The 144,179-nt window shown below is 43.0% G+C and overlaps 5 protein-coding genes, 2 long non-coding RNA genes and 3 other non-coding genes across 11 annotated transcripts in view; 2 read left to right on the top strand and 8 right to left on the bottom strand.

Moving 5' to 3' along the window:
• nhsl2 (NHS-like 2) overlaps positions 1-14,856 on the bottom strand; it is a 152,163-nt gene extending 137,307 nt beyond the window's left edge. The window contains exon 1 of one of the 2 annotated variants that reach the window (XM_036957749.1): positions 14,265-14,856. In XM_036957749.1, coding sequence (XP_036813644.1) covers positions 14,265-14,541 — 277 coding nt within the window. In that variant the 5' untranslated portion in view covers positions 14,542-14,856. Of the gene's footprint in view, positions 1-1,355; positions 3,255-14,264 lie in introns of those variants that run through there. The other variant, XM_036957750.1, reaches the window with a different exon arrangement.
• Positions 14,857-42,959: 28,103 nt separating this feature from the next.
• On the bottom strand, positions 42,960-49,260 carry rs4x (40S ribosomal protein S4, X isoform). Its single transcript, NM_001165051.1, is given in 7 exon segments — positions 42,960-43,126; positions 44,711-44,868; positions 45,489-45,660; positions 46,173-46,270; positions 48,014-48,194; positions 48,622-48,699; positions 49,223-49,260. Coding segments are annotated over 7 exon segments (792 nt in total). The 5' UTR covers positions 49,226-49,260; the 3' UTR covers positions 42,960-43,024.
• Positions 44,467-44,601, bottom strand: LOC118943010. Its single transcript, XR_005038747.1, has one exon. It is a non-coding gene; the product is annotated as a small nucleolar RNA SNORA57 (small nucleolar RNA).
• LOC118943014 lies at positions 45,991-46,066 on the bottom strand. The gene has a single exon (XR_005038751.1). It is a non-coding gene; the product is annotated as a small nucleolar RNA SNORD61 (small nucleolar RNA).
• LOC118943013 lies at positions 47,697-47,772 on the bottom strand. The gene has a single exon (XR_005038750.1). It is a non-coding gene; the product is annotated as a small nucleolar RNA SNORD61 (small nucleolar RNA).
• A 1,091-nt stretch (positions 49,261-50,351) lies between the features above and the next one.
• On the bottom strand, positions 50,352-57,155 carry cited1 (Cbp/p300-interacting transactivator, with Glu/Asp-rich carboxy-terminal domain, 1). The gene is made up of 2 exons (XM_021577611.2): positions 55,297-57,155; positions 50,352-52,932 (listed from the first exon to the last, which is right to left on the bottom strand). Exon 2 carries the CDS (start codon positions 52,917-52,919, stop codon positions 52,356-52,358), a length of 564 nt encoding a protein of 187 aa, XP_021433286.1. The 5' UTR covers positions 52,920-52,932; positions 55,297-57,155; the 3' UTR covers positions 50,352-52,355.
• Positions 57,156-58,323: 1,168 nt separating this feature from the next.
• On the bottom strand, positions 58,324-94,796 carry hdac8 (histone deacetylase 8). Its single transcript, XM_036957748.1, has 11 exons — positions 94,546-94,796; positions 94,386-94,438; positions 93,691-93,821; positions 86,740-86,881; positions 86,399-86,511; positions 86,140-86,217; positions 85,691-85,799; positions 85,152-85,324; positions 83,358-83,452; positions 75,246-75,351; positions 58,324-60,187 (listed from the first exon to the last, which is right to left on the bottom strand). The coding sequence occupies exons 1-11, from the start codon at positions 94,654-94,656 to the stop codon at positions 60,165-60,167; spliced, it is 1,134 nt and encodes a 377-aa protein (XP_036813643.1). The 5' UTR covers positions 94,657-94,796; the 3' UTR covers positions 58,324-60,164.
• A 10,409-nt stretch (positions 94,797-105,205) lies between these two features.
• LOC110500935 lies at positions 105,206-107,123 on the top strand. The gene is made up of 3 exons (XR_002470181.2): positions 105,206-105,277; positions 105,359-105,511; positions 106,403-107,123. It is a non-coding gene; the product is annotated as an uncharacterized LOC110500935 (long non-coding RNA).
• Positions 107,124-112,566: 5,443 nt separating this feature from the next.
• Positions 112,567-114,473, bottom strand: LOC110500309. Its single transcript, XR_002470081.2, has 2 exons — positions 114,084-114,473; positions 112,567-113,399 (listed from the first exon to the last, which is right to left on the bottom strand). It is a non-coding gene; the product is annotated as an uncharacterized LOC110500309 (long non-coding RNA).
• A 15,774-nt stretch (positions 114,474-130,247) lies between these two features.
• The window catches only part of vbp1 (von Hippel-Lindau binding protein 1), a 15,623-nt gene continuing 1,691 nt past the window's right edge, over positions 130,248-144,179 (top strand). Inside the window, exons 1-5 of the mRNA XM_021577612.2 lie at positions 130,248-130,408; positions 130,728-130,852; positions 131,175-131,241; positions 132,057-132,155; positions 144,139-144,179. The exon at positions 144,139-144,179 is cut by the window's right edge and continues 98 nt beyond it. Coding sequence (XP_021433287.1) covers positions 130,328-130,408; positions 130,728-130,852; positions 131,175-131,241; positions 132,057-132,155; positions 144,139-144,179 — 413 coding nt within the window. The 5' untranslated portion in view covers positions 130,248-130,327. The remainder of the gene's footprint in view (positions 130,409-130,727; positions 130,853-131,174; positions 131,242-132,056; positions 132,156-144,138) is intronic.

Below are 144,179 nucleotides of genomic sequence, written 5' to 3'. Positions count from 1 at the left end.
ATTTTTGAATAAATTAATTTCTTCAAATCTGTTCAAATATTGTCTTTCTCTCTCTTTGAGTCAACTACTCAACATATTTAGGCAGTGCTAGCTAGCTGTAGCTTATGCTTTCAGTAATATATTAATTCTCTAATCCTTTGATTGGGTGGACAACATGTCAGTTCATGCTGCAAGAGCTCTGATAGGTTGGAGGACGTCCTCCGGAAGTTGTCATAATTACTGTGTAGGTCTATGGAAGGGGTGAAAAGTTTATGAAAAGGGGGTGAGAACCATGAGCCTCCTAGTTTTTGTATTGAAGAAGGATGAAAACTAGCTGTCCTTTTGTTGCAAGGCAAGAGTGTTATCTTGTCATAATTGTGATTTGACAGAGAAAGGGGAGAAGTCAGGAAGGGAGAAGTCCTCAACTTCAAAACCTCTCTCCCTATCAAAACTAGCTTAGCTTACTTCGCTGTCACTACTAACTACTGCCCTTGTTTGTTGTGATTGAATGGCAAAGACACGCCCAAGAAAATCCCACATCAAAACACAACCCCAAGACAACTCTAGTTTGGCTTCAGTCGTGGGCGTTAACATTTCTTAATGAGCAAGCCAATAAACATAGGCAAAATCAGGCAAAGACACACCCAAGAAAAGCCGACATCAAAACACACCCCCCAAAACAACTCTCGTTTGGCTGCAGTCATGGCCAATACCATTGGTTAATGAGCAAGGCAAAACATTTGGCAAAATCAAGAAATTCAGCAGTCTTTTAAAGTAAAAGGCATCCTTTACTTTACCAAGTACCGGGACATTTTAGCCAAAAACCTGGCTGCCTCTGCCAGGAGGCTGACACTTGGCCGCAAGTGGATCTTTTAGCAAGACAATAACCCCAAGCAAGAAGAAATTATGATTTGGCCACAACATCATTGAAAACCCGTGGCTTGAATTGGAGAGGGAAGTCCATAAGCACATACGAAGGATATCAAGAATCTGGAAAGGGTCTGTATGGAGGAATGGTCCAAGATCTCGCCCAATGTGTTCTCCAATCTCATAAAACATTTTAGAAGAAGGCTTGCAAGGGTAGGGTGCTGGAGTACTGAAAAGAGGGGTGCCAATAATTTTACTTGTTCAACAAAATCTCTCTCTTTGAGCAATTGTATTCATGTCAAATAATGTCCCCCTTTTTTTGCATACAACATAGCTCAATATTTGAATAATTTATTTTGTAGTCTTTTTTGCTCATCTTTATCAAAAGGTGCCAATAATTATGGACCCCACTGTATACACACACACACACACACATAGATAGATATACAAGGGAATAGAAAACTCATAAGCATGCTCAAACACACACACACACACAATCATGTTCTTACCTCTACTAAAGAAGGGCATGGTGAATGTTGTGTCAGAGCCTTTCTCCTCCTCCGGCCTCCCCTGTCCTGGAGACCTCCTTCTCTTCCACCGCATCACTCCTCCCCTCCCTCGCTCTGTCTATCAATCTCTTTCTCCAACCACACTCCTGCTATGACCTCGCTTTATCAATCAGTCTCTCTGTTCACAGTTCCTCTCTCCTCGGTGTCTATCAATATCTCTATTCGTCCATACAAGTTTGCGTTTTTTCCTCATTAATCATGTTCTGGAGGCAGCTCTGCAGTGGCCACTATCTGGCACAGCCACAAAGTCATAAAATCAGATTTTAAACCTAATTCTAACCATAACCCTAACCTTGAATTTTTACATTTTTACAATTTTGACTTTGCAGCTAGACTGTCTAGCAGAAATTGTTCAGTTCTGCCTCAAGGACAAGACAATAAATGTCAACCTGCTACGTCCACACTCCTCTTTTCTCCCGTCTTTATTTAGCTTTCTCCTCCGATCTGCACTATTCCTCTCTTCCTCATCTGTATCTTTCCTTCTCTTTTTCTCCCTTTCTTCTCCTGTTCTTATCTCCTTCTCTCCTCTTGTTTGCACACCTCCTTTCTCCCCCTCTCTTCCTCTCCGTCCTAGGATCAGGTGACAGTGACAGCTCCAGCGACGATTCATACACCCACGAGGTGTGTGTGTGTGTGTGTCTGTGTGTGTGTGTGTGTGTATTTATACGAGTGCCACTTCCACCTCATTAAAATGTGTGTTTATTCACTCATGCGCCTGTCTCTAAATGTGTGTGTGTGTGTATATGTGTGTGTGTGTGTGTGTGTGTTTACCCCCTCCCTCTCATCATCATCATCACATCCCTCCAGACTGCAGTGGATTCTGCTGCCTCAGCCCTCTTGACACACACACGCACACCGCTCTAGTCTAGCCAGGGCTCACATCATACACACAGTCACACAGTGACACATAATTCACAGCTGGGGCTATGTACCTACCAACACAGAAACAGGGAGCCACACACACAATATAGTCTTTACACTCACAAATTACTTACTGTACAATTACGAACAGAAACACCAAACCCACACCTGTCAAGCTTTACATTATAATTACAGTTCACACTGGAAGCAGCAGGTGCAACATTGTCAATAATATACATATTGAAATATAGAATGATTTAGAAACAATATAATTACCTAACAGAAAAGTGAAGAAAACTTTGCTCCACACACACACACACACACACAATAAGAAAGTGACAGATGTCTGCCAACTCTGCTGTCTGTATGTCCCTGTTCTACTTCTCCTAGTGTTGAAGGTGGAAAAACACAGAAATACAATCACTAGAGAGGCCATCCCTATTCAAGTCAATAATTCCATAATCTAGTGATTGTATTTGTATGCGGAAGATAACAAAAAATAGTATCAACGGTCTAACTACCTTCATAAAAACGTCATAACATGTACCTAGGGCCCAGATTTTCTTTCTCTATAAAAACTGATTTTTCAGAAAAGCCTGCCATGTTAGTCTTTTATAGGTTGCCACAAATGATCACATGCCAAACGATAAGGGAGAAAAGGCACACCTACAAAGTTTTATAGAGCATCTGCCTTTGTACCGTATAGCTAGGCTACTAATGAGAGGTGGGAGTAGGCATCCTTAATTCACCACCAAAAGTAGGAATAGCAAGCACAGACATTCCATGTGACCCGTGTTGTACATTGAGCTGTTAACAAACACACACACACACACACACTTACACAGATACACACACACACATACACACACAGGCATATAGACACATACTCTGATACACACATACCCTATGTTTACTAACACCACGCCTGCACACTTCAGAGTCACGCACCTGCCAAACTTAAACTTGGCAGGGGAGGGCAGGGGAGGGGCAGGGCACCGAACACACACACACAGAGCTCATCAAAGCGCCAGCATGCATGCAGCGGGTGGCAGAACTGTTTGTTCTGTTATTGTGTCCTAGCGCATAGCCCCCTGCCGACACACACACCCACCCACACACTCCCCTCACCACAACAACCTGCCCCTGCTGCCAACACATACTTTAGTTTTTCCCACAGTGCCCAGCAGCTTACTCTGAGGCATGGGCTACGTCCCAATACACTAAAATAGCATCCTTTCCTACCGCCCTTTCCTTGTCTCCTTTTTACTTTCATTTCTGTGAGTCATTTCATTTTATCTCTCTGTATTTAAAGCAGAATTTTTTTTTAAATTAGAACAATTCAAAAAACAAGTAGAAACCTAGACAACAATTTGGATTTTGAGCCACTTCCTATGTTTCTCGTAATGAATTGTATCTGTTCCCTTTCTCTCTTCCTCCATCTGGAAGTGATCGGTACACCATTACGGCACCTCAGAGCCCAGGCCAGTTTGTGGATCTTGACATCAGGCCATTGTCCAATTAGAATGGTCCATTCGCCGCCAAATATCGATAGAAACGCCTCACCACAAACAAGAGGGTGTTAGAGAGAAATACCATAGATACAGCTCTGTCCTTCAAAAGAGTCTAAAATGAAACCATATTCCCATAAAATACACCACTATTACCATAGACAGGGGAGAAAGGAAGGAGGAAAGGGAGAAGAAAAAGTAGGGGAGAGGAGAGAAGATGGGGATGGGAGGATCGGAGGAGAACAGGAGGAGAACAGGAGGAGTGGGAAGAGCAAGTGGAGGAGGGGATAGACAAAGAGTGAAAGGAGGACAACTAGGATGAGGAGCAAGGAGAGGAAGAGCAGCCGAGGAGCATGGGGGATGTAGTCAGTCCCTTTGGGAGGTCAGGAGTACTAACTTCCTATGGGCGCTCCCACAATACACCATAATCCATCTCTATAACCATTGTATCCATCTCCATGGAAACCGGAGTGAGGAGGCAGGAGGAGAGGCAACGAGGGCGAGCAATGGGAGTTCAGTGTCAGTAAGTCGGATTTAGCCTGCCCCCAAACTACATCACAGCAGATACCCATAGACTTCCAGTCGTTGTGCTAACGCTAGTTAGCGATTGCGCTTCAACTTCCTTCAAACTGCACGCAGAGGCATTGCCAAAATCCCAAAGTGTCCCTTTAGCATGTGTCTGTCCAAACATTCCATCTTACAGTGAACAAGCATGAGGCAAATGCATCATTCTCAGACCTCTCTCTCTCTCTCTCTCTCACACATACACACACACACACACACATGCACACACACACACACGCACAGCTGGCAAGGTCTGGGCTTTGCTTTAGAGGTTTTTGAACATTTTATCGACAATCTGTTGATAATGTGAGGAGTCGCAGATCTAAAAGACGAGAAGAGAGGAAAAAGTGAGAACAAGTCTACCATCCAGATGTGTTCGATTCAGCGGAGCTGTCGCGTCAACACCTTTAGACGTTGATCAGCTTCCGTACTCCTTTTGCGTAGACTACCTGAATGACGTCGACGAGTTGAACGCAACACACTTCTCTTACACAGGCTGCATGTGAAAGTAACTTCAGAGTGAGGTTGGGTTTATGTTGCCCAAAGGACACCGTCATTTCAACGTGAAGCTATGTATACCATCATTTGTCCATCGTCGATTGGATCTTTGGAAGTTTAGAAGTAGCTAGCATTAGCACTATAAATAGCATGCCAAATTCATGATATTAATAATAAACGTGTACCTTTGGAGAGAAAGAGAGAGAATGATTTGCATTTGTCACATGCTTGTTTACTGTAGGATGGAATGTTGGGACAGTTACATGCTAAAGGGATACTTTGGGATTTTGGCAATGCCTCTGCATGCAGTTTGAAGGAAGTTGAAGCGCAATTGCTAACTAGCGTTAGCACAATGACTGGAAGTCTATGGGTATCTGCTAGCATGCGCCACTTAGCATTGGCTCGCAAAACCACCTCTAACTTCCTTCAGACTGGACACAGAGACACAACAATTATATCCAGGAGTTCATCTGACTCTGGGAAAGTGGTTAAAGGGCCTCGTTGCCAAAATCCCGAAGTATCCCTTTAATGATTACAGTCTGTCTATCTCTGGAAACCAACCCTGCAAGACCAAACGGAAGTGAGTCCCCTCCTCTCTCCCTCGTTCTCTCTCTCTCCCTCTCCACTCCCCCCTCTCTCTTTCTGACTTCTATCTTATCTGTGAGTGTCTCTCTCTCTCCCTTTCTCTCTGCATTCGATAGGAATCTGAGCTCTGATGGTAGAATAAACAGAGTGTACAGATGCCCTGTGCAGTGTAAGCAGAAACGAGTGGAGAAGTGGAGGAGAAGTAAGCAGCGCTACAGTGAACTGGTGGACTGGGGGACAGCTAAAAGAGAATAACAGAGAATAACAGAGGATAGGTGCATAGAGGATAACTGCAGTCCTCAAGAGCTACATGGCTGCTGGTTTCCTGCCTGAGAAGATCTGCCCAGAGAGATGAGTTTGGGGCCAACAGCTCAACTGTCCGGAAACTCCAGTGCTGTTCAGCACATGTAGCCCAGCCTACAGTACACCATTACACACACGGGAACATAACAGAACAGGCTTTCTCTCATTCTTCCTCTCTTTCTCTCAACCATTCGTTCATTCAATTTCTATATTTGACCAGGTGTGCCAGGTATGTTAAGTTCTCATTTACAACTATTTCAGTTGAATGCAATTCATAAGGAATATGAATCCATTTCAGACACACCCTTAGCTACAATCTGATGATGAATCACCATTGAAATGTAAATTTAATTTCTTTGGAATCCTCTCCTCTCCTCCCCTTCCCTCTGATCTCCCCCCTCTCTCTCTCCCTCCTCACCCCTTCCCCTCTCCTCCCAAGGAATTTGTAAATTGTCTCCTCCCTCCTACTCCAGGGAACTGCTGACCTCACAATGAGCTCTAATTCCATTCGATCCTAAGTAGTTTTTTCGACCCAAATGGCACGCTACTCCTTACACAGTGCACTATTTTTTTTACCAGGGTAGATAGTAGGAAATAGGGTGCCATATTTAGGATGCAGCCTTGGTTGCGTCCTGCTTCTCTTTCTGTTGTATTCTCAGACATGAATATCTTTCCATGGGAATGGGATGGGATGCACGCGCGCACGAACACGCACACCCAGCACAGACTGGCTCTAGGGAAGCATTAGGATGACAGTCAGCAACACTTCCAACTTATTGCACAGCTGCTTTTCACACAGGCTGACAAATTGCTTTCCTTCTCTCCTTTCGGCTCCTTTTCTACCTGATCTTTGTGAGTGAGATTATTGCAACAAGCAAGCTCAGTGTGTGTGTGTGTGTGTGTGTGTGTGTGTGTGTGTGTGTGTGTGTGTGTGTGTGTGTGTGTGTGTGTGTGTGTGTGTGTGTGTGTGTCTCGCACAACAGTATCTGGTGAAAACAGAACACAGAACAGTGTACTGTAGAACAGAAACAGAGAGACAGAGAGACACCCACGCGGGAACTCTGGCAGAAGTTTGCTCCACAGAACACTTGCTCTGGCTTTGTTTTGGCGTTGTCCACAGCTGGACTGTCGCCAGGGCAACGGGCCGAGCCTCAAAGTGCAACAGAGGGGGGAAAATAACATGATTTAAAAGAAAGAGGAAAGTTGAAGTTACGTAGCTAGAGAGAAAAGGCTTGCAGCCAAGACAGGAAGTTGTCCATAGTTTTTCTTCTGCGTTTTTCACCTGAATTTATCTCCCCCTCATGATTCCCCTCCTACACTCACTCCCGCTCTCTTTATCCTTTTCCTTTTCCCTCTCTCTCTATCCCAACACTCCCTCTCTCCATCTTTCTTCCTCTCCTTTCTCCCCTCTCGAACCTCAAACACTCAAATTCTCCCTCCCTCGCTTTCTTTCTATTCCCCATCTCACCCTGTATCCCCTATCTCACTCTTCCCCACAATGAGACAGCAACCCAAAAAGGCTCCCATTAAATCATCAAGAGAGAAGAAAAAAAAACATTCCGAAGCCTCCAAAAGCAACATGGCTATGTTTGGCCAGGTCTTCACGGTAGTTAGCGAGCTGCTGCTGCTGTTTCCAACACTGACTCATTGGGACCACACAGAACAGAGACACAGGTAGGTTGATCTGATCACCATTCTATCTGACCATCCAAATAATCACAGAGAGGCAGAGGATTACTCTCTGAGGTTCCAGGTCCTGCCTGGTTGGGAATTTCTGGGAAAGACAGAGGAGGAGGAGGAGAGGACAGCGGAGAGGGGGCAGAACACAAAGGTGGGTCTTCTCCCTGAAAGAAAACAGGGAGGGGAGAGGGAGAGAAGAAGAGGATAGAGGGAGGATAGGGAGATCAGGGTGGGTTAGTTCTTAGCTCCACTAAAGGGTCTGCCTGGGTCTCCTGACTTAAACTCACTCTGACTTTCTGCTCTAGAGAGAGAAGATAAAGAGAGAGAGAGAGTGGTCTGAGAATTCCACAGGAAGGACAAGCTCTTTGGTTCACACTATCACAATTGACGACTGACTGACAGCTTCCAGGGATAAAACACAGCACAAACACACTGAGGTCAAAGAGCGACAGAGCAGGGAACTACTAAGATAAGGAAAAGGAAACTGATAAAGGAAACTGCTACTCTCTCCCTCCTCTCCCCCTTCTCTCTCTGCTCTCTCCCTCCTTCCTCTCTCACTCTATGCTCAGTGTAAGACAGTGGACTGAGCAGTTTCTAGGCATATATGCAAAACATTGACAATAGTAGGGCTCACACGCATTTGGTAAAACATTCACTACAGAAAAAAACTAAGCCCCCCAAAAACCTGAGTGAATTGTGTGTAGGACTGTTTTACTGTTGTGAGCAATAACAGCATGAAGGAAGAGATACCCTAACCATAGACAGGCTATAACACATGGTTTTATCTCCATGGAGATCTAGTGACATCATGCCATGTAGCTTTAAGGGCAATTCCACCATAACAGAATTACGCGCTGACTTTACAATGTATGCCAAACAAAAACCAGTGATTTCAAAGTTTAACAAACCATACAAGTATATGCACAAGGACTACTTCTAACAATTTCCACTAAAACATTTATAAAAACAATTTTAGTGGAAAAACTGTGCAGATGCAAACTTTGATCACGGAATTACATTAAAATCTTCCTCCGATTTTTATGCGACCGCGCTTTCCAAAAACTCTGTTAAGTATCTGCTCTGTCTTAAGATTTGAAGATATCTGCAGAAAGAATAGGGTGTCAGCTATGACATGGCACCCTTGAGTTTGAAAAAATATATTTTGGTTATTGAACTGCAATAAGTGAAGTGGATTTACACCCGGTAACGTTATTTCATCATTGGTCCCTGATCTGCACTCCACAGAAATGCATAATTATGGATATGAATGTACTTCTCCTCATGTTTCACAAGTTTGGACATCACAACGCAGCTCAGCAAACCACAGTGAGGTTCAATACAATACAATACAGCTCAGCAAAGCACAGTACAGTGCAGTACAATACAATACAGCACAGCACAGCAGAGTAGGAGAGAGTAGAGTGCAGTAGAGTACAGTAGAGTACTGTATAGTACAGTATAATTCAGTACAGTAAAGAAGAGTATAGTTCAGTACTGTATATTACAATATACTGTACTCTACTGTAATGTATTATTCTTTACTGTACTATCCAAATTTGTCAAACAAACGTCTATCAAAGGTTCAGATTTGGTCCAATTCGGTCCGTCTGTGGACGTTAACATTAAGTCCAGGGTGGACTGACCAAATGTCAACTACTTTTCAACGTGCGTGGACGTCCGGTGTCGGTCGGTGCTCCGTGGGTGAGGAGGCTGGTTACAGTAAATGGAAAGAGAGGGGGCTCATGGGTAGGTGTCAGTAAGAGCTGGGAGTGGTGACATTAAACTAGAGAGTGAGAACCAGACAGAGAGATAGGGAATAAGAGAGGTAGGTAGTTGTTCTGACATAAGACTGTTTTTAACACTTGGTTTGACCACCAGATGACAGAAAGACAACGGAAAAATGTTTGAGCTGAAAGTAACAGTATGCCAGCGGACGGTAAATGTGGTTTGTGACAATTATCATTTCCCATTGTAGCCAATTCAGTTGCAGTTATTCCGTTACTGATTTTTGGGTAATTCCGTTACCAATTTTGTTACGGAATTATGAGTTTTAATCACTCAACAATTCATAAACAAAATTGATATCAGTAAAATAGCTATAACTATTTGATAGATCTACCATTACCTCATGAGGGAGAGAATTTAGGAAATATCTTAAAGATATGTGGGATTTTGGTAACTGAATTACAAGGCACAAGGCAATATTTCTTAAACTTACAGAAAGGTAAGCAATTTCTCCTAAACTAAATAGAAGTGTATGTCTAATACTTTTTAATACTTTTTCTGGTAATGTTTTCTAAGACCACTTTTCTATCTGTTTATCCATATGTCTAGTTTTGAAGATGGAAAATGGTTGAAAAATGTATCTATGCCTTCATTTCCCAAATACATAGATAGCATCTTAGCTTTCATTTGACACCCAGTTGTACATGCTCCTATGAACTTCACATGTTGGTGCTCATGGGTCCTATTTTATTTTTTATTTTAATTTTTGACCCCTTTTTCTCCCCAATTTTGTGGTATCCAATTGTTGTAGTAGCTACTATCTTGTCTCATCGCTACAACTCCCGTACGGGCTCGGGAGAGACGAAGGTTGAAAGTCATCATGCGTCCTCCGATACACAACCCAACCAGCCGCACTGCTTCTTAACACAGCGCGCATCCAACCCAGAAGCCAGCCGCACCAATGTGTTGGAGGCTACACCGTGCACCTGGCAACCTTGGTTAGCGCGCACTGCGCCCAGCCCGCCACAGGGGTCGCTGGTGCGCGATGAGACAAGGACATCCCTACCGACCAAGCCCTCCCTAACACGGACGACGCAAGGCCAATTGTGCGTCGCCCCACGGACCTCCCGGTCGCGGCCGGTTACGACAGAGCCTGGGCGCGAACCCAGGGACTACGACAGAGCCTGGGCGTGAACTCAGGGACTCTGATGGCACAGCTGGCGCCCTTAACCACTGCGCCACCCGGGAGGCCCTTCATGGGTCCTTTTCAATGGGAATGCCCCTTAAGATTCTTCAATGTACACTACATGACCAAAAATATGTGGACACCTGCTTGTCAAACCTCTCATTCCAAAATCATGGGCATTATTATGGACTTGCCCCCCCCCCCCCCCCCCCTTTGCTGCTTTAATTAACAGCTTCCACTCTTCTGGGAAGACGTTCCACTAGACGTTGGAACATTGCTACAGGGACTTGCTTCCATTCAGGTACGAGCATTAGTGAGGTCGGGAACTGATGTTGGGCGATTAGGTCTGGCTCGCAGTCTGCGTTCCAATTCATCCCAAAGGTGCTCGATGGGGTTGATGTCAGGGCTCTGTGCAGGCCAGTCAAGGTCTTCCGCACCGATCTCGACAAACCATTTCTGTATGGACCTAGCTTTTTGTGCACAGGGACAGTGTCATGCTGAAACAGGAAAGGGCCTTCCCCAAACTGTTGCCACAAAGTTGGAAGCACAGAATCGTGTCATTGTATGCTGCAGCGTTAAGACTTACCTTCACTGGAACTAAGGGGCCCGAACCATGAAAAACAGCACCAGACCATTATTCCTCCTCCACCAAACTTTAAAGTTGGCACTATGCATTCGGGCAGGTAGTGTTCTCCTGGCATCCGCCAAACCCCGATTTGTCTGTCGGACTGCCAAATAGTGAAGCGTGATTCATCACTCCAGAGAACGCATTTCCACTGCTCCAGAGTCTAATGGAGCAAGCTTTACACCACTGCAGCTGACGCTTGGCATTGCACATGATGTTCTTAAGCTTGTGTGCAGCTGCTCGACCATGGAAACCCATTTCCTGGAGCTGCCAACGAACGGTTATTGAGCTGACGTTGCTTCCAGCTGCAGTTTGGAACTCAGTAGTGAGTTTTGCAACCGAGGTCAGACAATTTTTGCGTGTCATGTGTTCTGTGAGCTTGTGTGGCCTACAACTTAGCGACTGAGTCGCTGTTGTTCCTAGACGTTTCCACTTCACAATAACAGCACTTACAGTTGACCGGGGCAGCTCTAGTAGGGCCGAAATTTGATGAACTGACTTGTTGGAAAGGTGGTCTCCTATGACAGTGCCACGTTGAAAGTCACTGAGCTCTTCATTAAGGCCATTCTACTGCCAATGTTTGTTTATGGGGATTGCATGGCTGTGTGCTCGGTTTTATACACCCATCAGCAACGGTGTGGCTGAAATAGCTGAATCCACTCATTTGAAGGGGTGCCCACAGACACTACATACACAAAAGTACGTCGCAGACCCGCAGTCAATGTTGCAAATTTGGGTCATCAGCACAACGTTTGTCTGCCATAACAACTGACATAACAACTAAGTGAGTCATAAGTGTGCCGCCATTGATTTGCCATGGTACTTCTGAACTGTGGTAGTACTGTTATTACAACCGGAAGCATCACATAAAAACTGTAGCCTGAGTTTCTCTCAGACTCCATCATTACTGAGGTTCCACTCTCCAACTGAGGGCTGCTGAACTTACAATGGCTTTCTCACAGGAAACAACATTTTTTTTCCTTTATCGTGTCATGTTCATTGTTGTGTCATGTCATTACAACCGCATAACATTCAAACGGGTCGTTTCTAGAGAGAGCTGTTGAACTTCCAATATATTTCTCACAGGAAATATTTTGTCATGTTCTGGACAATGTGTTCTGTCTCTCTGGTCTCTAGGAGCTGCCTGTCACCTCACTTTGTTTTGGTTGTCCTCAAACCAAGAGGGCAGAGACAAAAACATGTTTCTCAACTTCCGGGCAGAACAGCTGCAAAGCGTGACATCCCAAATGTCAACCTATTCCCCATAGTGCACTACTTTTGACCTGGGCCCATGGAGTGGCGTTTGGGACGCTTTATCTCGTGTCATCTTCACCTCGCCTCCAAACATACGCGTACGCCTCTCTCTATTTGAATCAGCGTACCGTCTATCAGTGACTCTGTCCTTGTCACGTTTTCGAAGACATCCTTATCCGGTGTGAAATCTAAATCTGTAATCATGCACTCTGTCGATGTTCGTAACTAGGCATGTAGCGTGTGTCGCGCTCCAGTGAGTTGGCGACAAAGTAGCCAGTTTTCACTGGGACATAACATTGTGGGATACTGGGATACTCTATCCACACCTTTACATCCATACCTTTTCTATTCATATCTTTACAAACAAAGTCAATGCTGTTTTGTAAAATGAATGGAATACAAGTACTGTCAAGGAAGGAGGGAACAACATCACTGTGATCAAGAACAGTGGAATCGGCAATTCGACTTCATAATAAAAGTCCCCTATTGAAACTGATGCAAACGGATGAAAATAGTGGAATCAGGCCACAATTGGACTAGATAATGTTAAAAAGTTTGGAATGTTATATAAATTCAAAAAAGATAATTTGTTAATTTGATGACAAAATATGATAGACTTCAGAATTGCATTGATGGCATACTTCTATTTCAATGTACATCCTTACCTATGGCTCTTGGGTCCATGAAATGGAGTATTAGCCTACTCAGTGACACACACAGATTACAATTCTAAAGAGCTTACACAAACATTAGCATCGAAGCTCTTTAACTGTGGGAAATCGCCACACAATTCAGTGGGACAAGGGGGGAGGCAAGGGGGAGTACGATGACATCAGCGGGCACCATCAGACCAACTCCTTGAATGGCCTGGTCTACTCCTTGAAGTTTGCAGTTCTGTCTAAAAAAAACACTATTTTGCTTCAAACATATATTTTTTTTTTTACCGTTTAGTGTGTGTACTTTACTGTATTTATACTTATTATTCATCAGGCCAAGCGATTGACCTGATGCATATTTTGGCACAAGTACACGCAGGCCTTGGGATGATCGTTATGCCAGTCAATCATTGTTTACATTAGTCTTTGAAAGAGTTGACTTTTCAACTGAAGTCTAGTACGAAAAGGCATTTCATTTCATTTCATTTGAAGCAAACAGGGTAAGCAAATAAATGTTTTTAAGGTGTTTTGTCTTTCACACTGATATTCAACACAACAAGCGGTATATTCATTTCAATTCCTTCAATAAGGACTATGACGCTAACACTTGTGTACACTCTACATAGCGGTGTTCTGTGGTTGTCACTGAGTAGGCTGATAAATCCATTCATGGATATTGCAATATGAATGTTCAATACACATAGGTTGACTGGTGAGCTCAATGTTGCTCATTTCACAGTGGTTTCAGAGTCCCGTAATAAGAACTATGAGGCTAATATTTGTGTAAACTCTTTAGAATTGTAATCTGTGGATGTCACGGAGTAAGCAGATACCCTATTTCATGGACCCAAATATCCATAGGTAAGGCTGTACAATGCAACAAACATACCCCTGTTGCATTTCTTAAGTCTATACAGCCACACTGCGATTTACACAGATTTTTACTTTTTGTGTAAAATGTGCTGATTGTCCTTTGTTTCATTTATATAATAACACTCCAACCTTCTCTACCTTCTCAATTGTGACATGATTCCACAATTTTTATCCGTTTGCATCCGTTTCAATGGGGAACTTTTATTTTAAAGGCGAACCGCCAATTCCACATTGTTGCTCACGCTAATGTTGTTCACAACACACTAGTCCTAAGGCCTACTTTGCAAACAGCCATTGAAATCTGCAGAATGGTAGGTCATAAGCAGCCATAAGGAACGCACGCATTGACGTGATCCACCTTTTCACAATCAATTGACATTCCTCTATTCTCCCACCCCAAGTTACCTCGAACTGTCGATTTTGAATACCTCTCCCACACATTCAACTTCAAGTTGACCTCAGTGAGTTGCAAGTCTCACACGGACCACACCACACAAGTGATAGAAAATTATACAGTGTGCTTTTTCTTACTCTTTGGCGGTGGCTTACTGGCGAGCGCAGCGATGTGTCGCTGTAAACGGATCACTTTGCCCTCGAGCGTGCCCGACCGGTGACAGATAGACACGAGCTCGCCCTCGAGCTCTTCCAAGATGCTGACGGAGTTCCGGGATAAATCCGAGAGCTGTCGGAGCACCGAACATAGAGTGAACCCGCAAACGTCCACCAAGTCCCCGAAAATCGCAGTTTGCCTCTTCGCGTCGTTTTTACAGACATCTTTGGGAACTATTGTGCGCTTGCAGAAGGGCATTTTCACTCCAAACGCGCAAACCCAACCGAAAAAAAATCCTCCTATAGCAGTAAGGAAGCGTGCTATCCGTGCGGAAAACTATGTTGTTGTTGTTGAAGAAGAACCGTAGAAGCCTACAGTGCGTTCATATTTTGCATTGCGATTGACTGTCCACCGCGCGGTGCTCTCCGCATCGGCGCAACAGTAGGCTGGCTGGCAATAGGCTTGTCTCTGGTCTTCCCAAAGCGAAACCTGCTGCGGGGAGGAGGAGGAATCAAACCTCAACCCCTCTGTTTTGTTTTGTTCTGCAGACATCCGTCAAGACTTCACCCCAACTTGCACTTTGCACAGATACTCTGGAACTTGTAGGTTAGCCTATTTGACTGGCACAGGTGGCTGGTGGCACCTTAATTTGGGAGGATGGGCTCATAGTAATGGCTGGAACAAAGTGCATGGAATAGTATCAAACACATCATGGTTACCATGTGTTTGATACCATTCTATTCACTATTATGAGCCATCCTCCCCTCACCAGCCTCCTGTGATTCTAGAAACATGTTTTATTCCATTTTAACTTGGGCCAATTATAAAGAGATCTATCTTGCAGCATGTGAACCACGTGACCTGCATTGGACCACTTTTTTGTTGTTCTGAGGATGCTGTTTCACCATCTTGTCATTCTTATCACATTTCTGTCCACACACATGCATGAACACACACTTGTCCCTATTCAGGGAAAATACTGACCCAATGACCCTTGTAAATTATCCCAAAGACCAATATAACCCCAGTCTCTCTCAATCTCTCTCCAACTCTCTCCTTTTCGCTCCCCCTCTCTGTGACTCTCTCTCTCCAACTCTCTCTGCTTTTCGTTCCCCCTCTCTCTGACTCTCTCTCTCCAACTCTCCTTTTCGCTCCCCCTCTCTCCCTCTGACTATTTCTCTCTCTGACTCTCTGACTCTCTCTCTCTTTGACTCTCTCTGAGTCTCTGACTCTCTCGCTCTCTCGGACTCTCTCTCTCTCTCTGACTCTCTCTCTCTGACTCTCTCTCTCTCTCTCTTTCTCTCTGTGTGTGACAGAATAATAAGCAGGATGGGGCAGAGGGGAGTTTTCACAACTGTAGTTGGACAAGCACAGAGAGAAGTTGGAAATAATACACCCATGTTTAGGGCACACACTGCAGCAACTGTCCACGGAGAGAACCTTTCTCTCTATGTCACCCCCCTCCTCCCCTCTCTTTCTCTCCCCTCTCTCGCTCTGACCCACACGCTTTCTCTCAACGCCAACTCTCAATTCTCTACTCCCTTTTCCTCTCCATGTCAACTGTGAACACACCCTCCTATACTAAAGGAGCACATCTGGTCCCCCTCAACACCCCCCCAGTCCCAGCCTCCCACAGCCATAGCCACCCCACCCAACCATGGACTTGGCCCACGAGTGCAGTCTGTCTGTGTCTTGGTTAGAAGGGATTGAGGGATAGAGGGAGAGAGGGAGAGAGAGAGCAAGGAAAGGGGGGGAGAGAGAGAGAGAGAGAGAGAGAGGAAAGGGGGGAGAGAGAGAGAGCGCGAGGAAAGGGGTGGGGAGAGAGAGAGAGAGAGAGGAAAGGGGGGGAGAGAGAGAGAGCGCGAGGAAAGGGGTGGGGAGAGAGAGAGAGAGAGGGAGGAACGGGGGTGGGGAGGGAGATAGAGATGACTCAGAAAAAAGGAGGGAGAAAGAGGGAGAGAGAGAGGTAAAGAGGCGGAGAGAGAGAGAGAGAGGTAGGTAGAGAGTGAGAGAGGTTGATAGAGGTGGAGAGGGAAAGAGATAGTTATTGGAAAGAGAAGGTAGGCTAACTCATACAGCACCATGTCATGTACACTAATCTTATCGGGGGGATGTTTTTCGTGGCTGCTGATTTGAGTTACACACACACAGTCCGTTCGTCCGTCCATCACATGATGGAAGCAATTGATTGGAAACATCTGTCGCCAACTTCTCCCCTCCTTCCTTCCCTCCTTTCTTTCCTCCACTCCCTCTCTCTCTCTCCCTCCTTCCATGATTGTGTCCATTGGCAGCATTCTATTAAGATGGCCCGGGTTGAACCAGCCTGTGGCCCGTCACGTGACCAGCTGAAGCCAGTGAGGGAGGAGCACTCTGCCGAAAACGAACAACAATCTGCGCCGCTCCGGTTATGTTGTCAACAAGGCAGCATGATCCATAGTTCAGAAATATAAAATGGATGTTTGAATTTCCAAACTGGTTTCCATTGGGTAGGCAGATAAAGCGTTTTTTTCCCCCCCAAAGCAATCACTTTTGCACACAGAATCCTACTTATTACTCCACACGCTAACCTACTTCACTTTGGTTTTGAGCAGACTTCACTGCCGGACAGAATGGGGTTGCCGGCTCATGCACGGGAGGCAGCACGCTTCCAAAACGAATGCAATCACTTTTCACCCTTTGCAAACTACGCCTACCCGGGCCAGCTTAATAGAATCCCCTCATTGTTTCGCGGCCCGCCCAACCCACTTCACTGATTGAACGGAAACGGCGCTGTACTGAACGACCAGTTGAAAAACGGGGAGGGGTTGAGTTGTGGGTTGGGGAATGCTTTCAGCATGGCCACTGCCCTTTAAATACACCACTCATTGCTTCAAGCCACACCTCGCCAAACCCACCAAACAGGAGCAAACGTACCTCAAAGTCTGTTCAAGAAAGTACAAGAATGTTTTGGGGAAATGTGTCGTTCGAGCGAACTGAATGCACGTCAGGGCTTGATGATTAGTTGACAGGTAGAATCAGGTGTGCTTGTCCGAGGCCACATCAAAAATATGTACTGTTGGGAGTACTGAAGGACCAGAGTTAGGAAACACTGATCAAACATGAATTCAAACTCTTCCAGAATCCCTCCATCCCTTCCTCGTTTTCTTCCCCTTCCTCTCTCTCATTCAAAGTATAATTTAGCTTTTAGTGCAAGTTATTTCCTTGTTTTTTTCATGGCTCATTATTCCTAGCATTACGTTCTGCCAAATATACCGCTCTTAAGTAGACCTGGGTTCAAATACTATTTGAAATCATTTCAAATACTTTATCTGTGCTCGATTGAGCTTGCCTGGCTTAATGGACCGATAGAATAGTATCAAGCCTGTGAACCCCACCCACCTGGCATTCCAGGCAAGCAAGAGGAAAAATGCTCAAAATTATCTGCTAGATTTCAAATGGCATTTGAACCCAGGTCTGGTCTAAAGCCAACTGGGTCTCTGGTGTAGCCTAGTTCTGTTCTGTTCACGTCAAAGTGATTGTTTTCTTTCTGCTCAAAAGGGGGATGCAGCCAGGACCAGAACCACGCAGGAGCCTGGCCAAGCTCACATTACACAGTTCAACAGTGTGTGTGTGTGTGTGTGTGTGTGTGTGTGTGTGTGTGTGTGTGTGTGTGTGTGTGTGTGTGTGTGTGTGTGTGTGTGTGTGTGTGTGTCTGTGTACAGGTCTGCATCTCAAAAGAGAGAAGGAGATTTCCGTGTATCACTTATCCTTCATGAAACATGCTCGTCCCAGGAAAACAAATGTCAATAAAGTTTGGAATGATTGAAAGCAGATCCGAACCTGTGATAAGAACATTCAAATGGTTCAACTGTCAGTAAAATGAAGTAGGTGTCAGGTAAAAGAATGCTGGAGTTGAATGATAAGTCACTCACAGGAATACAGTTATGACTAGACAAAGTTAAGAAAAATTGATTTTATTCAAACAAATGCACCCACATATTCCTCCAAACAACCTCGTAAACATCAATCTACAAGCCTGAAGATATTCATTCCCTCTCAAATCTAGCCACACACACACACACACAATTCTTGTCACTAACATAAACCAGCCAAGGACATTGCTGTAGCGGTGTCTCAGAGAGCATACAGTCACAGTCATGTTGTGTCCTGTCCTCCCATCCATGTCCCCCTCCCCATCACCACCACACACCACACACACATACACACTCTCTCACACACACACAATCTCTCTCACACACACACACACACTATTTTTCTCCTGCAGGGTGTGTTGCTGTGGTGCGCGGTGGCGAGGTGAGTCTACAGGCTAAGTACTGTGGGAGAAACGTGGCGCCACACTCTCTCTCACACACACACACAGACCGTGGCACAAACATTCACACAGACACACACAGTGACACACACACACACTTGCCTCTCTAGGTGAGTGTACAGGGCAGGCCAAGTACAGTGGGAGGAACAGGCCGTATCTCAGCAGTGCCCATATGGTCTTCTGGAGGTGTCAGGAACAGGGGATGGAGGGAGGGAGCGGTGGAGGGATGAAGAGAGGGAGGGATGAGGTGACCAGCCACCTGAACAGGGGATGGAGGGAGAGATAGAGGGTGGGAAAGAGAACTAGAGAGGGAGGGAGGGATGAGGTGACCAGCCACCTGAACAGGAGATGGAGGGAGAGATAGAGGGAAGGAAAGAGAGCGAGAGAGGGAGGGAGGGATGAGGTGACCAAACAACCTGAACAGGTAAAGGAGGGGGAGGATGGGCTCATGCAGTCAAACGCTTACACAGGGTATATATTAATAGTGGCTCCCTCTTCATCTCCTTGCATTCATGCACTGATGTGTAAAAAGCTGGATGGGTGCAAGCAAATTCACAGGCTCCATCCACGGTCATGCTTTAACCCACTCAAATCACATTTTATTCGTCACATGCTTTGTAAACAACAGGTGTAGACTAACAGTGAAACGCTTACTTACGGGCCTTTAGCAACAATGCAGAGAGAAAGAAAATAGAGAAATAATCGAAAAGTATTCAAAGTAATAATAAATAAAGAATGAGTAACGAATAACATGGCTATATACATACCAGTACAGAGTCGATGTGCAGGGTTACGAGGTAATTGAGGTACATATACACATGTAACTAAGAATAAAGTGACTAGGCAACAGGATAGATAATGAACAGTAGCAGCGTATGTGATGAGTCAAAAAAAGTTTGTGCAAAAAGGGTAGCTATTGGGTTAACTATTTAACTAACTATTTAGCAGTCTTACGGCTTGAGGGTACAAACTGTTCAGGGTCCTGTTGGTTCCAGACGTGGTGCATTGGTACAGCTAGCCGTGTGGTAGCAGAGAGAACAGTCTATGACTTGGGTGGCTAGAGTCTTAGAATTATTTGGGGCCCTTCCTCTGAAACCGCTTGGTATAGAGGTCCTGGATGGCAGGGAGCTCGGCCCCAGTGATGTACTGGGCTGTATGCACTCTACCCTCTGTAGCGCTTTGCGTCAGATGCCAAGCAGTTGCCATACCAAGCGGTGATGCAACCAGTCAGGATGATCTCAATGGTGCAGCTGTATAACTTTTTGAGGATCTGAGTTCCCATGCCAAATCTTTCTGCCTCCTGAGGAGGAAGAGGCAATGTCGTGCACTCTTCACAACTGTGTTGGTGTGTATGGACCATGATAGATCCTTAGTGATGTGGACACTGAAGAACTTGAAGCTCTTGACCCGCTCCACAACAGCCCCGTTGATATGAATGGGAGCGTGCTCGGCCCTCAGTTTCGTGTAGTCGACGATCAGCTGTCTTGTGGGTCCAGGGGTGCAGGGGGTCCAGGTTGACTGGGATGATGGTGTTGATGTGAGCCATGACTTTCAAAGCATTTCAACACTACAGAGTTTTACGGGGCGATAGACATTTAGACATGTTACCTTGGCATTCCTGGGCACAGGGACAATGGTGGTCTGCTTGAAAAACGTAGGTATTGCAGACGGTCAGGGAGAGATTGAAAATGTCAGTGAAGACACTTGTCAGCTGGTTAGCGCATTCTCTGAGTACGTGTCCTGGTAATCTGTCTGGACTTGCGGCCTTGAGAATGTAAACCTGTTTAAAGGTTTTAGTCATGGCTCAGGAGAATATGATCACACAGTTGTCCGGAACAGTTGGTGCTCTCATGCATGGTTAAGTGTTGCTTACCTCGAAGTGAGCATAGAAGGCATTTAGCTCATCTGGGAGGCTCGCATCACTGGGAAGCTCACGGCTGAGTTTCCCTTTGTAATCAATGATAGTTTGCAAGCCCTGCCACATCCGACAAGCATTAGAGTTGGTGTAGTAGAATTCAATCTTAGTCCTGTATTGAGGCTTTGCCTGTTTGATGGCTTGTCGGGGGTCATAGAGGGATTTCTTATAAGCGTCCGGATTAGTCTCCTGCTCCTTGAAAGCTGCAGTGCTAGCCTTTAGCTCAGTGCGGATGCTTTCTGTAATCCATGGCTTTGTCACGCCCTGACCATAGTTTACTTTGTATTTTCTATGTTTTGATTGGTCAGGGTGTGATCTGAGTGGGCATTCTATGTTTCATGTCTTGTTTGTCTATTTCTATGTTCAGCCTGATATGGTTCTCAGTCAGAGGCAGGTGTTCGTCATTGTCTCTGATTGGGAACCATATTTAGGTAGCCTGGGTTTCACTGTGTGTTGGTGGGTGATTGTTCCTGTCTATGTGTTTTCACCAGATAGGCTGTTTAGGTTTTCGTTACGTTCATCACGTTCTTTATTTTGTAGTGTTTGTATTGATTCGTGTTTTACGTTTGTTCTTTAAAACATGGATCGCAATCTACACGCTGCATTTTGGTCCGACTCTCCTTCTCATAAAGAAAACCGTTACAGAATCACCCACCACCAACGGACCAAGCAGCGTGTCAACAGGCAGCAGCAGCAGCGTAAAGAGGAATGGACATGGGAGGACGTTTTGGATGGCAAGGGCTGTTACACTTGGGAGGAGATACTGGCTGGAAGAGATCGCCTCCCATGGGAACAGGTGGAGGCACTTAGGAGAGCAGAGGCAGCCGGAGAGAGGAGCCGGCGATATGAGGGAACACTGCTGGCAAGGAAGCCCGAGAGGCAGCCCCAAAAATTTCTTGGGGGGGGGGCTAACAGGGAGTATGGCTACACCAGGTAGGAGACCTGGGCAGACTCCCTGTGCTTACCGGGGGGCTAGAGAGACCGGACAGGCACCGTGTTATGCAATGGTGCGCACGGTGTCTCCAGTGCGGGTGCATAGCCCGGTGCGGTATATTCCAGCTCCGCGTGTCGGCCGGGCTAGATTGAGCGTCGAGCCTAATGCCATGAAGCCGGCTCTACGCAGCTGGTCCCCAGTGCGTCTCCTTGGGCCGGCTTACATGGCACCAGCCTTGCGCTCGGTGTCTCCGGTTCGCCTGCATAGCCCAGTGCGGGCTATTCCACCTCGCCGCACTGGCAGGGCGACCGTGAGCATTCAACCAGGTAAGGTTGGGCAGGCTCGGTGCTCAAGAGCTCCAGTGCGCCTGCACGGTCCGGTTTTTCCAGTACCACCTCCACACCCCAGCCCTCCGGTAGCAGCTCCCCGCACTAGGCTTCCTGTGCGTGTCCTCGGCCCAGTACCACCAGTGCCAGCACCACGCATCAGGCCTACAGTGCGCCTCGCCTGTCCAGCGCTGCCAGAGCCTCCCTTCTCTTCAGCGCTGTCGGAGTCTCCCGCCTGTTTAGCGCTGTCAGAGCTTTCCGCCTCTACAGCGCTGCCGGAGTCTCCCGCCTGTTCAGAACTGCCAGTTAGCATAGAGCTGCCAGTTAGCATAGAGCTGCCAGTTAGCATAGAGCTGCCAGTTAGCATAGAGCTGCCAGTTAGCATGGAGCTGCCAGTCTGCAAGGAGCTGCCAGTTAGCAAGGAGCTGCCAGTCTGCAAGGAGCTGCCAGTCTGCAAGGAGCTGCCAGTCTGCAAGGAGCTGCCAGTCTGCAAGGAGCCGCCAGAGCTGCCTGTCTGCAGGATGCCGCCAAAGCTGCCAGTCTGCAAGGAGCCGCCAGAGCTGCCAGTCTGCAAGGAGCCGCCAGAGCTGCCAGTTAGCATGGAGCAGCCAGGGCCGCCAGTTAGCATGGAGCAGCCAGGGCCGCCAGTCAGCATGGAGCAGCCAGGGCCGCCAGTCAGCATGGAGCAGCCAGGGCCGCCAGTCAGCATGGAGCAGCCAGTCAGCATGGAGCAGCCAGTCAGCATGGAGCAGTCAGTCAGCATGGAGCAGCCAGAGCAGCCAGAGCTGCCAGTCAGCATGGAGCAGCCAGTCAGCATGGAGCAGCCAGAGCTGCCAGTCATCATGGAGCAGCCAGTCAGCATGGAGCAGCCAGAGCAGCCAGGGCCGCCAGTCAGCATGGAGCAGCCAGAGCTGCCAGTCAGCATGGAGCAGCCAGAGCTGCCAGTCAGCATGGAGCAGCCAGAGCAGTCTGCCAGCATGGAGCAGCCAGAGCTGCCAGTCAGCATGGAGCAGCCAGAGCAGCCAGTCTGTGTCGACCAGTCTCTTCCAGATCTGCCAGTCGTCCAGACTCTTCCAGATCTGCCAGTCGACCAGACTCTTCCAGATCTGCCAGTCGACCAGACTCTTCCAGATCTGCCCGTCGACCAGACTCTTCCAGATCTGCCCGTCGTCCAGACTCTTCCAGATCTGCCAGTCGTCCAGACTCTTCCAGATCTGCCAGTCGTCCAGACTCTTCCAGATCTGCCAGTCGTCCAGACTCTTCCAGATCTGCCAGTCGTCCAGACTCTTCCAGATCTGCCAGTCGTCCAGACTCTTCCAGATCTGCCAGTCGACCAGACTCTTCCAGATCTGCCAGTCGACCAGACTCTTCCAGATCTGCCAGTCGACCAGACTCTTCCAGATCTGCCAGTCGTCCAGACTCTTCCAGATCTGCCAGTCGTCCAGACTCTTCCAGATCTGCCAGTCGTCCAGACTCTTCCAGATCTGCCAGTCGACCAGACTCTTCCAGATCTGCCAGTCGACCAGACTCTTCCAGATCCGCCAGTCGACCAGACTCTTCCAGATCCGCCAGTCGACCAGACTCTTCCAGATCCGCCAGTCGACCAGACTCTTCCAGATCCGCCAGTCGACCAGATTCTCCCAGATCCGCCAGTCGACCAGATTCTCCCAGATCCGCCAGTCGACCAGATTCTTCCAGATCTGCTAGTCGACCAGGATCTGCTGAAACCGCCAGCCAGCCAGGTTCTGGTAGTTTCTACTACCTGCCTGGGCTTCCTCTCAGTGCTGAGCTTCTTCTCAGTGCTGAGCTTCCTCTCAGTGCTGAGCTACCCATCTGTCCCGAGTTACCTCTGTCCCGAGCTGTCCCTCTGTCCCATGTTATCATTGTGGTGGGTAACCTATTTAGGGACATTTAGGAGGGGGATTAAAACTGTCATGGAGTGGGGTCCACGTCCAGCGCCAGAGCCGCCACCGCGGACAGATGCCCACCCAGACCCTCCCCTATAGGTTCAGGTTTTGCGGCCGGAGTCCGCACCTTGGGGGGGGGGGTACTGTCACGCCCTGACCATAGTTTACTTTGTATTTTCTATGTTTTGATTGGTCAGGGTGTGATCTGAGTGGGCATTCTATGTTTCATGTCTTGTTTGTCTATTTCTATGTTCAGCCTGATATGGTTCTCAGTCAGAGGCAGGTGTTCGTCATTGTCTCTGATTGGGAACCATATTTAGGTAGCCTGGGTTTCACTGTGTGTTGGTGGGTGATTGTTCCTGTCTATGTGTTTTCACCAGATAGGCTGTTTAGGTTTTCGTTACGTTCATCACGTTCTTTATTTTGTAGTGTTTGTATTGATTCGTGTTTTACGTTTGTTCTTTAAAACATGGATCGCAATCTACACGCTGCATTTTGGTCCGACTCTCCTTCTCATAAAGAAAACCGTTACAGGCTTCTGGTTGGGATATGTACATATTTTTGTTAGCTGCATGTGTGACATAACTCTACCAGTCCTATTTATGATATCATTTACGAAGATTTCATTACAAAGTCAAAAAGAAAATGCTTTATCAATTTGTATATTTGAGTTTATTTGTTGTCATATTTGTTTAGTCTTTTCTGGTGCATTAAACTGAAATTGCAACCAACGTTCTATGGCTTGTTTTAAAAATAGCAATATTTTGGAGATTATTTCATTTTAAAATAACCGAAAGTGAGAGGTTGTAATCTGAATAAAAGAGAAAAATGCCCTTCTTAAACATGGGGTGAGACATTCTTACTAAGTATAACTTTTGTATGACTAAAGCCTTTAGTGAGACATCTACTGCTTTAATACTTAATCATTTCTGCCCTCCGAATTCATATTCATTATATGAATAGGCCCGTTTAATTTTGGTCTGGTATATCGTTCCAAATCAAATGGAATCTTTTTTTGCTCATATAATTTGTCCCTTTACCATCATGCAAGGTTGCATCCTCCTTGGTCTTATTATTTCCTGAGAATTTGCATTTTTTTCACCAAATCCATGTAGAACTGGAATAATCACGAACACCAATAAATACAATAGGGTTTCACCCAGCTTGCTGGCCATGGTTCAGCAGTGATGCTGAGGGTTGGGGATCCGTCATTTAATTGCAGAGTTCTAGGGGTTTCTCTCAGCCCTGCCTTCCCGCCTATGTGCGTGAGGACCATGAGTCGCCCACCTCATTCCTGCATACTTCACTCTCCACCGAGCCCTTCCCGCTCTCCAACTGTTAGTGTGTGTGCATCTCAAAGTGGGATCCTCTCTTTGTTTCCTCTCAATCTTTTGTATAGATTACCGTGTATTGATACCCACTGGGCAAAAACTGGTCATTTCGACCCAAAACTCTATGCAATGGTGTTGAATCAGTGTGGAAAACTGTTTGGATTTGCTAAAAGTCATCAACGTGAGGGCATTTGGTATTTTTCTTTAACCTAAATCCAATGACATGGTGAAATCTTTTTGTTGATTTCACGTTGAATTCACATTAGTTGACAACTCAACAAAATGTAAATCAAAAGTAGATGTTGAACTGACATCTGTGCCCAGTGGTGTGCGATCTCAGAGCGCGATCTCTAAAATTAACAAAGTCTCGAGGTTCTGCTCGCCTGAGTTAGAATACCTCATGATAAGCTGTGGACTTTTTATCTTTATTTTTCATAGCTGTATAATTGCCACCACAAACGGGCGCTAAGACCGCACTCAACGAGCTGTATAATGCCATAAGCAAACGAGAAAAAGCTATCCAGAGGTGGCACTCCTAGTGGCCAGTGATTTTAATGCAGGGAAACTGAAATCCACCTTAGCTAATTTCTATTAGCATGACACCTGTGCAACTAGAGGCGAAAAAACTCTTGATCACTTATACTCCACACACAGAAATGCACACAAAGCTCTCCCACACCCTCCATATGGCAAATCTGACCATAACTCTATCTTCCTGATTCCTGCTTATAAGCAAAAACTCTTACAGGAAGTACCAGTGACGCGCCCAATACAGAAGTGGTCTGATGAAGCGGATGCTAAACTACAGGACTGTTTCACTAGAACAGACTGGAATATGTTCCAGGATTCATCCGATGGCATTGAGGACTTTACCACATCAGTTGCCGGCTGTATTAATAAGTTCACGACGATGTTGTCCCCACATTGACTGTACCTACTTACAGTGGGGCAAAAAAGTATTTAGTCAGCCACCAATTGTGAAAGTTCTCCCACTTAAAAAGATGAGAAAGGCCTGTAATTTTCATCATAGGTACACTTCAAATGTTCCACCATAATTTGCAAATAAATTCATTAAAAATCCTACAATGTGATTTTCTGGATTTTTTTTCTCATTTTGTCTGTCATAGTTGAAGTGTACCTATGATGAAAATTACAGGCCTCTCTCATCTTTTCAAGTGGGAGAACTTGCACAATTGGTGGCTGACTAAATACTTTTTTGCCCCACTGTATATGGAAATGTCTGCTCTACCCAAAATTACAACCAACTAATTGCAGCATTACCGCAAAAAATGGAAGAGGCAAGTGGAAGAGAGAGAAAGTGAGGAGTTTGCCTGTCGGCCCTGCATTAAAGGCCAAAATTAGCTCAAGAAAATAGCGGTAAATAAAAAAATATACCAGTTTCATTTAAGGACCAAAAAATGACAGCTGTGCCATATAGATTGCAAAATAGTTGGGAAGAGATTTTCGATGTACTGATTCCCTGACATATGGTTTATGAACTGATACACAAAATGACGCTGGATTCAAAACTTTGAGTTTTTAAATTTAAATTATGATATAGAATTCTTGCAACCAATAGAATGTTATACAGTACCAGTCAAAAGTTTGGGCACACGTACTCATTCAAGGGGTTTTCTTTCTTTATTTATTTATTTTTACTCTTTTCTACATTGTAGAATAATAGTGAAGACATCAAAACTATAAAATAACACACATGGAATCATATAGTAACCAAAAAAGTGTTAAACAAATTAAAAATACATTTTATATTTGAGATTGTTGAAAGTAGCCACCCTTTGCCTTGATGACACCTTTACACACTCTTGGCATTCTCTCAAGCAGCTTCACCTGGAATGCTTATCCAACAGTCTTGAGGGAGTTCCCACATATGCTGAGCACTTGTTGGCTGCTTTTCCTTCACTCTGCGGTCCAACTCAGCCTAAACCATCTCAATTGGGTTGAGGTCGGGTGATTGTGGAGGCCAGGTCATTTGATGCAGCACTCCATCACTCTCCTGCATGATCAAATAGCCCTACACAGCTTGTTAAGTCATTGTCCTGTTGAAAAACAAATGATAGTCCCACTAAGCGCAAACCAGATGGGATGTCAGCCATGCTGGTTAAGTGTGCCTTGAATTCTAAAATAATCCCAGACAGTGTCACCAGCAAAGCACCCACACCATCACACCTCCTTCACACATGCAGAGATCATCCATTGACCTACTCTGAGTCTCACAAAGACACAGCGGTTGGAATCAAAAATCTCAAATTTGGACTCGTTGTGTTCTTTGCAGAAATTCAACCATGAAGGCCTGATTCAAACAGTCTCCTCTGAACCTCCTTGATGTTGAGATGTGTCTGTTACTTGAACTCGGTGAAGCATTTATTTTGGTTGCAATTTCTGAGTCTAGTACCTCTAATGAACTTCTCCTCTGCAGCAGAGGAAACTCTGGGCCTTCCTTTCCTCATGAGAGCCAGTTTCGTCATAGCACTTGATGGTTTTTGCGACTGCACTTGAAGAAACTTTCAACGTTTTTTAAATGTTCCGGATTGACTGACATTCATGCCTTAAAGTTGTGGACTTTCGTTTCTCTTTGCCTATTTGAGCTGTTCTTGCCATGATATGGACTTGGTCTTTTACCAAATATTCTGTATACCACCCCTACCTTCTCACAACACAAATGATTGGCTCAAACGCATTAAGAAGGAAAGAAATTCCACAAATTAATGTTTAACAAGGCACACCTGTTGATTGAAATGCATTCCAGGTGACTACCTCATGAAGCTGGTTGAGAGAATTCCAAAGGTATGTAAATCTGTCATCAAGGCAAAGGGTGGCTACTTTGAAGAATCCAAAATATATTTTGATTTGTTTAACAATTTTCTGGTTACCACATGATTCCATATTTGTTATGTCATAGCTTTGATGTCTTCACTATTATTCTATAATGTAGAAAATAGCTAAACTAAAGAAAACTCCTTGAATGAGTAGGTGTGTCCAAACTTTTGGCTGGTACTGTATATCCAAGATGGCGTAGCAGTGCAGACGTGTTTTGTTCGTCCTCTCGTGTACTTTTGTATTTTTTCGTCTTTTTTTGTATATATTAAAATTGTATTTTCAATCTCTCCTCCATTTTAGTTCAATTATACCTTCCGGTAACCTGCCTCACCCAATGTGATATGGAACCGCTATTATTTTTAATTTTTAAACCTTATAGCAAGAACCACCTAGCCATCAGAAGCTAACCAGCTAATTAGCTACAAGCTATTTAGCCACTGCTAGCGGCCTTTACCTTCTGCACAGGTACCAGCCCTTTTTTAGCTTGGATAATACTCGCCAGCCTACCAGTAACGGACTGTCTCTCCACTACAACGCCGGATTCCTGCCGTAATCCCTGGACCATTCTCCTGATCTTCACAGCTAGCTAGCACCCACCGAGTTACCCAGTACCGAAGCTATCCCTGAGGCCCATCTCCCGGCCTACTCAGTTATTCACCCGGACTCCACCCAAACACGGCTAGAACACACTACTCCACCGGATCCTTGCCGTAAGCTCTGGACCATGGCACCGGCTCACCGCTGCTACCGAGTGGCTATAGTGGCTAACCGAAGCTAGCAACAGTTAGCTGTGAGCCAGGCACATCTCCCGGATAGAAAACTAAATTACTACAACTACAATACCTCTTTCGCCATCTGGCTTGGATCCGTATTCGACACGACGCCCCGCCGCACCACCACGACAGGTCTGCCGACAAATACTGCCTTCCATCGGCCCCTGTCGGACGTCGGAGCAGGCGCTTCTACTAGCCCCGGGCTACTAACTTTAAACGCTGTGTTGCCCGTGTGATAGCGTGGTAGCGACTACTCCGCGGCCCCCTGTTCCTTCTATTGCTGCCGCTGGACCCTATGATCACTTGGCTACATAGCTGATGCCCACTGGGCTGTCCATTAATCACAGTACTCCATTCTGTTTATTTATTTATTTAATATCTGTCGGCCCTAGCCGCGAACTCAGGCTCTCACCCTCTCTGCCCAGTCATCGCCATTTTACTTGTTGTTTTAGCTGATTAGCTGTTGTTGTCTCACCCGTTGTTGTCTTAGTTAGCTCTCCAAATCAACACCTGTGATTACTTTATGCCTCGCTGTATGTCTCTCTCATATGTCAATATGCCTTGTATACTGTTGTTTAGGTTAGTTATCATTGTTTTAGTTTACTGCAGAGCCCCTAGTTCCACTCATACCTCTGATACCTTCTTTGTCCCACCTCCCACATACGCGGTGACCTCACCCATTATAACCAGCTTATACAGAGATACACACTCTCTTATCATCACTCAGTGCCTGGGCTTACCTCCGCTGTACCCGCACCCCACCATACCCCTGTCTGCACATTATGCCCTGAATCTATTCTACCACGCCCAGAAATCTGCTCCTTTTATTCTTTGTCCACAACGCTCTAGGCAACCAGTTTTGATAGCCTTTAGCCATACCCTCATTCTACTCCTCTGTTCCCTGGGTGATGTGGAGGTAAACCCAGGCCCTGCGTGTCCCCAGACACCCTCATTTGTTGACTTCTGTGATCAAAAAAGCCTTGGTTTCATGCATGTCAACATCAGAAGCCTCCTTCCTAAGTTTGTTTCACTCACTGCTTTAGCACACTCCGCCAACCCTGATGTCCTTGCCGTGTCTGAGTCCTGGCTTAGGAAGGCCACCAACAATTCTGAGATTTCCATACCCAGCTACAACATTTTCCGTCAAGATAGAACTGCCAAAGGGGGAGGAGTTGCAATCTACTGCAGAGATAGCCTGCAAAGATCTGTCATACTTTCCAGGTCTATACCCAAACAGTTTGAACTTCTAATTTTAAAAATTAACCTCTCCAGAAATAAGTCTCTCACTGTTGCCGCCTGCTATCAACCCCCCTCCGCTCACAGCTGTGCCCTGGACACCATTTTTTAATTGATCGCCCCCCATCTAGCTTCAGAGTTCGTTCTGTTAGGTGACCTAAACTGGGATATGCTTAACACCCCGGCAGTCCTACAATCCAAGCTAGATGCCCTCAATCTCACACAAATCATCAAGGAACGCACCAGGTACAACCCTAAATCCGTTAACATGGGCACCCTCATAGACATTATCCTGACCAACTTGCCCTCCAAATACACCTCCGCTGTTTTCAATCAGGATCTCAGCGATCACTGCCTCATTGCCTGTATCCGCTATTTGTCCGCGGTCAAATGACCACCCCTCATCACTGTCAAACGCTCCCTAAAACACTTCTACGAGCAGGCCTTTCTAATCGACCTGACCCTGGTATCCTTGAAGGATATTGACCTCATCCCGTCAGTCGGATGCCTGGTCATTCTTTAAAAGTAATTTCCTCACCATCTTAGATAAGCATTCCCCGGTCAAAAAGCCATACCTTCCTCCTGGCTACTCCAACCCCGGCGCCAACAGCTCCAACCCCTATTACCAGCCTGTTCAACCTCTCTTTTGTATCGTCCGAGATCCCTAAAGATTGGAAAGCTGCCGCGGTCATCCCCCTCTTCAAAGGGGGTGACACCCTAGTCCCAAACTGTTACAGACCTATATCCATCCTGCTCTGCCTATCTAAAGTCTTCGAAAGCCAAGTTAATAAACAGATGACTGACCATTTTGAATCCCACCGTACCTTCTCTGCTGTGCAATCCGGCTTCCGAGCCGGTCACGGGTGCACCTCAACCACGCTCAAGGTACTAAACAATATCATAACCGCCATCGATAAAAGACAGTACTGTGCAGCCGTCCTCATCGACCTGGCCAAGTCTTTCGACTCTGTCAATCATCGTATTCTTATGGGCAGACTCAATAGCCTTGGTTTTTCTAATGACTGCCTTGTCTGGTTCACCAACTCCTTTGCAGACAGAGTTCAGTGTGTCAAATCGGAGGGCATGTTGTCCGGACCTCTGGCAGTCCCTATGGGGGTACCACAGGGTTCAATTATAGGGCCGACTCTTTTCTCTGTATATATCAATGATGTCGCTCTTGCTGCGGGCAAATCCCTGATCCACCTCTACGCAGACGACATCATTCTGTATACTTCTGGCCCTTCCTTGGATACTGTGCTAACTAACCTCCAAACGAGCTTCAATGCCATACAACACTCCTTCCGTGGCCTCCAACTACTCTTAACCGCTAGTAAAACCAAATGCATGCTTTTCAACCATTCGCTGCCCGCACCTGCCCGCCCGACTAGCATCACCACCCTGGACGGTTCCGACCTAGAATATGTGGACAACTATAAATACCTAGGTGTCTGGCTAGACTGTAAACTCTCCTTCCAGACTCATATTAATCATCTCCAATCAAAAATCAAATCTAGAATCGGCTTTCTATTTCGCAAACAAAGCCTCCTTCAATCATGCCACCAAACTTAGCCTAGAAAAACTGACTATCCTACCGATCCTCGACTTTGGTCATCTACAAAATAGCTTCAAACACTCTACTCAGCAAACTGGATGCAGTCTATCACAGTGCCATCTATTTTGTACCAAATCACCTTATACCACCCACCACTGCGACCTGTATGCACTAGTCGGCTGGCCCTCGCTACATATTCGTCGCCAGACCCACTAGCTCCAGGTCATCTATAAGTCTATGCTAGGTAAAGCTCCGCCTTATCTCAGCTAACTGGTCACGATAACAACACCCACCCGTAGCACACGTTCCAGCAGGTATATCTCTGTTACGTTCCCCAGTTTATGTGTTGTAGTTTGTGTATTTGCATGTGTTTTATTTCAGGAAATGGCTTCCTGAAATTCCTCAAGCAGCTGATTGGTCGACTCCAGGGCTAATTGGAGAGCTGACCCCGCCCCCTCGTCAAGACACAGCTGTCTCCAATTACCCATTCGTTCTGAAGCTATATAAAAGCCAGTGTTCTGTTCAGGAGAGAGAGATTTTGGAGGTAGGGATTGCTGAGAGAGATTTTGCGAGAGATTTTTTTTTTTCTGGGAGGTCATTGCAGAGCGATTGTTTGTGATAGAGTTTTTTGCTAGAGGTTGATTTTGATGGGAGTTCATTGCTGGGAAGTTGGTATGTTCTGTGACTTTGTTGCTCAGGTAGAGCTTATTTGATGTCCTTTGTTTTTTTAGTTTGTTTGTGAAATTGTTATTCCCATGTTTCATTTGTTCCCAGGGGAAAAGGGGAAGGCACCTTGGGAGTGCTTAGGCAAGAGGCCCGCGGGCATACATATACCCGTAGTATATTCACTGTCTAGGCACACTAGGTAAGACCTGGGCGGACCACCGCCTGTATTTTGGTTAGGGCACCAGGTGGTGCTAAATTAGGTAAGTAGTGGGTAGGCAGGTAAGATAAGGAGAGGGGGGGGCTTTGAGATTTACTTTCTTTGCTTTGGTTCCGTCCAGCCCCTTTTCCCCATATTACCGTGTAAAGGAATAAAGTCCTTGTAAACGGTACCACATTCTGTCTGTTGTCATTCTTACTCACACCTACAGTCCATACCTTTTTCGCTTCACAGAGTTTAGTTGTAGCAGGGTGTTGCGTTCCCTCTTCATAGAGGCGTGCGTAACAATCTCACTGATCATCCCCAAAGCCAACACCTCATTTGGCCGCCTTTCCTTCCAGTTCTCTGCTGCCAGTGACTGGAACGATTTGCAAAAATCGCTGAAGTTGGAGACTTTTATTTCCCTCACCAACTTTAAACATCAACTATCGGAGCAGCTAAGCGATCGCTGCAGCTGGGCATAGCCCATCTGTAAATAGCCCACCCAATCTATCTACCTCATCCCCATACTCTTTTTATTTTATTTACCTTTCTGCTCTTTTTGCACACCAGTATCTCTACTTGCACATCATCATCTGCTCATTTATCACTCCAGTGTTAATCTGCTAAATTGTAACTATTTGCTCCTCTGGCCTATTTATTGCCTATCTCCTCATGCCTTTTGCGCACACTGTATATAGACTTTCTTTTTTCTACTGTGTCATTGGCTTGTTTATTGTTTACTCCATGTGTAACTCTGTTGTTGTCTGTCACACTGCTTTGCTTTATCTTGGCCAGGTCGCAGTTGTAAATGAGAACTTGTTCTCAACTAGCCTACCTGGTTAAATAAAGGTGAAATAAAAAAATATATATATATGGCGGATACAACCATCCCAGCTCTGCAGATTTTGCTGCAAAGAGACAGAATCATTATTTCATTTATTTTTGTACTGTTCATATATAGCTTGTTTTTGGTCACAGGTTCAGGAATAGTTGAAGAATGGCAACATTTACCTGGAGCTAACTCTGTAAATAGCACTGCTGGGTGATTTGAAAAGTCATAGTCAATCGATCCCTAATATAATAATACTCTTAGCAACAACAAAAACATGTATTTTACAATCTTTAGAAACGATGAGAATAGAAAGGTTCAGAAAATATATGGAAGATGTGATGGGTTGAGTGGAGCTGAAGGATGGGACTAAAAATAACAAGATGTACAGTGCATCTGGAAACTATTCAAATCCCTTGACTTTTTCCACATTTTGTTACATTACAGCACTATTCTAAAATTGATTCAATTCCTCATCCATCTAAACACAATACCCCATAATGACAAAGCAAATTTATTTTAAAAAAATATGTGGAATATGTAATTTACATAAGTATTCAGACACTTTACTCAGCACTTTGTTGAATCACCTTTAGCAGCGATTACAGCATCGAATCTTCTTGGGTATGGTGCCACAAGCTTGGCACAGCTGTATTTGGAGAGTTTCTCCTATTGTTCTTTATAGATCCTCTCAAGCTCTTTCAGGTTGGATGGGGAGCGTTGCTGCACAGCTATTTTCAGGTCTCTCCAGAGATGTTCGATCGGGTTCAAGTCTGGGCTTTGGCTGGGCCACTCAAGGACATTCAGAGTCTTGTCCCAAAGCCACTCCTGCGTTGTCTTGGCTGTGTGCTTAGGGTCATTGTCCTGTTGGAAGGGGAACCTTTTCCCTTTTCTGAGGTTCTGAGTGATCTGGAGCAGGTTTTCATAAAGGATCTCTCTGTACTTTGCTAAGTTCCTCTTTGTCTCGATCCTGACTAGTCTCCCAGACCCTGCTGCTGAAAAATATCCCCCCAGTATGATGCTGCCACCACCATTCTTCACCGTAGGGATGGTGCCAGGTTTCCTCCAGATGTGACGCTTGGCATTCAGGCCAAATCTTGGGTTTCATCAGACCAAAGAATCTTGTTCCTCATGGTCTGAGAGTCTTTAGGTGCCTTTTGGCAAACTTCAAGCGGGCTGTCATGTTCCTTTTACTGAGGAGTGGCTTCTGTCTGGCCATTCTACCATAAAGGCCTGATTGGTGGAGTGCTGCAGAGATGGTTGTCCTTCTGGAAGGTTCTCCCATCTCCACAGAGGAAGTCTAGAACTCTGTCAGAGTGACCATCGGGTTCTTGGTCACCTCTCTGACCAACGCCCTTCTCCCCCAATTGCTCAGTTTGGCCGGGCGGCCAGCTCTAGGAAGAGTCTTGGTGGTTCAAAACTTCTTCCATTTAAGAATGATGGAGGCCACTGTGTTCTTGGGGACCATCAATGCTGCAGAATTTTTTGGGTACCCTTCCCCAGATTGTGCCTCAACACAATCCAGTCTCGGAACTCTATAAAATACAGTGCCTTGCGAAAGTATTCGGCCCCCTTGAACTTTGCGACCTTTTGCCACATTTCAGGCTTCAAACATAAAGATAAAAAACTGTATTTTTTTGTGAAGAATCAACAACAAGTGGGACACAATCATGAAGTGGAACGACATTTATTGGATATTTCAAACTTTAACAAATCAAAAACTGAAAAATTGGGCGTGCAAAATTATTCAGCACCCTTAAGTTAATACTTTGTAGCGCCACCTTTTGCTGCGATTACAGCTGTAAGTCGCTTGGGGTATGTCTCTATCAGTTTTGCACATCGAGAGACTGAAATTTTCCCCCATTACTCCTTGCAAAACAGCTCGAGCTCAGTGAGGTTGTATGGAGAGCATTTGTGAACAGCAGTTTTCAGTTCTTTCCACAGATTCTCGATTGGATTCAGGTCTGGACTTTGACTTGGCCATTCTAACACCTGGATATGTTTATTTTTGAACCATTCCATTGTAGATTTTGCTTTATGTTTTGGATCATTGTCTTGTTGGAAGACAAATCTCCGTCCCAGTCTCAGGTCTTTTGCAGACTCCATCAGGTTTTCTTCCAGAATGGTCCTGTATTTGGCTCCATCCATCTTCCCATCAATTTTAACCATCTTCCCTGTCCCTGCTGAAGAAAAGCAGGCCCAAACCATGATGCTGCCACCACCATGTTTGACAGTGGGGATGGTGTGTTCAGCTGTGTTGCTTTTACACCAAACATGACGTTTTGCATTGTTGCCAAAAAGTTCAATTTTGGTTTCATCTGACCAGAGCACCTTCTTCCACATGTTTGGTGTGTCTCCCAGGTGGCTTGTGGCAAACTTTAAACAACACTTTTTATGAATATCTTTAAGAAATGGCTTTCTTCTTGCCACTCTTCCATAAAGGCCAGATTTGTGCAATATACGACTGATTGTTGTCCTATGGACAGAGTCTCCCACCTCAGCTGTAGATCTCTGCAGTTCATCCAGAGTGATCATGGGCCTCTCTGATCAGTCTTCTCCTTGTATGAGCTGAAAGTTTAGAGGGACGGCCAGGTCTTGGTAGATTTGCAGTGGTCTGATACTCCTTCCATTTCAATATTATCGCTTGCACAGTGCTCCTTGGGATGTTTAAAGCTTGGGAAATCTTTTTGTATCCAAATCCGGCTTTAAACTTCTTCACAACAGTATCTCGGACCTGCCTGGTGTGTTCCCTGTTCTTCATGATGCTCTCTGCGCTTTTAACGGACCTCTGAGACTATCACAGTGCAGGTGCATTTATACGGAGACTTGATTACACACAGGTGGATTGTATTTATCATCATTAGTCATTTAGGTCAACATTGGATCATTCAGAGATCCTCACTGAACTTCTGGAAAGAGTTTGCTGCCTGCACTGAAAGTAAAGGGGCTGAATAATTTTGCACGCCCAATTTTTCAGTTTTTAATTTGTTAAGTTTTTGATTTGTTAAATGTCGTTCCACTTCATGATTGTGTCCCACTTGTTGTTGATTCTTCACAAAAAAATACAGTTTTATATCTTTATGTTTGAAGCCTGAAATGTGGCAAAAGGTCGCAAAGTTCAAGGGGGCCGAATACTTTCGCAAGGCACTGTATATGGCCAATATACCATGGCTAAGAGATGTTCTTGTGCACGACGTGCCTGGAAACAGCCCTTAGCCGTGGTATATTGACCATATACCACAAACCCCAGAGGTGCCTTATTGCTATTATAAACTGGTTACCAATGTAATTAGAACAGTAAAAATAAATGTTTTGTAATACCCCTGGTATACGATCTGATATACCACAGCTGTCAGACAATCAGCATTCAGGGCTGGAACCACAAAGTTTATAATTAGAATAAAATGTGGAGTGGAGCTTTATAGTTAAGTGATGACATCAGGTGCCCCGTGAACCTTCCAAATGATTCGGCAATCATAACTTATTTAAAAAAAATACCTTTCCGTCATACATTTTTTTTCGCAATAAAGAAAGTTAGGTAAAAGATAAATCCACCCCTGTCAAATGGATAAAAGGTTGTTGATCTTAAGAACATTTCTCCTATAGCTGCCGTTTCCATTACACGTTACAATGTTTGTTTTGGCAGCATTTTTTGTTGTTGAATAAACCTGGGTCAGTGGAAACCTGCATATTGACTGCAAGATAAATATTTTTTTTGAGTTAATAGCTAGGTTTCCACTGACCCAGATTTTCATGCGAATATTCTAAAACCTGCATAAAAACAATATGCACATGTTCTCACCAAAGATGTTTCCATCAAATTGACTTGTTGTGGATAAAAGTCTGTGCTTGATGAAATTGTGCACATAAAAATAACTGCTGTTAAATTTCCATGAACCGAATAAAAATACGAATTGGTTTCCATCACATTTTCAAATTTGCTGATGGTTCTTTTAGAAGAAATCATACATTTCTTAAATGGGTTTACATCGCGTTAAACTCTACTGATGGTTTTCTCACAAAAAAAAGTTTGCGTTATATAGCGCGTGTGCACGCTGGTATTGGCACGCATGTATAGCCTACATGATGACATTATTATTATGGACAAAAGAGCAAGATTATTTTTATTTGTCAAATGTCAGCCAAACATAGATTATCATGTCACCAGAATAAGACCCTCTGTATTTATTTGAAAAATGGGGATCAAGTTCATTACCTTGCACCACCCTGTGAAATTCATCATAATTTATTTATTCTGTAGTTTAGGCGATTTTTAAATTTTTTAATCTTTTTTTTAGAGTCCGATCCTTTAGATGGTCAAACTATGGATCATTTAGCTATTTTATTTGGACTTTTAGGACCCTTTAGATACATACTAAAAAGTATAATTTGATCAAATATAGATGTTGGCCTTTACTACTAAAGCCCATTGAAAAGCAATGAATAACACATTCACGAATGGCAAAAAGGAGAGTCAATAAATAAATCACAAGAAAAAAGGTTTTGAAGTGTCTGCCCTAAATCTAGGAGATAAAAAAACTCAGGAAATATATATTTGTATTTAAACATATTTAACACCATTTTGGGGGGTAGGCACAAAACTAACTTCATACTTCTATTCATTTAAAATAAACGGTACCGGTTACCTTCAGAAGATTCCCGTGACAATTGTGGGGGTCATAGAGCAAAACAGAGTCATAATAGTTTGTAGGTCAAACCATTCGGACGCTATGGAAGTTTACTTTCTTTTCGGGACGTCTTATGGTCTGACAATTACCTATGTAGCTCTGCAACCTTTCACCGCAGATGCGGAAGTGCGACACTGGCTGATGCAGTGGATTGCGATGCATCCAATGCTAAAAAAACAGATAAGAGTTAAAGTCATAAATTTACATACACCTAGGTTGGAGTCATTAAAACTTGTTTTTCAACCACTCCACACATTTCTTGTTAATAACAAACTATAGTTTTGGCAAGTTGGTTAGGACATCGACTTTGTGCATGATACAAGTACATTTTCCAACAATTGTTTACAGACAGATTATTTCACTTGTAACTCACTGTATCACAATTCCAGTGGGTCAGAAGTTTACATACACTAAGTTGACTGTGCCTTTCAACAGCTTGGAAAATTCCAGAAAATTATGTCATGGCTTTAGAAGCTTCTGATAGGCTAATTGACATAATGTGAGTCATTAGGATTTGTACCTGTGGATGAAGTTCAAGGCCTATCTTCAAACTCAGTGCCTCTTTGCATGACATCATGGGAAAATGAAAAGAAATCAGCCAAGACCTCATAAAAAAAATTTGTAGACCTCTACAAGTCTGGTTCATCCTTGGGGGCAATTTCCAAACACCTGAAAGTTCCACGTTCATCTGTACAAACAATAGTATGCAAGTATAAACACCATGGGACCACGCAGCCGTCATACCGCTCAGGAAGGAGATGCGTTCTGTCTCCTGGAGATTAAGGTAATTTTGGTGCGAAAAGTGCAAATCAATCCCAGAACGACAGCAAAGGACCTTGTGAAGATGCTGGAGGAAACAAGTACAAAAGTATCTATATCCACAGTAAAACGAGTTCTATATTGACATAACCTGAATGGCCACTCAGCATGTGCACATGGCGACAAAGATTGTACTTTTTGAAGAAATGTCCTCTGGTCTGATGAAACAAAAATAGAACTGTTTGGCCATAATGACCATTTGGAGGAAAAAGGGGGATGCTTGCAAGCTGAAGAACACTATCCCAACCGTGAAGCACGGGGGTGGCACGGGGGCTGCAAGACCCCCACACGGGGGCTGCTTTGCTGCAGGAGGGACTGGTGCACTTCATAAAATAGATGGCGTCATGAGGGAGGAAAATTATGTGGATATATTGAAGCAACATCTCAAGACATTAGTCAGGAAGTTAAAGCTTGGTTGCAAGTAGGTCTTCCAAATGGACAATGACCCCAAGCATACTTCCAAAGTTGTGGCAAAATGGCTTAAGGACAACAAAGTCAGGGTATTGGAGTGACCATCACGAAGCCCTGACCTCAATCCTATAGAAAATTTGTGGTCAATCCTATAGAAAACTGAAAAAGCATGTGCGAGCAAGGAGGCCTACAAACCTGATTCAGTTACACCAGCTCTGTCAGGAGGAATGGGCCAAAATTCACCCAACTTATTGTGGGAAGCTGAGTTTAAACGGTAAACTTTGATTTCCCCCCATCTATCTTCAGAGCTTGTGCTGTTAGGTGACCTAAACTGGGACATGCTTATTAACACCCCAGCCATCCTACAATCTAAGCTAGATGCCCTCAATCTCACACAAATTATCAATGAACCTACCAGGTACCACCCAAAATATGTAAACACGGGCACCCGCATAGATATTATCCTAACCAACCTGCCCTCCAAATACAACTCTTACTCTCTTCAACAAGGATCTCAGCAATCACTGCCTCATTGCCTGCGTCCGTCACTGGCCACGGGCAGCGTTCGGTACACTAACACACACACACATTCATGGCGCCTCCCTGTTCCGTTATCAGCTACGTTAACAATGTGGGTCGACACACAAGTTAACTTCTCTATCTTAATACATACATTTCACATTTTATTCTTACCTCCAGTCTGTAACAGTTTATGGTATAAAGAATTTACAGACAAGCGTTCATGTTTAATTTAAGCAACGTTTATTGTACCTATCAATGTTATGGATGAGCGCGTTGTTTGGTTCTGTTCCTCTCTCTTCATCTCTGTTGCTTCCGGGTATGCTGGGATAAGGACCAAGCTACGGTAATTGGGCTGACTTTGTAGTGCCTGTCCCGAATGGCTCGTTCATGTAAATGTGCATATTGAAAGACACCATGTCAGTAGTGGTGTGATTTTGTAAATGTTATATTGGTATATTGTATCATGAGAAACCCATTATTATGTTCTAATGGGAGGGGCTTACCCTACAAAAGGAGCCTATCTTAGAGTTCAAGGGGGGGAACCATTTTGGATTGAGCTGTTGATGCGGCAGCATTGTTTTGAGCTGTCCCATAATGGAGACTTTGGATGGCAGTACTGTTGTTTTTCTTCTGGATTCACTATGTAAATAAACACCTTGTCTCATCGCGCACCAGCGACTCCTGTGGCGTGCCGGGCGCAGTGCACGCTAACCAAGGCTGCCAGGTGCACAGTGTTTCCTCCGACACATTGGTGCGGCTGGCTTCCGGGTTGGATGCGCGCTGTGTTAAGAAGCTTGGTTGGATTGTGTATCGGAGGACGCATGACTTTCAACCTTCGTCTCTCCCGAGCCCGTACGGGAGTTGTAGCGATGAGACAAGATAGTAGCTACTAACAATTGGATACCACGAAATTGGGGAGAAAAAAAAGGGGTAAAATTCAACAACAAAAAAAGTTTTTAAAAAACAAAATTGGTTCTGCAATGTTGAAAGTTTTTGTGAGCTAATGAAAAAAACTCCCTTTTTTTTTACCATTTATTTCCCTGAGCCTCCTTTGAACATTGAAATGCTATCTGATTGTGTGGGAGTTAGGAAATAAATGTACATGCACAGCCTTGATTGGCTGATAGGATGGTCTAGAGCCCACCCCCTTACCAAGATGAACAGTCACTGGCCTATTATAATCAAATCAGATGGTGACGTCAAGATCTGGCGCAGAAACTCCTGAACAGGCTGAAATTCCAGTTCTTACACAAAAAGGGCATTATCATTTTCATTATTTCAGTGTTATTTCGATGCCGTAGTGTGGACATATAATAAAACCCCCATTAACACAGTGACCCTTTAAGAAAAGTGTAAGGGTGCCAAATTTGGTGCTTTTATCACAAATTTACTGTTGTCTACATTTTCAGTTAAGTATACAAGAGATCATTTTTTAATTCTTCCATATTAACACAGAAATCATGGTATATAGTTTTTTGTCCAGTAAGTAGTTGCTTGACAAACTCCTAAAATTACAGAAGGATCAAAATAATATTTGGACATGGACATTTTTGACCAGTTGGGGTCAAAATGTATTTATTGACACTTAGGGTTAAAAGGGTCCATAATAGATCAAAGCATATCACTCAATCTGTTCGATTTTGAGTTTGACCATTAGCAACATGTGAAGTATTGGTCCCATGTTTTATGAGCTGAAATAAAAGTTCCTGAGAAATGATCCATACACACAAAAAGCTTATTTCTCTCAAATGTTGTGCACAAATTTGTTTACATCCCTATTAGTGTGCATTTCTCCTTCGCCAAGATAATCCGTCCACCTGACAGGTGTAGCATGATCATTACACAGATGGACCTTGTGCTGAGGACAAAAGTCCACTCTAAAATGTGCAGTTTCGTCACACAACACCACAGCCATTTCAAGATTTGTGGGAGCGTTAATTTGGCATGCTGCCTGCAGGAATATCCAAGAGCTCTTTCCAGAGAATTGAATGTTAATTGTGACTACCATAAGCCGCCTGTAATGTCCTTTTAGAGAATTTGGCAGTACGTCCATCCTGCCTCACAACCGCAGACCACGTGTAACCACGCCAGCCCAGGACCTCCACATTCGGCTTCTTCAGCTGGGAGATAGTTGGAGACCAGGCACTAAGGCACAGCTGAAGTAACTGCAGGTTTGTTCATCTGAAAAATGTCTGAACCGGCAGAAACCATCTCACCAAAGTTCATCTGTGTGCTCATCGTCCTCACCAGGGTCAACTTCAGTGGACAAATGCTCACCTTCGATGGCCACTGGAGAAGTGCGCTCTTCACAGATGAATTCCGGTTTCAACTGTACCGGGCAGATGGCATTGTGTGGACATGTCAATGTTGTGAACAGAGTGCCCCATAAGCTACAGACAACAAACACAATCATGAACGGTAATTTAAATGTACAAAGGTAACGAGACCTTCAGAGCCATTGTCGCACCATTCATCCGCCACCATCACCTCATGTTTCAACATAATGCGCAGCCCCATGTCGCAAGGATCTGTACTCAATTCCTGAAAGCTGAAACTGTCCCTAGTTTTTCCATGACCTTCAAACTCAGACATGTCCCCAATTGAGCATGTTTGGGATGCTCTGGATTGACGCACACAACAGCGTTCTAGTTCCTGCCAATATCCAGCAACAGCCCAGCGATTGGAGTGAGTCAACAGCTACAATCAACAATCTGATCAACTATACGAAGGAGACGTGTTGTGCAGTATGAGGCAGACGGCAACACCAGATACCGACTGCTTTTCTGATCCACAACCCCTACTTCTTTAAGGTATGTGAAATCCATAGACTAGGCCCTAATATACCTCTTTCAATTGACCAGTGTCTTTATATTAACTAACGCAGTAGGATCTTTTAAATTGTTGCGTTTACATTTTTGTTGTGTAGCGTGCCCTAGGGCAATGTGTCCTGATGGTGGCACTGTGGGGCCGTAGCTTGAACCCTACCATTGCTGCTTGCAGCCCTCTTCTCCATGGTCTTCTGCAAGGTGAAAAACAGAAGACATCCCCCTAATGACCAGCAGCAATAACATACCACATCACCCAAACCACACCTTCCAGTGCATGACAATGTTCATAGAAGACTGAGTGCCAATATACACAATGACCCGAATACTGGTTTAAGTGAATGTGAATAGTGTTAAATGGCAAGTATCACAACATGCTTAGCACATACTGTAATGTTCAGTGAGATGATCATATAAGCACTAGCCTGTGTAAATAACAGGCCTAATTGTAACAAAATACTCATCCACCTCTCACTAGTTGACAAGAAACCTACATAAACATTTCATCAAAATACATTTCCCTTTCAAATAATTTACAACCCCGATAATTCACTAATCCAACAACATGGAAAACAATAGTCAAGTCAGGGGTTGGATTTTGTTGTAAATAACATTGTTTTTATTTCAAAGCAAGGATGCCTAGAACTACATATAGGACTTAGCTGCTGCCGGCCTTGGCAGCGATTCTCTTGTCTCTCTCCTCAGCGATTGTGAGACGAATACCCTTTCCACGGGGCAGGGACACCCACGGCTTGTTGCCCTGGAGATGGGGGAGGGAGAGAGTAAACGGAAGATATTACAAAAGAATGCTGGTAAAGAGGGAATCTACAGACATGGCACAGGAAGTGGTCAAAAGTAATTGGACAAAAGATGATGCACAGCCCAAGAAAGTGAATGCTGATTCTTAGGAAAAAGGAACATTTCATCTTAGCTGTGACAAATACTGATGTTAGTCTAAAAAGACCACAACCATCCTTGCGAGTGGCACAGCGGTCTAAGGCAATGCATCGCATGCAGTGCTATAGGTATTACTACAGACCCGGGTTAATTTCTCGGGCTGTGGGAGTCCCATAGCACAGCACACAATTGGCCCAGCGTCGTCCGGGTTAGACCGGTAGGGCTTAAATTGGCTCATGGCGCTCTAGAGACTCCTTGTGGCAAGTGGGTGCCGGTAGGCTGACCCCGGTCACCAGCTGAACCGTGTTTCCTCCAACACATTGGTGGGGCTGGCTTCCGGGTTAAGCTGGCGAGTGTTAAGAGCATGAGTAGGCGGGTCATGTTTTGGGGAATCATGACTTGATCTTCACCTCTCCCGAGCTTGTTGGAGTTGCAGCGATGAGACAAGATTGAAAATTGGGGAGGGGATTAAAAATGAAAAACAACCAAAAACCTGTCTATAACGCTTGGGACCGATACATTGATCAGGCTGTAGTATTTACTTGTGTTAAAGGGATAGTTCACCCAAATAACATGTTTTCTTACCCTGTCAATAGTCTATGGAAAAGGTATGACTGCAATCCATGCTTTGGTTTAGTTGTCATGGCACAGTTTCCAAATGCTAGCAGGACCGATATTAGCATTTTTCGCTTATCATGTCCAAACCGTCTGTCAATATCTAAAAGCATTGGTCTCCAACAGGTAGATCGCGAGCTCATAGCCCACCTAGGAGTAGCTCACAGTATATTACCGACACAGGGAAGAGAACATGAACATTTGAAAGCTAGAAAAACAACACTCAACATGTTTCATTTTTTAAAAGGAGCTCTCATGCCATGAAAGGTTGGAGACCATTGATCTAAAATGTATTGTGAAGCTCAAAGTCACTTACAGATGATTTGAAAAGGTGCAAAAATGCTAACATTAAATGGGATTTGTGCCACAAACGCTGAAACATTAGCATGTAGAAACAGTGCCAGGGAAACTAAACCAAAGCATGGATTGCTGTCATAACTTGTCCATAGACTGCTTACATGGTAAGGACCAATTGTGTAATTTGGGTGAACTGTCCCTTGAACGGTTCTGTCTATAGAACATACTTCCTATCAAATCTGAAGTAGTGTCGTTTTGGGATGGTTGGTAAAGCTACTGTTCATCATTGTCAAGTGTGCCAGCGATTGAGGATAGAACCAGCAGACAATAACACGCTGGTACCGAAGACATAGCATTGGCTTTGTTCTACCTCCGTACAATCACACATGAGTACTGAGCAACTACATGAGTGTCAAGAAATGGAGGGGATGAGCAGTGTCGTCAGGGTGTAGTATAGCTCATGTTTGTATGCGAAGGTGTGTGTGGATGTGCAGGTATGTGTTTGAGTGAGCGTGTATGAGTCTTCTCTACTTACCTTGCCAATGATGAAGATGTTTCCAAGCCTGGTGGCGAAGATGTTTCCAGCGCTATCCTTGACGTGTACAACGTCAAACGAGCCGGGATGCCTCTCCCTGTTGGTGATGATACCAATACGCCCCAAATTGGCACCACCGGTCACCATGCACAGGTTACCTACAGGGAAAAGAGAGGGGAGACAAAAGGGGAGAGAGCGATGAGGGTAAAGACGGTACTTCAAAAGTATGCCAAATTTGATTGGGTAGTATTTTTGCTTTGCATCAGTCAAGTCTGCAAAAAGTTTCAAAGGTGGTGCTTAGTGGATCCAAGGGTCTGTATGAACAGACCACCATTTTTCACAATTTATTTTTCCTACAAAGTGTCAAAATGAGTCAACAATCCAGTTCTACATTCACCATTGAAGAAAATGTAACCCCTCTACCATGGGATAAGCAAGACTACACAAAATCTTAATTTAATTACTCTGCCCGTGTAAGTGTCTGAGATCAACGGTCCCTGCCAGCCGTGGGATGCAAGATAAACAGGGATAGTAGGAAACTAGCTGATGTGTGCAGCACTGAACAAGCTGCACTGTAACTTATCCTGCTTTTATAATAATTTTTCAATTTGACTAAATTCAAGACAAGCCAGACATTACTACCACCCCGCACACGTAATAGATTTGATATGTAACACTTCAAAAATCTATCAGGCAAACCTTAAAGACCCCTTTCCCCACATGTATACATTTCCCTTTCAATCACTTTAAAAGTATATATTTTTAACCGTGATGTTACCTGTGTCGAACTTGATGTGTTCTGTGATCTTGCCGGTGGCGAGGTCGATGCGGACTGTGTCGTTGACCTTGATGAGGGGGTCGGGGTAGCGGATGGTGCGTGCGTCGTGGGTCACCAGGTGGGGGACTCCTTTAGTGCCGATGAGGTTCTTCTTCACCTTGCACAGTTTGTACTAGAGGGAAGGAGAGGGGGAGAATGAGTGATTGTTATGGCATGGCTTCCCAAACCTAGACTCGGAAGTGTAAATGCTTAATTAAAAGGGAAAATCCACTAGAATGTTTCATTAGTCAACTGCTGATAGCAGTAAAATGTTTTTGTACTGACACGTAAAATGTAAGATATGACTTTAAAAAAATGGATTACCCACTTGGTTTTGAAGTCTAAATCCTAATGTGATAAACAGGCATAACTACTCCAAATGAAACCAGGCCAGGCAGGCGTTTACACAAAATGTTGAATTTGTAACCCTTTCACATTAGGATTCATCCAATTCTTTTGGTTGGAGCTCAGAACTTCTTAGAGGTATTGGTGAGGGTTTTTTCAGCTCGTTGATCAAAACCAAAGACTCTCTTCATCGCTCCCTCCATACAGAAAATCATATTGTACTTGTACTGCTTGGTTTAAAAAGACAGGCTTGAGCTGTGAATAACTAGACTCGCAACCATGTGTGACAACGTGGCATACCTGGGCCTCCTCAGCGGTGATGCGGTGAACAGTGAAACGTCCCTTCACGTCATAGATCAGACGGAAATGCTCTCCAGTTTTCTCAATGCTGATCACATCTACAGACAGACATCACGCATTCATATCAATGATCAAATCCAGAACAGGCCAACACCAAAATAGGACGCATCAGACCAAATTCAATAAAGTCAGTCAGGATCAAATTCTCATAACTGGGAACAAAATGACACTGCGCATTTCAGATACCAGTAGTTAGAATGACAGTCAAACCAACTGAATGACAGTCAACCCAACAATATTTAGTCCGTTCATAATAGTAATAATTAGGTTGGTGCTTACATTCGTCGTATTTCACACAGGTACAAGTGTATTAATACAGGTGAATTGGAAATTTGTTTTTACATATCTCACTCCTGCGACACCCCCGGAGAGTGGGGTCATGGCCAAGGTCTGCCATTATCAACAGAGCAATTAAGGTCAAGTTCCCTTTTCACCTTGTCGGCTCGGGATTCGAACCAGCAACCTTTTGGTTACTGGCCCATCTACCCAGGTCAGATACTAACAAAAAGCACAACACAACCCATTCCATTGTACACCAGTTAGCTAGGCAAAATATCAGACTACTAGAGGGGCACTATACAAATCCTCTAGACTCAATTGTGTATCAGAGGAAAACATCTCACACTGTTTTTCCATCAAAGCATGTGATCTAGCCTTGTGGTGCACCAATGCGGGAAGGCATGGTCCAGCGACAAATCCACTCCATTGTACATTAGATGGCTCGGCTAAAATCCCACTGTATGTTCTAACAGCAGTGTGTGAGCTAGCCTTAAAGGAGACGTGTTACATGGTCTGCATTTACATAATGTGAGGTTTCACCTAGCCCGGGAAATGAATCACAACACAATCATAGCTCTCTTGGCAGGAATAAAAGTCGTACAGAAGTGTGTGTGCGTGCAAGATGGTGTGTGCATGAAAGTCTAATGGGGTACATGTGAAGATGTGTGCCTGAGAAACCGTGTGAATATGAGAGTGAATGTCTACTGGTGTGTGTACAAGTTTGCTTGAGCCCCTAGGAGGATATGGGTGAAGATCCAAAAAGAGATTAAATTCCTTTAAGTGGGTCCACAGATGTCCCTCCATCTGATGTGAGGTGTGTTGTGCACTTATCTAACCAGAAGCCATGAAGACCAAATGAGAAAACAAGTGAGGAATAATTTGACAAGCGTGATCAAGACACCACCAAAGCCCAGACTAGCTACAACTAAATGAAACTCACTCCAAACACTAAGTGTGCCATCTACCAAATCAGGCTAAGTGCAAAACTCTTTAGATATTTAAAGAAGAAGTCTTCGGTCAGTTCAGTGCCTTGCATCCAAAGTGATATGCTCATCACAACAACATCCCATCCTTAGACTGGGACACACAACGAGAAACATTTACATATGCAATTTCACAGCAACGAGGAGATACACGTCATATAACCTGCTCAAATACTACAAAATGCACCCCTACTTTAAGTTAGAGCTCAGAACTTCTTAGAGGTATTGGTGAGATTTTTTTCAGCTCATTGATCAAAACCAAATATTGTCTTCATTGCTCTTATTTCCAGCTCTAGTCACGGGTTAGGTGAAATTAGTGAATGAGTGGAACAGTACCCTCCCCCTTCTTCCCTCTAGTCCTTCACTTCATTCTCATTACCCTTCACCCACACCTATCATCTTCCACCCCTCTCCCCTTAGAAATCAATAGGGAAGGTCACATCACTGCAAACTATACTCCTCTCCCTTCCTCAGAACATACTCACCCCTTCCCTTCCTCACTCATTAAACCCAACTCACCCATGAAGCCAGTGGGGTAGGTGATGTCAGTGCGGACCTTGCCATCGATCTTGATGAACCTCTGCATGCAAATCTTTTTGACCTCGTCTCCAGTCAGGGCGTACTTCAGACGGTTCCTGAGGAAGATGATGAGGGGCAGGCACTCCCTCAGCTTGTGGGGACCGGTGGAGGGACGAGGTGCCTACATAGATAAAATTGGGTGTGCTATTTTAACTACTATATGAGCAGTAAACAATGACAGCTATAGACCACGTTGGTTCAGCAGACAAGTATACACAGGAAGACATAACTATGCATTAAAACAGCAATGTGTCAAGTAATTTTCAACATGTTATTGCCTATACTTTCTTTGTGTGTCTCATAAATGTCTGTTCAGTTGCAGGTGGTTCGCCATACACCAGAGAATATTCAGAAAAAGAGTTAAGTCATCCCACCATTTTAGCTTCTTGACATCTTGCATTTCCCAACATCTTTGCAGGAACTAGTCGTTTCTATGCGACGCGGCCATAGATATGCCCCTCAATTTAGCTAATAATCGGCATGATAGTCTGCAACTAACAAGTAACATTGTGGTTTTATAATTTAGGTATGAAGTAGCATGTACTTACGAACACTCCGGTGAGCTTGTCAAGCATCCAATGCTTGGGCGCTGCAACGCGCTTCAGGTGCTTCTTCGGTCCTCGTGCCTAGCAACCAGAAAAATAACTTGTCAACCCAACTAATGTAGTTAAACTTCCAGCCTAACAACAGACAACTCAGTTTCATTCGAAACACCATGCGACCTGTCTGGCTAGCAGAGTTCGGCGTACAATATATTCATTTCCTGCACGGTCCTTGAATGACAATTCCGACCGTGGCCTACTCGATAAAAACACAACAGGGTTTATGTTGACCCAATTCTCTCTGCAAAAAGTTTGTGCTCAGGTAAACACTTTTGAAATAGACTTTTGAACGTAAAAGTATTGGTAACAGAAACATTTGGTTCAAATGGGCAGAATTGACACTAGCTAGCTAGCCGATGGTGAAATAATTCGTTTTTTCGAATATCGTTTCATAGACCAAAACTTAAGTCCTTATTTCAATACAGGGACGAGCCATCGCCAAATGTTTGTCTTTTCAAATTATCACAGTTATATGTGGGATATTATATTCAGAAAAAGTGATGTTTGACGATGATTCTGGCGAGAATCGTTCGGAAACACAGCTCACCATGTTGGAGTCTGCGGGGAAAAGGACCTCCCACTTTCAGGCCTTAGAAAATAAGACCGAGTATTGTGCTGACGAGGGCCAAACAGAGCGGAGTTTATATGGTCCACTCTCTAGTGTCGCGGAGAGTAACTGCAACTGGATGTTCCTTGAACTTGTTAGAAATATGGAAGATGGTTATTTTAGCAGGCCAGGTACACATACGTCAGTATTTGCATTGTATTGAATGGTACAAATACTGATATGGCTCTCACTGATTCTTATATAATTGTAAATATTTTCTATATTTCAAATGAATGTCAGTGTAGCGATCCTCGCTATATGGGCCATGTTATAATTCTCACCAAGTGTATTAACACTATTGGCGTGATGTGTAGGATGTTTGCCTAACACGCCAGAGATCTGGGTTTGCTTCCCGCGCCCTACATTCATTACTATATTCTCAAATTGTAATATGCCTAAGCAACGCACATACAGGTTAACTTATTTTCCTAAAATGAATATACTGATTCGCAAGTCTAGCCTACATGTCTTCATCCTAATAAAAAATATATATATTGGTATGTACTGTAGCCTATGTGTTTTTGTCTTCTCCGAGCCTCTCAAATGTAAATTGTCCATATCTCTCAGGAAATGCCAGCGGGCTTTTCAGTTTATGCTGCGCGAGATAATAAAGCTGTTCTGAGGCGCATGTGTTTCCAATTCCCATGACAAATGTCACTAGTGACGTCCTTCTTTCTGGCAGCTTGCTTTCATATGCTTTAAGTGTATGCTCTATTTATCTTCTCATAGTTACAGAAGTTAAGGATTTACACAAATGCACCGCATTATGCTTGACCCCTGGCCCTCAAACATGCAACAGTGTGTCTGTTGTAGCCTATCAATGGTGTGTTTTTATATGTTTGACAAATCTTTCTAAAAATCATGCCTACGAATATTATGTTCTGTATAGGCCAACAGTCCATTTTCCTTTCATTATTGGACTTGCGTGACCTGTTGATTTGACAAGTCACCACTAGATGGCGACATGTTATAAAATGTTAACAGTTCTCAGCAATCAAGGGTTTATGAATGAATTTACTAAAATAATATGTACAAATGTTGCATCTGGTCGGCGTAATGACAAATACGATTCAGGTTTGTATTCTTTATTTTCCCCCAAATGCAGAGAAGTAACAAAAATACAAGCATTTAAATATGATCTAGTACATATTTTCATAAAGATACAAATGAGATGCAAACGGAGAAAGTGCTAAAACAAAAATCAACATCAGTTATGATTCCACCTGTCATTTCAAAAACAAAAAAGAGAAAAAAGAAATAGGTCCCTCCCCCTTTCTAAAATAAGGCCTCAATTAAAAAAAAGGTGTGATTTAAAGAGAGAAACTTAGGACCATACAATCAGTGCAGTAGCTAGACAAGTGATTCTTTTTTTTTTCTCCAACATTTTTTTTCCTTTACAAAATCAATAGCAAGAAGTGTTTCTCAAGCTAAAACAAAAAGAAAATGACCACAAAAATATCAGATATGTCATAAGGAAAGTAAAACAAACATTTAATGAAAAGTAAATGTTCTTGCTAGTCTGGAAGCTCAAAGGGTTTCTGATTAGGAAATAAGTTGGTGTAGTTATCTTGCATTTCCTTGGAGTCAAAACTTAAAGGGAAACTTACAGGAATACTTTCCCATGCAAGCAGTCACACACACACTCGTGCTCTCTTACGATCAAGTGATCCAGCAACTAAAACTACAAAACAATAAGGACCCTGTTTAGATATGTAGCCTACTCCTGCTTTAGTCTACTGCCGGCCTACTGACTGACTAACTCGAAAAGGTAAAAACACCATCGTATCACATGGTGAAAGAAGCATGATGATGCCAAGTGACTCACAATTGGAACATGGGAACTTAGTCAATTGGAACTTTTCCTCTTTATTAAGAGGTAATCTTGTTTCTGTAGTCTTCTGAACAGGTACTGTTCAAAAAAATAATTAATTTACGCAATCATTAGTTTATAATTAATTAGCCTTCAGCTCTCACAAGTCAACCCCTCTCCAAAAAAAATACAACATTTTTTAAAGTCACCCTTCTTTAACCGCCTCATTACCTGTAACCCTCAGGAACTATTGTACATGTCCTATATGGCACCCTATTCTCTCATATATACATATAAAAACAGCACTACTTTTGAACAGGACACACAGGGCTCTGGTCAAAAGTAGTGCATGGGCCCTGGTCAAAAGTAGTGCGCTATATAAGGAATTGGGTGCCATTTTGGACATACACATTGACGGTACAACAGCAGAGTAGGTAGTAATGGAGCATCTTGGCTCTAGGACCACAGGGGACAGAGATGGAGGGGGGGGGGGGGGGGGACTTATAATAGACAGAAAGAATGATGGGGCAGGGGGGTGGAACTATGATTCATTTCACCTACAGAGTTACCAGGTACACGAAGACCACGGACGTTAAGACTCATTCATTTATTTAGATACAGACACTGACAGCACCATACAGGTCAGGTTACACCGGTCCACCGAGACTACACAGGCTTCTGATGCCTCCTGTCATGTCTGTCTTATGTCACAGGGACCTGAACAATCCCCCCCCCACACACACACACACACACACACCCTGGTGTTCCATCAAACCTGCTGAACTCTCCTGAATGTTGGGGTAACTGAATAAGTGACAAGTGCCTGTTTCACGGCTGCTACTTCCATTACCGGATCGTAATACCATCCATCCCTCCTTCTGCCGGTGTGTGTGTAGGGGGCCCTTGGGAAGTAGAGTGAAATTGACAGACAGGCCCGAGGCTCAGGTTCCCTCAGTAACATAGTATTTTCAGTGAGACACACAAAAACATTAGACCCTGTGTCTATCCTTTCTCCTTTAAATTTAGAATGGGACACAGGAAAAACAAGAGAACAGCATGATCTTTTTGCGTCAGGTTGTGTCCATAACTTGTCCTTTAGAGAAAAACAGAGGGTGACCCCCCCCAAAAAATGTCTAATTTCGTGTGTTTGGGTGAGCACCCAGCCGGGACATTAGAGTTTATGTCAATCCAACCTAGAGAGTAATGAAAAGGAAAGAATGAGAGAGCACAGATCCCCTCCTTTCATCCCTCCATTTGGGTGGGTCAGCATCCGGCAGGTACATCCGCTATGAAGTCAAACTCGTTCTGTCCTAGCCAGAGTTCAGGCAGCTCGTTAGCCTGGTCCAACCCCAGCTCTACGACCAACGACATCAGAACCTCCTCGTCCACCGGGTCAGAGTCAATAATCCCCCCACAGCCCTGATTCCTCCCTCCAACACCTCCAGGGGTAACCCCCACCAGCTGCCCCGCCGAGCCCAGCGTTGAGGCCCCAAACCCCCTCTGAGGTCCTGACGTGGGCCCAGAGGCTACGCCCCCACTTATACCTCCAGCCAGACTCTGGTAGTGGGAGTTGAGTTTCTGGAGCTGCATGCTGGCGAGGAGGTGAGGGCCGGTCTGGAGGGTCTGCAGGCAGAATGGCTGAGGTTTGGAGAGGGATGGAGAGGTGGAGGTGTGGAGGGTGGTGGAGGAGGAGGGTAAGGGGCCACCCCCGGGTGTCTTGACAGGCACTGCCGTCCCGGTGTAGTGGAGGAGGGTGAGGGAGGATGACGGCAGCTCGCGGTCCTTCATGACAACGTGGGTGGGGCTGGAGAACAGTAGTGAGGTCATCACCTGGGGATGCCTGGGAATAAGGAAGAGGAAAAGATGTTACGATGACGTCATCAAACAGGGACACTACACAAGGCGGAAGAGATAACAGAGAGTACTAAAAACATACAAGGTTCTGATAAGAGATATGACATCATAGCGGCTGGATCACAGTGATGATAAGACTAATTTTCTTTGCTTTAACAGCCTGAAGTCAATTGTTTTACTACCCACTAAGTTGAGACTGGAGACTGTCCCAGCTAAAAATGGTCTAATTTAATTGGTGGGTCACACGAACAAACAAACAAAACATTTTTTGTTGCTTTTTACATTGCAAAGAGAAAGGTCTGTATCCCAAATGGCACCCCCTTCCCTTTATAGTGCACTACTTTTGACCAGAACCAACCAAGGTTTGGGAACTTGGGATAGGGACTAAGTCAATTAACCATGAAAATACCATAGGCTCAGAGAGAGGGGACTGACTGACTGTCTGGTTGGATGTCTGGGGTTCATAATAGGGTTAAAAGACAACAGACCCATTGAGGTCTGAGTCACATGATAACATACATACATATCGCCCTGAGAAAAGGAGTGTGTATGTGGGTGCGTGCATGTTTGCGTGAAAGAGGGACACACACGTCCAGTCATGAGGCTGTCATTTTAGGCAGTTAATCGCTTAATTGTATGTGCTGATCCACTGGAACCCCCTTCCCGAGACACACACTCATCCAACCCCCTTCCTTCCCCAGCCCATATTTAGGGAGAGGATAATTGCTACAGGCATGCATGCAGCTGCACTGGGCCTATAGAACACACACACCCGTCATCTTCTGTGGCCTGCCATTGACAGCTGTTTGGTATTCACCACTTTGTGTGTGTTCTCTGGTCCTTTGTGTTCATTATTCATTGGATGATTACTGTCAGAGGCAGACTGACTGCACATGGTTCCTCAACACAACAGCTTTCTATTACACTGATGATGCTGACGGGAAGACAGACCGACCGATAGGAGGAAGGAGAGACACTGGGCCATGTTCAAATATCAGTGGTGGAACATGTACCCAATTGTCATTCTTGAGTAAAAGTAAAAAGATACCTTAATAGAAAATGGCTGAAGTAAAAGTTTACTACTACTGGTGTAAAAGTCAAAGTATTTGGTTTTAAACCAGACGGCACAATGTAGTCTATTTTTTATTGGCGGATAGCCAGGGGAACACTTCAACAAAGCATTTGTGTTTAGTGAGTCTGCCAGATCAGAGGCAGTAGGGATGACCAGGGATGTTCTCTAGATAAGTGTGTGGATTTGACCATTTCTGTCAAAATGTAACAAGTACTTCTGGGTGACAGGGAAAATGTATGGAGTAAAAAGTACATTATTTTCTTGAGGAATGTAGTGCAGTAAAAGTTATAAAAATTCTAAATAGTAAAGACACCCCAAAAAACTACTTAAGCAGTACTTTAAAGTATTTTTACTTAAGTACTTTAAACCACTGTCAAATATCCTTCCATTTATATCCGTGATTATGCCTTCCTCAAGGAAGGAGAATGCGTTTTGAAAGTATTCCAACAGAGCCTATTGAAGTGGTATGTGTCTCACTAAACTGCTTCATTAAAACCTATTGCCAAGAAGACAAACTGTTGATTGAATAGCCTACCTTTGTCAATTAGCAAGGCTAGTATATTTAGCCTATATAAACTAATCACATTATGTCAGACAATCACTATAGAAGTTACTTGGAACAGGTTTTCAGTAATATGGTTAATCATATCGGTCTCCCGGTGGACTTGAGTGTCAGACCTGAAAGAGCATAAAACGCGTCTCATCTCTCCCAACAACGGCGGTGTCAATTACCATGCGTGACGAACAAATTGAAACGTCAATCTGCACACACACCTTCACCATATGCTGAGGCTTAGCATGGCCACTTGTTTTAATTGAATCAACACATTTAACTATGGGGTGGAGGAAACAACGCAGAAAGGATATTTAATCACCCTACAAAATGCCATTAACGTATAGCCAGCCTACTTTGCATAACACATATAGTCTAACTCATGTTTGTGACAAATATGTTTTGACCCCATTTGCAAATTTGGTCAAATTGACTAAATAGCTTATTCAAACCAGGCTTTTAGGAGATGAATGTTATTGAGTAGTGTCATAAATCGTTCAAATAGCGCGTAAAATGTATTTCATTTCAGGGTGTAGGCAAACTTCAGAATGCAGATCGGGAAACTGTAAAAAAAAACATGAAAAAAACAAGTGTACATTCTGCCTTATTGCTCTGCGAAAGAAAACAAATAGTAAAGCAAACCATGGGCAATGTCAAATAAACATTAGCCTAACGCATAACTTACAAATAGCATTAACAGAAAATGTATACAGGCAAGAACAAACCTTTTAGAAAAAACGTTCAGCACAGCAGAGAAGGTCCGTGTGTGGAGAGGATTGGTGAGATGTCTAATGAACCCAAATCAACTCGCAAAACCACACCAGTAAGTAAATGTTGTCATCAACTAAAACGTTTGTTAATAGTTGTCTATATTTAGCAAGTCATCCGTTTGGTCCTGTTAAACTGTAGCCATAAAGTAAACGGTTGTGGATCAGGACATTGTCCCCGTGCAGCGTCTCGCCTTCACTCTCAATTTCTCTCTAGACTGGACGACTCGGGCAGAGTTCCCTCAATGGTGTTGTTACTGAATCTAAAGGATTATTCATTCGCTCGCTCACTCACTCGCACACACACTCGACCCTCAAGAAGCGGCGGGCGAAGTGCGTTTGTGGCTGGACAGCATCAAAATCCCGGCCAAGAGTATGAAGAGAATCGGACAGACGCACAAGGGCTATCGCCCAACAAACGGTTCGGTTAATTCCAGTACCTTAGTGATCCAGTTTCCATAGTTTCCGTGTGCCCGTCATGAAAGCGCTCAACTGAGGCAGATGTTCTTTATTCTCAAGAGCGAGCGCCTTTCTCTACAATCACAGATCAAATAGTGTTCTATTCTATTCTCAACAGCCATCTCACTGATTATCATTCATGAGGGAACGCATAGCCCCAACACCCCTTAATGCACTTGAAACAATAACTGATGATTTGCACAACATAAAATGTGACACCAAAATGAAAAACAGTGTGGGCCAACACACTCGCACTAGCCTACTTAGACAGACACCGTGGATGCTGTCATCAATTAGGTAGGCCTATTTAATATTTTAAAGTCCTCTGTTACAACTATAGGTCAAATAACTCATGTCATCGTGAAATAAAATGACAGACCTAAACATTTCCCAAAATTCGAGGTTGTCCTATCAACCCAGATCCATTGATAACACAGCATTTTTTTCAGATCCTCTGTTCATTCATACATTGATTTTTAACAATTCGTCTCAATATTGTCAGAGAGAGAAAATAAAACATGCCAAGGCACCTTCTTTTAAAACACCACGCGCCTTAATTCCTTTTCAGTTAACCACATAAAGGCTTGCGAGCATCTGTCTTTATTGTGGTCAAGTCCCGTCAGTGCGCGGGGACAGTTCTCATGTAGATGAGGCTCGAGCATGATGTATGGAAGTACGGGGAGTCCTCTTTCTCCCCGGTGAGAAAACGTTATGCAAATGAGACGAACGGTTTTCAATTTCCCTCTTGAATGTAAAACTAGAAAAAAACGGGTAAAAACAGACCGACCCACATAAACGCAAATTAACGTCAGCTTGTAATGTCCAACAACTCTCCTTTGATACATTTTTTTTTTGCAAGCCTAGTTATATTATAGACTGAGCCCTAAAGCAAACACTTATCTTATGACAAAACAATTCATAATCTAAAAAGGTCAACTGATGTCGTATTCAAATCAAATGATGACATCCTATGGAGGGAAACATGATGTTTTGCATAAAATGTCGTTGGGAAGGCCTGATGCAGTCAGTCTAGTCGTCATACAGGACATGGCAGGCAGGTGTGCTATTCAACAGCATGAATAGAGTTGGGAGTTTGATTTCAGGCTGGGGAGGAGAGTAAACGTTCTTATCTATACACAAGGCTCTGAGTTTCTTTAGTGAAGCCGTCAGGCAGATAGGATGTGTATGGTTAATGTATGGAAGCCATGCTTTTTCTCAATTGGATTTGCGCAACTCCTGCGTCCTCTTTACTCTTGCCCTCTCTTGCCTCCCTTTTCCTAAGTCAGCAAAACTGAAGCAGCTGGTTAGGATAATTAAGGTAGTAGGTTAGGAAAAGTGTTAGGGTTAGCTAAAATTATTTCCGACTTGACTTGAATATGTAAACTGACATCACTTTCACATTAGCGGCATCCCTTCTAGACATGACCGCGCTTCATCTGTTGAATTACATTTACAGTGGTGGAGCCCAAAATAAGTGAAAAGTGACTAAAAAGAAATTAAATTAGCTGTGTGGGACATTTTAAAGGCACAATAAGTTCCATATTGTTTTTAAACGTGTGTATGCTTTTCAACAAAAAAAATAAGCTAAATCAAAGGGGGTGTGGCAGAATTCAAAACTCTTACACAAATGACAACTTGAAAGGTGGCTATCAAGGAGGGAAGGACACTCATCCGTCGCCTACTAACGAATTGTCATCACCACCTGACCACTTATCGGTTTCTGGGTCATGGGAGGGAGAGAGAGAGGTGTGGAGGACGGACTTTTCTTCAAATGATTAAAGGCCCAATAAATAAAGTGGATTGAGAAACATTTTTGTTTGGCAAAGGACTGATAATTTGGCCATATTGCCAATCCAAAAATAAAGTGATATGCCATGCAACAGCTCTATACCAAATGTTCAAAATTGTCTTTAAGAAATCTGAGGAATTATCAATGTTTTAAATAGAGAAACAGTATGTCTTAAAATATTTTTTGGAATCCAGCTCCCTAGGCCCTGAAGTTGTCTTGTTCTGGTCTCCATGCAATGTCATATGGGAAGTTTGGGGGAGGAGGTGGAAGACAGAACTACCCTACTCTGTATAAATTCATCCGTTTTTACTGAGTCTTTGCGCAATAGGCTGTCACAGAGCTGTTTACAAGATAGGAGTTTCAATCAGTTTCGTCTTTCCTCCGAACCCATAAACAGACTAATGAGTTTCACATGCACTCTGAGGAAAACCACAACTCTGACCACAGAATCCATAAAGTGTGTGTGTTTGTCGGTGAGTGTGCGTACTCTGTGTGTGTGTTCTGGTTGTGGTCATAATGTTTAAATGAAATCCATAAAGATCACACAGAACTTCTGTTCCACACATGGAACCTACTTTGATTCCCCACCTCTAGGCTGCACCCAAAATGGCACTATATTCCCATAGGGCTCCAGTCAAAAGTAAAAGTAGTGCACTATAGCGAACAGTGTCATTTGGGACACAGACATACATTTGGTGAGTTTCCTATACTGGATGTGATTGAAGCTCATGTTTTAATCAGTTTGTATTTAAAAAAAAAATGTTATTTACACCATATAGAAGGCAAAGGTGAACCATAAAAAAAAGTTGTACTTTTGTGAAACCAAAAGCAAAATTATAAAAAACTGTTCTACACTCCTAATGTACTTACAGTTGAAAGTAAAACATGCGGTTTGAACAGGACTGAAATCAAATTTGCCCGATGCTTTTGCGTAAAAGATTTCATTAGACAAGAGATCAGATCATTGACATGCCACTTAAAAACACAGTCTGTACAATATATACTGAACAAAAATAAACATGTGTTGGTCCCATGTTTCATGAGCTGATATAAAAGGTCCCAGAAATGATCCATACGCACAAAAAGCTTTTCTCTCAGATTTTGTGTACAAATTTGTTTTACATCCCTGTTACTGAGCATTTCTACTTAGCCAAAATATTCCATCCACCTGACAGGTGTGGCATACCAAGAAGCTAATTAAACCGCATGATCATTACACAGGTTCACCTTGTGCTGGGGAAAATAAAAGGCCACCAAAATGTGCAGTTTTGTCACGCAACAATGCCACAGATGTCTCAAGTTGAGGGAGCATGCAATTGGCATGCTGGCTGCAGGAATGTCCACCAGAGCTGTTGTCAGAGAATTGGATGTTCATTTCTCTACCATAAGCCGACTACCGTCAATTTAGAGGATTTGGCAGTAGAGCCAACCTGCCTCACAACCGTGGACCTTGTAACCATGCCAGGACCTCCACATAAGACTTCTTCAGCGTCTGACACCAGCCAACCAGACAGCTGATGAAATTGAGGATTATTTCTGTCTGTAATAAAGCCCTTTTGTGGGGAAAAACTCATTCTGATTGGCAGGGCCTGGCTCCCAAGAAGGGTGGGCCAATGCCCTCCCATGGCTGCGCCCCTGCTCAGTCATGTGAAATCCATAGATTAGGGTCCAATTTATTTAAATTGACTGATTTCCTTATATGAACTGTATCTCAGTAAAATCTTTGAAATAGTTGCGCTTATTTTTGTTCAGTTAAGAAAAATGCCCATATAAAGCTCTCGAAAAGTACTGCACTCATGTAGTGAAGATCATCTGTAGCACTAAGATCATAAAACATCAAAGTTCTTGTCAGGATACTCTATATGGGGTGTAAGATTATCTTTGTTTTTGGGAAACTCACCCCAGGGAGGCATGAACATACAGCACCAGGGAAGCAGCTAAAGAGGTAACACGAGCCCCCGACATGTCTGCTTTACTCGTTTAGCACAAATCTTAACATAGCCCATCCTAAATGTTTCCCTCGCCTAAATATGTACACATTTAAGTCTAATATTACAACCCACCAATAGCCCAGGTTCTAAACTTAAAATTCAGAAGCAAAATATAACAAAGGTAGGAATTCTGGGCCATGCAATCTTATTCATTATGATCTAAAAGGCTAAAATCATCTTCAAATTCTGATCCTAGATCAGCATTCATACTCAGACCCTTTGGGTATACGGGCCCTGGAAGCCATTTTTAGAGCAGATATTCTCAGTCTGGTCCATGGCTAGTCGAACCAGAATCTCCTCCCCACAGTTAAAAAAAAATAACTATACAAAGACAAAACGGAAACAGCAAACCGGCAACATCAGCACCCTACCCTCCTCCTCGTCCCCTACAATAAAACATCCCCCTGGAAACATTCAAGTCATGTTTTTCCACACTTCTCTTGCCCCCCCCCCTCCTCCCTCACACTCCAACATCTCCCTCTCCTCCCCGTTGGCAAAGGATGGAGCTCCAACATACGGTCTTCATCAGCCTGGTGTGTGTGTTCATTACCCCAGGAGGCCCTGATTGGAAACATGAGACTCCGCTCTTAAACCACATTCTTCAAATTCCCTGTAAACAACAGAGGGGAGGGATGGAGGGAGGGAAAAACAGGGTTAAATTAATCATAGATACTTAGAAATAAGCACAATGAAAACACTCATGACACAAAGTCAAAACACACAGTAAAAATTCATTAATTTCTCTCACAGTGTCCATACAGAGCATGTACCCGCACACACACACCTTAGCCTCGTCATCAGTTAGCGTTAGCATGCCGCTAAGTGTGGACAGAAGTGCTGTCAGTGATAATTCAGATTTATCTGTAGATGAAAGGAGATGTAACCTCCTGTTAGCCTGGTTTAGATAAGAGGTATGTGTGTGCGGGAGGAGTAGCCTAGCGGTGACTAAGAGTTCACTTGTCTAAATGTAATGTAACCTCAGCAAAAAAAGAAACGTCCTCTCACTGTAAACTGTGTTTATTTTCAGCAAACTTAACGTGTACATAATTGTATGAACATAAGATTCAACAACAGACAAACTGAACAACTTCCAGACATGTGACTAACAAATGGAATAATGTGTCCCTGAACAAATGGGGGGGGTGTCAAAATCAAAATTAACATTCAGCATCTGGCATCTTGCATTAAGTACTGCAGTGCATCTCCTCCTCATGGACTGCAGTAGATTTGCCAGTTCCTGCTGTGAGATGTTACCCCACTCTTCCACCAAGTCGCCGGCAGGTTCCCGGACATTTCTAGGGGGGAATGGCCCTAGCCCTCACCCTCCGATCCAACAGGTCCCGGACGTGCTCAATGGGATTGAGATCTGGGCTCTTCACTGGCCATGGCAGAACACTGACATTCCTATCTTGTATGAAATTGCACACAGAACAAGCAGTATGGCTGGTGTCATTGTCATGCTGGAGGTTCATGTCAGGATGAGCCTGCAAGAAGGGTACCCTGCAAAGCACAGCGTTGAGATTGCCTGCAATAACAAGTCCGATGAAGCTGTGACACACCGCCCCAGACCATGACGGACCCTCCACCTCCAAATCGATCCCGCTCCAGAGTACAGGCCTTGGTGTAGCACTCATTCCTTTGACGATAAATGCGAATCTGACCACCACCCCTTGTGAGACAAAACCGTGACTTGTCAGTGAAGAGCACTTTTTGCCAGTCCTGTCTGGTTTGTGCCCATAGGCAACGTTGTTGCCGGTGATGTCTGGTGAGGACCTGCCTAACAACAGGCCTACAGTCCAGCCTCAGCCTATTGCGGACAGTCTGAGCACTGACGGAGGGATTGTGCGTTCCTGGTGTAACTCGGGCAGTTGTTGATGCCATCCTGTACCTTGCCCCAAATGTGTGATGTTCAGATGTACCGATCCTGTGCAGGTGTCGTTATACGTGGTCTGCCACTGCGAGGACGATCAGCTGTCCGTCCTGTCTCCCTGTAGCGCAGTCTTCGGCGTCTCACAGTAAGGACATTGCAATTTATTGCCCTGGCCACATCTGCAGTCCTCTTGCGTCCTTGCAGAATGCCTAAGGCATGTTCACGCAGATGAGCAGGGACCCTGGGTATCTTTCTTTTGGTGTTTTTCAGAGTCAGTAGAAAGGATTCTTTAGTGTCCTAACTTCTCATAACTGTGACCTTAATTGCATTAAAAGCATGGGAAACTGTGTATAAACCCTTCACACTGAAGATCTGTGAAGTTATTTGTTTTATACAAATTATCTTTGAAAGACAGGGTCCTGAAAAAGGGATGTTTCTTTTTTTGCTGAGTTTGTTCGTTCAGCGATTCATTGTCTGTCGTAACGAGGAAGAAAGAGAATGTGGATGCAACATGCAACAATTTCAAAGATTTTACTCAGTTACAGTTCATATAACAAAATAAGTCAACTGAAATAAATGAATTAGGCCCTAATCTATGGATTTTACATGACTGGGAATACAGATAGGCATTTGTTGGTCACAGATAAAAGGTAGGGGCGTAGATCAGAAAACCAGTCAGTATCTGGTGTGACCACCATTTCGTCGTTAACTGCGATATCTCCATTGCATAGAGTTGATCACGCTGTTGATTGTGGTCTGTGGAATGTTGTCCCACTCCTCTTCAATGGATGTGTGAAGTTGCTGGATACTGGCGGGAACTGGAACACGCCGTCTTACACATTGATCCAGAGCATCCCAAACATGCTCAATGGGTGACATGTCTGGTGAGTATGCAGGCCATGGAAGAACTGGGACATTTTCAGCTTCTAGGAATTGAGTACAGATCCTGTGACATGGGGCTGTGCATTAGTCATGCTGAAACATGAGGTGATGGCGGCAGATGAATGGCATTAAGTGCATTCAAATTGCCATTGACAAAATGCAATTGTTTTCATTGTCCGTAGCTTATGCCTGCCCATACCATAACCCCACCACCATGGGGCACTCTGTTCACGTCAGCAAACCGCTCACCCACACAACGCTGTACACGCTGTCTGCCATCTGCCCGGTACAGCTGAAACCGGGATTCATCCGTGAAGATCACATTTCTCCAATGTGCCAGTGGCCATCAAAGGTGAGCATTGGCCACTGACGTCAGTTACGACCCTGGTGAGGACGACAAGCACGCAGATGAGTTTCCTCTGAGACAGTTTCTGTCAGTTTGTGCAGAAATTCTTTGGTTGTGCAAACCCACAGTTTAATTAGCTGTCCGGGTAGCTGGTCTCCGACGATCCCGGATGTGGAGGTCCTGAGCTGGCGTGGTTATACAGTGCATTCGCAAAGTATTAAGACTTCTTCCACAAGTTTCCCCTCAATCTACACACAATACCCCATAATGACAAAGGGAAAACAGGAATACGTTATCTGCGTAAGTATTCAGAAACTTTGCTATGAGTATAAATTGAGCTCAGGTGCATCGTGCTTCCATTGATCATCCTTGAGATGTTTCAACAAAACTTTGAGTACACCTTGGACACGATATGGAAAGGCACACACCGGTCTATATAAAAGGTCCCACAGTTGACAGTGCATGTCAGAACAAAAACCAAGCCATGAGGTCGAAGGAATTGTCCATAGAGCTCTGAGACACGATTGTGTCGAGGCACAGATCTGGGGAAGGGTAAGAAAAACGTCTGCAGCATTGAACGTCCTCAAGAATACAGTGGCCTCCATCATTCTTAAAAGGAGGTAGTATGGAACCACCAAGACTCTTCCTAGAGCTGGCCGCCAGGCCAAACTGAGCAATTGGGGGAGAAGGGCCTTGATCATGGAGGTGACCAAGAACCCAATGATCACAGCCAGAGCTCCAGAGTTCCTCTGTGGAGATGGGAGAACCTTCGATGAAAACCTGCTCGAGAGCGCTCAGGACCTCAGACTGGGGCGAAGATTCACCTTCCAACAGTACAACGACCCTAAGCACACAGCCAAGACAATGCAGGAGTGGCTTAGGGACAAGTCTCTGAATGTCCTTGAGTGGCCCAGCCAGAGCTCGGACATCTCTGGAGAGACCTGAAAATAGCTGTGCAGCGACACTCCCCATCCAACCTCACAAAGCTTGAGAGGATCTGCAGAGAAGGGGAAAAACTCCCCAAATACAGGTGTGCCAAGTTTGTAGCATCATACCAAAGAAGACTCAAGGCTGTAATTGCTGCCAAAGGTGCTTCAACAAAGTACTGAGTAAAGGGTCTGAATACTTAGGTAAATATGATTAGTTTATTTTTAATACATTTGCAAAAATGTATAAAAAAATGTTTTGCCTTGTCATTATGTGGCATGGTGTATAGAATAAGGATTTTATCATTTAAAATAAATTTTAGATTAAGGCTGTAACGTCACAAAATGTGGAAAAAGACCAGGGGTCAGAATACCTCCTGAATGTACTGTACGTGGTCTGCAGTTGAGGCCGGTTGGACGTACTGCCAAATTCTCTAAAACAACATTGGAGGCAGCTTATGGTAGAGAAATTAACATTCAATTCTGGCAACAGCTCTGGTGGACATTCCTGCAGTCAGCATGCCAATTGCATGCACCCTAAGAACTTCAGACATCTGTGGCATTGTGTTGTGTGACAAAACTGCACAGTTTAGAGTGGCCTTTTATTGTTCCCAGCACAAGGTGCACCTGTGTAATGATCATGGTGTTTAATCAACTTCTAAATATGCCACACCTGTTAGGTGGGCGGATTATCTTGACAAATGCTCAATAACAGGTATGTAAAAAATGTGTGAACAAAATTAGAGAAATACGCTTTTTGGGTGTATGGAAACTATCTGGGATATTTAATTTTAGCTCATTAAAACATGGGACCAACACTTTACATGTTGCGTTTATAAAAATAAAAAAAATCAGTATATGTGGAGACTGTGGGCATCCAGTACCAGGGTTGAAAAAAACTACATTCCAGATGCAACAAATGATTTGTGTTGTCTGTCTACACTGCATTCTCTCTCTGTGATGTGTGTGCGCGTGTACACTGCAGCAGTTCCCCAGACGGACAGTTATTCAAAATGCAAAACGCATAAGTGATGTACTTCCTCAGCAAGAGCAGATATGCAAATGAGGAAACAGAATAGGTAAATACACAAAGGTAACACTTCACTTGCATAACATGGTGATAGAGAGCTTATTTCCAACCAATGAATAACCAGCCACACACTTTACAACCTTTGTCCTGGGTCTCCATCTGTAGCTTTCAATATCATGTTTCAGAGCGATGCATGTCTGAATATGGTTAGGTAAACACTGTGAATGCATAGCGATGGTGAATATGTGTTGAATAGAAGGGGCTGGTCAAACACGTCAGTGTCTATACAGACAATGCTGCTTTGATTTCCTATTATTAACAGGCTGTTTCACGTTTAACCAACAAAAGCTGTGAGAATGACAATCATACACTCATACAGTGCCTTCAGAAAGTATTCATACCCCTCTTCTTAATCTACATTTTGTTGTGTTAGAGCCTGAATTCAAAATGGATTAAATAGATTCTCACCCATCTACACAATATCCCAAAGTGAAAACATGGTTTAGAAATGTTAGCACATTTATTGAAAACTAAATACAGAAATCGAATTTACATAAATATTCACATCCCTGAGTCAATACACGTTAGTCACCTTAGGAAGCGATCACAGCTGTGAGTCCCCTCCATAAGCACTATGCACACTAGGATTGTACTAAATTTGCACATTATTATTAAAATTATTTAAAAACGGACAAGTTGGTTATTGATCATTGCTAGACAGCAATTTAAGTCTTGCCAAAGATTTAAGCCGATTTAAGTGAAAACTAGTCCACTAGTTAACTCCAGTATATATTTATATTTGGCCTTGTGTTTTTAGGTTATTGTCCTGCTGAAAGGTGAATTTGTCCCCCAGTGTCTCTTGGAAAGCAGACAAATCAGGTTTTCCTCTAGGATTTTTCTTGTGTTTGCTCTATTCTGTTTCTTTTCATCCTTAAAAACTCCCTAGTCCTTGCCGATGACAAGCATACCCATAACATGATGCAGCCACCACCATGCTTGAAAATATGAAAAGTGATGTGTTGTATTTGCCCCAAACATAGTGTTTTGTAATCTGGACATAAAGTCAATTTCTTTGCCACATTTTTCAGTTTTACTTCAGTGCCTTATTGCAAAACAGGATGTATGTTTTAGAATATTTTTTATTCTGTACAGGATTCCTTTTATTTTTTCTGTCATTTAGGTTAGTATTGGAGTAACTAATGTTGTTGATCTATCCTCAGTTGTCCTATCATAGCCATTAAACTCTGTTTCAAAGTCACCATTGGCCTCATGGTGAAATCCTTGTGGTTTCTTTCCTCTCCAGCAATTTAGTTCAGAAGGACGCCTGCGTCTTTGTACTTACTGGGTGAATTGATACACCCTCCAAAGTGTAATTTGTAACTTCACCATGCTCCAAGGGATATTCAAATGTAGGCTTTATTTTATTTTTACCGGTCTACCAATATGTGCCGTTCTTTGTGAGGCACTTGAAAACTTCCCGGGTTTTGTGGTGAATCTGTGCTTGAAATTCACTGCTCGGCTGAGGGACCATACTGATAATTGTGTGTGTGGTGTAGTTATTCAAAAATCATGTTAATCACTATTATTACACAGAGTCCATGTAAGCAAATCTTTACTCGTGGATGTATTTAGGCTTGGGATAACAAAGGGGTTGAATACTTACTGACAAAAGACAAAGCTTTTCATTTTTTATTAATAAGTAAATAAAAATCTAAAAACATAATTCCACTTTGACATTATAGGGTATTGTGTGTAGGTCAGTGACACAAAATCTCAATTTAATCAATGTTAAATGCAGGATGTACCAATACGTGGAAAAAGTTCAGGGGTGTGCATACTTTCTGAAGGCACCGTATAGATTGTTTTTTGACAAACAACCGTTTTATAGAGGCATGGTTTGGTTTCCTATTTGTTTGCATTGTAGTGTGTGTGTGTGTGTGTGGTAAACCCATCATTATAGCACACACACACTTGCACTACCCAAGCATCCATTCCAATCAGCGCCTGGCAAAAAGCAACCATGTTTTCTATCCCTCTCTATTTTTAAACAGAGCTCAGAGTCTCGTAAATGTCCCCCAGATGTTGTTTGGAAATTCCGGTAAAGTGACGAGCAGTGAGCAGAGGTATTTACTACTTGTGTGTTAATCAATCGCAGCTCGTATTCGACAACTCTCTGGGAGCGAAGTGTTTGTCATGTTATCTCACACACGTTTATCATCTCCTGCAACATTAATGAGAAAGCTGTCGGAGCTCTCACAACATTAAAATATACACTACCGTTCAAAAGTTTGGGGTCACTTAGAAATGTTCTTGTTTTTGTCCATTAAAATAACATCAAATTGATCACAAATATAGTGTAGACATTGTTAATATTGTAAATGACTATGGTAGCTGGAAACAGCAGATTTTTTAAATGGAATATCTACATAGGCATACAGAGGCCCATTATCAGCAACCATCACTCCTGTGCTCCAATGGCACGTTGTGTTAGCTAATCCAAGTTTAACATTTTAAAAAGGCTAACTGATCATTAGAAAACCCTTTTGCAATTATGTTAGCACAGCTGAAAACTGCTGTGCTTATTAAAGAAGTAATAAAACTGGCCTTCTTTAGACTAGTTGAGTATCTGGAGCATCAGAATTTGTGGGTTCCATTACAGGCTCAAAATGGCCCGAAACAAAGAACTTTCTTCTGAAACTCGTCAGTCTATTCATGTTCTGAGAAATGAAGGCTATTCCATAAGAGAAATTGCCAAGAAACTGAAGATCTCGTTCAACGCTGTTTACTACTCCCTTCACAGAACAGCGCAAGCTGGATCTAACCAAAATAGAAAGAGTGGGAGGCCCCGGTGCACAACTGAGCAAGAGGACAAGTACATTTATAGTGTCTAGTTTGAGAAACAGACGCCTCACAAGTCCTCAACTTGCAGCTTCATTAAATAGTACCTTTTAGCCACTGTTTATGCATGTGTACAAACACCTGCACGACATCAGCCTCAGGCAAACCGGCATTAGTTGTAAAAACACTGCCCCTCAGTGTAATTCAAATGTACGTTTTATTATTATTTTCTTACTTTTATCTTTGACCATCTTTCTATCTCCCACACAGCAACTCCACTCCCACTTGTCTCCAGTTCCACATACCAACCCTCAGCCCATTCCATCTATCTCTGCTGGCCACCCACTTCGGGTTTCTACGCAACACATATTTTTCAACTATGCCGTGATGTTTAACGTACAATTTAAATCTATCTAATCCACAGATTGCGAGTTGAAGATAAATATTTTTACTAAGAGTATTAGTAATTGACTGACATCTCTCCAGATGTCCTAACAGTACTATTTCTTAGGTCAATTTTAGATCAATGCTATGCATTTTCAGCCATTCCTGAACCGGAGACCAGAAACAGGCTACCCGAGGGCAATACCAAAATAAATGGGTCTATTGATTCTGTATCCTCAAAATCTGCAGAGCTTCGATGACTTTATGTCCCAAATATTAAACATTTTGTTGGAGGCAAGAATTCTATATAGTAATTTTAGCTGAAAAGCACAAAGTCTTGAATCTTGCATAGTTTTATATAATCAACTCATACCATGGAATTGGTACATCAAAAATCTCTTCTCAACTATTTTGCAATCTGTATGGCACAGTTGTCAACATCCTGGTCCTCAAATGAAACTGGTATACTTCCCTATTTATGCTATTTTTATTCCTCCGCCAATTTTGATCTTTTGTATTGGGCAGACAGACCAGTTCCCTACCTCCTCCCGCTGCCACCTGCCTCCTCCATTTTTGGGGTAATACTGTAATCAATTGGTTGTACTCTTGGATTGAGCAGACCTTCCCGTACAATTCTGATAACTCCATGAAGGACATAACTACCATTCCAATTTACAATATAATTTACAAACAAAATACCCTTTTCAAACATCTTTCCCATAAATACAGGTATTTTATCAACCAACACATTTGAGTTCAGCCATAATATTAAAAGTATCATTTTCAATTAATCGAAAATGAGACATGGCAATCTGCACAAAGGCAAATTTCCCAAAAAATGTTTAAACCTTTAACTAGGCAAGTCAGTTTAGAACAAATTATTATTTTCAATGACGGCCTAGGAACAGTGGGTTAACTGCCTGTTCAGGGGCAGAACGACAGATTTGTACCGTGTCAGCTCGGGGGTTTGAACTTGCAACCTTCTACTTGAGAACCAATTAGGGTTCAAATAAAAGTTTTGAATGAGTGAGGCTTTTAAAAGAGAGGTTAAGTGCTTTTATATTTAATAATCTCAACCCACCAAATTCATATTCATTATATAGATAGACAAAATAAAACGTGCCTGGTTTAGCGTCCCAGATAAAGCTAAATATTTTTTGCTCATATGATTTGAAAAACGAATCATCAGGAGTAGGCAGCGCCATAAGCAAGTGAGTAAACTGATAGGACTAAGGAGTTAGATCAGGGCAATTGTTCCATAAATAGACAGAAATTTACTGCTCCATGGTTGCAGGATCTTGTCTATTTTTACAAGTTTTCAATTAAAATTCATTGTGGAGAGCTTATTTATCTCTTTTGTGATATGAACGCTGAGTATGTCTACTTCACCATCAGCCCATTTTATAGGTAAACTGCAGGGTAATGTAAAAGTTGCATTTTTTTAAAGATCCAATACGCAATATTGTACACTTATCATAATTTGGTTTTAGTCCAGAGAGCACAGAAAAGTTATCTAGATCTTTAACGAGACATTGCAGGGATCTAGCTTGCGGACTTAATATAAAACTTCAGTCATCGGCATACCTTTGTTTTTAAGCCTTGGATTTCTAATCTTCTAAATGTTATTGGATCTGATTTTAATAGCTAGCATTTCGATGGGCATTACGAATAGATATGGTGACAGTGGACACCCTTTTTTAACTCCTCTTGACAATTCAAAACTCAGAAGTAGCCGTTTACTATTTTACACCAGGGGTTGCTATACATTATTTTTACCCATTTCATAAGAGAATTACTGAAATTGAAAAAAATCCATGAATTTATAAATAAAATCCAGTCTTTATGAAATGCCTTTTCAAAATCCGCTATAAATACCATTCCAGGCTTCTTATACGTTTCATGATGTTCTATTATTTCTAGTAGTTGTCGTACATAATCTCCAGTGTATTGTCCATGTAAAAAACCTGACTGATCAGGATGAACAACAGGTGACCAGCTCTAGGACGAGTCTTGGTGGTTCCAAACTTCTTCCATTTAAGAATGATGGAGTCCACTGTGTTCTTGGGGACCTTCAATGCTGCATAAAGTTATTGGTACTGTTCCCTAGATCTGTGCCTCGACACAATCATGTCTCGGAGCTCTACGGACAATTCCTTTGATCTCATGGCTTGGTTTCTTCCTCTGACATACATTGTCAACTGTGGAATCTTACATAGACAGGTGTGTGCTTTTCTAAATCAGGTCCAATCAAGTGTATTTACCACAGGTGGACTCCAAATGAAATTGCAGAAATATCTCAAGGATGATCAATGGAAACAGAATGCAGCCGAGCTCAATTTCGAGTCTCATAGCAAAGGGTTTGAATACGTATATAATTAAGGTATCCGTTTTTACTTTGAATTAATATGCAAACATTTCTAAAAACCTGTTTTCGCTTTGTCATTATGGGTTATTGTGTGTAGATTGAAGAGTGAATTTTTTAAATCCATTTTTAGAATAAGGCTGTAAGTAACAAAATTTGGAAAAAGTCAAAGGTGTCTGAATACTTTCCAAATGCACTGTATGTCTGCTGCAGAGGGATGAGAGCCATGAGAACCTGAGTTTTGATCAGTTATAAATTAAAATGCTGAAAACAAAATTGGCTCCTGTTTAAAAAGATGGAGAACAAGCTATGAAGGAAAAACAAGTTCTGGTGCAGGTTCAGTCAACTAGCGACAAAATAATATTGTGATATTGTCAAAAATATAGTCAAAAAATAACATACTACTATGTATCTGTATCGATTATTTCCACCATCACTACTGCCTGCCAGTCTCCCCAATGTAGGCTACATGTCTGCATCCCAAATACACCCTATCCTTTATATAGTGCACTCCTTTTGACCAGAGCTAAGGGCAATAGTCAAAAGTGGTGCACTACATAGGGAAAAGGGTGGATTGGTTTATCCGTGCCTTGGGAAATACACTACATGAACAAAAGTATGTAGACACCCGCTTGTCGAACATGTCATTACAAAATCATTTGTACAAATATTTTTATTTTACCTTTATTTAACTAGGCAAGTAAGTTAAGAACAAAATCTTACTTACAATGACGGCCTAGGAACACTGGGTTAACTGCCTTGTTCAGGGGCAGAATGACAGATTTGTACCTTGTAAGCTCGGGGATTCGATCCAGCAACCTTTCAGTTACTGGTCCAACGCTCTAACATCTAGTGGAAAGCCTACCTGCCGCCCCTCATGGGCATTTATGGAGTTGGTCCCCCCTTTGCTACTATAACAGCCTCCACTCTTCTGGGAAGGCTTTCCACTAGATGTTGGAACATTGCTGTGGGGACTTGCTTTCATTCAGCTACAAGAGCATTAGTGAGGTTGGGCACTGATAATGGGTGATTAGGCCTGGCGTGCAGTCGGCGTTCCAATTCATCCCAAAGGTATTCGATGGGGTTGAGGTCAGGGCTCTGTGCAGGCCAGTCAAGTTCTTCCACACCAATCTTGGCAAACCATTTCTGTATGGACCCCGCTTTATCAAACAGGAAAGGGCCTTTCTCAAACTGTTGCCGCAAAGTTGGAAAAATAGAATTGTCTAGAATGTCATTGTATGCTGTAGCGTTAAGATTTCCCTTCACTTTTCACTAAGGGGCCTAACCATGAAAACAGCACCAGAGCATTGTTCCTCGCCCACAAAACTTTACAGTTGACACTATGGATTGGGGCAGGTAGTGTTCTCCTGGCACCCACCAAATCCAGATTCATCCGTCGGACTACCAGATGGTGAAGCGTGATTCATCACTCCAGAGAATGCATTTCCACTGCTCCAGAGTCCAATGGAGGGAGCTTTACACCACCGCGGACGCTTGGCATTGCACATGATGATCTTAGGCTTGTGTGCAGCTGCTCGGACAGAATTTTTATGCACTATGCACTTCAGCGGTCCCATTCTGTTACCACTTGACGCCGTAGCCACTGTTGCTCCTAGACGTTTCCACTTCACAATAACAGCACTTACACAGTTGACCGGGGCAGCTCTAGCATGACAGAAAATTGACCAACTGACTTGTTGGAAAGGTGACATCCTCTAACAGTGCCCCGTTGCAAGTCACGGAGCTCTTCGGTAAGGGCCATTCTACTGCCAATGTTGAACAGACGTACAATCTTATACACCTGTCAGCAATGGGTGTGGCTGAAATAGCCGAATCCACTAATTTCAATGCTCATAAACATGACTATGTGGTAAATAAACCGATAAACATCGGAGAGACGGCTCCTGCCGCTGCCGTCATGCGGTAGAACTCTAATGAAAACGCTGCTTAATTAATTAAGCTCAGTCGGTAATTTGGCAGTGCGCCCAATAGAGACGGCAAAGGAAACGGTTTTATTCCCTCCTGATTGTTGAAATCTTTCCAAAATGGCCACCAAGGACATTGGACAGACTTAAAAGTGTGATTTAAAGTTTGGTAATCATCTTCAGAAGGAAACTTCTGCGAGACAGTCAGTCTCACACACACAAACAAGTCATTTTAATTCAGACTCCCCACGGGGCTCATAACTGCCCCTGGTCGCTCCACATAAAAGCTATTAAAACAAATCAACCTAAACGGCAAGACATGGTCTCTGTTGATGCTGTGTTAACTACAGCTGTGCAGTGGTGGTGATAGATGCTGGCATGCCACGGCTGGCATGCCATGCCAGGGCAGTAGACCACATTGTTAGGCCATAGTGTGCATTCGTGTGTCAAGACTCAAGCTCCCGGCTCATGGCGTGATAACCTAAGCCTGTGTGGTGCTGTGCGTCTGTTTCCAGGCCTGACACAGTTCAAATGGTTTCCCTTGTTTGGGACCAATGGTTGTAATCATTGGTTTCCCTAGATTAGAAACTGCGGTAAACATTAGCTTCCAGTCTGCACTCTGGCACAGCTGTCTAGCAACCACATCCTGCTCTCAACTAGTACCACAGTTGTCTGTATGTGGTATGTTTCTCTCACACAACATGGTTGAAGGGGTGTGTGTTTTGTCGTCACATACACTTGGTAAAACCAAGAGCACCTGAACCCCCAGTCACAGAAAAAAATTAGGAAGAGCGGAGAGAAAAGAAAGGAACACAGGGAAGGAAGGACATCACCTTCATTTAAATGTATGGATTGAAATCCCATCAGAATAGGAGGAAAGGAAACGAGGGATCTCTGAACTTAAGGAGCAGATGTGACACTAGACCGACCGCACATTGTCTGCCTTTCATTTTACCGCTCCATCCCTCGGTCCATCCACTGATGGATCCGCGTTGTTTTCAACAGGTCAGTGGTCTGGTTCCATTTGGGTCCGTAGACCCCAAACGCTAGCTCCTACTCCCCAGCCTCCTACTCCCTAGCCAGCCCTGAAGACAGAGACACCCCCATACCTCCACTAATCACCCTGCTTCTACTCCCTAGCCCATAGTCTATCCCAACCAAACTACTGCTGGTCCCCCTGGAGTAGTGTAGTGTGGCTGTCAGCAGCATATACACCAAGAGACCACCACACACACCCCCTATCCAGAGTGAACGACAGGGTAGGGGGTGAGACAGGGGTCAACACTCCAGCACACATATACACAGACAAATCCCTAACACGTGTGCAAATGTGTGTACATCAAAACTTGTTCATCCACATACAGATGTACTATAAAAATTGGACAATCTGAGTATTGAGTACGTTTGACTGTATGATGAATTTGTCTAACATTTCACCCCCCACTTTTCCAGTCGTAACAAAGAGAGTAGTGTTTGACATTCTGATTAACCGGAAACATTAAAACACACATCCGTGTTTTCACCACAGCCAGAACAGAACACACCAGGCCAGCAGGCTGACAAATGTTGGGCCTGTGCCCTCCCAAAGAAGAGGGGGTCAAGGAGTGTGTGTATATGTGGAGGTCGGGTGACGAGTTTTAGGTGAGGGGTATATTTGTCTCCTTGGGGTGCTGACAACACCCCCTGCTGTGTATACTGTGGGGGCCATATGGGGGCACACAAAAATTTGTCATGAAACCCACATTTTTACTTCGATACCAGGTTGAGTATCATGACACTATTTCATGGGGGGAAAAAAGCCAATGTCACAGATCGGTCATCATAAAGGAGGACCAATGCAATCTTATAATTAATTAAAGTGCCTTTATTTGATCCAGACATCTTTTGAGTTCAATATAATTATATTTTAAATGTTTGATGTCAATTTTTCAAAAGAGCCAGGTATGCATTAATCAATCAATAATACAATCAATTTGAATTTTTACCAATGTAACTACACAATTGTAAATCTTTATTGATAAACTAGGTAAATCAAGACAGACTAAACCAATTCACTAGGAGTGTTTGCAGGCACTGAATTATTGAGCTTGTTTTGGCTGTTTTCACGGGGCTACAGATTAAAAACAATCTGTTTTCCTTCCATTTGGGACTCATTGTATTGTACTGATCAACACTTGCATAGAAGCAATCTCTTCTTTTGTTAAAGTGTGCACTGTCTCTAAGACATAATGACATCATTCACACACAGTGAGAGAGACAGGAGAGAAGAAGTGAATTAATAACGTTTTCGGCAATACATTTGGTTTTTGGTGACAATCAGCTTTCAAATCAGCTTATTTTGCAACTTAATTACAAAGTATGAGGGTAGTGAACTGAAGCTAACTTCAGCTGTAAGCTAGCAAGGAAATTTAGCCTACAACGCTGGAAGCTACCAGTATCTTCTTGCATTGTAAAGTGTCCTAGCCTGTAATGGACATTGTTTTGCAAACTGTAATTAATAGTTGCAAAGTTTATACATGCCGTATTGCATTATTCTAGGGCGTTTACTTCTGAGCAGCATGAGTGGGGAGCCAACATGATGCAGTCTAGACTCCCAGTGAGTGCAGTGGTTCCTCAGGACAGGCTAGAGCTAGCAATGAGTAAGTGGAGCAGGCACAGCGCAATAAGAGGACGGCTGCGCTATAAGAAAGAGTTGATCATCTCTATCAGTAGATATGAGACATTTGACAGAAGTACTGAAAGTAAAAAATTCTAGTACTGTACCGTTTTCATGTTCTAGTATAAAAATAAGTGAGGTTTTGGTATACTGTGCAACACTAACACACACACAGCGCTCTGGTCTTTTAATGTGTCTAAATAAACTGATGGCCTGGACGTTTAAATAAAAAGAACCCTGTCCTTAAACTAAAGCAGTCCCATCTGGACTCAACAGTCAACAAAAGACACCATTTGGTGTATGTGTGAGAGAGTGGTCAAAGTTTGACCATTTGTTGCTTGCGAGTGGTTTCTCTAAGTGTCTGACCGTTATGTTTTTTGGTAGTGGTTGTGAAGTAAATGCTAACACTAGAGTGTGTGAGTTTAGAGTGTGGTTACGCCGTCTGATACCTTTGATGGTGGAGATGACCTTGTCCAGCTGTTTGGTCTCATTGCGGTCCGGTCGACAGCTGGGACTGATCTCCAGAGAGTAATCAGGACCGTACTCTGTGAAGAACTGAAGTAAACAACAACATAAACAAAAACAGTGAGAGTAGCGTGTTAACCACAATGTAGAACAGATTTAAATCAAATACAACAAGACTTGGGTTCAAATGTAAGAACTGGTATGGGAAACAAAGAGAGATGGTGCTAAATCAATGATTAGAACTGGTCTAGGAACCAAACGTCCAACTGCAGAGAGAGGAGAGTTAACGTGTAAGAACTAGAGGTCGACCAATTAATCGGAATGGCCGATTTCAAGTTTTCATAACAACCGGAAATCTGTATTTTTGGGCGCCGATTTTTGTATATTTTTATACCTTTATTTAACTGGGTCAGTTAAGAACACATTCTTATTTTCAATGACGGCCTAGGTACGGTGGGTTAACTGTCTCATTCAGGGGCAGAACGACAGATTTTCACCTTGTCAGCTCGGGGGATCCAATCTTGCAACCTTACAGTTAACTAGTCCAACGCATTAACGACCTGCCTCTCTATCGTTGCTCTCCACAAGGAGACTGCCTGTTACGCGAATGTAGTAAGCCACGGTAAGTTGCTAGCTAGCATTAAACTTATCTTATAAAAAACAATCAATCATAATCACTAGTTAACTACACATGGTTGATGATATTACTAGATATTATCTAGCGTGTCCTGCGTTGCATATAATCTGACTGAGCATACAAGCATCTAAGTATCTGACTGAGCGGTGGTAGGCAGAAGCAGGCGCGTAAACATTCATTCAAACAGCACTTTTGTGCGTTTTGCCAGCAGCTCTTCGTTGTGCGTCAAGCATTGCGCTGTTTATGACTTCAAGCCTATCAACTCCCGAGATTAGGCTGGTGTAACCGAAGTGAAATGTCTAGCTAGTTAGCGCGCACTAATAGCGTTTCAAACGTCACTCGCTCTGAGACTTCTCGTAGTTGTTCCCCTTGCTCTGCATAGGTAACGCTGCTTCGATGGTGGATGTTGTCGTAGTGTTGCTGGTTCGAGCCCAGGGAGGAGCGAGGAGAGGGATTGAAGCTATACTGTTACACTGGCAATACTAAAGTGCCTATAAGAACATCCAATAGTCAAAGGTTAATGAAATACAAATGGTGTAGAGGGAAATAGTCCTATATTTCCTATAATAACTACAACCTAAAACTTACCTGTGAATATTGAAGACTCATGTTAAAAGGAACCACCAACTTTCATGTGTTCTCATGTTCTGAGCAAGGAACTGAAACGTTAGCTTTCTTACATAGCACATATTGCACTTTCATTTTCTTCTCCAACACTTTGTTGTTGCATTATTTAAACCAAATTGAACAGGTTTCATTATTTACTTGAGGCTAAATTGATTTTATTGATGTATTATATTAAGTTAAAATCCGTGTTCATTCAGTATTGTTGTAATTGCCATTATTACAAATAAAAAAAATAATGTACATTTTAAATCGGTATCGGCGGTGAAAAATCATAATCGGTCGACCTCTAGTAAGAACTGGTCCAGGAAATGAACAAACAAGAGATGCATTAGCCACAGTGCAGAACTGGTCTAGGAATCAAACATCCACAAACACGCATTGAGTTGTGAAGATCTGGTCTAGGAACAGAAGCCAAACACTACAAACACCACTTCAAAACAACTGAAGGGAGTAAAATGTTACATGTTAAGTTAAGAACTGATTCAGGAAAGACAAAAACGGAAGCAAACACAGAGCCAGAATTAACCACAACAGAGTCACTTTGAAGGAACTTTGCAAGTGAAAGACGTGATGAAGCAGCAAGACATTATTTCATTTCAAACAGATGCTATCTTATTGAGACAAACATCAGTGTAAAGTCTCGATAAGACCCTGGCTAGCCACCTAGCCCCCCCCCAGTGAAGTATCATGTAAATCCGGCATAGCACTGGTGGAAAAAATGAACAATACATAATGGCTAAAGGAACATTAGGAACGCCAGGAGACATGGAGTGTACACACACCTTAACACAAGCTCACGCACACACACTCCCACAGCTGTGTGTGTGTGTGTGTTCCTGCTCATTTGAAATACACTGGGTGCTTTGTCTTTGTCAAATAGCTGTTTCATAGTGGTTCAGGCAGAGTGTGTGTGTATCAGTGTGTTTGTGTCTGTGTTTACATTTTAGTAATTTAGCAGACCCTTGTGTGTGCGCGCGTCTGTTCCCAATTAGCCCCATTGAGTTTCTCCGGTACACCTCCCCCCAGTCCTGACGCAACTCAACATGCAAGGGATTACTAAAAACAGGAAACACAAAGATGACCAATTTTCCCATGAACCTAACGCTCCCATAGTAGTACAGTCCTGTCTCCTGCTGTGTGTGTCTCCTGCTGTCAGGATATTTGGGTTGGAATGGAACTACAGTACTGAGATGAGGGGGGACAGAGGAGAGAGATTAAGAGGGAAACTGGAGGAGAAGAACTGGGGGAGACTGGAGCGCGCGGGGGGGGGGGGGGGGGGGGGGGGTCAAGGAAGACAGAAAAGGGGACTGACTGACAGACAGTTTGGAACGGATCATAACCCACAGATCGGGATAGGGGGAAATGGATTGAATGAGGGTGACGAGAGACCAAAAAGATGGGCAGAAAGATGGGGTGAAGAGATACAAGGGGATAGGGTAATACGAATGGGCTGAGAGCCCAAACCCCATAGGCTCCATGTCAAAATACCCAACATGCTCAAATGTCATATCATAGCCCAGATAAATGTACCATACTGTAACTAAATCCCCCCCACCACACTCTCTCCCCTGTATGTCTCTCCCTCCCTCTGTCTCCCTTCCCATCTTTCTGTGTTTGGTGGTTTGGAGAGACTAGCCTCGGCCAGAATAGAAAAGGAATCCAACCCTTGTTTATTGTTCCTGTTCTCCTCTACATCTCAGAAATGACTACAATTCCAGATATAAAGAGTCAATGTTGTGGAAAAAGCTCTGGGGAAACAAATCGAGAGAGTTCCTAAATAAAATGTCAACCCAGTCACATAGCGCACGTAGGCTTGTCTATCTTTCAGCCCTACAACGGGGGTCTCTCCCTCGCTGTCTCGATATCCATCTTTCCTTCTCCCACCTCCCCCTCTCCGCAGTCCTGAAACTAATGTCAAGCTCTCTCTGTAGTCATTGTGTCTCTCTCTACCTATCCCCATTCTCTCACTGTCCTTCCTAAATGACCCCCCCCCCAATCTAACCACCTCTCTCAAGTGGCCTGAACTTCTACAAAAAGGTAGTAAAACAGAGAAAACAGTCAGTCAGTCACCAGGTCAGGGCCCACTGATCCTCATTGTCCTTGGCGGCCCATCCTAAATGGGACCCCATTTCCTTTATAGTGCACTACATTTGTGATGTACCTCTTCTGTTCTATTTAGAACAGGCTGTTTCTCTCTCACACTCACATCCTCATCCCAGCTCAGTTTTCCGGTGATTGAGGCCAGTATTCCGGGAGCCTAGTACTTCCCCACGAGCAGACGGAAGAGACACGCGCCAGAGAGGACAGGAAGTACCAAGGCTGAAAACAGGAAGTACAGGGGCGGGACAGGCTAAGCCTATAGTACTTATCCTATGTTCAAATGTACATACTAGAATACTACTAATGCATGCTCAATACATGGTTTCATACTAAGTAGTATGTTGTTAGTGTGGATAATGGAACACAGCCTATTCACTACAGCAGGGCTTTCCAACCCCAGTTGTAACTAACCTGATTCATCTTATCAATCAGTTAATTGCTAGAATCAGGGGCACTGGATTAGGTTTGGAGTGGAAACCTACAAGACGGTAGCTCTCCAGGAACAGCAGGGTTGGAGAACGCTGTACTAGAAATACCAAAAACCCTGGGATTTTTTTGGGCCTAATAGCCATACCTTCTACTTCTTACCCATTTAATTTATTTTCTACTGAACTCTGTTTTGGGTATCACGGAGGGGCCTTGGTCATACACAGTCTTGCTGCGGTGAGAGAGGGAAGGGTGGAGGAGGAGGATGGGAGGGACAGAGGGTGAGAGGGAGGGGTATAAGAGGGGAGTCTGAGTTCTGTGTTTGTTTTTGCATGGGGCTGTGCTGGGAATCACTCAGTGTAAATCTGAAAAAACAGACTAAAGAGAAAAAGAGAGAGGAAATAAAGATGTTGAATGGCTGGAGACAGGCCGGTTCCACACACACACTGAGGCAAGTTCAGGCCTATAGAACCCCTCGAGTGGGTTGGGTCCAAAATAAACCGTTTCCTCAATCTAAGATAAGAACTGAATGTGAACAAACCCACAGGCCATGTCCCAAATGGCACCCTATGGGACCTGGTCAAAAGTAGTGCATTGCATAGGGAATAGGGTGCCATTTAGGGAGAAACCCACAGCCTTCAAAAACAACCGACTCAGCTAATCTCGGCTAGATGACCTTTGACCCTAATTAGTATTTTTAGGTGTTAAAGACTCAGTCAGAGATTAGGACATCGGGGTTAACAGACAATACAGGTCACCTAGCCTTGTCCCTGTAGCCAGGTCCCAGACCGATTTGTGCTTTTGCCTACTCCATTGTCAAGCCAAACATTGCATGACAATTCCATAAGCAAAAGAGCAGAAACAGACAGGCACCCGGAGCTATGGGCATCTATTAATAAAAGCCATTTAGCAGCCACTTTTATCCAAAGGACTTACAGCCATGCATGTATACGATTTTTCAATGTCTTTTTTTATTTGATGAAAAGAGAATAGACTAAGGAGATGACAGTAACATTTGATAATCGGACTCACCATGTATTCACAGTTAAGTTTAATCTCTTCTACGCTCTTCAACAACCACCCTTCCCACACTTTCAGATATGGTGGTGACTCTAGAGGTTCTGCAATGTCACTGTTTGTATGTGTGTGTATGTCTCTCTCTGCCTGTGTGTGTGTGTGATGGTCTGAATGGACTCCATTGTTCCAGGGGGGTTAGGGGTAGAGGTCGACCAATTAATCGGAATGGCTGATTAATTAGAGGCTGATTTCAAGTTTTCATAACAATCGGTAATAGGCATTTTTGGACACCGATTACATCGCACTCCACGAGGAGACTGCGTGGCAGGCTGACTACCTGTTATGAGAGTGCAGCAAGGAGCCATGGTAAGGTGCTAGCTAGCATTAAACGTATCTTATAAAAAAAAAACAATCTTAACATAATCACTAGTTAACTACACATGGTTGATGATATTACCAGTTTATCTAGCTTGTCCTGCGTTGCATATAATCGATGCGGTGCCTGTTAATTTATAATTGAATCATAGCCTACTTCGCCAAATGGGTGATTTAACAAGCGCATTTGCGAAAAAAAGCACTGTCGTTGCACCAATGTGTACCTAACCATTTTAACAACGCCTTTCTTAAAATCAATACACAAGTATAGATTTTTTAACCTGCATATTTAGTTAATATTGCCTGCTAACATGAATTTCTTTTAACTAGGGAAATTGTGTCACTTCTCTTGTGTTCTGTGCAACAGAGTCAGGCTATATGCAGTAGTTTGGGCAGCCTGGCTCGTTGCAAACTGTGTGAAGACCAACTTCGTCAAACTTAAAAGTGCATTTGCGAAAAAAGCACAATCGTTGCACGAATGTACCTAACCATAAACATCAATGCCTTTTTAAAAATCTATACACAGAAGTATATATTTTTAAACCTGCATATTTAGTTAAAATAAATCCAGGTTAGCAGGCAATATTAGACTAGGGAAATTGTGTCACTTCTCTTGCGTTCATTACACGCAGAGTCAGAGTAACAGTTTGGGCCGCCTGGCACGTTGCGAACTGATTGGCAAGAATTTTAAGTAATTATGACATAATATTGAAGGTTGTGCAACGTAACAGGAATATTTAGACTTATGGATGCCACCCGTTAGATAAAATACGTAACGGTTTTGTATTTCACTGAAAGAATAAACGTTTTGTTTTTGAAATTATAGTTTCCGGATTTGACCTAAGGCTCATATTTCTGTGTGTTTTATTATATTATAATTAAGTCTATGATTTGACCTTTGATACAGCAGTCTGAGCAGCAGGCTAGTAAGCATTCATTCAAACAGCACTTTCGTGCGTTTGCCAGCAGCCCTTCGCTGTGCTTCAAGCATTGCGCTGTTTATGACTTCAAGGCTATTAACTCCCGAGATTAGGCTGGTGTAACCGATGTGAATTGGCTAGCTAGTTAGCGGGGTGTGTGCTAATAGCGTTTCAATCGGTGACGTAACTCGCTCCGAGACCTTGAAGTAGTTGTTCCCCTTGCTCTGCAAGGGCCGCGGCTTTTGCAGAACGATGGGTAGCGATGCTTTGAGGATGGCTGTTGTCGATGTGTTCCTGGTTCGAGCCCAGGTAGGAGCGAGGAGAGGGATGGAAGCTATACTGTTACACTGGCAATACTAAAGTGCCTATAAGAACATCCAATAGTCAAAGGTTAATGAAATACAAAGGGTATAGAGGGAAATAGTCCTATAATTCCTATAATAACTACAACCTAAAACTTCTTACCTGGGAATATTGAAGACTCATGTAAAAAGGAACGACCAGCTTTCATATGTTCTCATGTTTTGAACAAGGAACTTAAACGTTAGCTTTTTTACATGGCACATATTGCACTTTTACTTTCTTCTCCAAAACTTTGTTTTTGAATTATTTAAACCAAATTGAACATGTTTCATTATTTATTTGAGGCATTATATTAAGTTAAAATATTATTGTTCATTCAGTATTGTTCTATTTGTCATTACTATAAATAAAATAAAAACATTTCATATAATATTTTTTTAAATTTAATAAAAAATAAAAAAACGTAATTAAAAATCGGCCAAGTAATCTGTATCGTCTTTTTTTGGTCCTCCAATAAATCGGTATAGGTATCGGCTTTGAAAAATCATAATCGGTCGACCTCTAGTTAGGAGCTGTACTGGCAGCCCAAAAAAGCTGCAGCCTATTGGGGAAGGAGAGGGGAGCTCTGGCCTCAGTCTCAGGTACAACAAAGTGCTTTTTGTTTTCCCTTCTCAGAAACTCACTTTGCTTGGTCATTGTGGATAAATATTCCTCTCCGGCGCACGCACACACACGACGATACTACTACAAGTCTCTCTCTGGCCATTTTTCGCTCTCTCTCCTGCTCACCCTCTCCATCCTTTTCTCTACCTCATCCTCTCCAGACCACAGCAGGCCAGAGTTAAATAGTGTTTTGTTTGGGTAGTAGTGGAGACACACAATAACAGGAGGTAGCTGGCTGTGGAGAGTATGTGTTTAACGGAAAAGGGATACCACTCTTTGATGGCCAGAGCAAGAGGGTCAAAATAGGGGAGACTTTTGGGGGTATTTGATTTTGTGTGGCTGTGTGTGTTGTAGCAGCTGGTTAGACTTGTTTGCTGTAAGCCCCTTCTTAATGAGGTTAAAGGTCACATGATGTAACAGCCCGACCTGGTGGAGGAGAAACAAAAGGTGCCTTTATCATGGCCCACGCACGCGCGCACACACACTACAGAAAGACCCTCTTTGTCTCAGGAGAGTAAGATAACTACCCCTCACTGTACATGGAACACAAATCTCTCTCTTTGTAGCTCTATCCCTCATTTGCTCCATTTTTCTACTGATGTAATTATATGGGAATTCGCCAACCTTTCTGCCAAAAGAAACCAGCCCCCCCCCCCCCCCCCCGGAATAAAACACACAAGGTCCTTCTAAGAAGACTAAAAAAAGATGAGGGCAGAGATTGATAGAGAAGCATAGAGAAAGAAAGGGATGGAGATGGAGAGAAAGAGAAGCACAGAGACCCTCTCTGTCAGGTCTGGAGGGGACAGAGTGGCATTGTCCCCTCTCTCCTCTCCTACTCCCTCCATCCCTCCTGATTCACCTGGAAACAAGCCCTTTGAGGGCCGGCGGCCATCTTTTATTAGAGGGAATGACTCAGCGAAGACTGACTGAAAGGTGTGTGTGTCAGCGTATTTGAGGTTGTGCGTGCATGTCTGTGTGAGGAGCTGTGTGTGTTTGGGGCTATGTATGGTGTGTGTGTTTACTCTCACCTCATGGTCAGGTATCTCAGAGGCCAGTGTTTGTCTCAGTACGGCCCCAGTCAGGTAGGTCCAACAACGGGCTGTGTTGGCTAGGTTATACCCACCTAAAGAGAGAGAAGAGGAAAGAGAGAAAGAGGGAGGGAGGAAAAAGAGGGATTGTAGTGAGTAAAAAGGCTTCATTGTACTGGTGTAATTAACAGGTATCATCTGGTACAGGGCGGAGGGGTCTGGAGCTTGGGCTATGGTTTCAGATGTGTGTGTGCCGTTGTCTTTGTGTAAGTGTGCGTGTGTCGGTGTGTACGAGCGGATATGAGACCCGCCTCCTCCCAGCAGCAGTGTGGGTAGGTGCTAGTCTAGTACGTGGCGTAGACACTGGGCTGTGGATTCAGGCGGTGTGTGTGTCAGGGTTTCCGTTAGGATTGCGATTCTTATTTATCGGATATTTGAGATCGGTCATACATATATGCCTTGGGTGCGTAATCCATTAAGGGCGTCCACCCACACAGCCAGCGCCATCAATAAACGAGGTTATCAGCCAAATTAATTACATTTACGTGTCCTCAAAAACAGCCTATAATAAATGACAAAAACACTGTTTTTGAAGTGTAGCATATTAGAGTCATTCCCTCTAATAAAAGATGGCCGCCGGCCCTTTATAGCCTATTGTTTTCTTGATTTTACTTTCCTTAAACAATAATTGTCCACCTGTTGGAGATTTGAGCACTAAATGCATCAGGGCATTGCATGCATAAGCCTACGCGCTTAGGCATCCACTGTGTGATATAAACATTTTAAATATAAAAAAGAAGCTTAGGACTAGCCTCAGAGAGAGAGAGAGTTCAAAATATGCCAGCGGCATGCATTTATTTATCCTTGTCAGATAGGCTACTGCGTCTGTTATACAGATATTATTCAGAATATTTTTTCCAATAAAATAGAAGCATTATATTGTTAGATTACAGGACTAATTCTGGTAGACTTAAAAAGAAATCCTCACCTCAGTGCGCTGGGCACACTGCCTTCATATAATAGGCCTGCAGTATAATAGGCTAATAGTCACACCTTTGCAAAAGTTTAAACTTTATTATGTTAATATCAAAAGTCAAGCAATTGTTCATTGGGGAAATATGAGCAGGATATTATATTGCGGCAATCACAATATTACAGTTGGAACTTAATTTGGCCAAAGAAAATGTCTCAACAGAATAAAACAAAACGCATGCTAACTGGCTTAAACCTTCACAAAAGTTTTGAACAGGCTATATTGCAGCAATTACTAAGAAAGACTAGTGCCTACCTTACCCAACAAACAGCAGCAATATGGTAATAATATTTATTTTACAACAGGCCTACTTCTAACCTAGGGAGCACGATTAAAAAGACAGATCGAACTTAATTCAGCCAAAGAAGAAGTCTAAACAAAATACGTTTGGTACATTTAAAAACCTGGATTAAATGAATAAATAGGCCTACAATAACAACAATGGTATAAAATAATAATAACGGAGGGAAAAAGGCATCCTACCTGAATAGCGAGTTGCACAGTAGCCTGCTGTTGGCAGCGCCAACATTCTCATCATCTTTGTCCAATTCAATATTAAAACGTGTCCCGTTGTAGGCTTTTCACAAGGGACTACTCTCTAACTTTTGTTTTAATTGAATGAAAAAGGCTTCCATCATCGCAATCAACAGTAGCCCAAAGCCCCTCTCTCAATCTCTCCCTCTTTAAAATGTATTTTTTCAGCCAAAGCCGACAATTACCAGCTAACAGAAACCCTGGTGTGTGTGTGTTGTCAGACCCACCTCCTCCCAACAGCAGTGTGGGTAGGTGCCAGTCTAGTACGTGGCCAAGACACTGGGCCACCCCTACAGGGGTCATATTGAAGGAGCACATGGGGTCCCCAGCCATGGTGTCAGCTCCCAGCTGCATCACTACTGCTTCTGGGTTAAACAACGCCTGCACTTCCTGCATCACACTGATGGGTACAACAATCATCAAAACATAGGTTAAATATTAACACAACAATTATAATAGAAGACGGTTACAGTTAAGACTATGTACTGAACACAATGTTTTCATTTGACTTTGAAAATTGTTGTTTCCATAGCATACAAGATATACAAAGACGATATCACGGTTCTGCAACAAGAAAAACGGTTGCAGAGTATCAACAAAACTACTAACATGCAATTCTAGCTTATTAGGTCTGTAAATCTCCGTTACTGAGAAAGCAGAGGACATGCAGCATGTCTCTGATGTTGCTGATAGTGTTAACCATTAAAAGATGACTTGTATCTTATGTCATAACCAGCGTAAATAAAAAGTAACTAGCTTTAACAACCTGGTGAAGACGTGGAAATATCTGTCGTCTTTGATGCCGTCATCCAGAGGGACGTTGACAGCGTACCATCTTCCTTTGCCCATCCCTGTGTCACACAGGTCCCCTGTACCTAAAACAGGATGGTAGGGTTACTATGACAGAGAGAGAGTGGGAGTATAATGTATCAATGTTTCTCAAACTAGTTGGTTGATTTCAGATTGTTAGCGGATTTCACACCGATTTTAGTTGTACAGTTTTAAGTTTTAATGCAAGCGGTCCCCCAAGGAGGAAGGACCACAGGTAAAGGAAGCTTATGATGAAATGGAGGGTGGTATGCACATCCCAAACTTGAGAATACCAGTGCTAAGCTAAACAATAATACTGAAATAAAGTAATGAGAGGCCCGCACACAGAAGATTTCCAACTGTAGTAGAAAGGTCGTTAGTACTGTATTAGATGTAGCCACTGACCTGGGAAGAATCCGGGGGAGAACTTGTGCAGAGACACAGTCATCACTTTGGAGGTAAAACTGAAGGCATCTTCCACACCTGAGAAACATTACATTGTTCTCTAAAAACACAATGATTTTGTTCCTTGACAGACCAAAACAATTAACCGTAGCAAAACATTTGTATCCACATACAGTACTCATATGGCGATAATATTTACACAATATCAATGCACATTTAGATGTGAGAATTCAGGTAAAGGATAAAGGGGTGTGTGTACCATCTCCATGATGAAGGTCCACATCCACATAAAGAACTCTCTCATATTTCTCTCTCAGCTTGAGAATCCCCAGCACAGCATCATTCACATAACAGAAGCCTGATGCCTCATCCCTGCGAGAGAGAGCGGGGAAAGAGAGAGAGAATGAAAGAGAGGAGAGAGACGCAGAAAATACTTAAAGCATTGCTGTCTTTTCAATGACTTAGAGGCCTTCTGTGTAGATGATCATATATGTCTAACATAATTCAGTGTGTCCTCCTGTTAGGAACGGTTTGGTAACACATTCATCAACATGTCACCCTGGTCCTTGTCCGGTCACCTCACACACAGTTTAACCTTACTTCTTGGCGTGGTGCCAGCCTCCTGCCCAGTTAATCGCCACCTCACCCCTCTTATCCAGCAGGCACTGGGCAGCAGTCAAGGTGGCACCACCGACCGCTGCAGCATAGTCATAGATACCCTCCACCACCGGGCAGTCATAACCTGGTGAAAGGAGGAGAGAGAAGCAAATGACAGAAAAGTAAATAAGCAAAAGAAGTGGAAACATATGAGAGGAGAGAGAGAAATACACTATGGAAAAAGGAACAGCACGTCAGAAATCAGCTCAAAGTAATTTAAGAATCCATAGACTAACCACTTCTGGGAAAACAAGTGTGTGGTTAAAATTGGCAAAACACACACACATATCTCTTTCCACAGGCCCGGAGGGGAGGGTGAGACAGGGATGCAGCTTAAGCCCCACCCTCTTCAACATATACATCAACGAATTGGTGAGGGCACTAGAACAGTGCGCAGCACCCGGCCTCACCCTAGTAGAATCTGAAGTCAAATGTATACTGTTGACTGATGATCTGGTGCTTCTGCCACCAACCAAGGAGAGCCTACAGCAGCATATAGCCCCAGATTAGAGGTCGACTGATTAATTAGGGCCGATTTCAAGTTTTCATAACATTTTTTTACACCATTACTTAATCTTTATTTAACTAGGTAAGTCAGTTAAGAACACATTCTTATTTTCAATGACGGCATAGGAACGGTGGGTTAACTGCCTCGTTCAGGGGCAAAACGACAGATCTTCACCTTGTCAGCTCGGGGGATCCAATCTTGCAACCGTACAGGTAACTTGTCCTTGTGCACTCCACAAGGAGACTGACTGCCTGTTACGCGAATGCAGCAGGCCAAGGTAAGTTGCTAGCTAGCATTAAACTTATCGTATAAAAACAATCAGAATCACTAGTTAACTACACATGGTTGATGATATTACTAGATATTATCTAGCGTGTCCTGCGTTGCATATAATCTGACTGAGCATACAAGCATCTAAGTATCTGACTGAGCGGTGGTAGGCAGAAGCAGCCGCGTAAACATTAATTCAAACAACACTTTCGTGCGTTTTGCCAGCAGCTCTTTGTTGTGCTTCAAGCATTGCGCTGTTTATGACTTCAAGCCTATCAACTCCCGAGATGAGGCTGGTGTAACCGAAGTGAAATGGCTAGCTAGTTAGCGAGCGCTAATAGCGTTTTAAACATCACTCGCTCTGAGCCTGTGGTTGTTTCCCTTGCTCTGCATGGGTAACGCTGCTTTGAGGGTGGCTGTTGTCGATGTGTTGCTGGTTCGAACCCAGGGAGGAGCGAGGAGAGGGACGGAAGCTATACTGTTACACTGGCAATACTAAAGTGCCTATAAGAACATCCAATAGTCAAAGGTTAATGAAATACAAATGGTGTAGAGGGAAACAGTCCTATATTTCCTATAATAACTACAACCTAAAACTTCTTACCTGGGAATATTGAAGACTCATGTTAAAAGGAACCACCAGCTTTCATATGTTCTCATGTTCTGAGCAAGGAACTGAAACATTAGCTTTCTTACATAGCACTTTTACTTTCTTCTCCAACACTTTGTTTTTGCATTATTTAAACCAAATTGAACATGTTTCATTATTTATTTGAGGCTAAATTGATTTTATTGATGTATTATATTAAGTTAAAATAAGTGTTATTTCAGTATTGAATCAGCCGATTTAAATTGATATCGGCTTTTTTGGTCCTCCAATAATCGGTATCGGTTCTGGAAAATCATAATCGGTCGACCTCTACCCCAGATGTTCCAAAAAAGGTCCACTTCCCAGGACCACAAATACAAATTCCATTTAGACACCGCTGCCCTAGAGCAGTAATTCCCAAAATGGGGTGCACGTACCCCCGTCGTAGGTATGCCAAATAACAACGCGAGTCACATTTAGTTTTTTAAATAATTTTCACCATTTTCAAACAGTCCATTTACAGTGGGCTCCAAAATTACTGCCACCCCTGACTGGCAAAGCACAAACAATACTTTAAAAAATAAACAATATAATTAGAGAGAAACTCAATATGCACATGAGAAATACTATACTTTATTAATGTTTCAATGGAACCAACCAAAATCATACAAATATTTAATACAAACACATTTCACCAAAATCAAGCTTTCATAATTATTGGTACTCCTCATTTAGTACTTAGAGCAACCACCTCTGGCATGGATAACAGCATGGAGTCTTTTTTACAAGATTAAGGAACACATTTGGAGGGACTTTGGACCATTCCTCTATGCAGATCCTTCACATTCTTGGGTTTGCGCTTATCAACTGCCCTCTTCAACTCAGCCCACAGATTATCGATTGGATTGAGATCCAATCGATAATGGCAGAACATTGATTTTGTTGTCACTGAACCATTTCTGTGTGGATTTTGTTTTGTATGTTTTTTGTATGTTTTGGGTCATTGTCTTGTTGGAAAGTCCACCTATGGCCAAGTCCCAGCCTTCTGGCAGAGGCAACCAGATATGCTTAACACCCCGGCAGTCCTAAAAATCTAAGCTAGATGCCCTCAATCTCACACAAATCGTCAAGGAACCCACCAGGTACAACCCTAAATATGTAAACAAGGTCACCCTCATAGACGTTATCCTGACCAACTGGCCCTCCAAACACCTCCACTGTCTTCAATCAGGATCTTAGCGATCACTGCCTCTGCCTGTATCTGCTACGGGTCCGCAGTCAAACGACCACCCCGGATTACTGTCAAACGCTCACTAAAACACTTCTGCGAGCAGGCCTTTCTAATCGACCTGGCCCGGGTATCCTGGAAGGATATTGACCTCATCCCGTCAGTTGAGGATGCCTGGTCATTCTTTAAAAGTAACTTCCTCACCATCTTAGATAAGCATGCTCCGTTCAAAAAATGCAGAACTAAGAACAGATATAGCCCCTGGTTCACTCCAGACCCGACTGCCCTCGACCAGCACAAAAACATCCTGTGGCGGACTGCAATAGCATCGAATAGTCCCCGCGATATGCAACTGTTCAGGGAAGTCAAGAACCAACTAGAACCAATACACGCAGTCAGTCATAATTTAAAAGCAAAGGCCAGCTTTTTCAAGAAGAAATTTGCATCCTGTAGCTCTAACTCCAAAAAGTTCTGGGACACTGTAAGGTCCATGGAGAACAAGAGCACCTCCTCCCAGCTGCCCACTGCACTGAGGCTAGGTAACACAAGGCTAGCCTACCTGGTTAAATACATTTTTAAAAGTTAAAAAGATTGTCAGCCAAAATTTCCCGATACTTGTTGGAATTCATTATGCCATCAATCTTAACCAGTGCCCCTGGACCTCTGGAATTAAAACAGCCCCAAAACGTCACTGACCCACCACCATATTTCAATATTTCACCGTGTGTATGAGGTGCCTCTTCTTGTATGCAGCTCTGTTTCAACGCCAAACATGCCGATGCTGTATCTGACCAGAGCGCCTTCTTCCAGTCATAATTTAAAAAAACACTTGGCAAACTCCAAGCGCTTGCTTCTGTGTCTTGGGGTCAGAAGCAACTTTCTTCTGGCAGCCCTTCCAAAGAGCCTGTGGTTGTGGAGGTGGCAGCCCTTCCAAAAGACGCCACCAAGGCCTGCAATTCTTTCAGTGATTCTTGGGGATTTTGTTGCTTCTCACCATCCTCCTCCCTATCCTGGGGGGCAAAATGCATTGGCGTCCTCTACCCGTGAGGTTTTCAACTGTTCCATATATTTTTTTTTTCTTTCTTTTTTTCCATAATTGCCCTGACAGTGCAAGACTTACCGATATCTGAACAAGAGAGCCTCATCGAAATTGCAATTTATGTGAGAGTGGATTCCTGGCCCTCATTAGCATGAAAACTAAATACAGGCACAGATTGTGTGGAAAATGATTTAAGACAGACTCTCACCAATACAACCCAACATTGCAAGTTATGTGCATCCTTTCAAGCACACCCTTCTCATTAACTTGTGGTAGAGTTATTCACAATATTCAATGAACAAATACATTTATGTAAGATGGCTAAATAAAGAGCAAAACTTGATTATTATTATTATTTGTGCCCTGGTCCTATAAGAGCTCTATCACTTCCCATGAGTCGGGTTGTGACAAAAACTCACACTCATTCTTATGAGTAATAAATGTATTGTATAGTGTGTGTGTGTGTGGCAGGCTTACAATGATGGCAAAAAACAACATTTGAGAGGGCACTGACCCTGTTGCTAGCGGGGGTATGCAGCTGGAGGTTGAATGTTTGAATGGGTACGGGACATTAAAAGTTTGGGAACCACTGCCCTAGAGCACACACACACGAAAAAAGATACATACCTCGGCCTAAACATCAGCGCCACAGGTAACTTCCACAAAGCTGTGAACGAGCTGAGAGACAAGGTAAGAAGGGCCTTCTATGCCATCAAAAGGAACAAAATCTGACATACCAATTAAGATCTGGCTAAAAATTCTTTCATCCGTTATAGAACCCATTGCCTTTTATGGTTGTGAGGTCTGGGGTCCGCTCACCAATCAAGAATTCACAAAAAAATGGGAGAAACACCGAATTGAGAGTCTGCATGCAGAATTCTGCAAAGATATCCTCCGTGTACAACATAAAACATAAAATAAAGCATGTAGAGCAGAATTAGGGCGATCACGGTAATTATCAAAATCCAGAAAAGAGCCGTTAAATTCTACAACCACCTAAAAGAAAGTGATTCCCAAACGTTCTATAACAAAGCCATCATCTACAGAGAGATGCACCTGGAGAAGAGTCCCCTAAACAAAGCTGGCAGACCTGGCAGACCTGGCTCTCAAGAGAAAACAGGCTATGTGCATACTGCCCAAAAAATGAGGTGGAAACTGAGCTGCACTCCCTAACCTCCTGCCAAATGTTTGACCATATTAGAGAGACATCTCCCTCAGATTACACAGACCCACAAGGAATTTGAAAACAAACCCAATTATGATAAACTCCCATACCTACTGGGTGAAATACCACAGTGTGCCATCACCGCAGAAATATTTGTGAACTGTCGCCACAAGAAAAGGGCAACCAGTGAAGAACAAACACCATTGCAAATAGAACCCATATTTATTTTCGCTTTTGTACTTAACTATTTGCACATCGTTAAACACTGTATATTGACATAATATGGAGAGAGAGAGCGAGAGAGAGAACCAGACAGCTGTGGAGAAGAAACAAAGGGAGGAAGCAGAAGATAAATAGAGACAATGAAAAGGAAAGGTGGTGAAGGGAGGGATCAATGGAAAGATGGAGATAAGGTGAGATTAAGACGTTTTTAGAATAGAAAGGTTAGCAGAAGAGGAGTGTTAACCCATTAAATAACAACAGAAAGGGGTTGCATCTTTCCTGTCTCCCACCCACAGCCCTAGAGTGTTGATAACATGCTGACCTAGGGAGAATCTAAATTATATTTCTTTGATTCCTCATGTCCTCACCTCCCTCTCAAAACACATAAGATATTCTGCGCCAATGGGCTTTGAGGAGACAAGGAGAGAGGACACAGGGAACCAATACAATAAAGGAAAAACAATTGAGATTCACCCTTGGTTGATATTTACTATTGAGATTCACCCAAAATCTTAATTCTGAAAGACACATATGGGGTAAATTTGTGAAGTGTCTTCTGTCAGTAGGAATGCCAATCTGTCATTTGTATATATTTAAGCATCAATGGAGGTTTTCTAATGTAAATTGATTATGTAACCATATTGTGTTGCCAAAAACAGCCGTGTAAACCTTTCGCCTGGTGGTGTGTCGTTTTCTTTTCCAGATTTAGAGCACCCTCTACTGCTAGCATGAGACCATTGCATGAATGTACTCTCCCACTTCCCTCTCAGTCATTGATTTCAAAGTTTTACTGTTAACCTACAAAGCATTACATGGACATATTCCTACATCTCTCTCCAATTTGGTCCCGTCATTCATACCTACAGGTACACTACGGTCACAAGACACAGGCCTCCTTACAGACCCCCACAGTGGAGGTGTCATAATACCCATAAAACCTAGGGGGGTCAAACAGGGAAATGGTTCCAATTGTTTTTCTACCATTTATTTTTCCCCATAGGGGATTTTTTAGAAACATTTCAAATAAGAGCCTAGACCCAAAACCCAGAATCTCTTGTGGCACAGCTAACACTGCGATGCAGTGCCTTAGACCAACGCACCACTCGGGAGTTGTTTAGGTTTTATACTGCAAGGTCTACACCTTCACTCTTACAGTGAAACATTTTGTCCAGCAAATTGTCTAGAAGGGATTGAATTTGTTGTTGCCTAATCGTTTCTTAGTAAGTTTCTACACTACTTTCCTTCGATCTATAGAATTTATTAATATTATTCCGTTCCTTTGGCGTTGATGCCTCATGATTGAGTATTGTTCTGTTTAAGTAGACTGATTTTGTTGTGATCTGTTAAGGGTGTCAGTGGGCTGACTGAATGCTCAGAAACTCTCGGTTGAGGTCAGTGGTAAAGTAGTCTACAGTACTACTGCCAAGAGATGAGCTATAGGTTAATCTACTGTAGAAGTCCCCTCGAAGCCTACCATTGACTAGGTACATACCTCTCTCCCCCTCAACCCCCCTTCTCTCAATCCCCTCCCCTCCTCCCTTGAGCCTGCTGGTTATCTATTAATATTTGAACATCTTGAAAAACTATATAGCCTTTATGGCCATGTACTCTTCCAATCTCCACTCAGCACAGCCGTGAAGAGGACTGGCCACCCCTCAGAGCCTGTTTCCTCTAGGTTTCTGCCTTTCTAGTGAGTTTATCCTAGCCTCCGTGGTTCTACTTCTGCATTGCTTGCTCTTTGGCATTTTAGGCTGGGTTTCTGTATAAGCACTTTGTGTCAATTGCTTATATAAAAAAGGGGGCTTTATAAATACATTGGATTGATGTGTGTCAACGTAAGTAAAAGAGATCCTGCTCTTTCCTCTCCTCTTACCCAGGCCAAAGTCCCCGGACTGGGGGTCATCATTGTCTCCATCCTGGCTGATTTTGTGGAGGTGCTCCAGGTAGGCGTCTGTGTGGAACTTGGCCATCTCCTCACTGGTCGCAACACGGGGCTTCACAACACTGAAAGAATGAACGGACCATAAATACTGAAGGACTGTTCTTGAGTTTGTATTTAGTTACTTTACAGGATTCTAATCCATATTGTTCGAGAACTGTAGATAGAGTTCAGAATGTGGTACTGGCATTGGAGCAGGGTGGTAAGGTTAGCTATTTAACTAGTTGGTTTATTCTAACCGAAAAATAATAGCAATAACTTGTCAAACGTCCATATAATGTAGGTAAAACAAGTACCAAGTTCAGTTGGTTAAACAAAGGAAATGGCTTAGCTAACGTTAGCCAACATAGTTAGACAGCGCACTAGCTCTGGTCCATACGCATGCGTTCTGCACTTTGAGCTGCATGCTAATATAATGCGCGTTGGTCAGCGCTAGACTGGGGGTAAAAGTTGTTTCCTATTTTGGAGAAATGACACCAGGTGCACTCCATACAGCATTCTACAGTCTAGTCAATTATTTAACAAACTTACCCAGTGCGAGAGTAGAGGGCAACAGAACAACGCCCTGCCAGAGCTAACGTTAGCTAGCTCAATCCCTTATTTTTGACAAACATGCAAAGTAAACTTACCTCATGTGTTGAAGTAAACCATAAGCTTCTATGAGTGAATGCACCATACTTGCCTAGAGACACGGAGTAAAAAAAAATCGTTCAGTACTTGTAAATAATGACCAAAGTATTGCCTCTCTGGCGAGCATCCATAGCTAGCTAGCGTTCCCATTCAACTCACCCGGTTGGGGACTTTTGATAGCGAGTCGCATGTCTCGGTGTATTGAGGACTATAGACATACACAACTTTGCGTTTGGAAGGAGAGTCATTTGAGTCTCCTTTACAACTCATTTATATTAGTTAGTGTACTTCTGTGGATAAAACGCTTGAAATAAGTAAACATGTGTATGAGACAGCTAGTTTCTGCACAAATGCAGATGGTGTCCCACTATCAACATTCCCCGGACAAAACGGAAACCGTGCTACCCGGAACTTATGTAAAAAACCATTTTTTAAAAGCTTGATTAAACCAAAGATTATGGATATACTGACAAGATACATGTCTCTCCGCCCTAACAATGAGAGTCGTTCTCCACAAAGTGGCACGACGGGCTGTCGAGCTCCAACCTACCATTTCTTTAGATTGGTGGATACATCTCATTACTGTAATCTATTTTGGAAGTAGGTTTGTTGACATCAACCGCATGTTTCAATGGAGAGAGACGTTAAACTAGCCTCATACTATGAATAGACAACTCTCTATGTCACATGTCCTACTTATTTCAGTACATTAATTCGTGTAACATATCAGTTTGCAAACAATGTAAAAACAAAATATATATGTATAATTGAGTTAATAAAGCTGCATACAAACAGTGTTCTCTTTTTTGTTTTCTTGAGTAATAGGCTGACTACAATGCTCGAGTCTTGTGAGCGAGCGTTGCAAAATACATTTAGAAATCTATATTATTCAATTAGTGCACCCACACGCGCCAAAGAGCGTCTGGGTTGCCAAGTCCTGCCTCTCCCATCTCCTCATTGGTAAGACCCTCTGGGACCGAGAGACTGAAAAACAGCTTCTATCTCAAGGCCATCAGACTGTTAAACAGCCACCACTAACATTGAGTGGCTGCTGCCAACACACTGACACTGACTCAACTCCAGCCACTTTAATAATGGGAATTGATGGGAAATGATGTAAATATATCACTAGCCACTTTAAACAATGCTACCTTATATAATGTTACTTACCCTACATTATTCATCTCATATGCATACGTATATACTGTACTCTATATCATCGACTGTATTCTTATGTAATACATGTATCACTAGCCACTTTAACTATGCCACTTTGTTTACATACTCATCTCATATGTATATACTGTACTCGATACCATCTACTGTATCTTGCCTATGCTGCTCTATACCATCACTCATTCATATATCCTTATGTACATATTCTTTATCCCCTTACACTGTGTACAAGACAGTAGTTTTGGAATTGTTAGTTAGATTACTTGTTATTACTGCATTGTCGGAACTAGAAGCACAAGCATTTCGCTACACTCGCATTAACATCTGCTAACCATGTGTATGTGACAAATAAAATTTGATTTGATTTGATTTGAACTATTGACGCGTGAAGAAGGTAGACTAGACCAAACATTCACAGTCTGCAGCTAGTTATGTAAAGTAGTCTGGGAAAATTTGACCAAAGACGAGAGGGAAGAAAGGACATTGTGACTCTGTAAACAACTTTTCCTGTGGTGCCCCAAATTCCTAATGAGTTAATTGTTACGTTATTAATTAAACGTAGTATGCAATTATTCGATAAATAGCAGTCATCACATTAATGATAGTGACGTCACAACAGTGGTTTGTAAGGAATCCGTGACAGTGGCTAACTGCAAGCATTGCAAAGCAATCACTAGCCTACTATTCAATGGAGTGGCTGTATGGTCCCAAATCTGGGATTAAGGGGCTCTTTCCAAGTTTAAAATGACAAACATTCAACATTGGCCATGCTGTCAATTAAGCATGATTTGTTAGGAGCCCATATGCCTCACCCTAATACTGTGGTCTATTTACCCCTCTTAATTTCACCTACTGTTCTGACTTGGTGGTGCACATGTATCCTATAACCTGTTTTAGAGAAATGTAATCATTGAATATTGTAAGAGCTTTCCTTGTCTGCTATATGCCCCCTTTATTTACAGTTCTGACTTGGTGTACAGGGAGAACACTGTAAGAATGGCCCATGTTCTGAATTCTGTCGCTGTACATTTCAAAAGTGCTAAACAAATAGTTACATTGACTACGTCCGTCCTAGCTCGCTCATTGTCTTAATTGAAATGACAGATTGCCTCTTATCCACTTTTCGTCCCCTTATGCCATAGTTTGTACATCGCAATTGTCAGTAGAAACCACATTTGTTTTAAGCAAGTCAGCCATATCAGCTGTTTTTTTAAAGGCACTAAATGAGGCTGAATGAACTGTTTCTCTGCCAGACAAGGCTCCGATGATAGCCAGGTGTAGCAGTGGTAAAATGTTGGGACTGCTGTTGAGACAGCTTTATGTAGGCCCTAACAGTTTGTGGGCACCATTTGTCACCGTTATAGTGCAATTTATGTATTGTTTAGTGTTGTGTTGGTAGTGGCTTTCCTGGCATGCATCCCACTTTTTTTTTTGCCCCTCCAAGATTTTACATGCTAAAATCTCCACTATAATGCAATGTTGCATATCTCACTGCTTTCTTCCATGCACTGTGCTCTCCTGATGCCAAATAATGAACACTTCTCAATATTAATTAAATGGATTGTGGTGAGTAAACGCATGGAATATGGTGTTAATAATATTCCTAAAAATTATATTAGCAAGTACAAATTACAAGTGCATAACTATATCGTAATTTTCCATGAAGATAACTCTTGCAGATAATATGTACAAACGCAGGCACTGAACACTCTTACAAATCATGATTTTGTACTATTTGTGGTAACACATCACAGTTTCCAAGGTCAAATAGCTACAGGACAATATTTCTACCTATTTAATTACACAAAAACACCCCCTCCGACCCCACTGCAGTAACAACACTTCACAATTTTACACACATACAATCCTTTCACATTCATATTATCCTTTCTCCAACTAAATAGTCACAATGTTTGCAGTTATATTACACAACACTAGGATGTTAGTCCATCCATAAAGATTAGAAATGAAACAAAATGAAATTGTCAGTGCAAACCTGTCAATGACTCTTTCCCAAGTGTGTTAGTATATACAGTTGAAGTCGGAAGTTTAAATACACCTTAGCCAAATACATTTAAAGTCAGTTTTTCACAATTGCTGACATTTAATCCTAGTAAAGATTCCCTGACTTAGGTCAGTTAGGATCACCACTTTATTTTAAGAATGCGAAATGTCAGAATAATAGTAGAGCGAATTATTTATTTCAGCTTTTATTTATTTCATCACATTCCCAGTGGGTCAGAAGTGTATGTAAACTTCCGACTTCAACTGTATATCTTTGGCAATTGTCATGATGCATTCTATCTTGGGTCATTGGGCTCTTAACCAGATATGTAGACGTCTTAATGCACTGAAAGATCTCTCACAGCTGCTAACTCTGATGGTCAGTGCATCCTGTACGATTGCTTTCAGTAACGGGAACATATCATGGTCTAACAGTTTATCCACACAGGACGTGTCAGAAGTGGCATAGCATCTTCATTTTTTTGAGAGGTAATGTTTAGCAAGAACTACTTCATCTGGCTTGAGGGGAATATGACATGTTTGCCTTTGTTGAACCAAACTTAACAGGAGAGATTACTGCTTCCAAGGTTTCCTTTTTCCAAGCTATACGGAGGGTGCTCTACAACAGCAGAGACCTGAGGACACCATCCAACCTGGAACTGTGAGTAGTGTTTGGTCTGATGCTATTTTGAAATCCAAAAAGAAAAAAAAAGAAAATAAAAATAAAGTACATTACAATTATATATTTTACGGGAACTGACAGCTGAGTTAAGGCTCCCAGGCTTGTAAGGACAGACCAGACATAACTTCAATTAGCACTAAGGTGTGACGTAAAAGGTGTTGAAGCCTTTGGGCCCAACAAGTGGCAGGAGTCTTTGAAGCATCCTCTGAAGCATCCTCTGAAGCCCCTTCCTGCAAAGACCATTCACTGGCATTTTCTACAAGAAATCTGCCTCCAGAAATAAAAGCTTCTCCCAAGTGGGTGTGACACCTACTTCTGTTGCCTGCTGCACTGCTACTTGGATTCCACCCGGCGATCTGTTCACCGTCTGGTACAGGTACCCCCACCACACTCACCCCTCTTTCCTGAGCTTTTGCTCGGCTCCAGCACACACCCACTGTTGGGGTGAGTGACTCTATAGCTAGGCCCAAGTCATTATATATATTTTTTTTCTTGTGCATTTTGCTATTTGCCTCATGAATCCTGCATACTTTGTTGACTACTACCTTTCTTTACCCAACTGTGGGACAGACTGTTTGTTCCCACATTCGGGACTCTGACTCTCTATTGGTTACACAGACTTTAGGCCTCCCATCCTATTCTAACCACCACTCGCCGGCTTTGTATTCATGTTACCTGATGGAAATGCTGTACAATATGATCTTGTTGCCATCTGATGCACATTCAGATGTCATAAATCAGCCCTGCAGAGCTCTCCCTGTACTATGCCGTGCCTTGATTGTATTACTGTTGATGATATCTGGAAATGTGCATGTATTGTTGCTAGCCCCAATTCTGACTAGTGCTCTGATATCTGCTTCACTGATTTCTGCTCTCGTAAAAGCCTGGGTTTCTGCACGTTGACACAAGAAGCTTATTACCTAAACTGGATCAATTGGAAGTGTGGGTTGACACAAGAAGCTTATTACCTAAACTGGATCAATTGGAAGTGTGGGTTCACAGCTCCAATGCAGATGTGTTGGTCATTACTGGGACGTGGTTAAGGAAGAGTGTTTTGAATACTGATGTTAACCTTTCTGGTTATAACCTTTTTCGGCAAGACAGATCTTCCAAAGGTAGGAGTGGCAATCTTTACCAAGGAAACGACTGAACAAATGAACAACGAAACAGCACAGCAAGTAAGTGAAAGAAATAGGTTTTGATTATGTTTTACTGGTAATTGGGACATATGTAAATGCCAACAATATGTTTTTGGTCAGTGTGGTGTGTGTTTAACCTTTTATTTAACTAGGCAAGTCAGTTAGGAACAAATTCTTATTTATAATGATGGCCCAGACGACGCTGGGCCAATTGTGCAGCGCCCTATGGGATTCCCAATCACTGCCGGATGTGATACAGCCTGGATTCGAAACAGGGACTGTAATGACGCCTCTTGTACTGAGATGCAGTGCCTTAGACCGCTGTGTCCATGTTTGCGTGTTAACTATTTAACTGTACTAGAATGCTTAAAAGGCCGCTAAAATTTTAAATATCGGCTATCGGTATAGGTTTTTTTTGGCAAGGAAAATATCAGATATCGGTATCGGCCAAAAATGTAATATCGGTGCATCACTTATAATAACAGAGAGTAGCAGCGATGTAAAATAGTGATAACACTGTCTTGAGGAATAACATTGTCAACTCAATAGGCATCAGATAAAATGGATCCTATTTTATCTAGAAAAAGAAAGAAAACAGTTATATAATCTCCCACCAATACCAAGTCTTTCCATCTTAATTAGTAGACCTTCTCTCCACATAGAGTCATAATCCTTTTCAATGTAAAAAAAGACAGTAGCCATTTGTCTGTCGTTAGATGAATGAGACCAAAGCGCAGCGTGGAAAGTGTTCATGATTTTTAATACTGAACTCCGACAATACAATAAAACACAAAACCGAACGTAACGTTCTGCAGGGCTAGACAGCAACTATGCAAAAACAAGATCCCACAATCTAAGGTGGGAAAAAGGGCTGCCTAAGTATGATCCCCAATCAGAGACAACGATAAACAGCTGCCTCTGATTGGGAACCATACTAGGCCAACAAAGCAAGAGAAACATAGATTTGCCCACCCAAGTCACACCCTGACCTAACCAAATAGATAATAAACAACGCTCCCTAAGGTGAGGGCGTGACAGTACACCCCCAAAGGTGCGGACTCCGGCAGCAAACCTGAACCTATAGGGGAGGGTCCGTGTGAGCATCTCCTCTCGGTGGAGGTTGCGGTGCGGGATGCAGACCTCGCTCCACTTGAGGCTCCCCCCACTTTGGTGGCGCCTCTGGTGCTGAGATCGTCGCCGGGGACTCCGGACCGTAGATCGTCGTCGCGGACTCCGGACTGGGAACTGTCTCTGGAAGCTCCGGACTGGGGACCGTCGCTGGAGGCTCCGGACTGGGGACCCTCGCAGGCGGCTCTGGACTGGGGACCCCCGCTGAGGGCTCTAGGCTGCAGACTGTCGCTGAAGGCTCTGGACTGCAGACCGTCGCCGGAGGCTCTGGACTGCAGACCGTCCCTGGAGGCTTCGTGCCATAGATCATCACTGGAGGCTTCGTGCCATGGATCATCACTGGAGGCTTCGTGCCATGGATCACCACTGGAGGCTTCGTGCCATGGATCACCACTGGAGGCTTCGGGCCATGGATCACCACTGGAGGCTTCGGGCCATGGATCACCACTGGAGGCTTCGGGCCATGGATCACCACTGGAGGCTTCGGGCCATGGATCACCACTGGAGGCTTCGGGCCATGGATCACCACTGGAGGCTTCGGGCCATGGATCACCACTGGAGGCGTCGGGCCATGGATCACCACTGGAGGCTTTGTGCCATGGATCATCACTGGAGGCTTCGGGCCATGGATTATCACTGGAGGCTTCGTGCCATGGATCATCACTGGAGGCCAGTTGCGTAGAGCTGGCACACGACGCACTGGGCTGGAGAGGCGCACTGGAGGCCTGGTGCGTGGAACTGGCACAGGGCTTACCAAGCTGGGCAGATGCACAGGAGACCAGGTGCGTGGAGCTGGCACATGATATACTGGGCCGTGGAGACTCACCAGAGGTCTGGAGCGCAGAGCTGGCACAACTCGTCCTGGCTGGATGCTCACCCTAGCCCGGCAACTGCGGGGCGCTGGCACAGGACGCACTGGGCTGTGAAGGCGCACCGGAGACACAGTGTGCAGAGCCGGCGGAGGATATCCTTGCCGAAGTGACGCATCGGAGACCAGGAGCGCTGAGCCGGCACAATCTGTCCTGGCTGAATGCCCACTCTAGCATGGCAAATGCGGGGAGCTGGTATAGAGCGCACCGGGCTGTGGATGCGTACTGGAGACACAGTACGTGTAACCGCAAAGCATGGTGCCTGAAGGGTCACACGCTCCTCAAAGCGACTGTCTTGCTCCAGACTCCAACCCCTCCAAACTCTTTTGTCCCTGTTAAGGGAATTTTTATCAATGATGACTAATTAGGTATACATTTCAATCAGGACTGACTAGTCCAAATGCTATTATGTACTGTACATATATGAATTTTCTCTTTTGCTCCCATTCCCAATTGTATATAATATAGTCAGGAGTTTAGAACAGTGCCTTTGTACAAATGAATGAACTATCTCCAGATGGCAGGGACGGACTATCTCCAGACTGTCTAGAATGCTATCTACTCTGACTGACCTTGGCTTCAGGCGAGGAGGGAAGGCTTGAGAACTATAGGGCCTCTCTACTAGTGTCATGAAAAGATAGAACATTTAGAAAACGCTGACGTCATTTTCAGTTTATAACCTGTGGAAAAATGTGTATGTACCCAGTACTCTCTTGAATTAAACGCTGTTACCTGACTTTTAAGACCGGGGCTCTGTCCATTCTTTTAAAAATATAGGGTCTTACAAGCCCTTCGAATGCATTGACAGAGTAATGAATTCTGATTGGGAAATAATACAGAGGAATTTAGAATTCCTTTAACAGTCCCTCTCCACTGCTCACCACTCCTCGCTCAAACGGTCCAAGAATTCCTCCTCTGTCTCGGACTCACCCCTCACACCGACGCCTACGTCATCTGCCCCCGGGGCTGACTCTCGGGTTTCCGTCGTGTCCTCTCCTCCTGACCAGGCTGCTTGGTCCGTTTGTGGTGGGATCTTCTGTTACGTCCGTCGATAGATGAATGAGACCAAAGCGCAGCGTGGAAAGTGTTCATGATTTTTAATACTGAACTCCGACAATACAATAAAATACAAAACCAAACGTAACGTTCTGCAGGGCTGGACAGCAACTATTCAAAAACAAGATCCCACAATCTAAGGTGGGAAAAAGGGCTGCCTAAGTATGATCCCCAATCAGAGACAACGATAAACAGTTGCCTCTGATTGGGAACCATACTAGGCCAACAAATAAATAGAAACACAGATTTGCCCACCCAAGTCACACCCCGATCTAACCAAATAGAGAATAAACAAGGCTCTCTCTGACAATTGCTTACTTTTACAAATGCATCCAAAGTAGATCTAGCTTTACGGAATCCACTTTGACATTGACTCAATAAACCTCTATGTTCCAGGAAATATGACAATCATCTTTTCCATCAGTTAGAAGTCAGTGCTATTGGTCTATATCTATCAGCACATGAAGGGACCTTACCAAGCTTTACAAGAGGTCATATTACTGCACGTTTCCAACCAGGAGGTATAACCCCCTCCAAATAGTATTAAATAATCCCAGGGGAACATGCATGACCTCATCAGGTAGATGCTTAAACATTACATAGCATAACTGATCATGACCTGGGGCTGTATACCCACAGCCTATTTAGGCTGAACGCATCTCATGAATGGTAAACCCAGCATCCAAAGACGTCAGCAGTATCCCTTTTCTTATACACATTAACATGCACATTTAAAATATCATACCTGCATCGCTTATATGTATCTATTATGTACCCCAGAAAATGTCTTCCCCAACAAGTTAGCCTTTTCTTTCATTTTTTGACCCACAACCAAAATTGCAATTTGAGTGGACTTGCTTCTTTCAGTCATCTTCTTCAAAATAGACCATACATCCCCCAGCTCAGTATCCCTGCCTATTGTAGAGCAGAACTGTCTCGATGCATTTCTCTTTTAGTACGCCCTACGTACTAAAGCTCTCATCCTTTGGAAATCAAGTAGATTCTCAGGAGTCATATTCCTACGCAACACTCTGTAAGCCCTATATCTTTCTCGAATAGCTGGAGTTCACTCTTAAGTTCACTCTTCACTCTTGGAGCCACCATCATTTTCTCACCCACTTCACTCACTGGTACATATAAATTCACAGCACTCAAAATCAGAGGTCACAGAGGCAGCACATACTGTTCATCAACCAGCCTCTCCAACAGACTTTACGTAATGAACGCAAAACTTTTCCCAGTCTGCTTTATGAAAGCACCATCTTCTGAATGATACCCTATCTGGAATAGTAACATCAAAGGTCATGGTACACGAAATCGGGAAATCTTCACTTACAACATTAGAATCATTCATTCCATTCCATTCACACACAGCCAGTGTGAGGTCCAGGCAGGATGTAATCCCTCTAACATCAACTCTTGTACTACACCCATCATTAAGACATACTAATGCTCTTGTTTCCATCATATCTTCCACAATAGTATCATTAGCATTTGTATGTGTGCTACTATGTGTATGTGTGCTACTGCTAAGTGCATTGAAGTCACCCCACCATCGCTCTATAGAGCCCAATTCTCCATATTTCATCAAACATCGCAACAGATAGTTGACGACAAGGGTTGTAAAAATGTTGTAACTTAATATTACGACCTGCACTGTAGATTTCCAAGATCACACATTCATATTTGTCACCTGTGCTCCCTCTCCGGCCTCTTGGTCACCAGGCTGCTCGTTATGGCGCACATTTGTCACCATCATTACACAGACTTGCATCAGACTCACCTGGACTCCATCACTTCCCTGATTACCTTCCCTATGTATATATATATATATATATATATATATATATATATGTCACTCCCTTTGGTTCCTTCCCCAGGCGTTAATGTTTCTGTGTTGCTTAGTTTGTAGTAGGTTGTGTTTATTTATTAAAACACTCACTCCCTGAACTTGCTTTCCGACTCTCAGAGCACATCGTTACAATATTCAGATGGGACAGGTATATTACGATATGCAAGACCTTCCCTTATGAACGTAGCACACCCACCACCCTGTCCAGTTGACCGATCTGATTGAGCAATAACCAGGAATAATAAAATCAAGAAGTGGTCTAAGCCATGTTTCTTGAACACATATCACATCAAGTTTGATCTCTAAATCAATTACATATTAGCAATAAGGCTACTGGCATTCCATGGAAGGATAACAAAAACCAAAGCTCTTGTCATCATACTGAGACAATCCATAATTAGTATTATTTGGAGTCAACATATCATCAATCTTGGTGACAGTAACATCTGCCAAATTCTGCACTGCCTACAAACTCTGTTGCTGCTTCCACAATGATCTTCAAATTGGCAGTTCGTTTTTCCACAAACACAGTCAAGTTGATAACCATTCCAATGAAGGCTATGAAGTCAATGAGATGAACTATTAAGTTGTCCTTTGACATGACACATTTGTTAGAGCAAGATTTCTGAACAGGTATCGTATCTGTGTCTAGACCTAAGCAACATTTTCTACAGTAGTTTCACTTATTCCAGGAGACTATTATCTCCATCATTCTGCCTGTTATGCTCCCCAGTTTCTGTCTTGTTTTGGGTTTGTATGTGTGTTTGTATGTGTGTATGTGATTGGTCGGCCCCATCGAAGATTGGCGCTCTGAACCCACCCTCTCGTCAGGGGAAACAGCTGTTTTCAATTACCAACTCCTTCTCCAGCTGGATAAAAGCCAGTGTTCCTTTGTCAGGAGAAGATTGAGCTTCTATGATGTCCTGTGTTGGTTGTAGGCGAGTGACAGTTTTGTTGAAAGTCTTTTGTAGCAACTACTTTTGAGGTATGTGTATGGCAAAAGCACTGTGTTTTTGATAATTGTAATTATTCACTTTGTTAGTAATTATTCTGTTTTTGTTCCCAGGGAGGAAGGGGTTAGGCATCTTGGGAGTGTTTAAGCAAAAGGCCTGTGGACATGCATAACCTGTAGTATTTACTGTCTATGCACAGTAGGTAAGACCTGGGCGGACCACCCCCTGTATTTTGGTTAGCGTGCCAGGAGGTGCTTAAAGGTTAGGTAAGTAGTGGGTAGGCAGGTGAGGGGGGCTCTAACTTTTACTTTATTTGCTTTAGTCCAGCCCCTTTCCCCACATTACTGTGTTAAGGAAATAAGTTCCCTGTAAATGGTAATATTCTCTATCTCTGTCATCCTTACCCCGCACCTACAATCACATACCTCTTTCACTCCAGGGGGAGTTGAGTGTAGCGTGTTCTCTCCAAGAGGCGTACATAACACTGCCTAATAATTCCACCAGTCTGCCTTGCAGCCTCTGCATAAGACATTAAGAGTTATTTTTTTATAGATTTTTTTTTAAACATTTCTAGTCTCTCTGTGATTGGCCTCCACCAAATTCTGCACTGTCCCACATTCACCATAATCATGTTTCCTTCCCCTCTTTGCACAGAGCTGCTGCATGTCCCATGCTTTGGCATTTAAAAAACCTTAATGGAGATGGGACAAACTAACAGTGAAAGCCCATCGGTACTTTCTTAGTTAACCTTCTCAAACATTAATAGTACTGACAGGCTTTCACTTTCTGCACCTTTTAAATAGTAATATTTAAAATTACTAAATCTGGTAGCTTTGTATACATTTATTTAAATTTGCATCGGGCTGCTTCTTGTAAGATGCCAGCAAAGTCCGATTCTGGGCAGATTCAATCAGTTCCAGCCCCCTGGAACAGGGCAGCTTCTGGGCCAATTCCTTGTTGAGAGCTGGGAATGAGCCAGGCTAATGTGACTGCACCAATCTCTTAACGAATAGGGTGTAGATGAGACTCCGTGGTCCTATCGAACACATTACTTTTGTTTTTCATTACCTTCACCCTGTTCACGTTCTCAACACTAGAAGTGCCACTGCTGTCAACAGCGCTAAAATCATGGCCTTTCTTTTTACTTTTCCTTTCAGCACAGATCATCCAGGTCCACGACTTTCATCATCCCCATCCATACTATCATCCATGTTGACCAGTCTAGCACAGCTGTTGCTAAAACCAACAACCACAATTTAGAACGATGGTCGTCCTGACCTCTCCAGTTCTGTTACTGGCAAGACGAAGAGGCATTCAGTTTTCTGTTTTCTATCAGAAAGGATACCCGTCAGGTTTATTCGATAAAAGCAATGTCAAAAAAATAATCATTGCAACATTTGTAATGAAGGGCAGATATAGGAGAAATGTTTAAGATCAACATTTTTATTAGTTGGACAGGATTTTTATTGTCAAATTTTCTTTGTGACAAATTGATGGAAACTGTTCAAATAAATTATGATTTCCAAATTAGGCACTTCATGCAGATTTGTGGACTCGAGTCACATGACTTGGACTTGAGTCTGACAAGTCACAAATGTGACGACTTGAGACTGGACTATTAGGCTATCCATATAAATGTACGGTTTAGCAATCTGCTACGGACGCATCTTTGCCACAACAGGCTACCTGGTATTTTTATATTTCAGTTAGGTCTAGCTTGGTGGGTTATAATTATATACCTCAGTGGTGCAACTGCACATGTCTAAACATAGCTGTAACATCACGCTACTTTCAATACTTATGGGATGAAGACGTAACAAATTCTGCTGAATTAATGACGATATTTGTGAGGAATAAAAAGACTACAGACAGAACATGTAATCTTATCAACAGACATTCATGAAGAGGGCACGACAAAACCCATTCCCCCACAGGAGGCTGGAAAGATTTGGCATGGGTCCTCAGATCCTCAAGTTTCTACTGCTGCACCATCGAGAGCATGCTGACGTGTCAGAGGAAGGCCCTAATCATACTGTTCTCTCTCCTATCGCACGGCAAGCGGTACCAGAGCGCCAAGTCTAGCTCCAAGAGGCCTCTAAACATCTTCTACGCGCAAGCCATAAGACTCCTGAACATCTAATCAAATGGCTACCCAGACTATTTGCATTGCCCCCCCCTCCCCTTTACGCTGCTATCTATGCATAGTCACTTTAATAACTCTACCTACATGTACATATGACCTCAACTAACCGGTGCCCCCTCTTTACCGGTACCCCTTGTATATAGCCTTGCTATTGTTATTTTACTGCTGCTCTTGAATTATTATTATTATTTTTTTAATTTTAAGGTATTTTATCTGCATTGTTGGTTTAGGGCTTGTAAGTAAGCATTTCACTGTAACAGTGAATGTACACTAGATAGCGGCAAATTTGCCGCTTACGCTTTGAATACACCGACTGCGTCGATACATCAATGCTGCATAACATTTTGCGCAGCTGGCCAACTATACTGATGCAGGCACCTTTTGTAGATGGTCGCATGCGGTTGGACACATGGGGAGAATCATTTTCGCAGTATCCTCAACCGTGTCTTTTCGACACAACTGCTTGTCTTGTTTTGCACACTTTGTACAAAATAAAATGCAGTACTACAGGATATTTCTTAACGTAGCTCTTTATTAGCTAGCTATAAATGGCATGTTCACGTATCGCCAACCAGGATCAAACTGCCCATGACCTAACCATTTGGGTGGTCTTAACCAATCATAGCACAGTATGATACGGCGGTAAAATGCATCCAATTACAATTCAGTATGTTTACACGTGAATATTACATCTCCCTTCTTTAAAACAAAAGAAATGTTTACATATTCTAAGGGTTTCTTTTGATACATGCTCTGTAGTTTGAACTCAAGGTAAGTAACCATTTATATTACAGACTACACCAACTGAATCAACAGACTCATAGAAACAATGATCCAACATACTGTTACTTTTCAGACAAGGGATTCCCAGCAACTCAGCTTTCACTGTAGAAATAACATATTCACATTTCAAACAAATACAGTACCTAAGCATTTCAAGTGAACTTTCAATAACAAGTTTACAGTCTGGAACTCTTTTAGGGCAGCGATCCGCCTACACCCTTTGACATTTCACAAGTCTAGGACAGCTCTGGCCTTGACCTCTCTTCCTGACCTTGTGCGATATGATGCTGAGCATGCTTCTGTGTCAGTCAACAGTTCTTGTGGTGTTGCAGGTAAGTATGGTGTATGTTGTGCTGTGTGTGTGAGTCCATCACGTTCTCTTTCAGGGGAACAGTTCATCTCATCAGTGTGTTGTTCTTTTGTGTTCAGTAGGTGATGATTGTGGCGGTACACCGCTCCTTCTGCGGTGTGGATGTGATATGAACGTTCAGAGTCAGCTGGCTGGATGACGACTGCTGGCTTCCAGAGGCCATGCTCCTGGATTCTAACTGACTCTCCGTCGATCAGTGGTGGCAGTGGTCTAGCTGAACTGTCGTAGTATCGCTTTTGTTGTTGTCTCTGTGCAATTTTTTTTATGCATTTCCTTGTAGCTGACAACCTCAGGTTGCAGCTGTTGGTTGGTGCTGGGAAGGATTGAGCGAATTCTGCGGCTCATCAACATCTGGGCTGGTGATTTAAAGTTGTCAACTGGAGTGTTGCGGTATTCAAGGAGACTGAGGTAATGGTCTCTCTTGTCTGCTTTTGCTTTGTCCATGAGTGATTTAGCAATCTGCACAGATTTTTCAGCAAGGCCATTACTTTCAGGGTAATGCGGGCTTGTGGTGACGTGTATACCCTCATGCTTTTGTGAAGGATTCAAACTCATTTGATTTGTAACAGGGCCCATTGTCAGATATTAAAGTCTCTACAATGCCATGCCTGGCAAAGGCTGCTTTCTGCTTGTGTATCACAGCTGCAGATGTGGTGCTGTGAAGCTTGTCGAGTTCGAAGTATTTGCTGTAGTAGTCCACAGTTACAATGTAGTCCTCATTGTTCCAGGTGAACAGATCGGTTGCCATGACCTGCCAGGGTCGGTCTGGGATACAGTGAGGTAACAGTGGCTCTTTGGTGTTTGAGGGGCGTCGTTCAAGACATATGGCGCATTTACCAACAATGTCCTCTATTTGTTTGCACATTCTGGGCCAAAACAAAATGTCCCGTTCTCTCCGTTTACACTTTTCCATGCCCATGTGTCCAGCATGGATCTTTGTCAAAATCTCTTCTCTGAGACTGGAAGGAATAATGATTTCTCTCCTTTGAAAATGAGTCCGTTGATCTGTGATAGTTCATCACGATGGTTCCAGAGTTCTGAGACGCTGAGGTCATTTGTTTACACATATGAATATTACACTGCTGACAGCTACAGGGACATAAACACCCAAAAAATGCTGCTTGGAGACAAGTGTCCACGATAGTGGGATTGCCAGGTCAGTTTAGTAGTGAGCTTGTGCTAGATGTTAGCTAGCTAACCTAGCTTATGAGGTGTGTGTGTGTGTGTGTGAAAGGAATAGTCATATAAATTGCTAGTTACTACCCCTGATAACTTCACCAAATAATCATGTTTGAAAGAGTGTGAATGTCAGATAAATAATAATGGTAGATAATACTGCACCCCTGATAATTTGGTCAGATAACCGTGTGTACAGTAGGTGACATGTTCATGATAGCTGTCTAATAACTATAGTTATGCTAGGTAATTTATTTATTTTATCCGTTATTTTACCAGATAAGTTGACTGAGAACACATTCTCATTTGCAGCAACGACCTGGGGAATAGTTACAGGGGAGAGGAGGGGGATGAATGAGCCAATTGTAAACTGGGAATTATTAGGTGACCATGATGGTTTTAGGGTCAGATTGGGAATTTAGCCAGGACACCGGGGTTAACACCCCTACTCTTACGATAAGTGCCATGGGATCTTTAATGACCTCAGTCAGGACACCTGTTTTATCGTCCCATCTGAAAGACGGCGGCCTACACAGGGCAATGTCTCCAATCACTGCCCTGGGGCATTGGGATATTTTTTTAGACCCGAGGAAAGAGTGCCTCCTACTGGCCCTCCAACACCACTTTCAGCAGCATCTGGTCTCCCATCCAGGGACTGACTAAGACCAATCCTGCTTCGCTTCAGAAGCAAGCCAGCAGTGGTATGCAGGGTGGTATGCTGCTGGCATAAATGGTTTGGCTTATGTTCATGTCTATGTAGAAGAAGATTTTAAGAAGTGGAGAGGACTCAGGGACAGGCATCAGAGAGAGAGAAGGGCAGAGAAAGAGAAGAGGTCTGGGTCAGCAGCTTCAGGCCAGCAGCCTTGGAGCTTCTGCTACATTCTTTCTTTTCTGGATCCATTTATTGTGCCTATGGCAACAAGTGGCAATTTCACAGCCAGACCCTCTACTACACCATCCACAAGTGTTGTCCCCACTGATGCATCAAGGCCCTCAACGTCATCTACAAGTGTGACCATCGGTGCAGCGAGACCCTCTACAACATCATCCACAAGTATGACCACCACCGGTGCAGCCATGGAAAATGAAATGGAGAAAGCACCTCTGGATCTAGGACCACCTGAGATTATGAACCTCACGGAAGTGACCAGAGGACCTTGAACAGAATTTGGCCGTGGAGAGAAACGGAGAGAGAAACGACGTCACACCAGGTGTCATCGGAGGTACCAGCCCCCAGATCCACTCAACTCATTTCAGCAGAGGCTCCTCCAAGCCGCCGAGGGGGATGCAGCCCAACCTGATGCTCACAGGAAGGAGGATGAAGAGACCCTCTTTGCCATGAGCCTGGTGCCAACACTGAAGAGGCTGCCTCAGCAAAGAAAAGCAGCAGTCAAGGTTAAAATGTATCAGCTGCTTTTTGAAGCCGAGTTCAATGGTACGTTTTTTTTCTCCACATCACAGGTAGTGTCATAAGTGTTGCGGCAGTCAAGTAAAGTAGGTCATTTTTACAGTATACTCATGTAGGCTAATTGGTATTTCAGATCAAAGTATTAATGAGGCAAATGTATAGCTGTTGTTCCTAGGTTAGAAAATATCCCAAAACAAGTTTGCTGTCTAAATATTTGCCTGTCATTCATTCTTTTGATCTGAAATACAAATTCCATGAGTAAATTGTGTATTACCAACTTTACTGCACTATTCCAATATTTATGCCTCTAACTACACAAGCAGTATTTAGTTAATATAAATCTCATATTTTATGGTGTTCTATTATGTTAAGCTTGTATGTGTTTTTCTCTTCCCTTTCAGAAATGGAGTCAATTTAGCCGACCAGCTCACCGGAAGGACAGGAAGAGGAGTTGTCTGGTTGTTGTTTTGACCTCCCTCATTGTACCTTCCTTTTCACACACGTCAGTTCAGTTTAAATTCAGTCAATTCATAAAGTCATTTGTTTATAAAGTCTTAGGATAGCATTCATTAGTGTTAGATTTCTGAATTGACAGAATTGAAACTCATCCACAGATGCTCTTGTTGGTTTCTTATGAGACTAAAGGTGAATATTTCTTTCATTTAAAACCACTTGAAAACCAGGGTGTTGAAACTTTTTGTGAAGTTATGTTCCATCAACTGGTCCAGGAGCCATTTGTTTGTTTAGCTGTGTTATGGCTACATATTAATTTTCCTTTTTTCAGAGACACACACACACACACACACACACACACACACACACACCTCACCTCCGTACCTCAGAATTCCAGTGCCCTGCCCTCTCTTTATGGCCATGTCTGAAGTTCCCCTACTAAGTCTAGGCTTTGAGTAGTCCCTGTATCTGTCTGCAGTTGTGCCAAAAATACATGCTCTTGTTGTTCTCTTACAGATTACAGGCTACACATTCATTTTTTACACGCACACTCAATAGTTTTATTTTTAAACATTTTTACAACACACATACCTATCATGTTCTTTCCTGTACTTGAATACTTATGTTTTCATAGTCGGTTGTTTATTAATCTCATTTAGACTTAATCTGCTTATTTCTTCCCTACACCTTTACAGATCTAAGACAAGATGAAAGTAAAAACATTCCCTTCCCAACTTGTTTTTTTCCACTTGTATTTTGTCATGCCAGTGAACATGGTGGTAAACTGTACTATTTGTATGGACCCTAGGTTACCCTTTCATCATATTAACTGTATGTCGTATCACTTTAATTAGTTCTCCCGCTCACCTGATGTACCATGCCAGGTGTGTATAATACTGATGTTAATGGGAGAGGGAAGTGGTTAAGGTCTGGTCTTTACTCCCAAATGTCACCTAAATATAGCTTCCAAACAAAGAGAGACAATGATGGGGAAGAAATGCAATTTTATAGGCAATGGTGGATGGTTCTTAAAATAACCTTTTATGGGGCACTTAAAAAGATCTGTTTCACTCCACGGCATACTGCCATGGGACTTCACCTGCTGGCGATGAGAAGTAGGTGGTCAGCTTCTCCCTCACCTGGAGTGCCTGTCTGGAGGCGTCGTTGGCACCTGTCCTGGTGACATCAGGTAGGTGACCATTTGGCGTACCCATCTCCATCCGGAGCGGCTCCTGGAATGACCTCCGCAGGTAGTTTTTGAAAACACATGTGGCCTTCAAGCAGGCATCAACATTTGAGGGGCTGAGACCAAGCATTCTCCACCGGGCTGACAGAATCCCAAAGGCGCATTCAACAACTAACCTTGCCCTGGACAGTCGTTTGTTAAAGACTCTTACAGGCTTTGGCAATGGCAGCTGGCATCCAGCGTAGGGCCTCATGAGGTTGGGTCTTAAAGGAAATGCCTCGTCGCCGATGAAGACATGAGGAACAGGTCCAGGGTCTTCAGCCCCAGGGAGTGATGCAGGTGGTGGAATCTCCAGGGTGCCATCCTGAAGTGCCTGGCTGAAGGCAGAGCCCCGGAGGGTCCCGCCATCACTACATGTTTCCTGTCAATAGAGCCAAGACAGTTGGAAATTCCACCTCTCCAGGATCTCGGCAGCGATGGTCCTCCAGTCTTCCTCCTTGGGGACAGGCATGTATTCACCAACCAGACAGTCCCAAATGGCTTGTGGCACAGAGGGGATAATGCCTGCCACCGTGGACCATCCAACTCGGAAGCTGAATCCTATGGTCCTGTAGGAGTCCACTGTCGCCAAGAATCTGAAATAAAATTTGAAATAATGATCAATAGTGTATGTAACCTGAATTCCACCCACATAATCTATCTACTCATATAGCTACCTCATTACAGTTTTATTATGCTCTATTAATTAAATTGTAATACTCATCAACCATCATTAACAATGCCTTGAAACAGTACAATTCAGTCTATGACTATATCAATAAACTGTAGCCCAGGCCAACTCCACTCTTAGAAAGAATGGTACTATCTACTTAAAAGGGTTCTCCGGCTGTCCCCATAGGAGATCCCTTTTTTGGTTCCAAGTATAACATTTTATCCAAAGGGTTATACCTGGAACCAAAAATGGTTATCCTATGGGGAAAGCAGAAGGACAATTTTGGAACTTTTTCCTCTAAGAGTATGTGAGGCCAATAAGAATGTAATGAATGACTAACTGTCTTGAACAACAAATGGGTCCTGGAGAAGACTAGCCTACCTTCATCAGGCCAGAAGGCACCTCAACTTTCTTTTCATTTGTAACATTGCATAATTAAAAAAGGATTATAAACCAACTTTGGGAAAAGTTATAGTCCTAATGAACATTCTGTAAAAGTACATCTGATTACATATATTAACTAGAGAGCCCTTTAGCTAGCTAGGTTGTACATAAAAAACAATTATGGTATCAAAGGCTTTAAAAAATGTACTAGAATGTCGCTTACCGGAGACAAATCGCCAGGCGTTCAACTGGGCTGATGGACTCACGGTAGTTGGTATCCATCCGGGCGATTCTGGCTCCAACCATCTGGAGCAGGTGATTGAACTGGCTTCGGTCCAGACGAAAGTAACTTCGGAATTCCTCTCCAAACAGTCAAAGCTCTTGAATGAGACGGTGGAACTCCCCTGCCTGCTTTCAGGACTTTAACCATCTCTAGACCTGCGCTTTCAGCGGGGCTGGTCCCGGCCCAACAGCGTGATCAAGACCACCTTCCTCAACGTTGGTCTCATTCAGTGTTGCCAACTAATTTTCAGGGTACATTTCTAGAGGCAGGTTGATTAGTTGCTAAAAGTTCCTAAATGACGTTGCCATGTCATTGCGTGATAACGTAACACTGCGTCTTACGTAGAATACACAATAACGTCACTCAAATTGACTGGCCATCTCGGCAAAAAAAAATTGATTTGACATTTGTTCAAGTACAGACTCCCACTATTTTCTGTACATTTTTGATTAGGGCATATTAATTGATGTTATAAGTTCTGTTCAAGATCAAACATTCGTGACCAACTATATTCATTGGGTTAGGCTCGTCGAACCTGTACTACTGCTGCTGTCAGCCAGCCAACAATGATTTGCAATTTGCTGAAATTGCTGCTGGCTGTGCACGAGCTGAGCGCCTGCTGCTGACGCCACTCACAATGCAATTTTGCAGCCAGGCACGTGTGTTGTGACTGAGTGTGTGAAAATCATTTTTGTGTCATTTTAGAAGGAAAATGTGTGCATGTTAGCGACTTTTAGGACAGCCAATAGCTACTTTCCTTACTGAGGAGTTGGCAACACTGCTTAGGAGCCTATAACAAGTCACAGTAACACATCAACATTTTTAACCATACATTTTTTTTTGTGTACAATCTAAAGGGACCAAAAAGAGACAATTGATAAAAATGTCAATGGCATTGTGAGAAAATTATGGTAACTAGTCTGGCCCTAATTCAGGTTAATTGTTTTTTTTTTTTCAGATCCCCCCTCCACACACACACAGGCTGTGCTGGCTCACAGAAAGAGTGGGTCATCTTCATTTTGGTCAAGGCTCTCTGGCAGGTTCAGCAACTGAGGGAGCTGACTTAAATGAGTAAGCAGCTGATGTGCCAAAAAGCTGCAAAACATTATCAGGCAGCTGGTGCTCATGCAAGCCTCACCAGACAGCTTCAGTCCATATCGAATGTACATGATGGAGTTAAGGGTCTGCAAGGACATCCGATTTCTAAGTTTGCTTTTTACCACACTCATCTGGCTGAATAATCTCTCGACTTCAGTATTCGAGTGTGGCAAGGACAACACAGACACAGCAGCCATGGCAAGTTCTTGAAAATGGGTTGATATCAGCTGCATCCCTGAACTTCCAAATCTCACTCCAGAAGCCCAGTGTGTTTTTTGTCTCATTTCATTTACTAAGATGGATGGCACGCCATTGCTGGACAATCTTGTCTATCTCTGCAGGGGAGTAGCCAAGGAGCTTGGCTATTTTTTCTATTTCTCCAGGGCTCTTATTGTGCTTTTGAGTTTCCTCCACATTGAAAACTGACATGTACTGCAATGCTTCGATGTTGTCCGGCAGTCTCACCCTCAACTCATTAGTGAGGGACATGGTGAAGGCTACACAATGCTTCGATGTTGTCCGGCAGTCTCATCCTCAACTCATTAGTGAGGGACATGGTGAAGGCTACACAATGCTTCGATGTTGTCCGGCAGTCTCACCCTCAACTCATTAGTGAGGGAGATGGTGAAGGCTACACACCGCTTTCGGACATTGTTTTCATCCTCAGGCGCCAGGTGGAGCTCAGCTGCCTTTGACTCAAAAAGGTAACCAAGGTACGGTTTGGGACTTATGAATCCATGTATTGGCCCTGTGAGTACATCAACATTTGCCAGTGGATTCAGCACCCTGCTGCGCACAGACATGATCAGGCTAACCAAGCTGTCAAGTAGCTTAAGAGGATCTACTTGCTCTCCCTCAAAAGCCTTGATGGCCAACTGTACCTCACCCAGCACTGACTTCAAAAAAGTCAGATACAATATGTTTTGAGGATCACTGTACATGGAGTATAAAACCTCAGCCATGTAGCAGTGTTCACTGGACTTGGTGACTGCGAAATGCAGCCTAAGCTCCTCCCACTGGTCCAAAATGCGTGAAACCGCAGGTTCAATGGAGAGCCAACATGTGGCACACACCTTGGTTATCTGTAAAGGTTTCTCCCCACAGTTGATGGTCTCATATGTGGCCTTGTAGGCCTCCCTGCGCTTTGGAAACACTGAAAACCAGTTCTAAGTCTCTCGTACCAAGGACTCCACACTACGGGGGATGGTGTCATTGGAAGCATGACTGCAGAGAGTGGAACACACAGCGAATAAAAACCAGATATTTGAGGCCATACTCCTTCTTCAGCACTTTATGGACCCCATTGTTAATCCCCGTCATAACAGAGGCATTGTCGGTCCTTATCCCCAGTAGTTTCTCTTTTTTAAGACAACACTTCTCGAGGAAAGCCACAACAGCACGGGCTATAGATTTGGCATCTCCTCCCTCCAACTCAACAAGCCCCAGAAATGTTGAAACAGTTGTCTGCTTGGTGTCACTAAAGTACCTTATCACAACCCCCAGGTACTTAGAAACACTTACATCCGTGGACTCATCGAGGAGGAGGCTATAACGCTGGTCACCCACATCTGTGACCAACTTTTTCAGAAAGTTTGGTGCTAGAACACCATTAATCATTTCTGTGCACTTTGTCCTGTCCGTTTTGAAGTGGGTAGCAGCAGTGGAGTCTGAGAAAGCAGCTCTACATGCTTCTCCAATGTGATCACATGTCAGCATGGAACAGTGTTCAGCGATAGCTAATAGTTGATCTCTCTTTTGACGAACATATCAAGACTGTTTCAAGGACAGCTTTTTTCCATCTACGTAACATTACAAAAATTAGAAACTTTCTGCCCAAAAATGATGCAGAAAAATTCATCCATGCTTTTGTCACTTCTAGGTTAGACTACTGCAATGCTCTCCTTTCCGGCTACCCGATAAAGCACTAAATAAAATTCAGTTAGTGCTAAACACGGCTGCTAGAATCTTGACTAGAACCAAAAAAGGTGATCATATTACTCCAGTGCTAGCCTCTCTACACTGGCTTCCTGGGCTAGGGATGATTTCAAGGTTTTACTGCTAACCTACAAAGCATTACATGGGCTTGCTCCTACCTATTATTCCGATTTGGCCCTACATACACCAAGTCCCGTGGTCTTGGCTTGCTAGACACTAAAGCATGCAGAGAAGTATTCAGGTATTCTGTTACTGTTTGTTTGAACTTTAGAATGTGCAAAATGACAGCACAGTCTGTGATGGTCTTTTGTAACTCAGAAAAGTTCCAAAACTTGTGCTGACTGTAATAAACTCCAACTGGACTTGAACAGTCTATCTCCTTTCCCAGTTTCATCAACAGTTTTGAATACACGCTGTTCCTGATGCAATGGGGGTTGTACCTAATAAAGTGACCACTGACCACTGTATCTATAGACTTTCCAGAATGTGTTCTGGGAATACCCGGGGTATTAAATATTTGGCTGTAGGTGTTGAATAGTTGAATCTATTACCTCATGGTACCATTCAGCTTGTCTGGGGATGACAACGAAGGACTTCAACAAAGACAAAATAGAAAATGATTGGAAGGGGTAGAAATTCAACATTGGCCATGGTGACAATCCAGGATGACTTCTGCCGCGCTCAAAACAACTGGAAACACGGAACTGGGAAATCTCAGACTTCAGTTCAAGACAACTGGGAAAAAAGAGCTCTGACTGGGAAAATACGTTTTGAACGGTCATCTGACTCGGAATTGCAAGTCTGGAACTCTTGCCTCTTTCTAGAGCTCTGACCTGAAGATCACTGACGTCATCATGATTCAACATAGTTTTTTTCCAGAGTTCCTATTTGTTTTGAAAGCGCCATAAATCCAGAGAATTGTCTGACTTTGATGACCAGTAGTGCATTGTTCAGGGAAAAGTTAGAAGGAAAATGGTGACCTAGAACTTTTAAGTGTGTGCCCTCAGGCCACTACTCTACTATCACATATCTATAACACAAATCCATATGTATGTTTGTGTCTGTGCCTGTGTCTCTTCACAGTCCCCGCTATTCCATAAGGAGTATTTTTATAATTTTTTTCAATCTGATTTTACTTCTTGCATAAGTTACTTGATGTGGAATAGAGTTCCATGTAGTCACGTCTCTATGTAGCCATGAGCCCCACCCTGCCAATTGTAAACCCTTTCTCCATCCCATTCCCCCAGTAAAGCAAGCAAATAAACGTAGGGGGGAGGCTGTGATTGTAATTTATGTAGTAAATTACTTTTCCTGTCAATCACTTTATTTGATAAACTTCCTTTATTGTGCATGCGTGTCCCTTTTTGGACTTTTGGGGCCCTAAGCAAGATTTAGTTGGTGCCCCCCTCCCCCTCCCGACTTTATTCTAAAAATATTGCCACCTATATTATCATGCAAAAAAAGAATAATCCAAGTAACACCACCCGTCGCTGTTTATTCATTTTTTCTCTTCGATTGGCCCTAATACTCTTCTGTATTAAAATGGGACTTCCAGAGGTTTAATGTGAATAAAGTCATATTATATATATTTTAAAAATCACAACAGCTGTGATTGAAACAAAGTTTCAATACAATTTTATAAATGCCGATAGATAATTTCTTGGCCATGATGGAATTTTTTTGTGTCTGTATAATTAATTATGCGAGAAATGGCAGTTTTCTTTATTATTTTGGTTAGGTCAGGGTGTGACATGGGTGATGTATGTGTTTTTGTACTGTCTATGGGTTTTGTATGTTTATGGGGGTGTATACTATCTAGGTGTTTATGTGTGTCTATGGTTGCCTAGATTGGTTCTCAATTAGAGGCAGCTGTTTATCGTTGTCTCTGATTGGGAACCATATTTAGGCAGCCATCTTCTTTGGGTATTTCGTGGGTTAGTGTCTATGTCTAGTTGCCTGTGTCTGCACTAGTTTTATATAGCTTCACGGTCGGTTTGTTGTTTTGTATAGTTTGTTAAGTGTTCTTCATCTTCATTAAAATATAATGTATTCACATCACGCTGCGCCTTGGTCTCCTCCATACGACGAACGTGACAGAATAACCCTCCTTAAAAGGACCAAGCAGCGTGATAAGGAGGAACAGCGCTTTGTGGAATCGAGGACTCGGGAAGAAATACTGGACGGTAAAACATCCTGGACCTGGGAGGAGGTAATGGCAGGGGACAAGACCCTGCCATGGAAGCAGGTGGAGACAACACAGGAGGAACGGCTACGGTATATGGGTACAAGGCTAGCACGGAAGCCAGAGAGGCAGCCCCAAGACATTTTTTTGGGGGGGCACACGAGGAGTTTGGCTAAGTCAGGTAGGAGACCTGAGCCAACTGCTTACCGTGGCAGGTGTCGTACTGGTCGGGCACCTGTGTTATGTGGTGGAGCACACGGTGTCCTCAGTACGCGTGCTTAGCCCGGTGCGCTACATCCCAGCTCCTCGCATCTGCCGGGCTTGGGTGAGGATCCAGCCAGGGCAGATGGTGCCAGCCCTGATGGTGCCAGCCCTGCTCTCCAGACAGCCAGTGTGTCTCCTCGGGCCAGGATATCCTGCGCCGGCGTTGCGCACGGTGTCTCCCGTATGTCTGCACAGCCCTGTGCGTCCTGTGCCTGCGCCCCGCACGTGCCAGGCTAGAGTCACCCTCCAGCCAGGACGGGTTGTGCAGGCCATTAGCTCGAGACCTCCAGTGCATCTTCACGGTCCGGTCTATCCAGTACCACCAGTGCCAACACCACGCACCAGACCTCCAGTACGCCTCCACAGCCAGTACATCCTGTTCCTCCTCCCCGCACTCGCCCTGAGGTGTGTCTCCAGCCCGGTACCACCAGTGCCGGCACCACGCACCAGGCCACCAGTGCGCCTCAGCAGTCCAGTACGCCCTGTTCCTCCTCCCCGCACTCGCCCTGAGGTGCGTGTCCCCAGCCCGGTACCACCAGTGCCGGCACCACGCACCAGGCCTATAGTGCGCCTCAGCAGTCCAGTACGCCCTGTTCCTCCTCCCCGCACTCGCCCTGAGCTGCGTGTCCTCGGCCCAGTACCACCAGTACCGGCACCACCAGGCCTACAGTGCGCCTCGCCAGTCCAGAGCGTGTCCGGCAACAGTGCCCAGTCCAGAGCGTCCGGCAACAGTGCCCAGTCCAGAGCGTCCGGCGACAGTACCCAGTCCAGAGCGTCTGGCGACAGTACCCAGTCCAGAGCGTCCGGCGACAGTACCCAGTCCAGAGCGTCCGGCGACAGTACCCAGTCCAGAGCGTCCGGCGACAGTACCCAGTCCAGAGCGTCCGGCGACAGTACCCAGTCCAGAGCGTCCGGCGACAGTACCCAGTCCAGAGCGTCCGGCGACAGTACGCAGTCCAGAGCGTCCGGCGACAGTGCCCAGTCCAGAGCATCCAGCAACAGTACCCAGTCCAGAGCATCCGGCGACAGTACCCAGTCCAGAGCGTCCGGCTACAGTGCCCAGTCCAGAGCGTCCGGCGACGGGCCGCAGACCGGAACCTCCCGGCGACGGGCCGCAGACCGGAACCTCCCGGCGACGGGCCGCAGACCGGAACCTCCCGGCGACGGGCCGCAGACCGGAATTTCCCGGCGACGGGCCGCAGACCGGAATTTCCCGGCGACGGGCCGCAGACCGGAACCTACCACGACGGGTCGCAGGCCGGAACCTACCACGACGGGTCGCAGGCCGGAACCTACCACGACGGGTCGCAGGCCGGAACCTACCACGACGGGTCGCAGGCCGGAACCTAACACTACGGGTCGCAGTCCGGATCCGCCAGAGTCTCCCTCCAGTCCGGATCCGCCAGAGTCTCCCTCCAGTCCGGATCCGCCAGAGTCTCCCTCCAGTCCGGATCCGCCAGAGTCTCCCTCCAGTCCGGATCCGCCAGAGTCTCCCTCCAATCGAGAGGCGCCACTCACTCCAGACTCGACCATCAGTCCAGTGGCGTCCTCTAGTCCGTGGTTGGCGGTGAGGGTTTCCGCTCCAGAGACATTAAGGAAGTGGAGCGGGGACTTCTTTTCTTAAAAACAAAATACATAATGAAACCGTCTTTGAAAGCAGCCAATTACAATACTAATGTCACCTCCTGCTGCTGCACACAGAGATCGGTTTGGGCTTTTGAGAATGAATGGTATGCTTCAAAATAAAAGCATGAGCTGACGCACACCCAAAAGTGTAGAGGTGCTGACTAACAGAAGGTAAACTGTATTAAAAAAAATAGAATAAAATAATAAATACTCCAGCAAAACACCACATCCACACTGGAGAGATGTTTGGAATCAGGTGCAGGTGCAATTGCCTAAAACTGGGGAGAAAAGGGGGTACAATTGGTAGTTACAGTCTTGTCCAATCGCTGCAACTCCTCCACCGACTCGGGAGAGATGAAGGTTGAGAGCCGTGCGTCCTCCGAAACACGACCCCTGCTTCTTGACACAATGCCCGCTTAACCCAGAAGCCAGCTGCACCATTGTGTCAGAGGAAACAACGTACACCTGGTCCGCCACAGGAGTCGCTAGAGCGCGATGGGACAAGAACATCCCGGCCGGCCAAACCCTCCACTAACCCGGACGATGCTGGACCAATTGTGTGCCGCCTAATGGGTCTCCCGGTCGCGGCCGGCTGCGACACAGCCTGGAATCGAATCAGGATATGTGCCTTAGACTGCTGCGCCACTTGGGAGGCGGTATACCTACTTTTAAACAGTCCCTAAATTAAACAAGCATGTACCTCTTCATCGATGATGTTCCTCTGCCCAGGCATTGCTACCTTCTTCCAGATCTTTCAACCCCATGATATGTATTTTATGTATCAGCTAACCACATCATATGTTATAGCAATCTGTCAGTCGATGACACAGTCGATGATGTGGCACGCAACCATTGGTTGATGCACGCAACGTCTTAGCAGGGAAACACAACCAATGTCTTTGTCCTCTGGGGAGGAAGTCAACAGGTGTTAAATTAATTCCACGCTCTGCTAAATGAGAGCTCTGAATATCTCAAATTCACCATGCAGACTGATGAGTGAAAAATACGCTTTCTGGACTTATGAATCATTAAAGACAATGACACATTGCACACTAACTTGTACACAGAGCCCACAAACTCCAACACCACGCTTATATCCTGGAATTTTGGTTTTGTTTCTTACAACCTCATGCTAATCACATTAGCCTACGTTAGTGAAACCATTGATTTAGAAGGCTGTAAAGTAACAAAATGTGGAAAAGGTCAAGGAGTCTGAATACTTTTAGAATTTACTGTATATTCTGGAATCAAACCAAAATTGCGCACCTTTTCCAAGAACCCGCTTTAGTGGTGTACAAACGCAGTCACATCATTGTGGACAGCCTAGTGAGATCAGACCTGCCCCCTGAGCCCACTCACACTCTTGGCACCAATTCCAAACTGGAATGACAAATGTGGTTCACAATGCAATAGCACCACAAAATCACCCTTCTTCAGACACCCACATAGAAGCTGTAAAATCCCTGTTAGCGGTGACAGACTATGTAAAACAAAGGGTGTTATCTATCTTATGACCTGTTCATGCGGGAAAGCTTGCGTTGGGCAAACAAAAATATATTTAAATCAACCAATAGCTGAACATCTCAGCTCAATCAGGTGTAAGAACACTGACTACCCAGTAGCTGCTCACTTTGTTGAAGCTAACCATCTTATCTCCTCCCTCAAATACATAGGTATCGAGCATGTTACTATACCAATAAGAGGCGGTAACATCAAGACACTTAGACTACAGAGGGAGGCTTACTGGATCTCCTGCCTAAAAAACGCTGACCCCTAGTGGTTTGAATATTGACTTTGATCTCAGGCCCTTTTAATGAATAATGACCAACTCAATTAACATATTTTTTCCACAGCTAATTAACTTACACTGCATATCATGTTTCCCATGTTGATGATGTGTTTAGTTTGACCCACAAGAGTGTATGAAATTAAATAATGAAACAAAGATGAAATTACACTAAATGTTACAATAATGGTCGATGATATTAACATAATATACTCTACTATATATGGGATATACAGTACCAGTCAAAAGTTTGGACACACCTACCCATTCAAGGGTTTTCTTTATTTGGACTATTTTCTACATTGTAGAATAATAGTGAATACATAAAAACTCTGAAATAACACATGCGGAATCATGTAGTAACCAAAAAAGTGTTACATTTTTTAAAATATATTTTATATTTCTTCAAAGTAGGAACCCTTTGCCTTGACAGCTTTGCACATGGTTGTCATTCTCTCAACCAGCTTCACCTGGAATGCTTTTCCAACAGTCTTAAGCAAGTTCCCACATATACTGAGCACTTGTTGCCTGCTTTCCCTTCACTCTGCGATCCAAATCATCCCAAACCATCTCAATTGGGTTGAGGCCAGGTGATCGTGGAGGCCAGGTCATCTAATGCAGCACTCCATCACTATCCTTCTTGGTCAAATAGCCCTTACACAGCCTGGAGGTGTGTTGGGTCATTGTCCTGTTGAAAAACAAATGAGAGTCCAACTAAGCGCAAACCAGATGTGATGGCGTAGGGCTGCAGAATGCTGTGGTAGCCATTCAGGTTAAGTGTGCCTTGAATTCTAAAGCCAGTCTCATCATAGCGCTTGATGGTTTTTGCAACCGCACTTGAAGAAACTTTCAAAGTTCTTGAACTTTTCCGCATTGACTGACCTTCATGTGTTAAAGTAATGATGGACTGTAGTTTCTCTTTGCTTATTTGAGCCATGCTGACAGTAAGATGCAGACGATTAAAAAAATGAAGAAAGTGGAACATATGAATAAATATGAAGTGGAGGATTGCACAAGCTTTCTGGAAGATCTGGTGAAGAAGAGGATGGCGGACAGAGGAAAAAAAAGGAGAAAAGTGGAATATGTTTTGAGTGAATATGGATTGGAACAACTTTTGGAAGAGCTCGAGGAGGAAATTCAATGTGATGAAAGAGAGGATAAATTAACTGTGGTGGCAGGTGCAGAGATGACTGCTGAGAAGTTGAGGGAAGGAGTGTTGTGGGGAAGGTTGGCGTCAAGTATAAGAAGAGGGATACGTGCTCCAGTAGTTCAGAGATGGAACCTGTCGAGAGTGAGGATGAAGTACCTGCGGTGAGAACCGCCGAGTTTGGGCCTCGTCCCGAGGATGATACGGATGATTCTGGCCCAGTGGGAGTGAGATTTGTAGAGAGAATTGATCCTTGCATTTTGGCTGATCCATATGTGGTGTCAGGTTGGGTGGAGAAGAGGTCGTGACTTGCTTTGCTCTCCGGAGCAGGGCGCTGTTGAAAGGAGTGATGACGGGGGTGGCGTTAAGTGCTGAAGAGGTGCAGTTGAAATTGAAGCTTCTCAGTGTATGTGACGCCTGCTGTTTGGTGAGACGAAGATCCGGTGGAGAGTGTGGGGAAAGACATTCTGTCATGCTGAGTTTCGATGCAGAGTCTTTGCCAGATAAGGTCATGGTAGGAAGTGTCAGTTATCCCATGAGAGCTTTTGTTCCAAAAATACTATGGTGTTTTAGGTGTCAAGTTTATGGGCATGTTGCAGCAGTGTGTAGGAGGGATATGCCTAGATGTGATACGTGTGCAGAAGTGCATGACATGTGTTATCGGTGGAGAAAGTTGTGTGTTAATTGTGGAGGTGCCCTTGTGGCTGGAGATCAGAGTTGTCCGGTGAGAGAAAGACAGATTGAGGTTGCCAGGGTTAGAGTAGTACAGAAAGTGTTGTATGCCGAAGCAGTGACGAGAGTGGTAGAGGTAGATTGGTACAGGGCGAGGGATCCTGAGAGGATTCTTGTGAGTAGGCAGAGACCAAGAGAGAGTGATGGGAAGAATATGTGCTTCAGTGAGGTGGACTTTTTAGCGTTTATAACCATGGTTGTCAATTGAATTGCAGAAATGGATCAAAGGTCACAGGAAATAGAGGTTGTGGTGGCAGCGGCAGAGAGGTACTTGGGATTGGGAGGATTTACTGCAGAACAGCTGCAGAGGGTGTTAAGTGGTAGTGTTATGTCCTCTCAGACCATTGGCCTGGAGTAGGATTGGATAGGGTTAAATAGTGGAATGGGGAGTTATTTTCTTTTTTAGAGTGGGCTAATAGTTGGAAGGGCAATTTTCATTTTCCCCAATTTTGTATTACTGTATCAAATCATTTAATGTGGGTAGGCCATGAATGGCCTCACACACCAGTACAGTAGGTGGCGGTGTATGCACATAAATTGGATGTGATCAGCCAACCAAATCTCAAAGAAGAAGAAGACGGGGGCACAACTAAAAGGAAGCCATACACTATTGAGACAGCAAAGTATCAGGGAGTTATACTCCAGTCTAGTAGGTGGCGGTAATGCCGCACCCAAGGACTTTTATGTGTATTTTTTATTATGAACAAAACAAATACAAAAACAGAAATATACAAGAGTACATCAACCTAAGAGTACATATCGCGATGCAATTTCAATTTGTCAAAAAGTTTGATGGTGAGTATTGCTTTTTTGTTTTTACATTTACTGATAATTTCAAAATAATATTTAAACTATCGTAAATAATGTGAAGAGGGGTTTGTTCTTCTTAATTTTATGGGTAAAGAATCTTCCATGAAAAATTAACAATGGAAGTTAAGTCCATATCAGTTGGATCAAAATGAAACATAATATCAGAGTCTCTCAGATCAATATCAATAGTTGTTTCTTTTCAAATAAAATCTAACTCACTCCAAAATGTTCTGACATAAGAACAGTCCCAAAATAAATGGTGAAGAGTTTCTGGATCACAATCACAACCTTTCTTTTAGGAGAATATAGCAATACTCTAAGTGCAACTGTTGAAGATTGTGTAGGCTCAATACAGCTAAAAGGAATTTATATTTTAAACTATAAATGCAAGGCCAGCATCCCGGAGTCACCTCCTCACTGTTGACGTTGAGACTGGTGTTTTACGGGTACTATTTAATGAAGCTGCCAGTTGAGGACTTGTGAGGCGTCGGTTTCTCAAACTAGACACTCTAATATGTCCTCTTGCTCAGTTGTGCACCGGGGCCTCACACTCTTTGTATTCTGGTTAGAGCCAGTTTGCGCTGTTCTGTGAAGGGAGTAGTACACAGCGTTGTACGAGATCTTCAGTTTCTTGGCAATTTCTTGCATGGAATAGCCTTCATATATCAGAACAAGAATAGACTGACGAGTTTCAGAAGAAAGTTATTTGTTTTGGGCCATTTTGAGCCTGTAATCGAACCCACAAATGCTGATGCTCTAGTCTAAAGAAGGCCAGTTTTATTGCTTCTTTAAATCAGCACAACAGTTTTCAGCTGTGCTAACATAATTGCAAAAGGGTTTTCTAATGATCAATTAGCCTTTTAAAATTATAAACTTGGATTAGCTAACACAACATGCCATTGGAACACAGGAGTGATGGTTGCTGGTAATGGGCCTATGTATGCATATGTAGAAAATCATATATATTTTTAAATCAGTCGTTTCCTGCTACAATAGTCATTTACAACATTAACAATGTCTACACTGTATTTCTGATCAATTTGATGTTATTTTAATGGACAAAAAATGACATTTTCTTTAAAAAACAAGGACATTTCTAAGTGACCCCAGACTTTTGAACGGTAGTGTATGTCTGCCCTTCATAAAATCAGACTGGCTATCATCAATGATTTGGTCAATACCTTTTTTTAAGTCTTGTTGCAAAGATTGATGCAAGTAGCTTTCCATAATTCTTCATTAATGTGATTGGTCTCCAATTTTCTAACATCATAGGATCTTCATTTGGTTTGGGTATTACAGAAAGGAGGCCTTGAGTCATAGAAACAGGCAGGACCCCTAAGTCAATTGCCTCCTTAAAAACATCCTCCTGAAAATATTCACTAATAAGGCCATCATTCCCTGGAGATGTGTTCTCTTTTACCTTGCCGATAATGTTTTTTATTTAATTCATAGAAATAAATTCATTACAAGACTTTTGGAAGTCTTCATCTATGAATTTTGCATAGTCTTTGACAGTTTAGAAAGGCAGATATGTCACTAGTAGGACAGGCATTACTGGTGTAAAGATTACCACAGAATTCTGAAACATATTTTAACATATATTAAGCTTATGAATAGAGGTAAATTCAGATGTTTTTCTCTCTAAATTGTAAAAGTATGATGTGTTTTTTTCAGCCTCCTCCAACCATCTCCTTCTTGATCTTACAAATGCCCCTTTTGCTCTCTTCATACATTCAGTCCATTTCTAATTGTAAAGAGAATAACTGACTCTTCCCTTCTTCATCAAGGTCCTCCATAGAGATTAGGGAAAGTATTTCCTTAAGTTTATCTTCCCTCAATATTTTAAGTTAAGCAATTTCTTTACCTCTCTTCATGACTGTTTACCTTATTAATTCCCAATATTTTCCATAAGACTTAACTGGAGGAAGGTCCAAATATTTTTCTTGTATAATATCTTTGGCATCCATCTTGAAATGATCATCTTCCAACAGTCTACTATTGAGTTTCCAATAACTGATTTGGTTTATTAACTTCAGATCCATTAATATTTAAAGATACGAATATAACTTTATGATCAGTAAGAATGGTTGGTTCAATGGATACCGTTACTACAGCGTTATCAAATGAATTAGAAATCAACCAGAAGTCAATTATTGACTGTCTGGACATGTCCTTGTTACTCCAAGTGTAGTCCTTTTTAATCAGGATATTTAGATCTCCAAATATCAACTAAACCAAGACATAGATTATTAAACTCAGTATTAACAATGCTGGCTCTGTTAGGAGGGGATATCTATCAACCATCACATTAGATACATAATTAAAATCTCCACCTAAGATCATTTTGATATCCTGAAATACACCTATCACTCTATTAAGCTCTTCTTCAAATTCTTGAAATAATATCATGTTGTTTGTTGTTGGATGCACAAATATTCCCTAATAAAGACATTTCACTGTTGAAATTCACTGTTAAAATTAACCAACGTCCAGAGTGGGGGGTCATACTACTGATGACCTTCCCTTTTAAATGGACATCTTGAAAATGCTTGACATGCAGAGTGGTTCTTGCCATATGATAACCAGATATCGTTACCCCGTTGATCCCACAAGGGGGAGACATTGTGTAGACCTTACAATAAGCGGTTATTCCCCCATAGTTAGTGTTAAATTGACCAGTTTTCATGTCAGCCTTTTCTCATTCAAGTGTTTGAGTAAAAATCTCTACAATAAAAGGCTGCTTTTCACCTGGCAATTGCGCAGAGTTCAGGCCTACCAGTTTTGTCCGAGTTAGACTCTGGCTCTCTCTCAAATGTTCAGATTTGGCCGCATTTCTTTCCCATTTTATGACCACTCTTGCACCGACAAGGACTTGTCTCAAGCTTTCAAGACCAGCAAGTCTTTTTATTTATTTATTTATTTATTTTTTAAAATATTTTTTTATTAATTTCAAATCAATACATAAATCACATGAGGGAACACAAGCATACATAGATTACAAACAATAGACAATCGAGCTAGGGGGTACAATATCACATTACAATTACACAAGGACCTTAAGGGACATGCATATACTTACAATTCTAACAGCTTTTTTGTTAGTAGAGCATTTAACTGTCTTAAAATACAGTTCAATTTATTTTGTAGAGTACGAAAATGTGGTTTTCTGTTTGTAAATTTACATTTGTGTATATGAAATTTGGCCAAAAGAATAATGAAATTAATTACATAAAAATGATTCCGCTTATTCTATTGTATGTAAAGAATCCAAACAGTACATCTCTCCACAATAGTGTAAAATCTTCATCTGTTCAATTATAAACCTACTGATGTCTTGCCACAGTTTTCTTACATGAATACAATGCCAAAAAAGATGCACAACTGTTTCTGGGTGGTCATTACAAAAGGAGCAATTTGAGTTGATGTTTTCCTTAAACTTCTTCATATAGTGGTTGGCAGGATAATATTTATGAATAATTTTAAAGGAAACTTCCTTAATTTTGTTAACAAGTAGGTATGTGTGTGGCAACATCCAAACTTTTTTCCAACAGATATTATCAATAAATCCATTCCAATAAGGCATGACATAAGGTATAGATAGATACAACATCCTGCTGAAACAAGGTACGTATCGCTCTGTTGTTGAATGGACCAAAAGAGAAACAAATCTTTCGTACTGATGAGTCAACAGGGTCAATAGAAGGTAGGCTCTGAGGGTTAGGTCTTGACATGTTCCTGAATAACATAGCAACACCTGAGGGAATGGCATCTAAAACAATTGCAAAATCTTTAGGTGTTACAGGGACCTTGTAAAGTGATAAGAATTCTTTATAACTGAGTAAAAGACCCTCTGCATTTACCAGTTGGCTCACCAATAGGATATTATTTCGGAACCAATATTCTAAAAACAGAGAGGCATTTTTATACAATATATCCCGATTATTCCATATATAATATCTGTGTGGAGAAAAATTGTGTTTATAAATTAAGGACCATGACAAGAAAACCTGCCGATGAAAAGCAGAAAGTTTCACTGGAACTTTGTCAATATTATAATTGCAAACCAACATGAAGTTAAGGCCTCCAAAAGTAGAGAAGACATGATGAGGAATAAAATTCCAGATAGAAGTGGGTTTTCTTAGAAATTGTTTTATCCAATTGATCTTAAAAGTATTATTTAAAGTAGTAAAATCCAGAAAATTCAGTCCTCCATTCTCATAAGTGTTCATTACAACAGTTTTCCTAATGTAATGGGTACGGTTTCTCCAAAGAAAGTTGAAAAGCATCTGGTGTATCTCCTTGCTTATTTTACGGTCAAGATATAAAGATAGCGCACCACATGTTAGTCTAGAGATACCTTCAGCCTTGGTTATTAGGACTCTACCTTTTAAAGATAGGTCCCTCTGTAGCCATTGATTTAGTTTCTTCTGGGTTTTTTTAATAAGAGGGTTAAAATTTAGAAAGCCTCTAGACTTCTGATCCTTTGTAATGGTTATGCCTAAATATGTAAGTTCTTCTTTTACTGGAATACCATAATAAGCAAGTCTTAATTCGGTAACGCCCAACTTCTACGTAACGAAGGAGGGAGTTGAGTCTTTTCCAAGATGGCGACGACCATAGACAGCTGCAATGCCGTACAGGCGACAAAGAAAAAACATCTCGGAATCCCCGAAGCAATATTTGTGGTGTGTAAAATATGAATTATATACATTGTGGCCATTATACTATATGAAATAACACTCTCGAATGTGTAATTGACGCTGTCCAGCCTCTAGGCTAGCCTGTCACGAATGTTCGCTAGCTATGTTCATTCACATCCTTTTAGGGAAATGGAAGCCTATTAGGCCTAGCTAACTATCGGATGTATATTGTCATCCAAATGCAATGAAACGGCCTTTCTTCAGCAATCTTGTGTGCTCACAATAAGTTTACTGTGCTATGTGAATGACTCGTCTGAAAGCTAACGCGTAACCTAGCTAGTTAACGTTATGTCAACCTTTGTAGGAGGATGTCGAGTCGTTTATGAAGCAACCAGGGAACGACACTGCAGACGCCGTCTTGAGAAAACTGGATGAGCAATACCAGAAATATAAATACATGGAGCTCAACCTGGCCCAGAAGAAACAAAGGTAACTAATATACAGCATAAGTTATTAACGGTAACTAGTCAAATGTCAAAACAGCAAAATGCTTGATTTGGTTTGCCTGGCATGATATTGTGGGATTGCACGTGTTGGACTATTCCACTGGTTCCATTGTTTCAAGTTTAGCTACCAATATTCCCAGAAGAGAGGAATTTGCCAATCTACAAACTAGTGTGCTATTGCGTTGTCTTCTGAGGTGATATCATTAGCTTTATTTAACTGATGGGATGACCCTGAGTTTTTGATGGATAAATATGTGATAGTGTTATAGTTCTGCTTCTATGGTGTTTCTCTCTGCTGTACCCAGGTTGAAAAGCCAGATCCCACAGATCAAGCAGACTTTAGAAATCCTACGACACATGCAGAAGAAGAAGGTAAACAGCATACAGTGCAGCCAGTGCAGTCCTCTTATACCCTTTTCATAGACAGACAAAGATCCCACAAGTTTACCATGCCTGCTTCCCTTTTACCTACTTTTTGGTATATCTGAGTGGGGTAGGGGGTAAAAAACATGGCCAATTAAAAGCCACCTAAAGACCTAGTCATGATTCCTGCATTTTCACAGACACTGTAACCAAAATAGGGGCGGCAGGTAGCCTGGTGGTTAGAGCGTTGGACGAGTAACCGAAAGGTTGCAAGATCGAATCCCCGAGCTGATAAGGTAAAAATCTGTCGTTCTGCCCCTGAACAAGGCAGTTAACCCACTGTTCCTAGGTCGTCATTGAAAATAAGGATCTGTTCTTAACTGACTTGCCTCGTTAGATTAAGGTTTAAAAAAATATTACCGGTATCAGGTCTGTAAATGGTTCTCAGAGTTTTTGCAGGTAAATACATTTCCGTTGTTTGATACCTCCCTAATTTGTAATGCAAACACCCCCCATGGTTTAACACCCTTTACCCCTCTTAATTTGCCAGTTACCCACTAATATGTGGTAAATAAGAGTGGTAAATAAGTTGCTGTTTGAAAGGGGGTCAGATAAACATTGCCTTATATTCTTACAGGTTCTTCTTACCACATATTCTTACCACATATTCTGTCTGGAATGGGTATTACAGTGATTAATTACATCCTTGCAGGACAATTTGATCACTATAAGCTGTTGATCACTAACTGCATTCAAGATCAGTGGAGTGCAACGTATGTGGTGTTGAGTTGCTTTGTTTGCTTTACAAATCCCTCATCCTATAGGAAACCACAGACCCTATGGAGACACACTTCCTATTGGCTGACAACGTTTACTGCAAGGCTTCAGTCCCGCCCACCGACAAAGTTTGCCTGTGGTTAGGGGTGAGTACTAATACATGTCGTGTTCCTAAGTAACATTGTTTGGGATTATCTGATCACTTGCTCCCTATTTATGGAGCCCACTCCTTATCCATGAGGTTAGCCCAATATTAGACCTCTGATTATTACTTAATGAGTCTAGGTCTAAGGGCATTCCATAGCGACATCGTGTGAGTTAAGTCATGGTCAAATGACAGTACCTGCTTGCAACATCCATAAAATTGTAGTGTTTCAATTGCCGATTGCATCGCTGAGCAGTGAACAAGAAACTTATTAAATCCACCTTTAAGATGCTACCCCCTCCCCAAATCAAAATCTAATATGGATGTCAATGCTTTCTTCTGGCTTTGCGCCAATACGTTTCCTCTATTTCCCGTCTGCTGTAGCATGGTACCCATGTTGCGAGGCTGATTAGCTAGACAAACGGGTGTGAAACAAGAACTGGTGTACGTGCAAAGTGATGAAAACATGGACTCCATGTTTGGTTTTGGTTGATGAATTGAGGCTGTTCTGAGGGCTAAAGGGGGGGTAAACTCTGTTTGGTATACTCTATATCTGTGTATCTACAGGCTACATTGAGGTTTTTCTTGAATTATTTTTGGCTATCTGGCATTAGTGCGTAAGCCAAAAGATTTGGTGACGTTGTAGAAGAGGATCATGGCATTACCGGCTATGTTATGTGTGATGGCTGTGAGGCGCTAATAGGATTGGGCGACCCATCAACCTGTCCAAACATCGTTGATAGAAGATTGTATCGTTTCTATTTTTTATTTTATCCGGGGCAGGGGGTGGAGCGCGTTGACTAGCAGACATCTGGCATTGTGTTGTGACAACTGCAGAGTTGCCTTTTATTGTCCCCAGCACAAGGTGGACCTGTGTAATGATCATGCTGTTTAATTAGCTTCTTGATATGCCACACCTGTCAGGTTGATGAATTATCTTGGTAAAGGATAAATGCTCACTAACGGGGATTTAAACAAATTTATGCACAATTTCAGCTCATGAAACATGGAACTGACACTTTACATGTTGTGTTTATAATTTTTGTTCAGTATAATTTGGAAATGATGCACAAAAAATCTTTCCCATTTTATTCGTTATTGCATTTTCTCCCCAGTCCCTAAACATCTTGCTCTTCAAAAGAAGCAGAGATAACAGAAAACTTTACTAATGTCAACTAGATTGAAACATTCTTTCTGGTGAGCAAGGGTTTATTTGGTCTTCTAGGGCTACATATAATGACATAAGAGAATTTAAGCTGCATGTATCTGGTTATAGACAAGTTGAGTAACAAGTAGCCTAACGAAATGTCGGAAATTATAAGCAGAAACATATTTAAATAAGGCAAAAAAATATGTCAGCCACTGTCCAATTTTTTGGGCTAGGGCTTCCTGAGTGGCGCAGTGGTTTAAGTTACTGCAGTGCTTGAGGCGTCACTACAGACCTGAGTAAAAATCCAAGGCTGTGTCGCAGCCGGCCGCGACCGGGAGACCCATGAGGCGGCGCACAATTGGCCCAGCGTTGTCTGGATTAGGGGAAGGTTTGGCCGGCCGTGATGTCTTTGTCCCATCGCGCGACTCCTCGTGGCAGGCCGGGCGCATGCACGTTGACTTCGGTCGGCAGTTGTAATGTGTTTCTTCCGACACATTGGTTTCAAGGTTAAGCGAACAGGGTCGTGTTTAGAACGGCGCATGGCTCTCGACCTTCGCCTCTCCCGAGTCCGTACGGCAGTTGCAGCGATGGGACAAGACTGTAACTACCAATTGGTGCGAAAAAGTCTGACAGCATATTTTCTATATTAGCGGGTCGGGTGTGGGCCTCCACTTATCACATATAGTCGGGCAGTTTCAGATGGGTTATTAGTAGGGATGCATGATATATCGGAATTGGCCAATATTAGCTAAAAATGCCAACATCTGTATCAGCCAATGTCAAGTTTAACGCTGATGGGCAAAACCGATGTCAAAGCTGACGTGCATACCTATATAACGTAGGTACATGATGTAATGGCGCCACGTAAAATTTTGCGCAATACGTGCACCACAGTTTTCCTAAACTAGCCAACAATGTCTGCTGTGTGAATCGAGCAGTCAACAAGTCGAGCAGTCATTTGAAAGAGTAACAACATTTCAGCGAGACAACTCGGGCGAAATCCATTAGTCTAGATAATGGATTTAATTGCCCTTGACAATCAACAGTTCTCTGTTGTGGGTGATGTCTGCCTTCGCCGACTGGTCAAGCACCTGTTAACACTACCAAGTGCGCTATTTTCCATTGTTGCCCTACCGGAGTTACACAGTAATAGCGTCACTGCCATTAGCTTCACGACATGCATACTATGGAACGCCGTTTGGGTCTTTGCGTGTCAAAGATGCAGTAGCACTGTCAAAGCTGTACAAAAAAGTCTGCAAACAAGCAATGTGTTTACAATACCGTGTTGGTAATAAAGCATCATTTGTTCGACCGCAACTTCTGGGGTAGGTAGCTAGCTTTAGATTGGTACCTAGCTAGCACCAGTACAGCCAGCCTGAAAACAATGACCTGTAGAAACTGCAGTCGTTTTAATTGTTCTTAGCAATGATTTAGGAATCCTTGTGAGTAAGTATTGTTCGCCTATTGAAATTGAACTTCAGTTCATGAAAATAAATAGCTAGCCAGCTACTTAACCCTGTTTCCCAAAGCTAACGTTATAAGCGGCCAGCTAGCGTCATCTGGCTAGTGAGGCTCGACCGGACCGGGTTATATGTTGTGAAGCTAGCCACAATACGATTAGGTACAATAGTGGAATTTGCGGGTTGCTTTCAAAATAAAAGTTTGTCATTGACAGTGACGCAAATGAATACAAATAGTAGAATCATGCCATACTTTTATTTTGAAGGCTAACCGCAAGTCCACTGTTGTGGCGAATCCTTATTGTGGCTAGCTTCACAAAGATGGTCTGACCACCATTAATGAAATAAGAACTGTCTTATAAATTAGGGTTATTTTAGATGATGACACCTAGCTGTATTGTTAGCTAGCTAACTATATAGCTACTGAAACAGATTGTCGTTTTGCTATGTTTTTGGGGAAGAACATTGTTTGCACCCATGAGCTAGCTAGCTTTTGTTTATGACCAGCACTGAAGGTGCGCGAGACAACTTTACCAACATCATAGCAATATGTATCGATGAGTCGTTGTGACAAATGAAATACGAGTGATGGTGTAATCAATGTGTAATAACTACGTAAAAAATGTATGAACGCGTTAAATTATTGTGACATGCAGTAATTCAGGTTCTGATTGGTCAACAAGCTTATCTGACACTTCAAAATGTGTTATTTGACACTTCAAATAGTGTTAAATAGTATATTTTTTGACACACGAAGACACAAACGCCATTCCATAGAAATCCTGGTTGAGAATGAAACAACTAAACAACACAGCAAGTAAGTGAAAGAAATAGGTTTTGATTATGCTTTACTGGTAATGGGGACATATGTAAATGCCAACAAAATAACTTTTTGGTCAGTATGGTGTGTGTTTAACCTTTTATTTAACTAGGCAAGTCAGTCAGGAACAAATTATTTACAATGACGGCCAAATCCGGACAACGCTGGGCCAATTGTGCGCTTCCCTATGGGACCCTCAATCATGGCCGGATGTGATACAGCCTGGATTCGAACCAGGGACTGTAGTGACGCCTCTTGCACTGAGATGCAGTGCCTTAGACCGATGCATCCATGTGTGTGTGATCACTATTTAACTGCACTAGAATGCTTAAAAGGCCGCTAAAATGTTTAATATCGGTTATCGGTATCGTTTTTTGGGGCAAGGAAAATATCAGTATCGGACAAAAATGTAGTATCGGTGCATCACTAGTTATTAACAGTTGCGGGTGGACAAACAGCTGACCACTACTGTATAAACATTAATACACAATCATGGAAAACAAACACATTCTTCTGTAAAAAGATCCCTAATCAGCCTTTTGAATTGCCCAAGAGCATGGATGGGCAACTACAGTCAAACTTTTCCCCCCGCCCCAGCTAACACCCCTGACTCCAATAATCAACATCTTCAGTTTAGCATGCAATTACACTGCATTTATTTATATGCAGTACCAGTCATAAGTTTGGACACCTACTCATTCAATGGTTTTTCTTTATTTTTACTATTTTCTACATTGTAGAAGAATAGTGAAGACATCAAAACTATGAAATAACACATATGGATTCATGTAGTAACAAAAAAGTGTGAAACAAATCAAAATATATTTTATATTTGACCTTTTTCAAAGTATCCACCCTTTGCCTTGATGACAACTTTGCGCACGCTTGTCATTCTCTCAACCAGCTTCACCTGGAATCATTTTCCAACCGTCTTGAAGGAGTTCACACATGCTGAGCACTTGTTGGCTGCTTTTCCATCACTCTGCGGTCCAACTCATCCCAAACCATCTCAATTGGGTTGAGGCCGGGTGATTGGAGGCCAGGTCATCTGATGCAGCACTCCGTCACTCTCCTTTTTTGTAAAACAGCCCTTACACAGCCTGGAGGTGTGTTGGGTCATTGTCCTGTTGAAAAACAAATTATAGTCCCACTAAGAGCAAACCAGATGGGATGGCGTATCGCTGTAGAATGTTGTGGTAGCCATGCTTGTTAAGTGTGCTTTGATTTCTAAATAAATCAGTGTCACCAGCAAAGCACCATCACACGACCTCCTCCATGCTTCACGGTGGGAACCACACATGTGGCGATCATCCGTTCACCTACTCTGTGTCTCACAAAGACACGATGGTTGGAACCAAGAATCTCAAATTTGGAGTCATCAGATCAAAGGACAGATTTCCACCGGTCTAATGTCCATTGTTCGTGTTTCTTAGCCCAAGCAAGTCTCTTCTTATTATTGGTGTCCTTTAGTTGTTTCTTTGCAGCAATTTGACCATGAAGGCCTGATTCACGCAGTCTCCTCTGAACTGTTGATGTTGAGATTAGAGGTCGACCGATTAATATTTTTTTTACGCCTTTATTTAATCTTTATTTAACTAGGCAAGTCAGTTAAGAACACATTCTTATTTTCAATGAAGGCATAGGAACGGTGGGTTAACTGCCTCGTTCGGGGGCAGAACGACCGATTTTCACCTTGTCAGCTCGGGGAATCCAATCTTGCAACCTTACAGGTAACTAGTCCAACGGAGGGAACTTTGGTTATTCCTTTCCTGTGGCGGTCCTCATGAGAGCCAGTTTCATCATAGCGCTTGATGGTTTTTGCGACTGCACTTGAAGAAACTTTCAAAGTAATTGACATTTTCTGGGTTGACTGCCCTTCATGTCTTTTAGGAATGATGAACTTTTGTTTCTCTTTGCTTATTTCAGCTGTTCTTCTCATAATATGGACTTGGTCTTTTACCAAATAGGGCGTTCTTCTGTATACCACCCCTACCTTGTCACAACACAACTGATTGGCTCAAACGCATTAAGAAGGAAATACATTCCATAAATTAACTTTTAACAAGGCACACCTGTTAATTGAAATGCATTCCAGGTGACAACCTCATGAAGCTGGTTGAGGGAATGCCAAGAGTGTGCAAAGCTGTCATCAAGGCAAAGGCTTGACTACTTTGAAGAATCTCAAATATATTTTTATTTAACTTTTTTTGGTTTCCACATGATTCCATATGTGTTATTTCATAGTTTATTCTACAATGTAGAAAATAAAGAAAAACACTTGAGTGAGTAGGTGTCAACTTTTGACTGGTACTGCATATATTTAAATATTTTGAATTGAATTAAAAATATTTGTTACATGGAGTCTTTTGTTTCATCCATAATGCATAATAAGCATCATCAACAGGTGGAAACATATTGGGTGTAGGATGAATACATTAATGTACAAGACCTGTTCAAGACAAGACCTGTTCACCGAAAATATAATTGGTCATAAGAAGGGCCTGAGATCAAAGTCAATATTCAGACCACTAGGGGTCAATGTTTTAAAAAACAATATCCAGTGGGCTTCCCTCTAGTAGTAGGATCGAGGGCTGGGTGATATGGCCAAAATATCATAGGGTATTTTTGACTGTATTTTATGTTTTTGATTACAATTAGTAATCACCCTATGGTGGAATGAATCACTTTGGCCTGTATTTTATTTTATGGTGGAAACGCATATATGTGTGTGTGTGTGTGTGTGTGTTATTTCAATGGGTCTTTCTTGTGTTATTTCAATGGGTCTTTCTCCATTCAAATTGTTTAATACTGTTCAATTCAACTTAAACCTAAAGTAATTTCCATGTATTTCTGCATTTCCTGGGCTCATTTGAGATAATTTCCACACTGCCACCATATGGGCAAAAATACTAGGCCTTATTTTTAACCAAATGTTGCAATTGCATTTAGATCAAAACACTTGGGTGAACTTTTGGAATCATGGCAATATAATATTTATTATAATTCTATAGTTAGAATATAAATAATAGTGAGCATTTTGAATACAGTGTTTGACATGACAAAGAATGGAAATGCCATGGACGAGTTATTGTGACGTTGTAGGAACCAAAGTGACGTTTCCTAGGGGACCCTATAATCTTTGGCTACATTAAATCTTTATTCATAAAGCCAACATATTCATGCTTCACCTATTCCTCTTTGATTTAGAAGATATTGTTGCACAAACAACATGCAACATAGCTAGCCAGCTAACTAGTGATTAGCATTAGTGGCTAACACGATTTAGCTTAACTTGCTAAGAATATACAAACTAGCTATTTGCAGATGTAAGAAATGCAAACTAATATTGTACTTATAGAACGCTTGGGGAATTATATGAAGATCAAAGTGGAAACAACATTTGTCATCAACATTGTTGCTTGTGCTGCATTGACCATGCAGACTGAACGAAAGTGTCTCATGGCCAAGCAGCAACATGCGGTCCTTGAGTGAATGGGGGTGGGACTAGGTCTGTGTGAAAAGTGGCATGGAGAGAGGGTATACTCAAGTAGCCAAGTAAACTATAAAAATTGACATTTACACACGCGTATCACATTTAACAAACCAAACATTAAAATATCGTTATAGAAGGCAAAGTAAAAACCCTAACTGGTCCGTGCATAAATACCGGTGTGTATATAGTAAAATACAGTACATTGCCCAGCCCTAGTAGGAACTCAATGTTACATCCTCTCCTTGGTAGAGCATCATGCTCAATTTTATTTGTATTTTAGGGAGGAGAAAGGATGATTAGCTTCAACAAAGTGTGTTGCTACTGGATAGTCAGTGTTCTCACCTGGTTGAGCTGAGGTGTTCAGCTATGCCTTTTAACTGTCTTTTCGTTTGTCCTATGTAGGCTTTTCCACATGTGCAGGTGATGAGAGAGATTACTCCCTTTGTCTTGCTTGAGATGATACCCTCAACGGGTTTTTCGGACCTGTATGTGGGTGTCTGAAGAACAATGCTTTTTCAGGGTTGCTTTCATTTTCTCCGAACACTGTGTACGTAGTGTACTTCGTGCAAAACTCTGTTTTTCTTCTTTGGTTTAGGCTACAAGGACAAAGCTCTAAATGCTGCAGTGATGAAAATATCTCAAAAACCAAGAGAGAAATTGCTAAAAACTAAACCAAAGAAGAAAAACAACATAAGCCAAAGCGATTTATAGGATATTTATTTTGTCTGTATATTTTCTACCTGCAGTATGCAATTTTTTTAGTTGTCTTTATGTAGGTTATTTTTTCCGTAGTTGGCAATGGTTTATTTTCATTTAGATTTGGATATAATTTTGCTTAATGACATGACAATGATTTTCCTATATGAAGACATTTTAAATTTAAATGGATACTGTTCCCCTAAAATGTGCATATGAAACCTACCAATCTGTGTGCCAGGTATGATTTAACTTGGCATTCCACATGACTCCTTGTGTAGCCTATTACTGGCAACTTCAGGAGAGTAATGTCAGAATCTGTGAAAGACAGCAGGAGTGGAAGGAGAATGGTTGGGTCAAGTTAAGGTTTTTTCTTCTGTTTATCTAGATCTCTGGCTCCCTCTTGAATTATTGTGTGTTATTTCATCAAACAGTAAGCTTAAAGCATAAGACAAGCTGAATGCATATAGTAGATTTAATTAAAACACATGGGTTGTGTGTATATATCAGAAAATACATGTTTAAAAATGTCAACCATGGCCTTCCGAGCAGCGCAGCGGTAGGGTGGTGCACAATTGGCCCAGTGTCGTCCGGATTAGGGGAGGGTTTGGCAGAGTGTGCTTTACTTGGCTCATCGTGCTTTATTGACTCCTTGTGGCGGGGCGGGCGCCTGCAGGCTGACCGCGGTCGTCAGTTGACGACATATTGGTGCCGCTGGCTTCCGGGTTAAGCTGGTGGGTGTTAAGAAGCGCGGTTTGGCGTGTCATGTTTCAGAGGACGCATGGCTCGACCCTTGCCTCCAGAGCCCGTTGGGGAGTTGCAGCGATGAGACAACGCAAAAAGGCGGTAAAATACAAATAATCTATATATGTTGACCAGTTGATTGGTCGAAAGAACCGACTACTTTCGGTCGACCAAGATGTATATCTTTTTTTTAGAAGGGGACAGCCCTAGGTCCCATGTTTCATGAGCTGAAATAAAAGATCCCAGAAATGTTCCATATGCAGAAAAAGGTTATTTTGCTCACATTTTGTGCACACATGTTTACATCCCTGTTAGTGAGCATTTCTCCTTTGCCAAGATAATCCATCCACCTGACAGGTGGAGTTGATTAAACTTCATGATCATTACTAGGGTTGCACATTTTGGAATATTCAGAGGTATAAACTTTCTGTGGGAATTAATGGTAATATATGTAAATTTAATATTAATACCATTTAAATGTAATGTTTTTTGCATTGGATATATTTACCTTATCATATGGATGCAGAAACAAAAACATTTTACCTTAACATAAGTAGACATTGCAAATGATTAAATCCTTCCAATAGAATTTTAAAAAACTATTTAGTTACAAATTGAACTTTAATTAAATGAGTTGACTTTTCACATGGGATGATTTCACTGAACAACAAAAGAAAGGGAACATGGAATGATCCCCAGTGATCTATTGCATCTCCCAAAAATGTTTTCAACATCTGTAAAATAATAGTCTAGAAACTAATGCTTAGGTTGTCTTCCTCCCTGGACCATCTCAATGTCCACGTCTTGAACATCAGACTCTGAGGCCTCATCTCCACTGTCACTTTCCAACCCTGTTGAAAAAGCCAAAAATTTGCCCAAGATGCCACCAATTTTTCAACCCTTGTATTGATCAGCCTGTTGCGTACTTTGGTGTGTGTGTTCCCAAACAAGGATCAGTTGCGCTCTGAGGAGGCTGATGGGATTTGGAGGATGATGGAGGCAACAGGGGAAAGAGTCTCAGATCCACAAAGTCCCTTCCACCAGGTGGCTGATGAGATATGTTGGCACGGCTGCCCTATTGCATCTCCCTCCCAAAGCCTTGCTTGGATGTATACTTCACCAGACAGCCAAGAACCTTGCCCTCATCCAGGCCAAGGTGGCGAGACACGGTAGTGATGACACCATAGGCCTTGTTGAACTCTGCAGCAGACAGGATGCTCTTGCCAGCATACTTGGCGTCCAACATGTACGCTGCGGTGTGTATGGGCTTCAGGCAGAGGTCTTCATGATTTTTGATGTGTTTCAGAACTGCAGTTTCCTCTGCTTGGAGCAACAGTGAAGTGGGCAGGGCAGTACAGATTTATTCTCTTACATCTGCAAGCAGAGTCTGAACATCAGACAGGATGGCATTGTCTCCCTCAATCAATGCAATTGCTACTGCTATAGGTTTCAGGCTGCTTTACCACTCTCTCCCAAAATACATCACCCAGGAGGATCCTCTTGATTGGGCTGTCCATATCGGCAGACTGTGATATGGCCATTTCTTGGAGAGACTCCTTTCCCTTCAGGAGACTGTCAAATATGATGACAACACACCCCAACGGGTGCTGCTGGGCAGCTTGGTGCTATTATTCTTCTCCCTTTGCTTGGTGAGGTAGATTGCTGCTATAACTTGATGACCCTTCACATACCTAACCATTTCCTTGGCTTTCTTGTAGAGTGTATCCATTGTTTTCAGTGCCATGATGTCCTTGAGGAGCAGATTCAATGCATGAGCAGCACAGCCAATGGGTGTGATGTGAGGGTAGGACTCCTCCACTTTAGACCAAGCAGCCTTCATGTTCGCAGCATTGTCTGTCACCAGTGCAAATAAATTCTTGATGACTGCCTTCAGCTCATCTGCAATGTAGAGACAGGTGTGTCTGTTGTCCCTTGTGTTTATGTTCTTGTAGAATACTGGTTGAGCGGTGGAGATGATGTAGTTAAATATTCCTTGCCCACGGACGTTCGACCACACATCAGAGATGATTGCAATACATTCTGCTTTCTCTATGATTTGCTTGACCTTCACTTGAACTCTGTTGAACTCTGCATCCAGCAAATTAGTAGATAAAGCATGTTTGGTTGGAGGAGTGTATTCTAGGGGAAGAACATTCAGAAATCTCTTCCTATACACTGCCTGTGAGCATCAGAGGTGAACCAGTTGCATACACAGCTCTAGCAATGCATTCATCAGCATTTCTCTGACTATGTTCCTCCATTGAGTCAAAACTTCTGATTCCAGGAGGACCATGATTTGTTGCTATCGAAAAGGTGTCGGATTCATAATTTTCACCTCGAATATAAATGGTCTTTTGTCAGAGGTTGCTTGTTGTGAGTGCTGACGGGACTTTATGCACTTGGCCAGATGATTCTGTGTCTTTGTTGCATTCTTCACATATGATTTGGTACAGTATTTGCAAATGTATACAGCTTTTCCTTCTACATTAGTTGCAGTGAAATGTCTCCACACATCAGATAGTGCCGTGGCATTTTCCTGTAAAGATTAGAAAACAATTTGTAAAAAAAACCATACAATTCCATGTACTGATACATAATTATGCAGTTAGATTAAACAACTCCTTTTGTAAGAAATGTTTTTAAATGAAACATGTATGGAAACAAGTGAATTAACACTCCTCAGTTAGCAGGCTCAAGCAAGTGGAAACCTACATGGTAGCAAAAACTAACTAGCAGAAATTATTAACAAGTTAGAAATGATTTAAACACACATTGTGGAGGCTACTATTTACTAGTTAACAAAAAAGCATGTATGTCATATAAAATATATTCACCCCACCCAGTATTGTAATGAAAATTTACCAGAAAGCATGTTGGCTCAGACCTTGTAGTACTGTGTTGCAATTCCATTGAATTGGAGATAGTTTAACCAAAATATGCCACAAGACCTAGAATTTCCTTATGTGTATCCCACAAACAAGGTTCACTGTTATAAGCACTTTTTTTAATGAATTTAAGCAAAAATTCCCCAAATTCCAGGGCTTAACTAACCATGGAAAATGTATTTCAATTGACTGATTCAGTTATGAACTATAACTCAGTAAAATCTTTGAAACTGTTGCATTTAAATGTTTGGTTCACTATAGTTTAATCTGCTGTGTGTGCTGGGGATGGGGGGGGGGGGGGGGGGGGGGGGGCACACCATTCCGGCCCCACGGGACTGGAATTGCCCATCCTTGCCCTAGAGGCATCAATTCATCCAATTTTAGAAATCCCTGGAGATTTTTCTACCAAGTAAAGTGCAAAAAAACTAAAAGCGTATTTTGCCCAACTCAGTGGAGATCTCCTGAGTCAGCAGAGATATCCCTGGGACATCGTACGTCTCTAAGTTAACAATAAGTAAGATACGGCTGAAGTTTATGCAGGAGGCCCAGTCTCTGCAGTTTACTTTATCATTCACTCTTAACCTCCCACTCTGTTTTCATCTCAGCCTCTCCTCTTCCAGGCCAATGTGACGTTGGAGGACGGCATAGAATAAAAGCAAGCACTATTGAAGTTTACTGTTTTATATGTTGCTCACTCACTTTTCTTCGCTTCCCTCCATCCCCTCTCCTCTACCAGGCCAATGTGATGTTGGAGTACGACATCGACGAAGCCCAGTC

The sequence above is a fragment of the Oncorhynchus mykiss genome, chromosome 21, assembly GCF_013265735.2.
Source record: "Oncorhynchus mykiss isolate Arlee chromosome 21, USDA_OmykA_1.1, whole genome shotgun sequence".
In the NCBI taxonomy this organism is placed as follows: domain Eukaryota; kingdom Metazoa; phylum Chordata; class Actinopteri; order Salmoniformes; family Salmonidae; genus Oncorhynchus; species Oncorhynchus mykiss.
This window is presented reverse-complemented; position numbering and strand designations above follow the sequence as displayed.

What these genes read in the sequence shown, in the direction of transcription:
- hdac8 (XM_036957748.1), bottom strand. Translation starts at nt 94,656, where the DNA reads ATGAGTTGTAAAGGAGACTCAAATGACTCTCCTTCCAAACGCAAAGTT. An exon ending in GTCCGGGGACTTTGGCCTGG is followed by an intron (nt 86,882 to 93,690) that starts GTAAGAGGAGAG and finishes TCCTTTCACCAG; the next exon opens with GTTATGACTGCCCGGTGGTG. An exon ending in GGCTGGCACCACGCCAAGAA is followed by an intron (nt 86,512 to 86,739) that starts GTAAGGTTAAAC and finishes TCTCTCTCGCAG; the next exon opens with GGATGAGGCATCAGGCTTCT.
- cited1 (XM_021577611.2), bottom strand. Translation starts at nt 52,919, where the DNA reads ATGACCTCACTACTGTTCTCCAGCCCCACCCACGTTGTCATGAAGGAC.